The sequence below is a fragment of the Plectropomus leopardus genome, chromosome 5, assembly GCF_008729295.1.
Source record: "Plectropomus leopardus isolate mb chromosome 5, YSFRI_Pleo_2.0, whole genome shotgun sequence".
Classification (NCBI taxonomy): domain Eukaryota; kingdom Metazoa; phylum Chordata; class Actinopteri; order Perciformes; family Serranidae; genus Plectropomus; species Plectropomus leopardus.
The window spans coordinates 23,203,142-23,347,320 of NC_056467.1; the positions used below are offsets into that span (position 1 = coordinate 23,203,142).

At 39.6% G+C, this 144,179-nt stretch overlaps 1 protein-coding gene across 1 annotated transcript; it reads left to right on the top strand.

Moving 5' to 3' along the window:
* The first annotated feature begins 10,318 nt into the window (after positions 1 to 10,318).
* On the top strand, positions 10,319 to 98,859 carry rtn4rl1b (reticulon 4 receptor-like 1b). The gene is made up of 3 exons (XM_042486975.1): positions 10,319 to 10,373; positions 93,510 to 93,961; positions 96,105 to 98,859. The coding sequence occupies exons 1-3, from the start codon at positions 10,319 to 10,321 to the stop codon at positions 96,996 to 96,998; spliced, it is 1,401 nt and encodes a 466-aa protein (XP_042342909.1). The 3' UTR covers positions 96,999 to 98,859.
* Positions 98,860 to 144,179: the final 45,320 nt, after the last annotated feature.

The following is a 144,179-nucleotide window of genomic DNA, read 5'->3' on the forward strand; positions in this document are numbered from 1 at the left end:
TTCCTGATACATGTTAGTTCCCACTAATGTATAGGCAGCGAAATGTTAGCGCTGTAGGACCAACAAGACATCATTTAGTCCTGTGGTTTAAAAGTCTCAACGTGTGGTCTCGCTGACAGCACTGCAGTTAACAGAAAATTGTGCTCTGGTGATGATGCTCATGATGGCAAGTGCTCTTATGATGCTGTCGAGAATTGCAGACAGATGATAGTATTTTGGAGCTCATCACTTGCCTTTGAGACCAATTCAGTGAGATGTTTCAAGCTGATTCAAGAAAAGTGGAAAAAAAATATTTAAGGCAATCATAGTTTGGTCTTAAAGGAATGCTTCACCTAGAAAATGGCCATTTGTAAATAAGCTAGTTATGCTGTGTTACCCTAAATTCATGAGGAAAACATTTCTGGAATGCCCTTACAGAGAAGTGAACATATTTGTTGTTTTTTCTCAGCAATAATATATTAAAACATCAGTTTACAAATTCACATAAACTCATGCAGTATAATCCAAGTCTCATTTATCTAGTCGTATGCTCAGTAACTCACAAAACTTTGCTAAAACTTTACTATTTAGAACTGAACTGAAAGTGAAACTTATCTATGCCCTATTCACAGCCAGACTCCAGTAAGTTCTTTGTGAAAATGCATGCGTCTGGGAAACATGGAGCATGTGACTGCATAAGTGAGACTTGGATTATACCGCACAAGTTTGTAAGTGAAACAAACACGGTCACCGATCAATCTATAAATCAATATGTCTGCTGTTTTCTGTGGAGGCATGCAAGAAAAACAAAGTGTAAAATACAAATGATAATTTTGTATTTGAAGTATTCTTTTATTTATGCACTGACACTTTTTTTTACCCTAACGTTCTGGTCAGGTTCTATATATCCTTTTCAACAGCTCAAAAATATACTTATATTTTATAACCTTGATATTTCTTGGGTAAATATGGTTTTGAACTGATTAGACATTTCAAAACTAAATGATGCATTACTTCTGTTTGGGGTTTCATATCATATATCACATCCTCATACAACGGTTCGTATGATCTCTTCTGAAATATACACACAGCAAAAAGTGTGCATGATTTGTTATAGATGAGTGCCGTGAATGACTATAAATACCTAAAGCAAACTTCCCCAGGATAGGTTTAAGAAAAAAAAAACATAGTGACCACATACTTAAATTGACATAAAGGTCACCTGGTTTCACACAGGCTCGATCACCGGCCTCCTAAGGGAGGCACTATGTTTGCGTGACCTATCCATCACCCCAACCTGCCTCCTCATACAGACTTTTGGTCTTTATACTACTTCCTACTCTACTCCTGTCAGGGCATTAGTCACTAGATCGCAGCCTACCGGATTGCGTGGGTTATACACAAATTGTGGCACATTACTTTCCATAGTTATACATGAACAGTGCTTGAGAAGAGCCTGCTCAGAGATGCAAAGTTGGTTAAAAACAACAGATTTTCATCTGCTCTGTATCTGTGACTGGTGTTGACAGTACTTTTTGCAGCACATTGCACTATCCCTCCCAAATTCCAAATTACTAGTTGTCTGTTTAGATTTACAAGAGGTCTAACAGGGAGTAAGACCTCTCTGTGGTCTAACGAAATCCACACATATAACAGCGCTGTACAGATTTACATACTGCACATTTCTTAGATAATAATATTTTCTTTTTTCGGTGCAACGAAAATGATTTTGCAGTGATTAGATATTAGGTTTTAATTAGATCAAAAGAAAAGTAAAAAAAATAGTCAGGTTTAAATTGACATATAGCAGCTGTTTACATTATTTAACACTGCGTAATCCCACTTGTAAATTACATGGTCCTGCATCGTTGGCGTGTTAACTCAAGGGTTAAGAACAACCTGATAAATGTCTCCCCTTTTTAAACAGCAAATCCAATTCTAATCAGAAGAATTATTGACTCCTGTTTAAAAAAAAAAAAAAACTAAACTAAAAAAAACACATGGGAGTGAATTAGCTGGCTGACGGGGCGAAGTCAAGTACATCTGCTAGACAATAATTATTGGATTAACAATGGATTCCAATGTGTCCTCCAGTGCAATCACTAAAAAGGTTAATTGAAGCCACTTTGAAATGCAAAGCCTTAATAGCACTCTAGGATGCTTCCCCCATTTAACTTTGCAAAAATCAACATATCAACGCAGAGAACATTATCATCAGGATGCACAATGAACAATAATGGTCTCTGGAACATTTCCAGTTAAATGCTGCCATGCTAAAAATCTACAGACAAGCCAAACTGTGCTTTGCTAAAAAAAATACCTCTCTATGAAATGCAAGTTTTTTGTTTTTTTCTTCAATGATGAACACAACCTAAAAAGCAAGCCTCAGATCATTTATGCTCTGTTGCTGCCCACAATATTCTGACTGTGCCCTGGGGACACTCAACTCCATCAAACAGGAGAAACAAACAGAATCAGCTGCAAACAGAGTGTCTGCTCCTGCTGTGTAGCAGAGTATGTCCTCGGCTGGTGGAGCTCAAGATTTTTGTGTGTGCGTGTGCAGGGGACACGTCTGTGTGAAGTGAAAAGTGACGAATGAGAATCGATGCTCATTAGTTTCTTCCTGACAGTAACATTTGAGGGTTACACCTATAACAGATCTCTGACAGAAAATAACATTCCTGCTTTTGTGGGGTGACCGACTTTGAGGGAAAAAAAAAAATAGACTGCTCCGTCAGAGTGTATTCTCGAACAGCTGACAGACAGTCTGATATTGCCTCAGTGTTTGTGTGTATTGGGGTAAGATGAGTAAAAAAAGGATCAAAGTGCTATGTGGTTTCACTGGTGGAGGGAAGCACACGTTACCCAGCATGTTTGGTGTTTGCGGAGTCTTCTCAGCTCCTTGTTGTTACTGAAGCGTCCGACACAGATGCATGATTGACTGTGGCCAAAATATCGCCGCTGACTGTGCTGAGCTGGACTGTTTTGTTGCTGTGCAGACAGACAAGCAGGCTGAGCTCCTCTGGTGTGTCTATCTAGCAGACCGGAGCGCTCCAGTCAAGCTCAGCCGGCCGCTGCAGCCTGTCTCCGCTTTTTTGCGCCAGCTCGGAATCTGGCTGTGCTACATCTGGCAGTGACCCAGCTCTAGAGCCACCTTGCCATGACAGACAAAGTCCTGAAAGATTGATGAGCAGCCAGAGCATGGGACAGTCTCGCAGATGCAGGGAACTGCTAATGGAACCCTCAGACGCATCCCAACTGGACCCATCTCGTCCTGACTCGACACATCCAGCTCTCATATCGTTCAATCTTCTAAATTTCTCCTCCTCGTTCACTCAGGCTGCTGTGGAATATGATTCTCTACCTTGTCAGCATGACTGTCATAATGATTATTCTAATTTCGATCCATGGTTTTCCCTGTGCCCTCTTAAGGGCTTTAAACACACTTGAACTTTGATTAACCCTAATTCAACCACAAAAGGTCACTATAGAGGCTTTGTGAGGTGACTGTCAGTTTGAATTAATGCATATAATAAAAAAACCTTCTTGAACTCTCAGCTTTATTGTCAACAAAAGGAATGAATAAACTGAACAGTCCATTTGGCAGTCATACATGTGCTGTAATTGACTCTTGATTTGTAGGCCATTTGTTTACAATGTTATTTTAATGGGTAATTGAGTCAGCATGCACAACTTTTTTTATGATTTGGCAATATTTAAAGGTCCAATGTATAGGATTTAGATGGATATATTGGCAGAAATGGAATATATTATATTAAGTTTGTGTACTTTAGTGTATAATTGTCATGTTATTGTTAACTTAGAATGAGCTGTTTATATCTATATAGGGTTCTAGGTCCTCATTCATGGTATATGCTATGTTTCTATAGTAGCCAAGAACATACAAACCCAACACTGGCTCTAGATAGCGCGATTCGTGTTTCTGCGTCAGCCACTGTAGTTGGCAGCCTCTTTGCAATAAGCAGGGTTTCCCAAATATTCATTTATTTGTGGTGGCCTGCCAAGATTGGCACATTTGCCACCACATATCAATTTTACATAATTAGAGCTGGACTGTTCATAAGGGGTGCTACTGGAATATAATTACAATTTGGTTACTGATGTCACTACACTGTCAGAGTGCAGAGTGAAATGTGGGCACAGACAGAGCAGCAGAGCACCAGGCACAGTGAAAATGAAACTTAAGCATTCATTAAGCTGGGTATAAAAGTTTGCTTTTTGCAGCAGTTGCTCCTCTCATACATCGATTGGCTCAGCTTTAAATTATCTACCCAGGATGTCACAAACTCAAACTACTGCTGAGGGACAAAAGAACTCAAGAGAAGCTCTCCCTGTATTGCATAATCGGATTTGCAAAAACGTTAAAAAAAGGGACACAAGTTACACATAAAGTTTGCTTGTTCTAGTGAGTAAGAGACCTCTGCAAATAATGCTGATGGTAAAAACCTCTTTAACAATAAACACTGAAGGAAGTCTTAGCAGGAGGCCATGCTGAGCATATTAGAGAAGTTTTAACTGGTTGCAATCTGCTGAATGACACTCAATCCTATACACTGCTCCTTTAATTTTCTTATTTGAATGGTTTAATCTGTAAAACTACTGCTTGCAGGTCAAGATAAAGTCCTACAGTACCACAGACAGGCACGTTTTCACGCTTTCTGATGACAGTGTAATTGCACTACCACTGAAAATTCATCAAAAGCAAGGCCACCCTGAAATAATGCAAAAAGCATGCCACATTACACACTGCTCCTGACTCACACAGGAATGGATGATGTAGGTCAATTTTTACCAGACTTGATTGAGTAGAGAGCCAACCGTCCATGCAGAGCAAAGTGCAGCGTGTCGCAAAACTCACTTTAATGAATTTCAATCTGCCACCCAGTCCCCCTACCACCCACCCACCTGTAAAAAACATACTCAAAATGGCTACAGGAAGTGTTATGGTGAAAAATCACAAAGTTGCCAGATACGGCGGTGATTTTGATGAATTTCCTCATCAAAGACTCGTCACGCCATATGGCAGATCTCCATTATGCATCTGACCTTCTCCTGTTAAATACCTTGATTCATAGCAGCAAGGTAAGCAGATAACGGCCTTCAGTCGCACTGCTGGGGCAAGAAAGCTCCTATAAACTAATGTTCTTATCAAACTGTCTCCGCAGTGCAAAACAAAGTAAGGCTGCCCCTTCAAGAGATTTGAATCATCAGTCGGAGACAACTCAGTTGACTGAGATTGCCTCAAGTCAGGCTGTGTGCAGTGTATTTCTGGGGACGTTTTGGTGTCCACATTTTGCTGCAGAGTGAGCGTTCTTGACTTTCACAGGACATACAGGCGGTGAATGACAAGGAAGAAATACTTGTCAAGAAGGGAGAAATAGGCTGCTCTTCTGCTTAGAAGTGGTGATTTTACAGATCATGTAAAGTTAATATGATGCCTTGTCTGGCTTTTGTTTGATTTTTAGTGTGACCCATTGTTAGCGCTGTTAGCCTATTTACTATATTGAATGAATGCTGCTGTCATGCTGCACGTCCCGCTGAGCCTCATTCAAACTTAAATACTTTATATGGAAAACAAAACAAATCTTCAAATATTCGTATTGAACAGCCAACAGAGCACAACGTAGCAGAACAAAACCAAAAGAAAATTGTCTCTCTTTCCTCTTCGAGCTGACGGTCTTGTGTACCGGTCAGTGCTGAGCACTTTTTAATTTATGATGTAATCTTTTTCCATTCCAATAAATCACACCCGAAGGGGCACCCAGCTTGAAGATCATTTCATATTAAAAAAAAAAAGAAGAAAAAAAAGTCTGGGGGAAAAAGACCCCCCCCCCCCCACCAGGTTTATATGAAAATCCATTAAGAATATCTCACTGGCAGTATTGTTCCCCTTTCCAGCTGTGAGATGGGTTCAGATTCCAGAGGTTCCCACTCCAGATGCTACACTTTCCATAACAATGTCTCCTCCCTTTATCATGCAGATGAAGGGTAATGGATGTGGTAGATTGGTACATTGATCCAGGAAAACACACGTTCCGAAGAATTCCAGGGATAAATAAGTGTTGAGTGCTGGCATGTGCAAAAAGAGCTTTACTTTTAGCTCTTAATAAAACGCGGTACTGGTTATTACTTCATATAAGATCTGGCGCCCTCCCCAATTCATGACTGAACCCTGGGCCGCACATAACCTGCACAGGGTATTGGGGACCGTGGCTTGACTGGACAGGCTGGGCGTGCATGGGTGGCTTTGGAGAAGTGGTGTTTACCAGAGTCGGCTTTGAGAAGAGGGATTAGTCTTCTTCCTCTTAAGCAGTGGGCAGTGGGCTCTGGCTCTGCTGCTGAAGCAGCCAGCACTCCACTCAGCCAGATAAAGCAGGCAGAAATGGCTCCTGAAGCAGCTCACAGCATATGCTAACACACACACACACACACCAGAATATACTCTTACAAACACACAAATAGGCAAAAATGCAAGTGTGCATGTGCAAATAAAGATATAAGCACAAATGTTTTTTTTAAATACAAGATGGTTCTTTCTCAAAAAAGCACTATAAATCTTGTTTTCTACCCCTCTTCAGTTTTAAATACCTGATTACAGTTTGCTGTGTGTTTCAGTGTGCCATGTAAATACACACTGAATAATGACAACGCAAACACAGAAACTCATGAGCGTGAATTAAATGGCTTACTTGTGGGTGGGATTAGAGACAACGAGGGGAGTCATAAATGAAGAAAGATAAATGGCGAAATGAGGAGCGATGAAGAGAAGAGGATTGGAGGCGCCAGACGTGCAGAGGAGGCAGAAGCGGGTTCCCACAGAGTAATGTGAGAGCAGAGGAGGTTGTGAGAGGTATGATGCAAGGGATTGGATCTTTCAAACGGTAATCGCTTAGCTACCCAAAGGGGACAACTCCCTCTTTCCCGCTCCCTCTCTCTGCTCACTCCCTTGTCAGGACGAGGAGGAACAGGCGCTGGATTGAAATGTAAAAGAGTCAGAGGATCAGAGACAGGTGGAAAATGAGAGGAGCAAAGGGCAGAGTGGGGAAGAGATGAGGCAGAAATGGTGCTGGGTCCCTGCGCTTGAGCGGGGTAGAGGTGGAGTGTTTGCGCATGTGTGCGGTTCGCATGCTTGCTGGCTTGTGCACGTGTGCATTCTTGTTTATGAGCAGGTCTCAAGAGACAGCGTGTAGATTATTGTTAGAGAAGTCCTATCCTATTGAATCACTCCACAGGCCCAGCCGGGTATCTCCCGGGAATGTGGGGAAAAGAAGAATGAGTAAAAAGTAGAATGATATCCATCAGTAATATAAACAGCTGGAGGTGAGGCTGGGACCAGGAAGCACTCAGTGCTGACTCCCCTGACAGTCGGCTCGAGGGAGCCCCACCATGTCATCACTGTGTGAATCTTACGCCCTTACAGCACAGCATGCAACCAGATATAATAGATTTGAGGGGAATTAGATTGGCCGCTCAAGGGTTAAGATAGTTAAAATACAGAAATGAGATGAAAAGTGAGACCACCACATCTAATGGAGCCATTTTTAAAGCTAGAAGTTAACTCCTGTAAACTAAAAGAGAAAATTATTAAAACAAAAAAAGGTATTAATAAATAAAACGAGAATTACTTTTACTTCTCCGCTAAACTCACCCAGAAATTACTGGCCAGCTCTATTTGGCCCCATTTAAAGAGAAACCAGGCTAACGCCCCAACAACTGCACTCATTACATCCTTTCATCGCTCTATTGTAAGGCAAATGGTGCATAAGGATGCACTCCATCCTGTGTGCTTGATGCATGTATTATGTGCAGGCATACATTTTTGAGTACTAACAATATGAATTATTCATTGACCTAATTATGGCCATGACTCATTAACGTATACATGGTGCACTATGCTGATATTCAAAGAAAGAATGGCTATGAATCATGGATAGCCCACTGTGAACACACATCAATCAGCAATGCCTTGTTCAATAAATAGGCAGTAATTGGGCCCAAAGAAAGTTAGAGATTTGCGGGCAGACCTTATTAAATTTAAAGAAAGGTTCTCATTCATCCCCAACTGGAAATGATACTTTTTCTGTGTTCTGGCCTATTTAAATAAAGTGAACATATATTTTGCATGGCTGCGAGCCATTTTTTGGAAGCCTATGATTTAATTTTTGCAACATCAGGGTGAGAGAAGAGATGAAGTTCATGAGGTCTTGCATGGCAGTAAACAACATCATTACAAAAAGTTCGCCTAATCAAACAACAAAACATGCTGCTTGTATGGTAATTGCCATCCAAAAAGACCCATACAAGCACTGTCTGATCTGCCCCTGCTATCTGCAGGACGTTATCTGTAGAAGCCACCCAAAACAGTTAAAAAGATCACAGCTTGTCAGGTTTAGGTACTAAAAAGGACTTTCTTAGGTTAAGTAGAGAGATGTCTTCTGTCACACATGCACTGCAAACCTGAAATTATCTTCACTTCACACAGAGGAGCTGCATGTGAGAAAAAGGTATACAAATCATTCGGATTTAACGTTATTTGGACTTAACCCTGCCAGTTCCATAGTACAGAGTCTGTGTGATGTCCTTTTCATCCCAAACCTGAATAAAGCAGGTCATTATGCAGAGAATTCACAGTGAGCAAGTGGCGTGTTGATGACCATTGTATCATGGGAAACAAACATCCAAAGGGTGAAGAAGAAAGGTCATTTACACAAAGACTACAACAAAAATGTCTAAGTGGAAAGATGACAAGATTTGGGAACTTCTGTTGACAAATTCAAGGAACAACAAGAGCCTCGGATGTTTATGAACCAATTATAATGCAGCTTTGGGACCACAGGGTAATCCATGCCATGTCCTGCCCCCTGCATGCTCTATTCAAGCGCCACCCCTCGCCTAAACTCAACACAGTATTTCCTGTTGTGTGCTACATGTGTGAGGGGGAAAGTCCGTCAATGTCCAAACCTGATTTTCCTGGCACTGTCCGCAGTTATGTGAAAAAACGGCTAAAGTTATTTTCAGGAAAGAAGAAGCCAACAGCAGCCTGCCGCGCCAAAGTCCAACATTTTGTTGAGCCTTGCAAACACTCCAACTTCTTCCTTCTGCTGATGGTAAATGGACCTGTACATGTATAGCACCTTTCTAGTCTTCCAACCACTCAAAGTGCTTTTACACTGCTGCCACCTGCTACTCAGTTTTAAACATTCACCTTCACTCACACACCAGTGGCACGACAACTGTGGGCAGTTTGGGTTCAAACCAGGATTTCAGAACATCACAATGTCACGCTATCGCCTCCTCTGCTTCCATGACACAAGAGTCCTTTGACACCTGAACAAATTGGCTTGATTTCTTTCAAAAGCATGAAAAGAAGGCAATGACCAACAAATTAGCAACAAATTAATGAAAAGTTACAAGAAAATTTGCCTGAAAATTAGCAACAAAAAAAAGCAAAGAAATTATCTGAATAACAATCAAAAAACAACATTTTCCCCTTGATATAATCTTGTGATATTTCTCTCTCTCTCGTTTTTTAACATTAATTTTCAGGTTGATTTCTTGTAATCTTCACCAATTCCATGCTATTTGCTCATTGCCTTTGTTTAAAATTTTGAAGAGAATTCTATCTTTTTGCTCAGGTTTCAAAGGTTGTGAAAAGCATCTGAATGCAGCACAAGGGAAACTGATGTCGATCAAGGTTTCAAAGGGTTAAACACATTACGTTTTTGGTATTTACTAAAACGATTGATGCTGACATTTTTTTAGAACCATTTCCAAAGTTACATCTCCATGTTCCTGCAGCTGAATGCAGGGCGGAAATAGTCTCAGCTCTCTGACACCTCAAATGTCAGCATCTGCTGCTGAACGGCAATCCTTTTTGTTGTGAGAAATGACCAACTTCACAGAATCCTTTTCACAATGTCAGTGTTTGCTCTCTGTTTGTCTTCTAGATTAGGCTGCCTGAAAACAGCACTCATCAATTCTTTTCATCGGATGACTAAAATATACATTTTCTAAAATGCACCACTGACGCGACTGTTGAAAATGTCTCCCTGCTGCAGATTTAAAAAAAATAAATAAATAAATAAAGAAGTCGAGCTGTTCACAGTGACGGATCTCAAGATGAAGATGCGCTAGATCTCAAGTATAGAGTCTGCAGGCAGATTTTAATAGCACACTGAAATAAACTGAATTGCTGCCTGGAAGGTAAAAAACAAAAAATCAGTCAAGAAACTTATGGTTTTCTTTGGAAATTGTTCACGGTAATGTAAAGCCACTTCTGTGCATCACTTTAAAGTTTTAGTGGAAGCACTTACCCATAATGGGCCGTGCTCTCTTCATCTCTTCATCACCCCAGCTACCAACTTACACATCTGGTGAGCAGATAGAGGCTTTTCCTCCAGGCTCATCATTAGCACCAAACATGGGGACTGGCTCATTTGATCAGATTTCCCCCCTCCCCACTACACATGTTCTTGCCCATCTCATTTCCAGCATTACCAGCACCACCACCCTCTGCTCTGTCTGTCTCTTCTCGCCTGGCAGCTTCTGAACAAGGGAGTCTATTTTCAGAGGAATGCCTGAGAGAAGGCATCAGAAATAATGACAGGAACATTTAATAATGTAGAGAGGAGGATGGCTAAATGCTTTGTAGCAGCTTCAGGGAGATAACAAACTCAACCATAGGTCTGAAGCAGTAAATACACGATAAGGAGATGGGTAGATTGTGTTCAAAGCGTGTCTACTATTATTTTTCACTCTTTCATGGAATAAGTGTGGGTGGGAGTGAAGATGGTGGAGGGTCTGGTGGTTTCTAATGAAAAAAGAAAAGTCTAAATGGAGGTATATTTCCTGCAGGGAGAGAGAGAGACGGTGTGTTTGTGTGGACGTCGGAGCATGTATCATGTGTATACTTGCTCACATTTATTGATCAATAATCTTGGACTTCCTGACCCCTTTTAGCACTGTCAGTCAGGCAGCTTATTCTCACCCAAACGCCCCCTCAGTGCTGATTGAATGTCAGTGTTGAGGTCGTGCAGCGCTGCGGTTCTACTTGACTTACCAAGTGCAGCACATCTTGGAAGTATTTTATATTTTTTAATTTCCTGCCTCTGCCATGCACACTAATTCTGCACCAGTGGGTAAGGACACACTTCAACATAACCCTTCAAGACTGCAGCCTTCATGCTGAATAAGATACAGCAGTAGAGATCAGAAAGTGCTTCATGAAACAACAAACTGCACATTTTCCTGGATATATTGACCTGATGTGTTCTTCTGTTCCCTTCACTTGTTGTTTATTACCTGAAGGGCTCAAAGGGGTTAAATCATGTTGCTTTTGCTCCATGTCATATTTGCCTTTTGTGGGTATTTTTGTGCTTAGCTGATTTATAGAGCCTGTCAGCAAATAAAACTCTCACTGTTTCATCAAGTGGCTTCCTGTCTTGTTTATTTTTTTGGAGTTAATGGGCCCGCTTGGAAGCCCAATTTCCCCCTGCTCGTGAATGAAAGCCTACATGTTGAAAAGTAATTTTATTGCTAAGTTGCCATGAGCTTTCATTTCCAGGACAGCTCGTTATATCTATCATTAATACTGTTTCATTTATCATCTTTGAGAGACGATTCAACAGAAGAAAACAGCAAAGCTGTAACGCTGTTAGCCTCATATCTGCTGATGTGTGAAACAGTTTGAACTAGGGCTGTGTCAATACATCAGTCTGGGTGGATATGTTGATTCAATGATCAATGATGCAATTTTAAACGGACATGGTAAAGGGACTTGGACTTGCTTAGTGCGTTTCTCGTCTACAGACCATTCAAAGCGCTTTTACACTGCATGTCACATCAACCCATTCACACACACATTCATACAATGATGGCCATGGCTTACAAGGTGCCACCTGCTACTCAGTTAAACATTCATATGCAACCACACACTAATAGCTCAGCCTCTGGGGGAAATTTTCAGATCTTACCCAAGCATACTCGACATGCCAGAGGTCAAATCACCAATCTTACGAATAGCAGACAACTTCTTCTACCTCCTGAGCTACAGCCATGATGCAAACTGAAAACACTGATACATATTAGCTTTTTGAAGATAAACCTTTATTTTGAAATTCCCACCGTTAGTCTGTGTCACCACTCCCCTCCAAGTACGCCTCCTTCCAAAACATTCAAACATGCTAGCGGCCAAGTGCCAGGCAGATAATGGCAAACAGCTAAGAAAAAGACAATAAAGAAATTTACAAACGGTCTAGTACTGATCCCCGGCCGCTGAATTGAATTTAAATCGTACTGGTATATGTCGTGATATTGTATCGATGTCCAAAGAATCAAGATCAGCATTGTCACAAAACATAATTTCATCTCTACATGGTGATTTCTATTTGAATCAGTTTCATGACTAATTTTCTGCAGTGTCGATACACTGGTACCAGCTGCTCTTTCTCACTCTCTTAATGTTAATATTTACTACTATCTCTACTACTAACCAAGAAAAGTGAATTTGTCATGTCATAGCCTTGTTATATTTATCTTTTCCTTGATGATAATGATAAATGATAATAATAATATTTTCCCCGTGGAATCGAAAATGGTATCAAGTATTGATATCTTCCCAGGTATTTTATCAAAGTTAGAAATCCCAGTATGGTGACGAAACTATATCGTATCCCAATGAAACATGTTGTTTGCACCCCTAGTATAAATCTCTCAATACTAAAGTTTAGTTAACAATGCAAATCATTTATAAATCAATGCAAAATGAACAGAACTGTCTCTTGTCTCAGATAAGGTTCATATTGCACATGCAGCATTTCATTTTTCAGATTCACAGTTTAACAGATTGGCTGGGAAAAAAACATTTAAGAGTCGTTTAGCCACTTTTGTTACCTGCTTGATTTCAGGGGCAACTGAATGCATCATGTCCTCCCTATGATGAAACTTTACAAGTGAATGGTGAAATTACCTCCACAACTGAGGCAACTTTTGGCACTCCATTAACTGTAGTTGGCAGCTGCACATATATTCACAGTCAAAACATCCCGTGAGAATCAGAAAGCGTGTAACGAATGAGGAAGCAATCACGCTAAAAAAAAACACTTCTCTCCTATCTGAAATTTAAAAGAGCCCTACAACTTTATCAGAAGAATCTAGTTGAAATTACAGCGAGAACTAACTGTTTTCTGTTTGTATTGATGTGACCTGATTCTGTCAGCTCCCAATTAGCCATCTCTGTGGCCTGTTTTCAACTCTTTTTTATAAGTGTAGACTGTCACAATCACACTAATGGACACACAGAGTAATTACAGGTTGAGAAAGAAAGCAGATGACAGCTTGAGGAAATTGGTCACATTTAGATACACACTAAAATTTCACTATTATGCTGAATATGACAATATTTAGAATTTGATACAGGTCATGTCGAAAGCATGAAATATTCGAATAAGGCCTTTTTCTGAATAACGCATTTTTCAGTTGAGACATGGGATATGCTGATTTGCAGGTTTTAAGAGCATTCCTTTGGCATGTAGACAGACAGACACATTTGGAAAATGCAGATCTACTGGGGTTTTTAACCACCGTTTTTGGCACGCTGGCTTTTGTCTGTTTACAGTTGGCTCTATGTGTTGTACACAAACCAATTTGCAAAAAAAAAAAAAAAAAAAGAGAGACACACCTTCTTTTAAACATTATGAAAGACTTGACTATCAACATATTTGATATGCACAAATATCACAATGTTGACTTTTTTTAAGAAAGTGGTTGAAAGAATGAAAAAGGGAGGCTGTGTTTGCATGGTCGAACAAGTCAGCCATCAGTGAAAAAACTTTGAAAAACATTATGCAAAGCAGCAAAGTGGCACAAGCAACTCAAGCTGTTAAACTTTTTTCACATTTTGATGTGATGAATTGCATGTCACAGCATGTTAATCAGATATGTAGGGCTGCATGTGAACATGAATATTAGTGGAATATTCATTTTTAGTGAGCCATACAATGTAAACAACTTAGTCGGAAAATGTTCTTTTGGGGAATAAGGACAAACACAGGTATATTTTGTGCTTGTGAACGCCGTGAATGCAACACTAACTGCTCATATATGTGTGTGCCTGTGTGGGTGTGTGTTTGGCACATGTGCTTTTGTGTGTGACCCATTATTGACAAAGAGGCCAAAGACCTGCCCCTCGGAGCCTATTTGTGGTTTGCTTAGCTCTAAGTGAAAGCTTCAGCGGTTTTTATCATCTCTCCCTCTCTGACTCTGTCTGATTCAGGTTTGATTCACACTCCTCCTACTCTATCAAAACCACTAATGAACTTGACTCCCCCCTGAACTTCATAAGAAAGCCCCTTATCCCTTTCAAATAGGCTTTCACTTGCACAATAGCTGTATGCAGCAGTCATTTTGTTCACACCACAATGCAGCTATGAGTACCAGAGAGCTTACAATATTATAAATGTTTTGGGATTCCAATATGGCTGCATTATAACTCATGTAATCGGATAGCCTCTGAAACAGTTGTTTTAAGGCTGAATATTGCTCGGTCTCTGCACGCATTTTCTCTGCTGGTGCTCCAGAGGCATGTATTAAATCGGTTTTGACTGTCCCTGTTCGATGTCTGGTTCCAGGCTTTTTAGCTCCTAAGGGAGCCTTCCAATAGCTGAAGCCTTTCAGGTTGAATTCTGTTTAGATGAGCAATGTTATCTGTGACTGTGTGAGCCTGAACGGTACAGGGGCCTGTGAGGGAGCAGATTGGAGTGTGTGATAAAGGGTCATTAACCAGGCCACTCTTTATTTTAGTATCTCACATATCTGCATGTACACACACAGTGTATGCTGCATACACTTCAAGCTACGCCCCCAGCTCCATGTCACACTGGCCGGTTTTAATACAAAATAACGCCAGACAACAGATAAGAGATAGTCCCCTGAATGCTCACCAAGGACAAGAGTGTAAATTGTTTTATATTCAGAGAAAATGGTATCTGTACTTGCCTACGAGACAGTGCATGTGTGTGTGCAATTTATTTTTACTCTGGCATCATCCACTACCAGACATGGAGGACATCAGCACACATACTGTACAGATTCTGAGGTGCCCTTGCTGCAGTAACGTTGGGTGCTCTCACTGCCAGGGACAAACCGGTTACTGTTCCAGTCAGACTTCCCACCCAAAGAGCCCATATGCCAACTTGTGCTGGCTGGCTGCGCTGAGTAAAGGCTGACATGAGGAAAATCAGCAGACGAATTTCTAGATGCAAAGCCGCTGGTATTTTATTCCCCTTTATCAGTAGGATGTTTGTTTTCATGGATGGCTGCAGCAGAGGTCATAATCACACACAGAAAAACAAAGAGCACATGGGTGACTGGAGGGAGAGCGAGGGGGAGAGCTTGTTGTGCTGCGTGATGTCGTTATGCGGGCCATTTACATATCAGGATTTACCTTGATAAAGACAAGCAAAGGAAGAGATTAACAGCGTGTGTAAGAACACAAACGGAACAATTGAAAATGCAAACAGATCATGAAATGCAATTAATTCTATTAGTTGGACATTCCCAGAGGAGCAGTGATAAAGCCGAACACTAACGGATGTGTCAACAGACAGCGTCAGCAGAAACAGGGGCACGGAAACATTTGTGTGGGAACCAGCCTTGGATGCAAACACCATGAACAAGCCAAGGCTTCTGCAATGACTCTTTATGTATTTTATCATTGTTTTTGTAGATAGAATCAGACAAGATAACAAGTGTAAGTGTTTTCAAGGAGGAAAAAAGTACAATCAGAAGGTTGTTTGAATTTACACAAGATGAGAACAGGCTGCAGACGCAGGTGCAGTGATAGCACTGAAAGACATGTTCTGTTTGCTCTGTTTAAAGTGGCTACAGGGTGGTGACCGTATACAGTTTCATGTACATTTGTTTTGGTGAGACACAATTAATGGAGGCCACCTCTTTATAGTTACCCTAATAATTCTTGGCATGAAGTGAAGAGCTATTTAAATAACAATCTTGTCACGAAAATTCGTTATCATTAGTTTTTTCTTTACCTGTAACGTCAATGTAATTTAACTCCTCTGTTTGCTCTCTCTGTCCTCTGTCACCTCTTTGACTGCAGCAGTTGAAGCTTTTCTTGTCTATTTCTTGTCTGCCACATCTATTTCAAACAGGAATGTGCAAAACTAATTACAAAATGTCCCTGAGTACTTGTATCTGCATGGATCTCTTGTTCTGTATTGATCTTTATTTAGCAGCAAATAGCCCTCTGGCTGTGCAGAGGTGTTGGTAAGAACTGTGGAAAACTGCACATTTGTCACTGTTGGCTGATTTAAAGAAATGCTTAATTTCATTCTGTGTAGGTAAAGCAACAGACCTATTTGGTGTTGAATGGCAATAAATAACTGCGTGAGCTCTGGCTTTCACAGCGATGAATCAAAGCTAGAAAATGACCCTCCATCACCTCACTGGAAGCCAGTCATGCACACTACTGGGTTGAGATATGTTTATTCGAGTACTGTGAGCAAAATGTTGTTTTCTGTTCTTGCAGCTTGCAGTTTATGTGATGTTGAAGTGTAAGAAACAGCAAAGTTGAAAATGTCTCTTTTGTTAGCTGTGAGTAATAATCTTTCAAACTAGTTCAAGGGACCCATAGAAATACATTAATAACCTTAAGGTTATTGATGTATATTTAAACTCTAGGGATGGGCCAATACGATATTTTTGAGTCCAGTTTAATATTAAGCCAAGCAGTGAAGTGGACCAGATGACTGAATTTTGACCTCTAGATCCAGTCTCACTTGTCTTAGCAGCTGTGTGTCCTAACAGGAAACGAACATCCAACTATCGCATTGCATTATGTGACATCAGAGCTCTATGTCCACAATGAATACATTGAATATTCACTTCCATAATGTAATGTAAATGTAAAAATGTAAGCTATGCACTCAAGATCACACTGGAGATGTAACCACTTCAAAGATGAGATGGTAGCCTATTTGCTACCATCTTACGTTTGTACTATTTAAACAGAAAACTCTTTAATTTTGTGAAATTTAGTAGAAAAAAGAAACAATGAAGCCAGCAGTAACAGTACATTGTTATTAGTGATGGTTGTGCACAAGAAAATTTCAGCTCACTGACAATCTTCCTTAAACCAGCTGCCATGTTAATTTGGATTTTGCAGTGAAATAAGGACAGATACTATAAATAATTTCACTTTTCAACTTTATGAATCAGTCACTCTTCGTTCATTGCGGCGCTTTCAAAGCAAGCATCACAAAGAAACAGAAACAGCACGTCTGATGAATGTTCAGCTTAAAATGGCACGCCCAGTAGCCAACAGCCTGTTAGAACACCTCTTTCCCAGCTTTAAATATCAAATGTAACCATATTGATACAGTTTTTTTTTTTTTTTAGTATGACTCTGCTATGTCACCTCTTGTCACCCCCAAAAACACCTGAACTTTATAGTAACCAAACACAACCTGTGTAGCTGTTATCCCATCCCACCTCTACTGAAATTGAATTTCTTTCAAGGCAGTAAATTGCGCACAGCGTGTCAGACACCAGTGGTACCATCCGTCCATTCACAAACGCAATATCATGTTAATCAAGTTGTCACATTGCTAATCACAGATGCAACACAACTTAGATTTAGCGCTGTGCCGCTGTCTGCACAGATTGCTGATTTTTTAATTTGCCAGAATGTGCCATGATGACAAATACCGGTTCAGTGGGTTGCTTAAAAGCTGAAAAACACCCAACTCTAGTAAAAGGAGATGTGCCAGGTGAGCCGAAGTAAGCTGGGTTTCGAATGTCTCAAGCACATTGCTCTTGACCAAGCCAGACTATTGACCAGTGAGACGAATAGAAGTGTGATTAGAAAATCTCTCCATTACCTAACCCTGCCTTTTGAGCAAAGGGTGGTGTGAGGGACTCTGTTATATCTTCCAACAGGGCTAAGGAAAAAGACCCTGTCAAATCCTCAGATAGAGGCTGAGCTTGCACCTAGAGGGAAGTGAGCGAATGATGAATGTTTTAGAAGCTAGCGCTCCAGGAACTGGGAATTTTACAGGCCATCAGCACGGGGTTGAATTGGACCAGACAGTCGCCAGGGAGACACCAATCTCAAGAGGAGGAAATCTAGGCTGCACACAGAACAAGAGTTGTAAGGCTCTGCCTGCTTCACAGTTACTTTGACAATCTCAAGAGGTTTTTCAAAGCTGGGAGTCAAGGCAATTAGTAATTATGGCTTTTTTCCTCCTCGAAGAAGAACTAAGGAAAAATATGTTCCTATAATATGTGATAGTGGAGAGGTCTGAAGGTACCTTGATCTGAATTAGGCAGTTTTGTTCTGAGTTTCAAGGTTTCAAGGCTACTCGAAAAATAAAGTGTAACTTACAGAACAGCCAGAAGAGAAAAGTTGTTCAGGTATTGAAATGAAGTCAGAATCACTTTTTGCCAAATCTCAGCTTTTGCTATTGCCAATAGACAGCACCTGCCATTTTTCATTTGATTGTTTTTGTTAGTCGAGCCTCAATGCAGCAATACATGACTGTAAAATAAATATGGCAACATATTTTTCTATACACAAAGCACATCAGTGCTGTTTAAAGAAATGTTAAACTAACCTGCTTTGACCATAAATGAAGGCGACTCCTGTAAATAATTAATCACGTGCTGCTTTTGACTGTAACCTATGCAGACGTGTACGGAATATAACTGTGATTCACGACTGTGTGGTACAAAGTGGTTTTGCTCTGAAAGGACTATCGTGAGGAGAGGATAGAAAAAAAAGAAATGACCTTGAGCAAGTCTTTAGTGTTGGATGTATTTTCTTTCCCTTGGTGAAATTGCTCCGCTGCACATCCCTTTTCAATATTTCAATGGGGACAAGATTTTGTTTGCCACATGTTCACCGAGATCATGCACTACTCAGTATGTCTATCCACGCCCCCCTTTTATAAATAATTCGGCAAAGTGTGGCTAAGCCAAAACACCCTTATGCCTATAGGTCATTTTTTCTCAGGAAGCAAAAACATATTGACTCGTCTTTTCTATTTACACCCTCTTCCTTCACTCAGTTTTCCCAGGTTCCATTGTCTTGTCACATTTTGCCTCTCCATCTATCCGTCTCTCCCCACCCTCTTACATCCTTCATTCACTCACTCCTTCAAGCACAAAGAAACATGTCTTGGCTCTCAAAAAAATTGTGCCCATGCACTAAAACTGTCACTGGTCCTCTTGTCCTACTGTTTCTGGGGTGATGAAATATTTAAACAACATTTCTGCTCTTATTTAATTGCATGTCAACACGCCCTCCACAAAGACTCAAAATGATCTGTCGGGTTAGGATGCATGCTTCAGTCTGTCTGGGGTCAGCAATGTTTTTAAAAAACCCAGCAGACTGGAAAGTGATGGGTTAAGCATGAGACTGTTGAGTGTGGGCATGTCGGTTGCAACAACACCATAAGTAATTCATAGGTTGTGTTCTAACCTACTGGGATAAAGTTGCCCTTCAGATGCCCTTAATCTTGGAATTCCATCCTCCAGGATTTCCTCACATACATTAATAGTATCACAGCAGGACTTTTTGCATGTGGTGCATTGACTGGTGAGCGAGGAAGCCTGTCAAGATGACATCCATCTATTACAGTATATATAGACTCAGTCAGGGGCTATGTAACTTCAAAATCTATGTACACATGTGTTTGTGTATTTGTGGCTTTGAGGAAAATTACATGGTCCAGCTGTGCTGGATGTGTTACTGCGGGTGATTCATCGATCGGCAATATCAGGATCAGAATCACCTTTGTTGGCCATGTATGCGAGCACGTACAAGGAATTTGACTCCACATGTTTGCATTGCTCTTATATACTCACATAGACATAACAGCTAGCAACAAAGACAACAAAGCCGGACAAATAGGGGTTTAGAATAGATAGATAATAATGGATTTCAAAAATAGTTCTTTCTGAATTCCTGACTGTCCATTGCCGTCTGCGAAATACCCTTAATTCTACAAATTTCACCTCTGGGGACAATAAAATGTATCTCATCTAATCCAATCTTACCTCACTGTCTTCCAGTTAGAAGACATTTTTGGTTGCTGTTTTTTTCTTCTTTGAGTTAGCTGCCAGCTGCTTTTAAAGTCACCCAGCAATGGGTCACACATATAACACATCGTCACACCCGTCACATCCTGGTGGCTGTCCCTTCTTAATGCCATGATACTATTTTGCACCTCCTTTTATTATACTTGGCACCTTTTTTAAAAAAATATTTTTTCGATTTTTAATTTTTTTTTACAATTTATATTGTTCTTTTGCTGATTATCCTGTACCTCCTAGCTGCCGTAACAATGCAAATTTCCCCATTGTGGGACTAATAGAGGATTATCTTATTTTATCTTATCTCATCTTTTACACAGACATCGATTTGGCACTACCTCTGCTGCCAGATTAAAGACAGACAACTCTCTCTCGACTCTATGACCGCACAGTCTATACAGAACAGTGATACGGAAAAACAGCATAACATTACCACCTTGGAGAGGGAGTGTAAAAGGTTAAGCTTATGCTGAAAGTTTTAGCTCCTGGAAGAAAGTGGATCCCCAAAAACTGATGAGGTACAGCAGAGTGATGTTCAAAATGGTAACAGTGTGCAGTTTTGGTGTTTCTCATCCTGAAGTCTACTTTAACCTTCACATATTTTAGAGCGTTCAGCTCCACCAGCACCAGCTATTTAACCTCTTGTCTGTATGTAAACTCGTCACTGTTCAAGTTAAGGCTAATGACCATTATATCATCTGCAAGTTTCAGGAGTTTAACAGACGGGTCTTCTGAGGTGCAGTCATTGGTGTAGAGGGAGAAGAGTTATTCGGAGACCACACATCCCTGTGGCGTGTACGTGCTGATGGTCTTGTTGCTGGATGTGATTTTCCCTGGCCTCATCTGCTGACAGTGAGTTGGGTGACTTTGGTAGGAATAATGACTGGGATGATGGTGTTGAACACTGAGCTGAAGCCCACAGGATTCTTGCCTATGTCTCTGGGGAGTCGAGGTGTTGCAGGATGTAGTGCAGACCCATGCTCACTGCATCATCACCTGACCCTTAATATCTTTCAGGAGGTTCAAAGGAGTTCATGACCACAGATGTCAGTGTAACGGGCATGTAGACATTTAATCTTGTGATGGAGGGATTCTTGCTGATCGTGATGATGGTGAAGAGCATGAAGCAGGAGGGGGCTTCACACAGCTTCAGTGATCTGTTCATGATTTGCGTGAAGATGGGGGACCAGCTGGTCAGAGCAGACTTTCAGGCAGGAAGGTGACCCACCGTCTGGGCCTGGTGCTTTTTTTGTCTTGTGTCTGTGAAAGAGCTGTGGCGCATCCTCTTCACAGATCCTCTGTGCAGGTGGAGGGGTCAGTGGAAAAGGTATCAGGGTGAGCCACGGGGTTCAGTTGGTTGTGTGATGTCTGAGTTGGAGTGGGATAGGGGTGTGAAAGTGGGCTTATCAAACCTGCATTGAAAAAACACTCAGGTCATCGGCCAGCTGGTGACTGTCCACAGTGTGAGGGGATTGTTTCCTGTAGTTTTGTCACTCCACATGGACCACAGGGTCATTGGCTGAAAACCTGTTTTTCAGCTTTTCAGAGTTGCTACTCCGATCTCCTTTGTCAGTGTGTTTCTGGCATGGATGTACAGGATTTCTGTACGACTGATATGGCAAAGTCTGCCTCAACAGTGACTGTCTAGACGTAGCGAGGTGGTGAGGAATACAAAGGTAGAAAGGATTAGAGAAATAAGATTGAGGGAAGGCATGGTGAATGTGTAAAAGGGCAACACAGCAGAAGTGTGATGCTCAAGGTAAGGAGTCAAATCTAGATAGTACATGTCAACGTGCATTTTTAGACTGACACATGCTTACATTATTATTCATAATCACCTTGATTCCTCATCTCCTAGCATGTGACCTTTTTTCTCATGCAACATCCTGCTGTCCAAAATTATTACAGCTGGCAAGACATGAAGCATGTAATTACAACATATTATCAAAGAGAGGTCTGATGTGCTGAATACAAGATAGAGAAAGGGAGGAAAGAGATTAAGAAAAGAGGTTTGAGAATCAAAAGAGGTATTGTTGCAATATTTCCCCATCAGGAACATTTCTACTGCATGATTTAGAAATCTGACATTGTACCTGTGCAGCGTTTCTGTTCTTTTAAGGGTACCGACTGAATTATGTCGGTACAAGGGAGTTGTAATTTACGTTATATAAATCTGAGAACACAACTGGTTGGAAACACTGAGCTCAGACAGGAGGTGGAAGCAACTCCAGGGCCCCAATGCATGGAAGCTGCCTGCAGAACTGGATGACTGGTTTTGGGGTGCTTGGTGGCATAGACAGTGAAACTCTATAGAGCGGGCTCAGAAACGGGGCAGAAGCATTGCAAAACACCCCGAAGCTGGGAAGCTGCCCGCAGAACTCCGTGGCCAGTTTCAAGTAGTTGGTGGGATCAGGAGCCGGGAAGTTGACCAGAGAGCTCTGCTGACTTCCTAGCAAGCTGAAACTATTGCTGCAGCGCTGACAATTACAGTCTATTTGGCCTGTTTTCTTTTCTGCTTACTTTTAGAAATAACCTAGGATCCATACTGTTTGTGACTGTTTTTTTTTTTAAATTACGTAATTATTTCACTTTTGCTTTCACTTGTGTCTAAACAGAGAGCAAGAGAGGTTCGCAGACACACACAGACAAACATGCACACACAAACAAGCAGACAGAGACACTATCTGCGATTAGGAATGAGCAGCGGAAGCTTGTTGACGCAGGTGGTTCAAAAACTTTTGTTATTACAGAAAGAGTAAAAAAAAAAAAAAAAAAAAGGTATAGTTAGGTAATTGTACTGAATTTGAGGTACCAGCACCAATACTGGTATCAGTTAAAATGTGAAGGACACCCAACTGTAGACCTGTGTCACCCTGTTGCTGCCCTGACGGCAGTCCCGTTGGCTTGGAGAGTCTTGTTTAAGACTCTTAAACCCACCAGAGAATGGCAAAGCTATGTAGGCTCATTCTTGCAGACGTCAAATCATCACCGACGCACATCATTTCTGAACCATAGGTCACCAGCTATCCATTCCTTATTCCCCCCTATATTAGATTTCCATTTCATCTGATGGGCACTTTTCTGAGAAGAGACAGAGAGAGAGAGAGAGAGAGAGAGAGAGAGAGAGAGAGAGAGACTCTCCAGACACCAATTTAAAGAGGCAAAGCAAAGTAATCAATTCACAAACCGGAGACTGCAAACTGAATTACTGGGATGGTGAGCCTGGTGGTGGTAGGGATCAGCAATGAGAGCCGGTTTCACACCTATCCATATCAAAGGCTTTCAGGGCAGGAGAAGGAGCTGTGAGCTTCTGAATAGTAGCGAGGGATCAGTGATGATTAAAGCTAACCTGGGAATAGCAAGGCGGCCATACAAGAGAACTGTAAGGAACTCACACTTACGTTCCTGATTGATTTTCCAAGCTTCGGGCTTTGGAATGTTCACCTGCTTCTCGGCTCTTTTAAAGGTGAAGTGAAATGAGATTTTGATGACGATCATTCTTCTCTTGACTGGTATAAAAGACAATACTCTCTTAACTATCCTTTTTTCTGTTTCTATGTTAAACAATGTCTTCAGGACCCCCGGCAGAACATCGGGGCTAATGGCTAGGTTTAGGCTAAGCTGTGAGCATGCAAATGAGATAAAAATGTTCTTGTTTGATATTTCAAAATTGCAACGGCATTGGACTTTTACTTATTTAGTTGCAGGCGCAGAGTGCGAGTGTATTAATCACCATTCTATCATGTGCTCTGTTTGCAATTGTCGTGCTTCATGGATCTGACAGATATGATCATCTGCCCAAAATTATTTCACACGGGTACATGTGTGTGCATATTAATGGAGCGTCATGCCTGCTGGAGAACCTCAAAGCTCTTAATAGCCCTCCCTCCTCCGCTCTCTCTCGCTCTCCTTCCACCGGTGGCAGGCTACCCGTTGCGTTATGTAAATCATCTTATGATTTGACACTGCCAGCTATAAATCTTCATTAGTAGATAGAATAAGAGAGAGGAGCTATTTTCTGATTCTTAAGAGCTGTTTTATCATGTAGAGGCATAGGAGTAGAGTCATGGAGCAAGCACTAATCTGCACCTTGCAGCCGACTAAACAGTATTATTGATGGCTTTTACCCAAATTTGAATAAAAGTGCAACCCCAAACCTCTGCTCATTTCTCTCCTAGACATTGTTAGACACTCAGAGCTCATTAGCTACTAGACTGGGGTAGGAAAACAGACTCCACATAATTTCTCATTTTCCCTTTATTTCTCATTATGTAGCTCACTGGGCTTCAGAACTGCTGTTTTGAGAAAGCTCTTGATGTATTTGCTTAGCTTTTAATAAGATAACAAGCATCGTCAAAGGTCCACTTATTGATTTTATTACAGCTTATTTAGGTACTCAGGATAAAATACTGTAAAAATAGCATCTATATTTTATTTATTTGCAATGAGACTGACATGCACTCTCTCCCTGACTGTGACATCCATCACTGCATATTTTAAAAGTCATAACACAGTCTGAAAAAATGAGCTTGCCGTGCATTAAAGTGTCTGGTAGATGCTTAAAAATAGGCACACTGAATCATCCCGTTGACACTGTTGTCCCATCAAGCTAGATAGCGCCCGGATTGGGCGTAGACATTTTGAAAATGCCAGCCTATCTTCCCCTTCCATCTTCCAGAGTCCTTATTCAGAGCGTACCAGAGGAAGTCCATTACCCGCTGATACGGGTTGTGGATGTGTAGCCTATCACAGAAATTATTTCAAGGCATCCATGATTCGAGAACTGACGATGTATTATGTCAGCACATTCCCTTCATACTGAATATCAGTGAGTACTATTCTTCTAAGTTTCACTCTATCTCTCTTGAAACATTTAAAAGTGGAGACACTGCAGAAATAGCACCGTGTCGAATGATGTTTATCGCGAGCAAGCGTTTCAGCGCATAATCCATAGGGCCATTCTTGAGAGCATTGTGTGTGTGCGAGACATTTCCGTCCTCTGAGTATCAGATTCATCTCATCTCTCTTCATTACCATTACACATCCATCCACAGTGAACTGAACCTCTGGCTTCGGTGCTTCACACAGTATTACTCCGCAGTCCCCCATCTGCCCTGGCAACTTCCCCGTGCCACTCAGGCCCAATCTACCCATATTACCTCCCCTCAGGCTTCATCTAAGTGTGACTGATAGGGCCAACACAGGGAAACAAACAGCAGGCCTAACTTCCAATAGGATTAGGGGCTGTGAAGCATCAGCACAGTCTCTCTCACTCTCCTCCCTCAACAATAGAGCAGCTCAGCCTGTCTGCATGCATGTAGGAGTGACTTTAGAGAAGCTGCTGTGGATGAAATAGACTCGAATAAATGTGGGCTAGATTGAAAATCTCAAAGCCAAAGCAGATTTTATTAGCTAGTCCACAATGCTAGTAGGTCAGCGACAGACGTGGGGGGATTCTGTAACAAATGCTCTAAAATGGTTAGTGTGGAGAGAAAGGACCACTGATGTCAGACTGTGTGCTTCGAAGCCCGTCTCACTCCTCTATTATTCACGCCCACCAGTGACGCCATGTTATAGAGGAAGAGCACGCTGTTACAAAATGAGATCGGGGTTAGATTTCACAAGGCTCCTGAGTGCTCTTACTGTACAGCCCAGTGCTGCTCAGTTCTGGGTCATTAGGAAGGCCTGCTCCTGCCGTGCACCACACCAGCCCATTAGCTGCCTGGTGCAGGCTGGCCAGGAGAGGTGCCTGGCTTATGCAAGGTACTGCGTATTGTAGAAATACAGTAATGAGCAATGCATGAGAACTGTTTTAAAGTGGGAAGGAGACATGCTTTGCCTCTCTGACACTTTGTGGTAGTTTGGTTCAATCATAATAATTGTCATTATACTGTATATGTGATATTGATCCATACAGAGAAAGACAGAATTAGAGAAGTGCCTCTGGAGCTGGTAGAAAAAGGAGAGTGTGTTGCTTGAGGCTACTATGGGAGGGCAGACGCTGGCTGACATGCAGGCTTGAACTCATAGACTGTAGTAGGACATGGACGTGCAGTATATGTACCTATATGACCTTAGCCAGAGGCAGTAGTGAAGGACTTCAGTTAGTAATAGCAGTTGCTTAACATTTTGTCCTAAAAAAAACAACTAAATATTATAAGTAATGATGTGTTGTTGTTTTTTTTTTACCTTAAAAGGTCCAGGGTGTAGGATTTAGTGGTCACTAGCGTTGACAATTACAGATTGCAACCAGCCGGAGACTCTCCCGGTTAGAATTCCTGCAAGGTTCATTGAGGTTTTAAGCAGGAGCCAATTTATCCACAGAGGTCCATCGCTCTCCAAAACAAATTGGACTAGGGGATTAAAATCAATAAAATTCAAAATAAAGCAATTTCATGTTATAAATCAGTGTTTCTCTGGTGCTTTTTGGCTCATAGCAGATGGGCTGCTAGACAGGCACCTGCTGATGTGTGCTCACCTTTATGTGATAATTTAAGTTTCAGATTTTAAGGTGTATTTTTACTGGGAGGTGAATTATAAGCAGAGGTCTCTTCTTTTACAAAACAATCAGACTCTGTGATTTAAACCAATAAAAACACCGAATGAAGCATTATCATGTAGTATCAAGAAAATCTGTGTTTCTCCTGTGTTCTAGTTACAAGGGCTGCTTACTACGATGGCCAACGCAAAAATTCAAATGGTTCTACCTAGAGTCAATGTTTAGTGTGTCCCTTCTGGGCTGCCGTAGAGGCATGGTGGATTCGTGAATGAAACACTGCTCCCTATATAGATAAATATGACTCATTCTAATGTAACAGAAGCAAAAATTCTTATTTTCAGGTGATTGTACACTAAAGAAAATTTGCTTAATATATCACATAATATTTCTGCCAGTATGTCCCCCTAAATCCTACACACTGGACCTTTAATGTGCCTTTAACTGCTACAAAATGAGGGCCTGGTGTTTTTCATTTCTTCCATTTGATCAAACCAGCGTAACATGCATGCTCGTGCCTCAGTGAGCTGAAGACTGTTATTTATGCCTCCCTGTGACCATACAGACAGCACAAAAACAACACAACACTGCAGCCATTCACATCTACACACCGTAAATGACTTTTTTTATGCAGTCAGATGCCACACAAAACAAATCAAATGCGTTGCAGAATTAAAGAAAACCCCACTAGGCTCACAATATCAACAAAATCACGCACTAAACCGAAGCCAGCACACAATCACTTTCACCCATCACTATCAACACAATGCACAGCTGTCATGAATTCACATACTGTAAGGCCAGGTCAAGCTGCAATAACCGCCCACAAGGCTTTTAATCATCAGCAATGGTCAAAAAACGAGAAAAGAAAAGAAAAACATGTGACATGAGCTTTGCACACAACACTGACGATGATTCAGTGCAGCCACGCTGAGCTACAGCCGATAGTCGATTTGGAGAAATGTGTACTCACCGGGGACAGAAGAGAACTGCCACAGCCTCAGGATCCGGTTGTTTAGTCCTTATGGAGCCCACAGCCACTCAAAGCCAGACACCACCTCTGATCCTCAGGTACAGGTGTGTCTGTAGCCAACGCAGACACATGGACGTTAACATGACGCCCGCGTGACGGGCAATGTCAAAGAAATACATAATAGTTCCCGAAAAAAGTCCGGAAAACATCCAAATATCCCCTACATAAATAACACGCGCGGCGTTCAAAGTAATCCCATTTTTGGTGGTTTTTTCCCCCTTTTTCAATCAGACGCTTCAGGTGCAGAGCTGGCCAGGTGAAGTTCAGCAAACTCACTCAATCCATAATATTATTCCGCATCGCGATTAACTTCTACGCTCGTTTTGACAGAACAGCAAATCGAGCGGTTTCATCAGCCTACCACTGTTAGTAAACCTAACTTTAACTTTGGGCTCAGTTTAAGTCACCCAAACTTCGCTCCTAATGTTACAGACAAACCTCTTCCTCAGACGTCAGCTCTGAGCGACCAATGAACGGACGGGGTTACTTGAGGTCAATTATGCAAGAAATAATTGATTTTATTGAATTCACTTTCATACAAAAGTCTATTACGTGAAAAACTACCGATTAAACATTTCTATTTTTTAAATTTAATTTAAAAAACTCCAACAGATTAGGTTGACACCAGAGGCCTCCAAAAAGATCCTGTGTTTACCTTGTTTTCAGTGTTGGGGAGTAAATAGTTACATGAAATAAAATTTGAAAATAAATGTATTTATAATCAGATACAGGTACTGAGGAAATTAAATTACAGATTCAGAATTACTTTATTGATCCTGGTGAGAAATAGTAATGCGTTGCAGTCACTCTGGTGCTGAACATAGAGAATTATGGAAGTAGAAATAAGAAGTACGAAAATGAGAATTACGTAAAAATGAAATATATATAAATTTAAAATAGAATTTAAAAAATGTTCATTAGTTTAAAAAAAAAAAAGACATGTAAATATGTGCATTATGCTTCAACTTCACAACAGTATCTAAAATTAAAAAAAAAAAAGTAAAATACGTATAATATACTGAGTATATAAAATGTGTAAAAATACAGAATTACAAAAATATACAAATATGCACCCTATGCTACATTACAGAGCACAAACTAGTATGTAAGGGTATAAAAATATATTAAAAAAATGTACATTATGTTAAAGTCTACATCACAATATATAAATAGCAGAAACAAGAAAATAATGCATTTACTATATGTGTGTCATAATCAAAATGTTGGCGATTACAAAGGGGTTTCATCAAAATATATTATTTTATTGCCCAGTTTTAAATATCTGTTAGAAAAAGCAATCAAATGCAGTGAGTTACAGTATTTTGATGAAAAATAGTTACATTAATTATTACATTTTTAGCATGTTAACTAGTACATTTCAAAAACAACTTTGCCAGCGCTGCTTGTAATGTTTCTCACTGGTCTTCGAACAAAATCCAAGTTGCAGCTTGTGTAACAAAACTGAGCCTGGATGGAGGCAGGTCAAACATAACAAGTAGCAAGGCTGAGGGTGACAGAGTGAGAGACCACTTAATTTATTGTAGGTTTACGTGTCCCAAACAAGCTGAAATAAAGTGTTTTCATATTCTGAACGCAAACTAAACACTAGGGTTAATTATTAGAAGCTTTTATATATAATGTCATCTTTCAATGTTAAATTAACCACCCGCAGAGATAGAAAAACACCAGTTTAACATTTTTTATTGACAGTTTCAAAATTGCTCATACACAACATTTTAGGTGGCGATTTAGATTCAAAGTATTAAAATCAACTGTGTGCAAGCCACATTTATTCATCTCTTCCAACAGTCGCTGGCTCATCTGCTGGGGCAGCAGAGACAACAGGGAACTTAGTGTGTGATAATCCCAGATATCCTCCCTGTGAAACATCACAGAAAATGTAATAAGTGAGGAACAGAACACTTACATGTTTGTGTTTCCTGAGCGTGTTTTCTGGTGGGGAAAAAGTGTCTAATTGCTGAGAGCACAAAGGTATTGTTTTCTGCAGGTGCACCAGCTGGAGCTGCAGGGGCAAAGGAGCTTGCAGGAGGAATGTATCGCATGCAAACAAATAGTTATAAAACATACAACTACTATCACTTATCCTAAACACCTGAAACTAACCCGTGTGCGAGTCAATAAAATTACTGAGAATGAAATATATATCACGAGAGGGACAAGCCCTGCTTTAGGTACTGTGACAAAAATCACATTCTATAACTTGCATTCAAATGAGGTCTCTCCATGGGTGCAACTTTTAGTGAGTGTGTTTTTTGGGGCTCCATCTCTCCTGCACTGCTGAATTCATGCATGATTGAGAGGCATTTACATCATGATGCTGTGCTTTCTATTCTCATTACTGGGGGAAAACAAACGCAGCAGGTAAAATTTTGTCAACCTCTACAACTAAAACTAGGACTTTATCCAATATACATTCATAATCAACACATTGAAACCCATCTGAAACTTGATCAACATAACTTTTTTGTGCTTTTTTAAAAAGTGTTTAAATCCTGAGCAAGTCAGTTTAAACTCTTTCAGAAACATTGGGTGGGGGATGGGGCAATGGACAACTTGGCAAGAAATGGTAAGCAGGAAATAGTAGATTTAGAAAATGATTTAGAAAAGTAGTTATGGAAAACATTTCAAGAAAACAATATTTAAAATAATCATAAGTATATATTTAAAAACATTTGGCAGAATTATTGTTATTTTTTCCATTTAATTTCCTTGTTTGTGTTTGATTTTGACTTTTGTTTGTTGCTATTTTCCAGGTAATTTTTTTGTACTTTTTTTTAAAAAGAAAAAAACTACTTTCTTGTTAATTTGGGGGTCATGTCTTCCTACATTGCTCACTGCCCTCTTCCCATGTTTTCTGGAATAAAGACAATTTGCCCAGGTTTCAAAGGGTTTTTAAGTATGGTGATTTGTATTAAATAAATCCATCCATTTAAAAACATTCTTTTGAGTGTAATCCTCTTCGAGCAATGCTTTTTTAGTCATCACATGAAGTGTTGCATCGTAGTGCACTTTGCACCTGTTTTAATATTCAAATGTATTTTTCACACGAAACCTATCCTTCGGTTTGTTCATAACCACCACATCACCAAGACCAAGGTTTTTTTTACCCCATACAAAACAGACCATTCAGATATGCACCATATAACTTTTTAATGAATTGTCTTTCCATCCCAGTGACTTGCACAAGCACCTTTTTGGGCAGAAAGGATTCTGCACTGATGATGATGAAATATCCATTAATAGGAGGTCAGCAAGCAGGAAATGAGCCTTAATATAAACCTGATTCTTATGCAGCTTTGCAGTTAATGCACTGCTCAGACTGTTTAATGGCTTTTATTGACCCAGCCATTATAATCAATTATTTATCTATTGAAGCAAATAAGATTGGTTTGGTTTTAGATTCAGGGTTGAAATGTAATCTGGACTACAGATTATGTAGCCTACTAGTACTAATGGAACTGAAAACTTTTGAATTAAGTTTGAATGGACATTACAATCAGCTGAAACTTCTGGACAAAATTACATCAGTTTTCACTGTTCAGAAGGCTTTAACCGTGAGCTGACTTATCTGCAGCATCTCTTCCTCCCCAAAACAAATGGACCAAGGGATTTAAACTGGTAAAAATACTGAATAAAGCAGCTTCACATTACAAATCAGTGTTTCTGTGACACTGTTTGGTATGTCAGAGACAGGCCGCTAGCCCAGCACCTGCTAATGTCTGCTCACCTTCTGCTCTGATGACTTAAGATCCAGACGTTCAGGAGCATTTTTACCAGGACCTGACGTATTTGCAAAGGTTTCTTCCTCTCCAAAACAAACAGACAAGGTGATAGAAACCATTTTAAAAGTCTCTGAATACAGCAGTTTCATGTTGTGTTTTTCCAACGCTACCTGTGACAGAGGGGCTGAGGACTACAATGGCTGATGCAAAAATGCAAAGATGCAAAAAAAAGACAGTGTTTGGTTTGTCTGTTCTGGGCCCCTCAAGAAACATGGTGGTGCATCATGGCAGACTCTATAGACTAGGACTCGCTCCCTATGTAGATATAAACAGCTCATTCTAAGGTAATGAAAACACAACATTTTTATTTTCAGATGATTATACACCAAGAAAACACACTTATTATATTAAAGTCCATTTCTGCCTAATATTTCCCCCTAAAAATGAACACACAGAAACTTAAAATAACTGAATGTTGTGTTTTTGGCCCACAAAGTCATTGCAAAACTAGCTCAACATGATGATTTCATAAGATTCATGACTGACAGTTTAAATATAGAAGCAGCAATTTTATGGACATAATAAAATTATGAATAAATGTAATGAATTGCATTGAATTCTTGTTTCAAATTTTAACACCAACTCATCTTAGCTCTTGCTGAAATACTCACATAAGGAGCCATCTCAAAAAACTAGACCAGAATTAATGAGATAGACACTGCAATAAAACATACAGAGGGCAACACTGAAGCCTAGAATATGTGATCATATGCGGACCATTAGAGGCAATTATGTCCAGCCTTTAACATGTATAATATCTCCTCATCAGCAAATTATATTACTGCATTATCGATGAGTGGATGAATGGATGGTTAAATGGGTGTTTGTGTGAATGGAATCGCTGCATGTCTGTCAAAGTAGGTTTCCGTGTTTTGTTTCAATGAGAAACAGCAACCAAGAAAATTCAATCTGACCTTGGAGATGGGAGATTTACTTGTTCTCCTTTTTCCTCACATCACACATCAAGACCATATTGTTTTTACAACACATGCTGTTAAGAGCCCCCCTCTCCACCTGACCTGCATCATGCTATTACATTTTAAGGCCTTAGCTCCAGACTCTTGACCCAACTACTATGCAGCCTGGAATTGACTGCACCGCCTCAGTGTCTCCAATCACAAAGAGCAGTTGGAGGATTATCTTTTAGTTATTGTACTGTGCAAAAACAAAGTGGATGGGTATTAAGTGGGTTCATGAGATTCCAGAATCTCATATATCTTTTGATTAAAGTAGTGTTAAGATGCGGAGACTTCATCATCACTTTGTCTAACAAGTAGAGGGTGCAGGGCCCAGATAATATGTGATACTTGTCGGACACTAAATTATTATTTTTCCCCGTCTTTGCATTTTAATTTCATGTACAGTGTATTTCGACAAGGAGAGTGATTAAATTTGACATTGCACATGCGCCAAAGGTTATGGGAAAATTCTTTCTGATTTGCTGAAACTAGGAGAGGGAAAAAAAAAATCCAATAAAGCTTAGCCGTGCCCCAGAAAGAGAAGATGTTAAACCGAGGCTGGTTTTTCATTTAGGCTCTACCTCTTTCTCTCCCTCCCTTTTCCTGCTCCCTTATTACCCTGCAGCTCAGAAAGGAGGGGAAATGATTTGGGTTGAGCCAGCAGAGTAGTAAGGACAGACTGACTGAGACCTATAGCGAGGGGTAGTATCTGTGTTTGAGGCTGAGCTGGAACAGGAAGATCTAAAATGGAGGGAAAGATTATTGTATTCATAATTCATTTCAAGCGTCCCTGCAGCCTAAAATTCAACTGCAGCATTATTGTATAGTTTGTTTGTTTCACCCTAGCGGCAGAGATGCTGCTGCTGCGTGTGTGTGTGCATGTGTTTGAAGAGTGTGCTGGTCTCATGTGTGCACACGGCTGTGGATGCTTGCAAATGTCCCGTCCCTTGCGAGTGATGTGATGGTTGTTTCCAGATGGCTGCCAGTGAAACTCAGTCTTAATCGTGGTCCACACCTGTCCTCTCAGGGGTAATGACAGCCTCCCACTTCTCTTTCTCCCATTTGATGTCTCCTTCCACTTTGCTCCACACCTTTGTCCTCTGTCACTCCCCATGTTTTTCTCTTCCCCCCAGTGGTAGAGCTCAGGACTTTCAGCTCTCACCTCAAACCCCGAAATCCCCGCAGACGTCTCCTCCTCTGCTGCAAAGACAGGACAACAACTTTTTATCACCCTTTTAGCGCTGAAATCAAAAAAATTTTTTTTTACCAAGTCTCTGTCTGTACCGTCCGCATTATGTGAATGAAAATGTCACACGCTGGTTGCTTTTATAGGCGCTGCTGTTGAAAAACACCACACCTTTTTGTGAAGCGCAGCACACAGAAGGTGTGATACAAATGCACAGACTGCATGCAGTCCCAAACATCACTAATAGGCTTCTCTGATGAATCAAAAGTTTAATTACATACGCAAATAAATAATAGAGTGACTTAAATAATGTAAACAGATAAAAAGAAGACAATAATACATCTTTTTAGCCTCCAGTGGCTACAAGAAACTTTCCTCTGTATAATTTGCAGCCACTTTTTTCTATCTCTAACAACAATTTTCCTCTATTCTTTTTATGACAATAATAATAAAAACATTTGTATAGCACTTATCAAAACAAATATTACAAAGTGCTTTAGACATAAAAACACAGCAATAAAATACATACTTAATGTCTGAATTACCAGGCAAGCATAAAGGGGAAGAACAAAAACTGAAAAAGTGGTAAGAACGATGGACAATTAAAAGCAGTAAATAAAACATTGAGGGAAAAAAAGCAAAAACAATAAAAAGGAGTGAGGAGTAAGGCAGTGTAACTCACTGGATAGGAATAAATACAAAACTACAAATTTAAAAGGAGAGATTAAAGTAAAGCCTTTCAACTGTGATAAGTCTACAAAAGTGATTTAAAGGATGATACTGATGTAAAAGCAGGAATCTCTCAGGCAAGTCGTCCCACAGCTGAGGAGTCGGAACAGCAAACGCTCGTTCCCCTTGAAGGACCATTTATACTCCCTTTACGTATGAAAATAGATGATTCGGTTTCCAATGTTATAGACGTCTCTGCTGTCATACTTGTATGCTTCATTTATGTTGGCACAGATACAGCCAAAAGATTGCACTTGAGGACAGAGTCAAAAGTTACACACAACAGAGAGGAGACGGTGGAGAAGGTCGATATAATGTACCTTTTAAGAGAGACAGTTTGTAGGCCGCGGCGGTCTGTAGGGCTATTAAATCTAATACAACATGTGGACGGAGAATTATTTTCACTAAATTACCAATTTGTTCAGCTCCACCATTTTTTAACTGTCTTCGTCATCTCCTCGGGTCGTATTCTGCTCAAACATACGCTTTTATTTTCTTATGTCGCAGACATTGTCATACTTGGTCACGCAGTGTTATTGGTAGTGTTACTATCATCACCACGGAACTAGTCATTTGTAAATCCACACCGACTCTGACCTGCATTCAGCGTCTCTGTTCCCAGAAGCAGCGGTCTGTCAGCAGCAGCTCCTGCGCAGCTGAGAGGACAGAGGCCGGCCAGTTATACATCTGCGAGCCTTCACCAAGCTAAACGACAGCAGACATTTAATGAACAAAAATATTTTTCATGTCAGCTCCACAGGAAGAAATTAGCAGTGTCTGAATACAGTATCTTGATTTACTGATTTTATTTTCCCACCCACTGTAGAAAGTGAGGCGAATCTGCGGCTCACAGACAGACTGTGACAGACATATAGAAACTGTTTAATTCCTGTCAAGTGACACTTTTCATAAGTGTTGCGTGCCCAAGCATTAATCAACCCATAGTCTTTAAGTGTGAGGTGGAAAAAGTTAGCAGGTTTTTGCCTGACGATCTCAGGCATCACACTGGTTGGTCTGGGGGCAGCAGTACAGATATACAGGGTTCCCACACATTTTCATGGGTAAAATTTGAAAACTTTTCCATAACTTTTCAAGAATCTATAATAGAAAGAAAAAAATAGAAAAAAAAAATTTAAGGAAAAATATTTGTTCTTGCTGCAATTGCCAGCCATTTTTCCAACAAATCTGATTCAATCCCTATTCAAACATAACTTCAGCTGGCTGTGATGGTAAACCAAAAACTGGTACACATCAACACATGTAAGAGTTACGTTACTTTGACAGCTACAGAAAATAAATATGCTGTTATGTTACCTAGTAAAAGGTCATCCATGGAACATTACTGTGACAATTTCAATAGACACAACAAAATCTGACTTTTTCAACATTTTCAATGATTCGTTCTCATTCCATGACTTTTCCACAGCTGGAAAACGTGACTGTGAAATTCCATGGTTTTCCGTGGGAACCCTGGATATGTATTCTGGGACCAGGTCACGAAGGATTTTAAAAAAAATAAGTAAAATCTCAAAATCAAAACACTGAGAACACTATTTAGCTATGTTCCCATGCAGCATTTACCATATTTCTTGTCACATTCCTCATAAAAGAGGAACATTTAAAATGCCCAGGAAGTATTAGTATTAGGTTTGATCTCTGCAACAGTTAAACCACTAAAAAGCTCTTTTGAAAAGTGACTACACTCCACGAACAACTAGAAGGCCACTGAGTGCTATCTAACCCTAACCCTAACCCTAAAACTAAACCTAAATGTCATTGGTGCTGTTTATCTCCAACAGATCAACTGATAAATGTAATCTCTGTTAAAGAACAGCAAAGGGGAGTGGTTAAGAAAACACACAGATTCCTTTGTGTGTTCTGGTGTAAAAAAAAAAGTGTAAAACACAGCCCCAATGCTACACACGAGCTAACACTGCCCATTTTAGACAGACTCTTCTCATTACCATAAAGACAAAGAAAATACAAATACGTGAGGGAAATAGGGAAACAGAGAACTGATTTAAATGCATAGTAGGGCAAATAAAAAAAAAAGGGACAAATGACGAGTTTAACAAAAACAGAAGTACTAAATGGTAAATTGTGGAGTAAACTATCATTAATTTATGTTATGGACTGATTTGAGGCCAAGCAAGTAATTATGAGAGTTAAAAGCTTTTCATTTCTAAAAAACCCATGTGCGTTATTCAAATCGCTCATTATTCAATTATACCTTCAATTCATCAAATTGCCTTTTCATGACATTTGTTATTTGGGAATGGCATAAATCTCACCTGGGATGCTTTGTTGTTAGTCAACAAATAATTTCACCCAGATAAAAGTAGCACATTTTAATGCATCATTGTTTGACTTGCTTAAAAGACATTGTTAGAGCTGCAATCTGCCCACATGGCTGCCATTTATGAGATAATGTTTTCATGGCACATGTTCTACATATAAATTGTGATTTCATAAACAAGATACTGCCATCGGACAAGAAAGCCCATACTAAATTACTACTGCATAAAATCAATTTTAATGGCTATCTCCTGTGACCATGTACACTTGTCCACGGCCATTTGTGCTCCTTTTATATTCATTAATCAGGTTTCCATTATAATCAAAGGCAATCCTTTTCTTCCCACATGTAACCGTATCATCTGCCCTCGGACGTGAGCAGAGCAAAAATTACCCTCTGAGCTATACATAGACGGATCCGAATGTATGTTAAACCAATTTGGACATGTCTTTGAGCTGCGGTGGGCATCAAGGTGGTTGATACCGTGACAATATGGAGTGATTCCTCCCTAAATGGGATCTAAATGAGCTGCTGCGCTTGGCTGATCTGCTGAGGAGCAAAAAAGCACATTGGCAGCTAATAGGTACCGTAGCTGCTGGTGTCTGGGGACTGGCTGTAAAACTTTTTGGGCTTTACAGTGGTCCTCTGGGGCGTTGCATGCATTACTGAGCACTGTGTGACCTTTATGTTCACTGTAAGAGGAATCTAACCAGTGCTGTGAATCAACAGAATTACATGCTTGTCTACAGATCACTGAATAATTCTATGTGTTGCTGTATAGCTTGCAGGCCAGACAGAAGAGAAAAGAGTAATATTTTGTTAATGAGCAATATCTACACCCTTTTACGTGAGACTGTAGTCGCATTTACACTGCCTGTTCAAGGCGGGAATATCTCACCGTTATGCCGCCTTGCTGTTCTGTATATAACATCCGATTGTGGAAAGGAGGTACAGAGTGGTCTCGCCTCTGAGCCAGGAAAGGAAAGACTGGCTGTAACAAGCTCCGTGAGACATGGAAAAACTGGAAAGACGAGACCAGGGGTGGCACAGATGTCGGGTTTGACGACATGTTTATGTGCAAGCTTTTTTTTTTTTTTAAAGATTTGTTTTTGGCATTTTTGCCTTTATTAGATAGGACAGATCAGCAGTGTGAAAGGGGGAGAGAGAGGGGACAACATGCAGCAAAGCGCTGCGAGCCGGACTCGAACCTGTGACCGCTGCGGCACGGCAGTGCCATTATACATGGGGTGCCTGCTCAATCCACTAAGCCACTGGACACCCCACCACAGGAGCTTTAAAAAAGCTGTTGTAGCAATTAGCGAATATTTTTTTTAAAAAAAGGACAGTGGACATAAATGTCCACAAATAGTGAAAACAATGAGGTCCAGGAGCTCCTTACCGTCTGAGCAGAGGATGAGATCAGCCGCCATATGACAGAGAAGGTAAACGACCGTGACTGACATGTTTTGCAATTGTTATTGTTTAGAAAGTGCTGCCGACGACATTATTAAATTATCTGTCACCCTAAAGGCGGACACTGTTTTGTTACATGTCATGCCTCTTTTGATTGCGGGATGCTGCAACGCAGTGTGTAATCACACACTGGAGTGTTATGTTGCCAACGTTGTTTGGTTCTGTGTAAAAATGCTAGGGTGGTATGAAGGGGAGATCTCTGTGTAAAAGCAGCTTATGTGTTTCTGCAGCGTATCTTACAGGTCAGAAAGAAGAGAAGAGAGTTATTTTGCTAATGAGCAATGTTAACACGCTTTTGCTTTGGACTGTATCTGGCCAAAACAATGTGACTGGCCTTTACCTTGTGTGAACAAGCTGTGTTTTAATAGTGTTAATAAGCCTAGAGTGAAATGCCATCCATATAGTAGCCATTAGAAAGGCTGTCAGCTCCAGTCCAGCCTGCTCTAGCTATAGTTTAAATGTCATCTGTTGGCTGTACACACAGCCCAAGACAGACTGAATAAAACCTCTGCCAGTACAATGAGGGGTTGGTATAATATGGCCTCTGACACAGCAATCAATAGGCCCTGTCTGTGGAGGGAATACTGTGTTCCTCCGAAGGCCCTGATGGGACGGGCAGAGCCGTAACCAGAACCTGATGCCAGGCAGGGTGGATTACGATAGGCAGGTTGGGAAGGAGGTGCGACAGAAAACAAAGACATACTGAGTCACAGTTTACTGAAACAGCATGGCCTGATATGGCCTCGAATTTACTCTCTCTCTCTCTCTCTCTCTCTCACAGACCACACACCCATAATGCTGACACATGTATGCAGGGATTTTCAGACATAATCTGCCTTGCCTTCTGCAGCGCTTCACATCTTTTCTGGATTCCTCCCTTACCCTGCGCCCATATGGATACAAACAAACACAAACATGCAGCAGACGCACGCACGCTCATGCTCGCACTGTCTTCCTGACTCTTTCAACATTCGCTTTATCCCTCGTTGGTGTTGCGAGTGTCGCCACTCATAGCTGTCTCTCCAGCTGGGACCCTTCCATCCTGACTATCCTTTCCATCCATCTCAGACACTGACTGGGAGCCAGGAGGGATGAGCCGCCTGTCAGCAGAGGACTTGGTACAGGGATTCATAACCTCTTCAATGCCCTCTCAATTTCCACTCACTGTCTTGTTCCAGACAGGCCCTCTAAAGTTTTTGTCAGAGCTCCATGGCCAAAGCACAGGCGGACTCACAGGGACCGTCCATGAGGAGGATTTGGTCTCTTGGCGCAGTCACATGGAGAGACAAGACAGACGGACAGACACAGAGACAGTTCATCTTGATAGATAGCTCCTGAGAGACAGAGAGAAAGCGGAGGGACTCTCTGACAGCACAGATATATACACACATGCTGAAGATCGAAGGTGGGGGTGACTGAGAGAAGGACGCTGCAGAGGTGCAGTGTGGAACAAGAAGGCAGCTGCGACAGAGGATGAGAGGCAGGACGGAGATGGATAGAGACAAGTCTAGTAAACAGACAGAGGCAGATGAACAGATGATGATAGATGATAGACAGTGAGATACGAGAGAGAGAGTGTGGCTGCTCGGTCCAAGCCCATCTCTGCCCTGTCTGAGAGGGTTAATATAAGCTGCACACCAGCGTTTTAATAATACACCAGCCATGGAGTTAAAATGGATAAACATATAAAAGATTCATCAACCTGTCAAAGAAGAAGGCAATGGTGTGCATGAGTATACATGTGAGTGCAAGTGACTGGCAATGTGTGACTTTGGTGTTAAACACTGCAAAACTACAATGAAGATATCACAGAGTTAGTTTTATAAAGACAAGTTCCTCACTGAGATCTCAGATTGACATATAGGACTAATAAAGTCTGCTTTTGGGGCTGCTGATAAATAGCAAATGTAACATAACACTGAGTAAAGCCAGAGCTGTCAATGGTGAGGCATGGGGCCTCGGCACAGCCTGTCAAAAACAATTCACAGCAACAAAGAAAAATCTCAATCAAGGCTTTCTTTCTGTATGGCAAACACGAAACCATGCTTTGTCATCAACCAGCAGACTGAAAACAGAGTCATTAATAGAGAAACAAATGCGCAAAAACACAAGCAGGATGCAAACACACACATATGCACTCACACACACACATACATACACACACACACACGCTGGAGCCTTAACATATCTTTAGAGTAAATAGTCCTCAGTCTGGCTCCTTTGAAAGCTCTAGTGCTCTCACAGTTCAATTAGTGGAGCCAAATCCATCTCTTGTCCAACTCCCAGTAGGCCTGCCAATCTCATTGTCAGGACCTGTCACTGCCCTGCTCTTAGCCTGACAGCCCAGTACACACATAAGCACATACACACATCAAACATGTAAGTCAGACACATACATTTACATGCGAATCAAGGCTCACAAGTCAATCCCCTCTACGCCCACACACTCTCAACATCGACCCACATGAGCAACTTAACTTGTTAGCACAAAGTATCATGAGTAGAGTTCATAATGATTTAAGTAACCAATTTGGTTATTGGGATGGTAGGTAAGGTGTAGGGGTGAATGAAGGTCAGTAATAGGGGGATGAATCGAGGAGTGGGATAAATTAGGGCGGAGCATGAGAGGGTGGGGACTGATGTATTGAGATCTGAGATATGCCAGGAGGTGTTGTATGGTTGGCTTTTAGCCATCAAACTTGGGTGATTTTCAGCGTGCCATTGCTCTTTTTCAACTGGGGATAGTGTCACGAAAAGCTGTTGCTTTTTACCAAGACATTACTTAGTTTCCTGCTGGGATAGTGTCACAAAAAGCTGCTTTTTTTTTTTAAAAAAAAAAAAGGCAACGTTTCACATTCTGTCCGTCTGTTTTTGTTTCTCACCAGGATTCCTGCTGAGATAGTGTAAACATATATGGGTGTTTTTTGTCAAGACATTGTTGACATCTTCCTAGATATTGCCACAAACAGTGGTTGTTTTTGACCAAGACATTGCTGTGTTTCTAAGACATCACTTTATTTCATGCCGTAACAGTGCTATGTAAAGCGATTGTTTATTAGCAAGACATTATTGCGTTTCCTGCCAAGTTATTGCCACAAGGGCGCTTGTTTTTTTTTGTAGACATTGCTGCATTTCCTGCCAGGATAGTGCTACAAAAAGCAGCTGTTTTTACCAATACAACACTGAGTTCCCTGCCGGGATAGTGTCATGAAAGACGGTTGTTTTTTGCACAGACAATGCTGCCTTTTCTTGCTAGGATACCGCTACAAAAAAATGCTTATTTTTTTACTGGGCTATTGCTGTGTTTCCCGCAGTGATCGTGCCACAAAAACAGGTATTTTGAGCCAAAACATGATTTTTGATAACCACAAGGTACTGTTTTTTGTGCTAACCACAGCATTGTTGAAACAAAAGGAAACATAAACGTATCCACTACATAATAACGTACAAATGAAGCGGGTGGCACACTTATTTGTGAAATCAATGCATCTTTGCTGTTGGCTGGCAGCATCTTAAATTCAACAAAAGGAACTCATTCCTGTCTTCGTGTTATGATGTTTGAACACCCACACACGCCCATAGTGCCATTTTTCCTTTGTCAGACCATGTATTAACTCTATCTGCCAGACAAGTGAAAGAGATGGACTGAAATTGGAGGTCAATTTCCTGTTTTGTTTTTGCCACACCTTCTTTCGGCACCACAAAGACAAAAGAGAAAGATATCTGTGGGTGAAACTGGAGAGTTCAGGGGACAAATTTGAGGGAGAATGAACTGGATGGTGGCTGTAAATGTTATTGTCCCATTAATTAAAACGACAGCGCTCGTGCCCATCACACATGCTGGAATTGTCTCTGGTGACATGCGGAACAGGCTTGGAATGAGCAGCTCCTATCAGTGGATGACAAAACTGTAACTGACCCCTTGTCTCTCATCTATTTTAGGACGCGCCAGTTGAGCCCGCGAGCTGTAATTTAGCCAGAGTAATGCATCTGCAATTTCATGCTGGCTTTGCTGTATTTTGAGGACAATGGAGGCAGCATGTAAAAAATTAAATAGATAGACTCCTGTGTCATTGTGGATTTGTATGGGCCTGTGGCTGTGGTTCGAAGCTATTCAGGAGGATTGTGTTTAACAATGCTGCACGAGCCCTCTGCTGTTTTTCCAGAGAAAGGAGTTGCCAGAAAATCAATCAAGGGAAGCATGACTACAAATAAATATTTACGTTGAGCGACAATCTCCCTGCATAAACACCACTTAATGGCCCGGGAGCAGAAGGCAGACATTACTTATTTCTAAATTACCTTTTCAATCTTGCAAACAGCAAAATTGTTCTGAATATGCTCGCCAGTGTCATCTTTTTGGTTGTTGTGATGCTTATCTCTGACACTTCTGCTGATGAGAGAAAGAGCCAGACTGGAGAGAGCTTGCAAACTGTGCAGACAAGTTGCCCCTGATATTTTAAAGTAGGCAATTAATGAACAAGTTGGCTCTAACTTAGCCAGTGTGAAAGTGGTTGATTCTTCATATTAGTGTGGTTCCATCGTTGATGTAGGGCAGTTCTGCAGTCAGTTTTCTAAAGGGCTCTAGACTCCAGGGATTTGCCAAACACAGGCATCAGACAGAGGAGAGGCCCAGTGAAATATCTAAAAAATACTCATTAAGACAGACCAGAAAAAAAGCCCATTTATCAGTAAGCACAAGGCTTCCACACTGCAGCCCAACACGGCAATATTTTGAGCATTTTTCTAACTAAAGCAACACAAAACATGTTAGCATCAACCTTTGCTGCGTTGTAATTTTCTCTCCAACCCCTTTCTCCCCTCCTGCTTATCCATTCTGCAGCTCCTCTGTCTGTGAGCAACAATTGCACGGTCATTGTGCCTCCTGGTGAGGAGTTAAAAAAGCTTTTTCTGTCTGCCTTGGGGGGCTACCTGGTGCCCCGTAGGAGCACTCTGTTATTTTGCCTCCTTCTGCTTTTATTGTGCTGCCATGCAACAAACAAAAAGATCAAATATCAATCAGCCAAAAATGAGTAACCACCTGCTCCCACCGTAATACAAAAAAACCTATGCACTGCACAGCTCTCTAATAAAAGAGGTTACAGGAGCAGACACAAACACACACATAAACAAACCACAAGATAGAAGAGAACTTGGAAAAATATTTGACTCATCAGCTGTCCTCACAGAGTTCAAATTTGCTGGAAAATAGCACACCATCAAAACCGAAGATGTTCACAATTATGCATACACTCCCGTTTGTTATGAGAGTAAATAAAAGCAAATTAGCGCTCTCCTTAATGACATTGTTTTCATGCTAACTGTGCATGATAAAGTCATACAAAAAATGCACTTCACCTCCTGAAACTGAGTCTATTTTAGTACCACTCACACAATGAAAGGAGATCAGTGAATTGTTTTACACAGTCCAGTCAATCAGTCATTCAGCTAACCAGCCATTTATTCATCACATGGAATTATACAAGGCCAAAACCAGTAAAATGAAAAAATAAAATCCTCCTTTAATTTGTGCATAATTAATTCTTCTGCTTCATAACTGTCCATGTTTCCGGATAGTTCTGGTTGATTTCCTCATCTTGATGATTGACTCGCAAGCCACACACCACCAGCAACCAAAGCCAACCACATAAAGCACCACTAACACTTGCAAAATAGACATAAGAGCCTTAATTTGGCACAAATTTAGCAGAGCTGAGAGACAGCTGGAAGCATTCACACCTGATTGTATAACTCTTAATGAAACACTGAAATAACAATAACATGCTGGCATATAGGCTACTGTAAAATCACCATAAAATAGTTATCCTAAAGTTGTATTCTATAATCCAATTTACTGTAATACACTTTTTAAATAAAATACAGTAGATACTCTATGAAAAAAACAGTAACGTGCTGGTATATTGGCTCGTGTACAATGATCTTAAAGCTAACAGTTATCCTAAGGTAGTACAATTTAATAATAAATTTAATAAATTACAGTAGATGTACTGTGAAAAAAGCACTGTGCTGCCATCTCTGCTGCCAGCACTCCACTGTTATTTTAATGGTGAAAATACTGTTGTATTGTCTTGTTGGCTAGGGTGGCTCGAAAACACTTTCTGCGCTAATGTTACTATCTTGTGCTCTGTAAAGAGAAGCCAGCCTTCACAATCACAGGCCCACACACAGCTTTGACCGTAACTGCTGCTACAAGTGGTTTTTCAGTGTCCAACTCATAGCTAGACGTGACCGCCATAACAAAGTGCTTCCTCACGCTGTGGTCACAGCCAGGGGCACTGGCTATGGTCAGAGACTAAATCCACAAAGCTTTGGGAAGTAACACAATATATTGCAAGGGAATGCAAAAGTATTGTGAGGAAACATACAAGCAGTTAAAGAAAAAAAATTCCATTATATTGATGTATTATCCTGATCACAAGAAATAGGAATTTCAATCTCTCAAGAGTTCAACTCATGCATTTATCACATACAGTAATGTTATAAGGTGTTAATATGTATTTTGTTATGTTACTGTTTAGCTGTAAAATGAAAAAGTTCGTGAATCTTTCATTGACTTGGAAACAAGTCAACGAAAATACCAAATAATGCCCATGACATGGAGCAAACATTTTTTTTTATATTAGTTTGATTGACATGACTGACAGCTGCATTACAGACTCCTTGCCTCTGATTGGTTGTTTTTGTTCACACATGGTAAGACCATTAGAAGTGCAACAATGCAATAAAATGGCATAAAAGGCAGAGAAGTATGATTGTTTCCCAGATTATCTGTCTCATTTAATACTGTCTTAATATAGAGACGATTTATTTTGTTATTTTTCATATAACTTACTAACTACAGCTTTAAAGGCCTCAAAAAAACCCTCTTTTCTCAATCAATTTCTTAAAATGAGCATAAACAAATTTTCTGCCAAAAAGTTTTGGTTTAGTTAAGTTGTTCTGTGTCTCTGTCTTTATCTTTTTAATGGTACTTTACTCACTAGTTTAAAGAGGGCAGAAAGCGATGATGCACTAATCAGTATTTAGCACTATCTGAATGTAACTCTGATGACTGTTATGGGGTTGTTTGTTAATGTTGGCAGCACTGTCAATCAAATCAGATCAAACCAGCACAGTAGGTGAGTTATAAAGTGCTAAACTTTTAATAAGTACCAACTAAAGATGTTTTTCCCCTGAAATGTAGTTCTTGCTATACATAAACATATAGGATTTTAAACCAAGCATTCAGGGGATTCACGTTTAAGCACTGAATAGTTTTAAAGCACAGCATGAATAAAGTACTATCCACATTAAGAAGAGGTTTTCTACTTTCAGAGTTTTATTCACAGTGACCAGTGTCTGTGTACACTGCAGTATAGGCAGTGAAACAGTAATAGATGTGTTCTAGTTTTTCAAGGTGACATGATTGCCTGCATTACTACCTCTCACTCTTCCTGACCTCAGCTCAAGTATAATTGGACCAGCCAGGCCTGTCCATCCAGTCTATATTAGTGCCAGCCAACTTTCGTTTTACTCCCATCCCTCTCCTCACACATTCTCCTTCCCATTATCTCCTCAAGCCATCTCAACCCTTGTATATGCACAAACAGTGAACCATTTCAGCAAACAACACTGAGCTGCATTTCAGCATGCTATTTACAAATATTAGCATTAATGCAAAATGCATTCGGAATAGATAAATGGAGATGAAGGTGGGTGAGTGCTATTTTCACTCCCTGAACTCTTGCCAGTTTAACTATCTCTACAGTGTGTCAGGTTGAGTGGAAAGGATGAGCAACGAGAATTTTTATGAGGTGGAGAAATTAGGAAACTGGAATCTTGCTTGTATGGACAAGTATTCGGACTGAATGAAATAAACTGTGCAAGTGTGTGTTATGCTGCCACTGAAGAGGGCAGTGTCACAGAAACTAATTGTCATGAGCTGAGTTAGGACGAAAGGGGTGACTGTTCCTAAATACCACCGTGGAGGGTGACTTCAAGTTATGCAACTCATTTTCTCTTAAGAAGATGTGTCACTGTGGGACACTTCCTCTCATGGGGGTTCATGTGAACCCAATCCTGTCCTGAGGGCATATCAGAGCAGTACAGGTCTCTGTCTCACAACCTTATTATCACCTGCAAGGTCCCAAATCCTTGCTCTACTGAAAAACTAATCTGGGAAAATATCTTTCTTTGCCTTTGGAGCATAAGAATTACATGTTTAATCTATAATTATCTTCTACTTAAATCAGTCACAATCTCATTACGGGACAAAAATGCCCTGCTTGCCGGCAACCACTTTGCTGTGGGGCTTGTATCTTATTCAGGTCCCACACACAGAGAAAGGCTCAGTGATATCTCTGATTTAAATCCCTGCAAATCAATTTGGAGAAGTGTACCTAGCTACTGCACAAATCTTTGACACAAAAAAAAAATAGACACAAGAGGAATAAGTGGGGAAACCCACGGGCTGCATAAACCTTAACGCTGCCTTTACATTCATGGCCTATTGCAGGAAGCAAGGTTGTTTTCTGAGAAAGGAAATGCATTAAACATAACTTGGTCTCATGTTCTTTTTGATGCGACATCCTTCCAATTACCACTGTAGGGTTTTTGAGCCCTGAACGTGTGACTGTGATAGTGCAAATTTTGTGAAGGAGCATCAGCAATGATTCACCCACCATCCCAGAATCATCCATCACACAAGTGTTTCATCAATAGATTTATCATCAACACAGTTTCCTGAAGGGCTGTTGGGACCAGAGGGGGCAGAGTTGGGACACCGAGGGAATGCAACAAGTGCAGGATGCAGAGTAAATGTTGATTATTGTTGCACACACTACACAGTGATGAATAATCTAGAAAAAAGGGTTTTAAAAAAACAAAACAAACAAAAAACAAAAACAAGAAAATGTTGATCCAGATTCAAAGGGTTAATGGACTCACAGACCACCGCCATCTACAGTGCTGCCTGCCGTGTAATGGTACATTATTTTAAACTCCACCTCGTTTGTTGTTATGTGAAACTTTTGACTCTGCCCTCTAGTGGCTGTATCTGTGCTATCATAAAGGATGCATGGCATCATTTACTACATTTGAAACGGACATATCTATTTTTAGTTAAGGGAGTATAGAGTAGTGAAGGGATGATGTATTTTTGTAGGCCAACCAGGAAGTAAGCAACGCACTGGTTCCCTTGTTAAAAACCCTATGGGATTTTTGAATGGGATTTTCGGTTATCGCCAAAAATAAGCTCTGTGACGAACACAAGTTTATGAGACTTATACGTTTTGTTCAGCATGAACACTACGTTTGTGTGTTTTGAAGCGTAAATAAAATCGCCAGAAGCAAAAAGTTATTGTTAGGATATACACGAACTACATTGCAGTTGCACTACTTCAACGTCACAACTACATTCACTGTAAAAACACGTTAAAACACTATCTAAAAATATTATAAACAGATAAATCTACAAGTTAGAATGCGACTCTGTAGAGCTGTTAAGGCAGACAGGGGGGTTTAACGTCCCCGACAAACACTGTAGTCAAATTTAACCACATGTTAGTAACTGCCTTTTTTAAGACGAGTAAAACCTTAAAAGTTCAAAAATTGGGTTTAAGCGTCCATATTTTATGTTGCAGAACAAAACCTCTAAATATCACTATCCTGTGTTAACCACAGACCTTATTTAAGGCATATTACCGACAGCCCATTCAAAAAACCAACTGACTTTAAAACGAGGCAACTGGAGGTGCTAAAAGGCTAACGGACTTCCGCGTTTTAGGACTCATTACTTCACCACTCTATAAATGAGCCCTTAACCTCTAGTGCAATTAATCAATGTAGACTGTTTTGGTGTGGGTTACGAGATGTCTGCCTTCTATTGAATATAATGGAACTAAATGGCACTCGGTTTGTGGTACTCAACTCCAACTCTCAGCCAATAACTCCCAAACAGTCTAGACTGATAAATAGCTTTATAGGTACAAGAGGAAAAATATATATTTTAAATTTTGGAATGAACTGTTCCTTTAATAAAAGTCTTGAGATCACTAAAATACATTTAAGTAAAAATGATAAAATTCATGAAAGCAGTGTTCAGTCATATCAAATGCCTAATCTGAAATGCATACTCCTAAATTCAAACTCCAGTGCACAATGAAATTGATATCCTTCATTATGTCAGATCTATAGGCTCAGCAGAAATGAAAGTTAGTGCCACGATGATGCTTGCTGAATACTCCAAAACATTTGGGATATGATCCTCTTGCACTTATCTAGAATAGAGTATGCCATCACAAAGCCTTGATGGAAAACCTTCCTCAAATCGATGAAAGTAGACACCACTATGAGAATAGAGGATAAGAGCAAAAAAAATCGTACTTTTCTTCTTCAGATATGTGCAGCACACCTTTCCACATTGCTTTTTTCTTTCTTTTCTTTTTTCTTCGTTTTCCCATTCTGAGTCTTGTCAAAGTGTTTGCCATTGTGAGCAGTGAGGATTGAAGAGTAGGAACAGTGTTATCAAGAAGCAATCTTTGTTCGATGGAGTGGGGATCTAGGCCACAGAAAAATGGGTGGGTGGCAAATAGTTGTCTGGGTAAGCAGACAAACACTGCAGCTTTATGCCTGTATACAATGAGTAGAGTCAAAAGTTTTTTACCTCTTGGGCAATTATATGGTTACAAAAATACTTCACCTCTGGGCGTGATTAAATTAAAGTCCGCTTTGATGGCCAGTTACAGTATCTTTGCTGTATTAAATCAAAGCAAAACAGGGAACTGGCTGGTTGCAATATCACCTCAAACCATTTGTTTTCTTCTCTATGTGTCATTTATGGGGTGACTTTGAGTCCTGGATAGACGTTCTACAGTTGCAGTGGGCAATTTTGGAATAATATCCTCCCTAAACTGCAATTCAATGTCAGCGAGAATGGCACTTAATATTCCCAAACAGTTCATTACATTTCTGTCAGTCTTCATTCTTTTCCCATTCTGAGCTATCAAGGTCACTGTGTTCGGCTCATTAGGTGAGATGCTGCTGGCAGTGCATAGGTCCACCAATTGCAACGGTTTATTTGGGCAGAGTCATGTGACCAACAAAAGTGGTACCAGGCCTTGTGTTAGCTGACACTTGTGACTCTCAATGCTGAAACCCCTCGAATATATTCTTGGTACACAAAGATAATTGACCCATGCTCTTATATATTGAAAATGTAGAACATAGTGTATTTCCCAGCAGACCATTTCAAAACACCAGAAGATGATGATGCGTGTACTAATTCTGAAACATGGCCGTCAAATCAAACTACACAAAGTGATTTGCATAGTAGAAAGCCCTGTATGATGTAATGCCGTACAAAAGAAAATGATGATGTTAATTTTCAAATCCTTTGTCAGAGACAAGCTGGCTCAAATATATGGTTATTTCTACGGCAGTAGTTTATTTTTATTCTAAAAGTGGAATTGGACTGCATTAGTTGAAAGCATTAGTGTGACAGAGTTCAAAATCAAGCAATTTTGAGATATTTGCACTTTATTTAATGCCGAAATAATACTCATACAACACTGAGACAGAAATATTCTTCCTTTTACTTCACTGCCTTTATTTGACAGCTATAATTTGTAGTTATTTTGCATATTAAAGGCCCAGACACACCAAATTGACATCTAAGAACTTGTGGTGACAAAGGCTGACTGTTGCATCCCCTCACAGCATCTGTCTTGGCCAAAAAGTTGCGTTTGAACACACCGCAAACAGCCAACTAGTATGTACGTTCTGCGCCTGTGTGAGTGTATATAACTCTCAAGACCATCTGGGGGTGGTAGTCTGAATTTGTCATACAATAAGGGAAACCAGAAGCACATAAAAAACATAACCCTGTGATACGAGAACAACTGATGTACCATGTGCTAGCAAATAATAACACAAACAATTTCAAACTGTTTCTGCTAAAGAGCTCAATCGCTAAAAAATAATCTCACCTCATACAGCAAATCTGTTTCAATCTTACGCCCTCTTGACTTCAGTCATTTGTAGGGATGGGTATCGTTAGGATTTTATTGATGCCAATACTGATTCCGGCACTGCTTATCAATACCCACACTTATCGATACTACTCTCTATAGTTTGGTGCAGAAAATAAAGATATAACATGTAAAGCTGTGAAAAAAAAGTTCTTTTGTTTGCCACAAATTGGGCAACTCAGTGACTTATATCAAGCCTTCTCCTCTGTCCTGTTTGATTTATCATGAAGTTTTTTCTTTGACTGAGCCTACTTCCACAATCTGAGAGAACTGCAAGATTTATCTACAATAAAAACTCATGTCAAACTTCAGTTTTCTTTGAGTAAAACAATATAACTTTATTCCTTGCTAATTAACGTTTATGTTTTAAGGGCAGCTCAAACTTTATTCTCAGAGCACCTATCAGCAGTTATCTATAATACCTAAACCATCTTCACTCCAGCATTTATCGAGCAAACCAATACCAATTTAACTCAACTGAAGTGAAGGGCTGTCTTCCACAATTAACTTGGCCACAGCCCTGTGACATTCTGCTGTTTTTTCTCGTGTCATCTCCCCTCATTTCATGATGGCAAATGTGTTGGACTTCCATCTACTGAGAGCCATCTGAGCCACCGGGGCTCAGGGGCTTCTCTGCCAGACTAATGTTAGCATTAGCAGCTTTGTTTACACTATCAAAGATGCTGAACTGCTTCATATTTATGAAATACTGCACTTGCAACTATCCTTTGAAATAAATTGCATTTAGCTGCACAGTTGTGACTTCTAGAATGTGGGCCCACACTCTCGACCACTTGTCTGACGTTTGGCTTAGTACTACTACTACGAGCAGAGCAGTAAACCGTGAGCCGTGGCACAATAATAAACATCATAAGTCATCCCTTGATGCCGGCAGCTTTGTCTTCATGAGCGGCAGGTTGCTAGATATGTTAGAATGAATGAACGTTACACAGTTTATGTCATAATTACCAATAGCAGCACCGTTTGTTACGCAGCTTATCGGTACTTAAGTACCAACCCAATCACATACCGGTGCCAATAAATGCCAGCTTTAGGTACTTATCCCTAGTCATTTGTTTACTTTCTACGCTCCCTTTTCTCTTCTTCTGCACGAAGCTGAACTACCAATTAGATTGATTCCAGTCGCTGAAAGGCTCTAAAGCGTATTCAACACAGAGAATTGGCTAGAAAAACTGTCGGTAAGGGCCGACTAGAGCAAACAGTGCAGGACACATCATAAAAGCTAGAGCATCAGATGCTCAGTGATGGCCCTACATTGCCCAACAGCCAGTTGTCGGTTTGGTGTATCAGTCTTAGATGTTACGAATAACATGTAAAGTAGTTAAAAATAACTCAAAATTCAGGTGTTCTTCCGTGCTTTTTCCATCAGCAACAGTAATCATTTACCATCTTCAAGTCGCATCCATCTAGTTACTTTGGGCTAGCTGGTGAGGAGGAAATAATCCACAGATTTTTTTTTTGTTGCTTCCTTTATTCAGGTGAAGGTGTAGAAGAAGCAAGCTGCAGTGCAACAGCTCTGTATTTCAGCTTCTCTTTTCACCTCTTTATAGGCTCTTTTAGGCCTCTCTGCTTGCAACGCCGGCAGGCAGAGTCAATACTGTGAAATGTGATGTGAAAGCTATTGTGAAGCCATGCAAGTTATATTAATCATCAGAGTGACACATTATGGAAAGAAACAATTGCACTTTGAAGAGTTTTAACCATAGTTTCTCAGAAGGTCGTTTAAAAGCGGAAGAAAAATGTACTGCTGTACTTATGTTCCTGCTTAAATCAAAAACTGAGAGGGAGAACATAATACCAGGTTAATAGCAGTCTGTGGGTTTGCTATGGCAGCTGCTTTTTATATTGCTGCTGACCTCCGGTCTCCTCTGCGTAGTAATGCAATCACAAATGAGTGCAATCCTTTTTCTCTCTTTAGAGATTGAATTGGAGGGAATTTGAATGATTGAATTTGAGATTTTATTTGATAAATGTTCAATACTTTCATAAGCTAAAGCTCCTGCAAGGTAAAACTGAATGTCATTATCATCTGCAGAAGTTTTCTGTCTGTCGTACATAGATTATAATAGCTAAAATGATAAATGAAGAGGGACTGGAAGAGACTGAGCTGTGGTGAGATGATTGTGGTTGTTTCTCTTACTTAATGTATCAATTTTGTCCACCTTTTGGTAAAGAAACTGGTGCATGAAGCCAAATATGAAATATTATTTATATTCTTGAAGTGTTTTTTATTAACTTTTACAAAATCTGCAAAGATGGACTCGAGTTATGTTGTATCTATATACCTAAACATGTAATCAGATGCTCTTGAAAAAGGTAAATACAATTAAAAGTCCTCTGTCAAGGAATGCTTAACAATGTTTGATGTTCAGTTCAAGTAAAACAAAAAAAATGCAGCAAAGCATTCCTTAGACCCATGGCAGATTTTCTTAATTTTGAAGATCCCTAAGTTTGCAAATATACCAAAAATGTCCAGCTGACACTGACACTATAGATTTAGATACATTTTATTCAAATTTAAAGGGGGAACTCAAGAGGAAAACAATATGTAAAAGAGTCAAAGTAAAGGACACTGCTCAGTGATATTTTTGTAGTACTGTAGTAAAATTGATTTTATAGATTCTAAAAGTAATCGTGATATTGAAGAATAATACCAGTATTTCTAATATCCACTCTGTGTGGCCACACAAGTATGCTTGTGTATTTTTCTGTGTGTGTGAGAGAGAGAGAGCGAATGCTGTGCTCCAGGAGGCCGGCTTCCAGCTGTCAGTGAGTGCAGCCTGCAGTCAGTCAGGGGGAACAGGTCCGTGTAAGCTGCCAGTCAGGCCCAGCACTGCAACTGCTGTCCCTACAGTAATGATGATGGGGGAGCACATCCACCACTACGGGAGCTCATTAAGGGAAAGTAATTGGAGTTTGTTAAAAGCAACAGTCGTCAGGCTGGGGAGACAGGTGTTTGTCCACATTTGGGAAGACACAGTCCCTGTCCTCTGTAGGTTTTTCACCTGGCAGCCACCAAAGGTGACTACAGAGATAGATCCATTGATAGAAAGAGCTGCACATGAACAAGCCAGCATAATAGTTTTTGGCTTAAACTGTCATTCAGCCTCCAAACCCTCATCCTCTATCAGCAGTAGCAATAAAACAGGATATACAGCCTCTCAAAAACACAATACTGAAAGCCTCTTCTTTTACTCAACAGTGACAATCACTATAATTATTACTGCTCTCACAGATAACTGAGAGTTGGGAATCGTTTAATGGTGCAATCTAAAATTAAACACAACACATGTAAACACTAGCGTGGAACGGGAAACATGCAATTACTGGTAATTACAGAGCAGGATTCCACCATGGCAAAGTCAATCAACCTCCAGTGCTGAGGAGGAAGCTGCTGATCGCAAGAGACCCAAATAAGATTTTCTCACTGTAGCAATGCCAAGAAAGTTAGAGTCGTATCTGCCGTGGAGTTTTAGATTTAAAAATCCCTGGGTCATTATTAAATATTCATCTGCAAGATGACAAATCTGTCCATAAAGGACACCAAAATAGTGCTTTTTTGATTCCATAAAACGACACAAACTTTCAGTCCCATGAAGATGCTATTAAACTGGCAAGTAGGACCCTAATCCGCCTTAATGTCTGGGAGTGGAGATGCATGTCATGTGGTGATTATGCTGCTTGCTCCCGTGTTTCACATGTTCCTCCCGAAGCAGCAGGAGGTTAGAGCCTCTGCATGCCTGACTCAACCATTAGAAGCCTCGATATTTACCTCAACTCATCAGAAAGGGATTAGGCAGATATCACTTATATTTGACATAAGTCACATTCGTGACATGTGGCAGGTGATTTAACTGAGCCAGGAATCAGTGTCAGAGCTGTGTATAAATCAGCGTGGCCTGTTCAGTTTGGTAAAACTCATTTTAAGTATTCATAAGTTCAAAAGAGCCAACATGTGACTTTAATAGGGTAGTATACAAGTCTAGAGTATAGAATGATTAGTTTACAGCTCTTGTGTGTATTTGTTCCTGTTTATAAGTGGATGAATCCCCCATAGTGCCATCAAACGTGTATTTTATGATCCTGAAGTGGAAAAACTCCCATACACTATCTGCCACCCACTAGTCTGTTTCATACATTTTCATGATTTTCATGATTTCATTATGATTCATGATAAATTACCTTCATTAGGTGCACGTACCAGAAAAATGCAATGAATAACGTTCCATTTTTAAGTTCTTTTTTGTATCAGGTTGATTTTTTCCACTATAAATTCTATTAACAGGGTCCTCTGACAGATGTGAGGTCTGTGCTGATAAAAAGGCCTCTAAGCAGGAAACTCATCATCATTATAAGTCTTGTTATAATGGAAAGTAGCAGTAAGCATAATGCATTTACTTGAGGACAAAAAATATTTGCCCTTTTTTTCTGAATTACCAAATGGTAAAAGGACTTGCAAAGCACCTTTCTAGTGATTTTAACACTTCAAGGGCTTATACAAAACACGTCACATTCACCAATTCATACATTAGTGGCCGAGGCTACCATACATGGTGCCACCTGCTAATCAGTTTAAATATTCACTCACATTTAAAAGCAAATTGGGGTTCAGTATCTTGCCCAAGTAGTTCAACATGAAGACTGGGGGAGCTGAGCCACAGCCACCCACTAACAAAATTATCATCTCAAAGTGAAAAAAAAATCTCCTCTTGTCTTCTGGAATAAACAAGACAATAATCTTTTTCCTTTTTTTTTAAACTTTTTTTTTCTTGATTTCTGTTTGAATTAAGTGAATGCATTACACTTCCTTTCCCAATAACCAAATTCAGCATGATACGTAAATTCATTACAGTTTCTGTGCTACCACGCTGACGATAGCAGTTGATGGAGGGGTAGTCCGTCCTTCCCCTTCTTGTGAATGCAATATCTCAGGAATGACTTGAGGGAGTTCACTCAAATTTGGCATGCATGTCTACTTGGACTTAAAGATAAACTGATTAGATTTTGGTTGTCAAAGGTCACTGTGACCTCCCAACACATGTTTCTGGACATAACTCAAGAATTAATCCATGAATTATGACAACATTTCACACAAATGCCTAATAGGACAAAATGATGAGGTGATGACCTTTAATATTAAAAAGGTCAAAGGGCAACTTCACTGTGGCATAATAAACAACTTCTTGGAGCATAACTCAATGTCTTAACCTAGGAACTAAGGGGAGAGCTTTGGCAAGATACTGAATTGGTGACACTCATCTTGGGTGTTCACCTTGAAACTGTGCTGATTGTATAGATCTTCTGTGCTGCTGAATCCATCCCTAAGAACATGGAGCTTCTTTGCATCAACATCTATATATGAAGCATTGTCAACTGTCATGGCTACATATGAGTCTGGACAGACATGGATGTAAACTGTAATTGCATCTTGAGTGTTGCACAGATGCTCAGTAGATCATCCAGTCACAAGTTGGTACATGAAAAAAATGTGGAGAAAATAGAAGTGGAGAGTGTGTAGGAATTTCTCTCAACTTTTAGTTTTTTCCTGGCTTGTAACGGACATATATATTTTTCAATATGTCAACATACTGTACACACATTCACAGAGTAACTGTCACATTATGCAGAATATGTATATTATGGCTTGTTTTGTGTTTGAGCTCAGATGTATTTGTAGCCATAGTTTGGAGAAAGCGTCACTGAAGGTTATGAAGTCTCTGTTAGATGCTATATCCCAGCTAATGAATGCAGACTGCTTGTGTTCATATTTAGCAGTGTAAGTAATGTGTGTCGATTGGTAGTGACAGGGATGCCTAAGAAAAAGGTGAATGTTCTTGTAGCGTCCTGCTCTGTGTCTGCAGTTATTTGCATCACCGGATTGTTTGAGACCTTTTACCTGTAACACTGATTAGCAGCATTTTAAACATGGCACATTACCCAGTGAGAGTTTGTTCTGGTACAAACATAAATAAAAGTGTTAGAATGTTTGTGTATGCACGTGTGTGTGATAACAGCTATTTTTAAGAGGAGCTGGAAATCTCATTGCTCAAAACAGTCAGCTGTAATGGAGCACAGCCGAGCCCCTGGCACTCTCTCAACTCAGACAGCCTAATTCACAAAAAGAAATACAAATATATTGGTTTGCAGAATAGAAATGAAATTTAAAAAAAAAACAGGGGACATTGCATTTACAGTTTTTCATCGGGCGTACGCAAGCTGTTCCTTGTGTTGATTGCTACTGATAAGATTAAACATCCAACTTCTGGCAAATGATCAGAGCTATGCGACAGTAATTATGGCAACAGTGTAGCATTTAAGTGTTTTGAGGATGTGAGAGGTGCCAGGGTTGAAACAGAATAAGGGCTTTGTGTCCACTCAATTTTGACCACATCATATTCTAAAAAAGAAAGAGACCGGCTCAAAGAGAGCTGCTGTCCAGAGATAATGATAGCCTGTCACATTTAAGGCTAGCAATTATGCAGATTTGTCTTTTTCGGAAATGGCTTTTAGTGCAGAATGTCAGTCAATAGCAGAGTCTCACTCATACATGGCTGGACAGGCCCTCCCTCGGTACTCTCTGATTGGTGGTTAGTGCAAATATGACTCTTTGAACACTCATTGATGGAGAAAAACTGGTCAAATCCATCGAAAATACCTGCATCAACTCATGCATGAAACTGCAACAGATGGTACATTTAAACACATGTTATGAATTCATTACCTAAATGTCATGCAGGGTGTTCACTTTTTAAAGTGAGAACTTCTCCTCTGTCTGCATTTCTTTTTTTAATTGCAGCCAATTTTATCAAGTGGCTGATCTCGTTAAGCTTTTAGCATCTGCAACATGTCTCTTTTTGAAAATGGAAATGTTCCCCATGTCTAAAATGAGCAAAAAAAATTCAGTTTTTTTCAGTACGTTCACTTGTGAATCAACTTTTTCTCAACCTGCCCTCTCTGCTCCCACTACAATTACCAGTTTCCAAAAAGTCTTTCAACAACCCACAGAGAAAGAAAAAGTGGTGTTCAGCTCCGTTATGTGCTGCAACATCAATAGCAACAGCAATAAAAGAGAATTTCTGCAGTTGCGGAAAAGTGTGCGTCACACCTGTAACTCCAAAGGCAACATGTTGTGTAGCTGCATTTCATTTGGGTCTTTTTAGGCTGCTGCTATGAAACAAATTGGCATTTCTGCCTCTTGTACAAAATATTTCTCCATGTAGGAGTGGAGAATTTCAATGCAAATGGCAAGTCAAGAAAAGATAATTTGCTGTTTGACACTGTAAGGCTGACACCAAATCTTTACCAACAACATATACATTCTGCTGCCAGCTTCTGAAATCATTGATGTTCTGCTATTACCTAGGGCTTTGTTGGCTGAAAACATCTCACGCTGTCTACTTTTGGCCACTTATCTATTCAAAAAAACCAAAACAACCTGCGAACAAAATTGATTTGTGAATATAACTCTGCAGATTGGATTTTCTAAACTCTGGGATCGACTTGCATTGTTTTATTCTCAGTTTTATCATTTATATCGTTAATCTGCAAGTTTGTAAAATTAACCCGTGCATTTTAAAGTTTTTGATGTGTGTAAATCCTGCAACAAATGTAAATAGATTACATTCACTCCAGGTAATGGAATGTATTAGTATTGATTTATTATATGTAACTATTATAAAAGATGAAACCTTTATCCCTATTCACTGCAATTCAAAGCATCACAGAGTTATTAATAGACATTTAACAGTGGTGAAAAAGTAAATAAGTACACGTACTGAAGCTCTGTATTTGAATGCAATTTTGAGCTACTTATTTTCCATTTAATAGTTTTTACCTATATTTCAGAGGGCAACATTGTACTTTTTTCTATTATATTAATTTGACTGCTATAATTACTGATAATTTTGCACAGCACCGCAATTTAAACACGTGAGGCCCCCCTGCAGCTGACAGCGGGTGGGTTCTTTTCCCCATACCTGCAGCACAGAGCGGGCACATTTTAATATCTTTCATAGTGAGAATACTTATCATGTCAAATGCAAAAGGACTAGTTTAGAGCACTGGGCACTGATCAAGGAGTTTATTGTATTATGTCAATTTTTAACTGTTGGAGCTTTTGAGCATTAAACTACAGTGGCACAACTGCTGTCAAGCTGTTGGAGAGACAATGGGCTCTGCCTCGCCTGAAGCTGTAGCTGTTGGTCCACACGGTGATTCCCTCTCGCCTGACTCTAACTTTCTTAGGTATCTCCCTCATCAGTAATGTATGCTTCCAGTCGATCTATGTGTTCACGTTCAGGTAGGCCTGCTCCGTCCTAGCGGACCTCACTGTTGACCTCTAAATCTTCCCAACTGGCTTTGACTTATACAATACAACAAAGAAAATTGTGTACAAGCAAAGGTTTTGTTTTTTTTTTTCTTCCAAAATAAATATTTGTTATTTTTCCACCAACATTAGCTTAAATGCAGACAATGCCATGTTGTGCACCCTTTGTATTTTTTATTTTTTCAAATAATAAAAACATTTTTTAAAATTTTGTATCATAATACTTGTTGTAGTATGTGGGAGGGGCATGTTTGGCCAAAAAGCATATCAAATAGTTGAAATTATCCCAAATACTGCCAGCTACAACATTAAATTGTTCACTGCTTCCATGTTAATGCAATAGTAATAATCAAAGAGTTTGATATATGATAGAGGGAAATAAAACTATCAAGACATTCTACTCTATAAGTCTTTTTACTTTACTGTTTTGCATTCTATGTAGTGGAATTGCTATTTTTAATTATATACAGAATCTGAATATTTCTTCCATTACATTAGTTCAGGTGTACACTGAGATTTAAAGGCATTACCTGCGTATACCTTTCATAGCATTTTTATAAGTAAGAAACAAACCCCAGTGTGACCAGTGGGAGGTCTGTACCGCCAGCCAGATTATTGATGTGAGCAGCAGCTGTGGCTTGTGCTCAAAAAACATCATGAAGAAACCAGGTGGCCAGTTAAACAACACAAAAAAGCAGTCATTTGTCAGCAAACCTGAGCAGATTTAATATTTGGGAGTTACTAAGTATCACCTAAAATTGACACAATTTCGCCTGTCATGAATAATGAGTGGGAAAATATCATCAGTCAATGTCATCTCTGCAAGATTGGCCTGTTAGTTTTTCCCGAAAAAGTGATGCTGACATTCAGCAACAGGTGCCAGCCAGAGCGCAAATGAAAATGGACAGCTGGAAGAAGAGAAGGGAAACTCTGGATTGGTTATAAAATGAGCACTAAAACGGAGAAGTCCTTCAGGAAAAGGCTCATAAATGCTTAAAAATATGAGATACTGGGTGTTTAGAGCTAGTGGAGAGTTCAGGACAGATCACTCCCAATATAATGATGCTGCTCTGGGAGAAGTCACTTCTTAGTGGCACAATGTTTTCGTTCAGCTGGAACAATTTCTGCAGAATAGTTCACAAGGGATTATTTTTATGTCCATAGAGGCATCTTACCAGTTGAGATAATGCAAGTGTTTTTGAGCTTTAGAGGTTTATAACCAATCCAGTAACAGAAGTAATAGTAATAACAAGTGATAAAAATGTAATACTAATTTGTAAATATGTCAAATAGGCCCTTCCCCACATTAGGGGAAAGAATAGAAATTGTGCAAAAAAAAAAGTCCTTTTGTAGAGAGAAGATGAGACTAGATATGATGGAAAGGGAAAAGAGAGGTGAATAAAGCTCAATATGAGATGCACTTTGTTACATATAAAGAATATCAAGCATTACTTAAAGTTTACAAAGTTGCCTTCTCTCAAGGTTTTAAGTTCCTCATTGGTTCAAATTCCTTGAAGAAGTAATTAATTCATGCAAAAAATTAAAAAGAAAACAAAACGTCAGTGAAACTTAAAAAAAAACCCTGACATTTCGAATGAGTTCTTGAACTATAAACGTACCGGATGGGATGTCAGTGTGATATTTAGAAAGGATAAATTAACCTGAACTCCTACGAGCCACATGAATAATGTAGTCTGCACAAATACTGTGGATAAACAGAAGATTGACTGTGAATCTGAGTCAACGCAGACAGAAGACAAGGCGTGAGTGATGTCGCAGAGCAAACAGCAGTCACAAAGACAGAGAGGTGGGACAGATGGCAGCGTAGTCATCAGCGTGTTTCTCAGGCAGGAAGGCAGAAGCGCCGGCAAGTCACGACAGTAAGAAACAGCAGTGGGCAGCTGCAGAATGAAGCATTTATAAGGGTAAATGAGACAGACTATTTCTCCAGCTATGCAGTTTCTGTGGTTAACCCACTGGGGCATTACGTGGGCATAGGGTAGGTGTTACATGAACCCGCTGACACGCACTATTTAAGTTACAGCGTGAGCATGATTAATGTCAATGGAGCTGTTAGACAATTTCCTTTGACTCCAAAGATATGCCAGGTACAGACAAATGTTTCATTCTTGGTTTAAAAATAAATGACACAACAGAAGGTGATTTCCAAAAGGATTTTGATAGCAAAAAGTCTTTCTGCCGTCTAAAGCATCCGTGCTAAGCATGACATTTTGGTGTGACTCCCCCTGAATCAAAAAGCTGAAGTTTCCCTCTACAGCTTGAAATTTGCATCATATTTCTAAAAAAATAAGAACAAGAGGTAAACATTTCCCCCAACAGGAGCTCTGGTGGACTATTTAATAAGGCCAATACCACAGACTGTATATAAAGATGGACAACATGACAGCTTCCCCAAAGTATAACTTTTCAATCTCAACGGCCCCCTGGTGTCTGACTACAGTATAGGTCATAAAGCCCGCCCTCCATGTTAGTGAATGGTACATATGCCAAACAAAAAACTCAAAGTACACACCAAATACTTTTTTCCCAAAGATGGTTTCTGTCACTGAAGGTAGTTTTCATCACCCTGATGTTTGTTCAAGCGTTTGTTTTTTTGATAAGTTTGGTTTTAATGAGTTATTCAATTCAACAGAAAGGGGATTTTATTATTATTAGTGAGACAGGTGTTTTGGCTGACAAAACCATGCATATCGCTGCTGCGCAGACTCCATCTCTCAATGACATCACCATCACAAGATAGCAACGCCGGCATCTCGGATATTTTAGCTTCACTTGAGCATGGGGGGGTAAGTGCGGGCATGCTGTCCATCTTAACATACGGTTTTTGGTCAATTTAAATGACTATTTATGGCAGGTCCTACTACATTTTAATAAATATTGTGCAGTATTTTTGATTTAAAAAAAAACAAACAACCAAAAAAATGACTGTGCAATGCATAGACTCATACAAAAGTAATTACTTTCCGTCATCACTTATGACAAAATAAGCATGTAGCTGTGTATTTTTTTTTTTTTTGCAGAGACTCTGCCTTCTGCCTTTTCTTTTTATTTTTCTTTCTCCTGAGCTCAGGATGTTTGTGGGCGTGTACCTCCACAGCACTAAGGTGAGGTTGGAGCTTTATAAAAAGGTGGAGACCAGGTGCCAGAGCATAAGAAGCAGGCATTCAAGAGACACAGTGCTGAACAAAAACGCAAATATACTGAGGTGAAATGCCAATTGAGAGTGAATCTGGGGTTGGCTTTTACTTTCACTTTTGCTATCATATAACATCAGTTACGGAGGTTAGGTTTAGGAAGAGAAACATGGTTCACAGACTTCACATCGACTCAAAGTTCACTCAAAGTCCATACGGTTCCAAACACCGGCCTCCTGGGGAAAGTCTCATGTTTTGTGACTTATCCACCACCCAAACGTGCCTCCTCACAAGATCCCTTTCCTCTTTACATTTAACTCTTGTCATGTTGTCACAAGATTGCAGCCTCACAAACTACGTGGGCTGCAAACAACTTACTGGCTCATGATGAGGTAGAATGTAGGATAGAATTTTTGGGCATTGATTTTCATAGGAAAATGTACTAGCTGTGCATGAGATCAGCATGATTCTGCGTAGTATACTTTTAAATTATGGTTTGCAGAGTTGCTCTTTCTAAATTGTATATTTATTGTATGTGCTCAGGAATAAATTTTCATTCCATCTGATACAATCTAACACAAACATCACAAAAACTACAGTTATTGCAGGACTGTTGTGTTTGCCATCATTATATTGTATAGCTACAATGTCCGCTGTGCCCAATTACCCATTGGGAGGAATCATAAAGAAAAGCGGTATTGTGCAAAATAGGCTTTTAGAGTATTATTTGTCAATACTGTATTATAAAAGCATAGAAGGAATAAGCAAAGGTGCAATGCAGTGTCTATGTAGAACACAAGTTGGAAATAGAGTTGGATTTATATATGGGGATAGATTTGTCAAGAGGCCAATGGATACCAGGTTTAGATGAGAGACTGTTTAAGCTATAAATCTTGCTCGCTCTCCCAGAAGCATCATGATGTTGCACATACATTATTATACTCTCTCACACACTACTGTAAGTTACTACATTTATAAATATGCTTTCTTACACACACTGTCACAGTGTCCTATACTACTTTCTCTTACATACATATTGCACTTATTACTGGCTCACATTAACCTGCCTGCAGTCCCGTAAAACAGGAAATCAGGACATGCAATAATGCATGACCCCCTTTAAGAATAGTTTGAAATTTTGAAAAAACAAGTTTTTGCTTTTTAACGCTGAGAACTTACACTTTCATGTCTTCACGATAAGAAGATTCCATAATATAGTCTTGAACAGGAAATCTACAGACTTGGTCTTGACTTGTTCTCAACTGCAATTGGACTTGGACTTGACTTGGACTCAACTGGACCTGATTTTGGACTTAACTGGACTCAATTAAGTTGGTCTCAACATCAGCTATGCTTTGTGTGTTTTGGTGGGGGATTTTGTTGGGTGTGGGGCCCCAATCTGCCTGGTTGGCAATCCATCCTTGCCTATTATACTCTCCAATGATAGTATATTAAAACCGGATAATAGTATGAGTGAATGTGAAAGGACTCAGCAAAGAGTGACTGTAAATGGCCTTGAGAATAGTGATGTGTGTCAGAGTTGGACTGTGACAGAACAGAAGCTGATTGAAACACAATTATATTTTCCTTCCTGATTTTCACACCTTCAAAAATCATGAAAAGAAGACAAATACCCAGTAAAATCATGGTTTCTGACATTCAGACAAAGCATAAGAGATTTCAAATGTAGTATAAATGTATCATGCAAATGTTTTTCATAGCATTAGCATTGCTAGCAGTGCCAGTGAACAGGTGCCGACTTGCTGAATGTTGAAAAATTCGATTTAGAAAAAGAAGTTGTGTTTCACTAATGGGATTCTCGGTGGAGTGCTAATCTTAAAAAACAGTAAGCTTACTCCAAAAAATTGAGAAGGTAGCACATCTCAAGTGTTCAAGTCAAGGAGGACAAAATTCTCGCATCTGACTTATTTATTTGTCTCACATCACTATAAACAAATGCTGACACAACACAAAGCCTTCATCGGAGCATTTGCAGTAATGTGAAAGTACTGTAGGACTGTCTACAGTAAGTAAGTACGTAAATAAGTAAGAGATGTGAGTGATTTGAGTATTTAAAGACATGATATGTGCTACTTTTTAAATATGCTGAAACATTGCTTTACATTTCCTTACAATTCAATTTTCAATTCACCACCCGCTATCTTCTACTAGCACTGGAAGTTTTTGAGCCGTTGCCAATATCGATATTGAGGAATAAAAAATTCCCATATTGATGTATCAATCGATCCTATTTATATGTGCAATTACACAATGCAGAGATGCTCAGATATGGTTATCAAATACCTTTGACAAGCTATCGTAACGGAGCCAGGACATTTTATAGTGTGACAATACATTTTATTGTCAAAAATGCAATCAGTGCACTGAAACCGTAAACTTTATTTGGAATTTGATCATTCTAAATGACTCCAGGCCTGTTCTCCTGAAATATGTTTTGTTAAAAATAAACTTTTCATATTGTGCATATCAGACAACATATAAGGAGATATTCATATATCTGTTATGGGTCAATATCGGCTAATAAAAATGGCTGATGATATATATTAGTTGGACTCGACCTATTACACAGACTTTCTGTCTTTACACTATTTCATTCTAAACTCCTGTCAGCCATTGGTCACATGACAGCAGCTTTCCTGATTATGTGGGTTATAATTACTTATTTACTATATACAAATTTTGGTGCCTTAATTTTCCTATGTACTTACAAACAGTCAGGAGAAAAACCTGATTTGTTTGGTGAGAAAGTTGCACTGTTCATCCAAAAATGCCAACTGGTTCGTCTTAAATCTAACTGATGCTGCAGAAGTTATTAGTAAGAAATACTGAGTTGTGGGCATTACACAAACACACAAGATAAGCATGCTATGTCATGCTATGTCTATGCTTTGTCATGCTATGTCTATGCTATGTCATGCTAAGTCTGCAATTCCAAATCTATAAAACGGTCCATAACAGATTCTATTTCACCAACTACAGGGAGCTGAGAGGAGGTCTTGCTGCTCTTGCAGCATTTGATATGAACATATTCATCGGTCTGACGCGCATCATAGCCAATGTCTGTGGGGCAGGAGGACTGTTCAAATCTGAAATGCTCTGAACGCCACACAGTTCTCCACTGTCCATCCCTCAATACATCAGCATCATCCCTCTCACTCCATAGCCCCAGCTCAGTTATTTCCATAAGAGAAATATGCTTCCAATTTCCGTTCTGTCATTTCTAACTGGAGCAATCCACTGAATGAATTCCTGGAGCACCAAAGTACATGTCAGATAGAGAGAGGCTGTGAGAAAGAGGGGAAGGGTACCAAAAAATAAAAATCACAAGCACTTAACAAGAAATAATTCTTCTTGACTGAGGAGCACAATTTTTTTCACCATCACTATTTCTCAAACTCCCCTGGCGTCATTAGTCTCTTGGTGAGAAAAAAAGGTTAATTTCCTCTTTCACTCCAGTACAGGGTGCAGTGCGTTATCTCTCTGCAGATTTACACTTTCAAACACGTAGGCTGTCATTGGTGGAGGAACAGCCCCTGGGATAATAATGCTTGGGCGGTGAATATAATGGAAGTAGTGCCTTTTGTCATTCACTCAGTCAACGCACATGGCAGCCACAACCACAAAATTAGTATTCCAAGTTCATACGACATGCTGCATTCATTTGATTCATAATGATGCAAAAAACTTGACCCATTTCCAATTTCACATTGGCACAGCAATTTGTGATTATTTCTTCATCACACAATCAAACATACCATCACAATAACCACACATTAATATTGTCTACAACGTCTTTTTTTTTTCCCTGACACAAAAATATGTGCCATTAACCCATCTTCATTGCACTGGGAGGAGATGACGGAGAAAATGTTTTTGCGCCTTTGATTATACAATTGGTTTTTTCATGTTTTAAGCCCATTAACCTTGTTGTATGTGTACTTCTGACCACTCTCTACAGCACACAATATTCCCTGTCAGAGCTACATTACCATCTCATTGTCATTCAGTTGTAGAGCAGAGACAGCCATGAAAATTTGTTGGTGTGTTTGAGGAAGATTTGGCATCTGATATATGAGTCAGTTGCTGAAAACCTTCACATTCACAAGCTGTGTTTTTTGTTGTTTTTTTTTTTTTGAAAATTGAACCTAGAGGACAAAAAAAACAAGCTAACATGGTTGTTGCCAGAAGGTTCATGTAAATTTCTTGCATGAAATTTCTCAGGTCTCACATCCTTTAGTTTCCTACCATCACAGGAGTGCATCAACATGAAGGAGATTTTTGCTCACAACTACATAACCACATGATAAAATTAACCGATGCGATGGTCGCAGCCCCCCACTGGTTACAGTGGTTACAGAAAATGACTGACTGACTAAGTACAATAGGACAAGTATGTATTCTTAAGTGTATAACACCTGAAAATAAGAAATACATTGTTTTTGTTACCTTAGAATGAACCATTTATATCTACATAAAGAGCAGGTCCTCATCCATGGAGATCGCCATGTGGCACCGCCATGTTTCTACAGTAGCCCAGAATGGAAAAACCAAACACTGGCCTACATAGAGCCATTCACATTTTGGCAACAGCCACCGTTATCAGCCTCTCCGCAACAAGAGCATTAAAAAAACACTGCTTTATTGTGTTTTATTGTACTTTCATGTGTTTTAACCAGTATCAATCACCAGGTCCATTTGTTTTGGAGAGGAAGAGACTTAATTTGTCTTGCATTAAAAATCTCCTGAACATCTAGATTTTAAGTTATGAGACACAGAAATGAGCACACATTAGCAGGTGCTGCGCTAGTCTACAACATGCCAAACAGCATCAGAGAAACTTGAAACTGCTTTACTACGCGATTTCATCACTGAGGCCATTTATTTTTGAGAGGAAAATCCACCTAAATCTTACACACTGTTCCTCTAAACAAGTTTATAATGTGTTGATTTTTACACTGTAGATGTACTGAAACCATGTGGTGAATGAGAGGTAAGAAATCACACAAAAATGCAAGATATAGTATGCACTGAAAAGGCCAAACGAAAGATGCAAAATCCCTGATTTGGACTAGAAAGTTGCTCTGAAAAGCACTGATGACTGAAGTGAGTGAAACTGCTGATTTAAAAAACACCTGTTAGAGACAGCTTGGTTTATAATTGCAGGCTGTATTTCTCTGAGGAAGGTGCACACTGTAACCTCCTAAAGAAGCCAACATCTAAAAAGATTTACACATCAACAAACACATGCACAGGCTTGAAGACACAGTCTGACTCTTATGGCGGCACCTCAACAGCACACAAAAATCTTGAGATGTTGGAGAGAAAACTGCAAGAGTTTTGAACTTGAGAGCTTGAAAATGAAAATGTGTCATATGCAGATGGCTTGAAGGCTGTTGCAAACAGAAAGCAGGGAGGAAAGCAGCATGTTAGGTATGTTTCCTTATTTCAACATCACGTTCTCTCCTGCAGTTTATCATCGGATGTGCGTTTCTATATACAGAAGACAGGCAGGAATAGAGTAATACAGGTGTTTGCAGGTAAGCAGCCAAGCTCAGCTGATTGCGTCTGAGTGTCGGCTGTGTTCTGGCACCAGATGACCAACTGTGAGTTGGGTCTGGCACATATAGCTGCCAGATCTGCTCCAGTCAGTTCCCAAGAAGAGAAAGTTAATTTTCTTTGTTTTTTATGGAATTTGCTTCACACTTGGTGTAAAAAAAGCCACTTTGTTACATAAAGCATTTTGGCTCTCGGGGTTTTTGCACTGAATCACACCCTTAAGGGTCCGAAAAACCTTTTTTCTCATTCAGCTTCTCGCGATAAGCATTTTGGTTTTGGTTATTTCATGAGACCGATTTGTGTTTGTACTGTTTTGTCTGTGCCTTTTTCTCTGGTTTGAAGTGGGCAGGACACAGTTGAAAAAAGACAGTGGACCTCATGCAGCAACATTCTCTTAAAATTCTCTTATAGAGTCTTTTAATTTTCTGGTGAGAGAAAATATAAGAGAAATCAACTCCAGATACACAAAACGCTCTTAACCATAAAAATGTGCTCTTATGTGCTCATTGCTGAATCCCACTTGATCATAAATCACCTATTAGCATAGCTAACGCCCTTAAACACTATATAAGGCCAAGTTGTGTCCCGTGTGCAAAGACTGGCCCTTGGCCAAGACCGGAAACATGAAGCCAAAAATGTTGTAGGAAGAGATTCTGCAAAAGTAAAATTGACGTCAGCCTGCTAATCAATAAACTTAAACATAGTAAATGTGATTTCATGGAAATGTATTGAAGCATTAAAAATAAAAGTACACATGTAGAAAGGTTTAAATAAATTCAATAAATCAAAATAATTAAAACAATCAAAAGGCAAAGCAGCAAGTCCTCATACATGTAGTATACATATGAGAAGCTGGAACCATGATTTTTTTTTGCATGAAAAGTGACTTACAGAATGATAAAAAAAATAAAAATTAATTTTCTAATTAACTGACTGGTTGTTTCAGCTGCACTTGTATAATCTCATACGGTTTGTCTGCAAAAAAAACTTAATTTGTAAAGTAGTTAGCATGTAATAGTAGTGGAGTAAAAAGTATTATATTTCTCCTTGAAGTGTAGTGGAGTAGAAGTCGAAAGTGGCATGAAATTAAAATACTTTAGTAACGTAAGAGTACCTCAGAATTGTACTTAAGTACAGTACTTGAGTCTAAGTACTTTGTTTCATTCCAGCACGAGTCAGCAGAGTGACACACACTAACTGAAATTACAATAATTGGGATAAATGGACCGAGTAAAGCAGCATTTCTTAAGACCTGGAAACAAATAAATAATTTATTATAATTACTCCGAAACATTATCTAAATTTAGTAACATTTTTAGAGGTTTGTCAAATGTAATTTTTTTTCCTGGTCCTAGCGCAAACAATTTACAGTCTGTGAAAACGAGGTGTTTTTCTTTTATCTTGTTAAGAGTGCTCTTAACCACTCTTATCTAAGAGCAGAGTAAAAATGAGAACACATTGGTGAATCCCCAAAATCAATGGGTACAAACAAAACAAGAACAAATTGTGGATATGAGAAAAAATAAGAGAATATTTGTTTGTATATAGTTTTTGCATGAGGCCCAGCGTCATGTATTTCCATGCACCAGTCAGGATTTACAACTCAATCTGGAGAATAAATGTTGGCGTGTTAGGTTTTTTCACAGGAATAATATAGTAAAACATTTCTATATATTATGTAGCAAATATGTTGTAACTTGTTGGTCGGTGGTGAATGTTTGGTTAGGTTTAGACACAAAAACCGCCTGCTCATGGTTAAGATAAGATCATGTTTTGGCTTAAACACATAGTTTCTGTAGCACGATCACTGAAATGCCCTTGATGTTGATGTTTTGTAGAAACTCACCCTCCCCACAGTTGTCACAAATGGAAAAATTACCTGCAGAGACCAAACCTTTTTTTGTACCGGATTGTATGTTTATGTTTATTTCTGCAGTAAAGTTGGGCATTTTAACATGGGGGTCTGTGGAGAATGGCCTCAAGTGGCCTTCAGAAGAAGTACAGTTTTTGGCATTTCCATGTTAGCTTCATTTTTCAGCCCTGGAGTTTGCCGCTATGATGCATTACAAATGTACAAAATGTATCATCTTCCGGCAGCTGGTCTGTAATTTAACAACATTGAATCTGAATTTGTTTTGTTATGGGTTTGTCTACTTGTATAGCACTAAAAACAAAATCTTCCAAAGAATAATACAGAAAGACTTTTTTTTAGTCAAACTGAGCTGTTGCTTGTTTGTCCATTTAGTAATGGATTTTTGATGCTATAGAGAATGTGTGACAGAATTTAAAGTTTTCTTACCAATTTCAGGAACATAAGTTCCTCTGTTGTAGGCTTTTTATGCGCAGACACTATGATTTGCTGTTACAAAATGCAGCTGTATAATGAGCACATTGATGAAAGAGGTCAAGATTGACATTCCACTGACAAATAACCCAACAATAGCTTCTCCGGACACTGAATTTACTTGAATTTGTCACAGACTTGTTAGCAGCAGACAACCACCCAGTGCTAAATAGAGGTGTCTAATTAAGTGGTTACTGAGTGTCTGCAGCGAAGGAAACAGAGGAGGCAGATTATATTATGTGTCTGCAAAAGAAATATTCATTACACTCATGGCGACGGTGAGGGCAATCATGTGGTATGACAGATTTCAAGTAATGGGGAATTAGGATTAATGCAGTGGATATAAGGTATTAAATGTTGAAACTTATAGCCATTAATATAATGTACATTAGGTTTACATCATAATCGAAACAGTAAGGATTATTGCACACTGTAGTGGAGTACATCATTTTTAAATAAAAAAGATTTTGCCATAAGCAGAAGGGCATTTGCATAAACTGCTCATTTAGTCACTGTTTTTTTTTGTACTCCCTTTCTACAATCACAAATGTGAGATGTAGTACTTTAACTATTGTAGTGTGGGTGTTTGCAGTCAGTCAGCACATCACACAAAGTACATTTAAATAGCAAAAAAAGTTTTCAAGACTAAATTGTAAGGAAATTCCAGTCACACTGAACACAGAGTCTGGAATTAACACAATGTCTGATATTCCTGTTCTATTATCACAACATTAGATTTTCACATTTTTAACTCCAATTGTCACTAGCATTATACTAATGCCTGCTTCTCTATACAAGATAACCACATACCATATATTAATCAGCCCCACCATCACTTTAGGCAAAACTGCACTACAGACCACCTCTCTAACTCTAACCCGCCTCAGCACCCACCCACACAAATGCAGCCAAATGTGTCTCTTTTCTCTATAAACAACTGTGAGCAGCTCCACAAGGGAAGAAGAAAGAAGTACATCCAGAATCAGCTCCGAGAACATCAAGCATTGGCTGATTTGCTAGATAACTTTGTATCACGCCATGCTGAGCCCTGAGAGGTTTTAATGACTGAACTCCATCTCTTTTAAGTCTGACAGTCTTGCTTGATCTTTTTTGTTCACCATATTCACCATTTTTTATAGAGAGTAGGTGGATGTTCATTTGTTGAATCATTTGTTTCTTTTAAGGAATATTGTCTTTTCTAAGATTTTTTTTTCTTCTAAAAGGAGGAGGTGGATGATTGGGTCAACAAAGCCTCTGACAAACTCAGTGTAGCACAATCAAAACACTTTTGAAGGTGCTGAATTAAAAGAGAAAAAAATGGAATGCAATACAAAATATCCACACATTGTATTGGTAATGGGAGCAAAATGCAAATGCAGTTTGTGGATATTTGTCTGACTTTGACGCAGAAAACTTTAGACAGTTAATGGTACAGCACAGAAGACTATTAGCGTCCCATGAATGACGTTACGTACTTGACTTAAAATTATGTAGCTCAGGTCTAGGAAAACAAACATTGACAATGAACCTTACAATAACGCAAAAATTACTTGGTTTCATGTGATGCAACACCAGCCTCCTGGAGGAAAGCCCTGTGTATTGTGACCCATCCACTGCCCCAACAACATATCCTCACAAAACAGGTCTTATGATATCCTTTTTAAAATGCACACATGACAGCACGTACGATATCCTATGAATTTGCACCCCACGAGTGACGTATGTCATTAACGTACAGTTACGTAATTAGCGTAGAGTTATGGTTATGGTAAAGTTACTATGGTTAGGTTTACGAAAAGAAACGTGGTGATGATGTATCTTAAAATAACTATTATATATAGTGTTTAAAAACCCATCCACCACCTAATTCTGCCTCTTTACTGGGGCTATGTCATGATTTACTGCCTTCAGCGCATTAGTTACAAGATCACAACCTTCAGGATTACATGGGTTATATAAACAAATTGTGGTGCACTACTTTTTTTCACAGGAAAACATGCACACAGTGCATGACAACAGCCTGACAGTACACAAAATGGAAACAATGAAAACACAGAACAACACAGCAACCGAAGTCCATGATCACAGTCTATCAATACATAAGACATATTCTGCATAACCCTACGTATTACATGTCACCCTGTCAATGAGTTAACAAAACATGCATTTGTAAATCTAATCTGACACTCTACATTAAAATGAGAGCGCTGTTGTTTAAAGAAACAGAGCATTCTGTTTCTACATGAATTAACAAACGTCGTAGTTTATCAGACATTCACTCCGCACTCTGCTGCTCCATCTCCCCAGACAGAGTGCCCAGAGTGCACTCCTATAGTCAAAGAGTGCGGTGCTCTGGATAACACTGCTCTGAATATATGAACGGTTCTGTTTGTTCCCAACCCCCTACCACATATTGTTAAATTGAGTTATTGCTTTGACTTTTTAAATCTGTTTGTTCTGATTTTGGGATATGTAGATCTGGGACCAAAAGGGACTGTCCCCACTAAAAGTGGTTGAGATGTGTGCAGTCATACCTTGTCTGCCTCTGCTGTCAGCCCGGCCAGGTACAGGTGGTACAGATCAGTAGGGCTGGACTCCTAAAAGAGAGAGAGAGAGAGAGAGAGAGAGAGAGAGAGAGAGAGAGAGAGTGAGCGTGAGTGACGGCGATGCACCACAGTGAGGCTGCAGGGACCAAAGCTGAGAGTTTAAAGTTAAACATAGCAGTGCAGCGTGTGAGCAGTTTAAGCTATGCGACAGTAAACTAATGCTCAAGACCCAAGACAAATTCCTTGTGTCTTGCCTGCCACCTGCTAAGGTCAAGGAGGCTGCTCCTAAATAGTCAGGGAGACAATTATTGACCCCGGCTCAAAATTTATTTCATTGTTATCAGCACTGTAAGTGTTATTTTTGTGATAAATAATTGCAATTGAGTTAGGTGTTTTGTATTTATTCATGTTTACGGTACAAAATTGAAGTGTACTTTTAACTATTATGAGTTGATTTATTGTTCAGCTTCAAGATCAAATTTTCCTTTGCAATCGAAAAAGGTGTTCTTTATTGTCGCACTGAAGAAAATAGCACATCATTGTATTGTATTTTCCTGTACTTGATCAATGTCAAGACATTTTATTGTTTATTTTAATGATTTTGTCTGTTATTTGCTTTTTTTCAAAGTAAATTATATCCCTTTTAAAAGTGCTGTACACACATCAAGTTTGTTATTTCATCAACATTCTGAGTCAAACAGAAAGAATCACTTTGGCAAACTTGGTGTGTTTGAGTTTGGGCTTTCACCATTACAGCTTCCCATGGTTGACTGGGGCCCAGTTTAACCTCTGAAGCCGCCCCACCAACAACGCAGCCTGAGGGTAGAGCAGAATAGGTGGGCGAGAGCCGGTGACATGGTGAGGAGGTAACGTTTGTGGTGGTGAGGGCAGGGAGGTGTGAAGATAATAGCCCCAATGGGGAGATATGCAAGGCAGGGGTGCTTTATGAGGCTTGGTCAGTCTAGTGTGAAGGAGTCCTGCATTTCACACAGAAACTGAGAGTGTAATCTTCAACTTATTCATTTTTTTTAAACTTCTGGTGGCTTTGGATCTCTCTCTCTCACTCTCGCTTTGTTTATTTCTCAGACTCTCTTCGTCTTTCATTGTTTTCCTTCTCAAATTCAAATCTGCGTTATTGGCAACCATACAGTAATTAAATACAGTATTGTTTACTTACAAATAGTCATTATTATTCAGAATGTAAGAAAAAAAGACAGCAAATGGTTTGCAAATGATGATGAGCATCATGATGAGCAATACACAGCTACATTACTAGTAAGTAAACACAACTGTTTAAATTCATCTTTTTTTCTACTGAAATATACCTGTGTTTTACAGGTATCTTTAAAATAGCATTTCTCCGTATCTTCTGTCTTTCTTTCTAATATGCCTTTGCAAATTACTTCATGTTTATTTTTTACCTTACTTGCTTCTATAGTTCAGAATTACTGTTTGGCTTCTATTGTTTTATTGCCTTTGAGGTATCTGGCCTCTACTTTGCTTTGTTTGTCAAAGCATTTTGTAAACTCTTTTTTAGAGTGCTTCATTAATAAAGATATTATTATTATTATTGCTATAGTGTCTGTAGCATAGTTATATGTAAATGTTTTGTGTTTAAGTGACTATCTCTTCTAAAAAAAGGTCCAACACTATGATATTTCCAATATAGAAAAGTATATTGAACTCAATATGTGTTCAATGTTCAGAACAATGGAATAAATCATGTAGACCAAAAAGAATAGGCAGATTTTGAAGGAGCTTAGTATAGTTTCATGTGTTGTGCTGTGACATGTCGAGTTTGGTTTCGATTCGGGAGCATTTTGGTGAAAAATTGGTTCTTGTGTCTTTATGAAGGCAGCAGAGTAGCAAGAAGTGTTGCTTTTTTTCTCTTGCTTGTTGTTTGCAGAGTTGATGCAGTCTGTTTTCTCTGGGTTGCTAGGTTTGTCCACAAGTCTCAACAGACAAACTGTAGTAACAGTCAGTATTTGTCATTTGTTTCTGGTCACTAACAGTGCCTAGATAATCTGCCACTTGATATTGTCTGTTCGTAGAGTTCTTGTTGCAGATGTCCAGTGGTTGATGTACGCTTCTTTCTCTTTGGCTCTCATCTGATTGGTCTAAACTGTGTGTGAATTGTGCCTCTGTGAAATGAGCTGGGGCTCATGCCCAGCTGGCCAATGGGACTTTTCTCTACTTGGCAACACAGAGCTTTGGTGGGAGCTTGGGCTTTAACCTTCATGTGGTGTTTGAGTCAAATTGACTCAAGGAAAAGTTGGTTCAGAAACAGTGCTTCTTCACAGTGAAACTCCATCTCCTTGGCTTATTTTTGTAAAGAAAACATCCGGTGTTGTTGAGTCAATCCGAGCTGAGCAGTTCAGGTTAAAGGTTTTTTTCAGGCTCGTTGATTTTTGTTCTCTTGGAAAGCTCCAAAGGAAAGGAAATCTTTATATAGCAGTTAAAGGTAAGGCACTGGTAACACCTGGTACAAAGGGGACACAACATACAAACATAATCCAAATGACACTCTGGTTGCTTTGATGGGTTTTGAACTGTAAATTCAACACAATTAATTGTGTTATCTTTTATGTTTGCTACCGATGTAAAGAAAAAATATGTGAAGTATTGACATACAAGATTTTATCTCTGCACTGATTTAAAATACCAATCATATCCCGGGTCAATACCATTAATAGTTAAAGGGCCTTATCTTACACTCTTCACAAAGTGGTGCAAAGCAGCGCAACTAGTTTCAAACTGATGCTGTTGTCCATTGCACAGCCAGCACCAATGTTGTGTAAGTAGCAAATGTACTCGCACCCATCTGTGTGCCAATGGACATGTAGATCTTAATATCAATCAATCATGTACTTGTCACATGAAATCACAGTGCAACTCTACTGACATGTGATCCCATCAGCTCCTTTAACTTGTGCACTGTAATTTAGTCCTTTTTTTGCATCTTCTACATATTTGGCAGCTGCTTTATAACTGTCCATGTTTCTGGGTGGTTCTGGTAATCAATGGTTTCTCGTTATGGAATGATTTAGTCCACCCACCAACAAAAGAAGTATGAGGTGTGGTCAGCACATTGTGCTATTTTGAAACAGCAGAAGGTGATTGCGCCATTAACTAAAAAAAACCTGGTTTAAAGTCAGAATGTTGCATTATTTTTCTGTTATTTAAAGGCCACATTACTCATATAGTAAAATGTTCCTCCATAGGCGGGTTCACAACATAGGTGGGTTCACAATGCGTGTACACTCTGTTACACACGCAGGAATGCATCACTAATAAGGAAAATGTTACTGACATTCTCTAAACTGTAAACATAGCGGAGACCAGAGCAGAGCTGCTTTACAACTTCCCTTTAAGAGACACAAGACGCACCTTTACTCCATTGATTATCGCAGAGGCTAAAAGATTAGTTCTGTTTCCTCCGTCAAGTTTATCACTACAGTCTTAGTTTTGTTTAAATGTCTTAACTGTCTTCAAATTTGCTTTAGTAACATTATTGCTCCCTCTGCATTATTTTTGGCAGAAAACCCCTTCCCTTCTTAAGTGGCAGAAGGGAACGGAAGACGATGCTCTGATTGGTTGAGTTCATGTTATGCTACAAACACACCTATGCTTAATTAAGGGACCAAATACAACCCCTGCCCCCCTTGTCCCTCATGTTGCACCCAGCTTAAACCTTGGTTAATGAGCAAAAGTTGAGTAGGACATGCCCTAAATGTACTTGCACCATGCACTTTAGTCCATGCACTAAAAATCGTTTAAATAAGCCCCAAAGAGCCATTTAACACCAATGCAGAAAAGCAGTGTTTTGCTGCTCTCTCTGGTTAAAAGTACTATCAAATTACACTTACGGGTCATTTACACAGCGACGGTTCAGCACGGTGAGAATGGTGATGTCACGGTCGCCCTTTAAGCATGCATGTGGTGTTGTTTTATGGTGTGTCATTGCAAAGTTACACTGCCAACTACTGGCCTGGCATGCATTCTACAGCATTTTCGGTTGTTTTTGTGGATCCATGTGCACAAGGATCGTTCTCACAATGTTATATGAATGCAGAATGCAAAGGAAAGACCATTTTCAGTAGAGCCATTGCCTTCTAAAGGTGGCCTTAAACTGGACTTTAAACACCTATTGTTTAAAGTCTGTTCAACACACCCAGTGTCACTGATGGGTGTAGCTGGGTGTGGTCAAAAATGGGCTCAGCTGAATGTGTAACCACAACGAACAGTGATGTCAAATTGTCCTGCAGTCCGCTCACTGCAGAAAGGTAAAAAGTTAAACCACTGGAGGTCAGCAAAGATAAGATCTTCAAGAAGTGATTTTTTAAGGTGTTCGTTCAGCGTCCATTGTTTTCCTTTCCTTTCTGTCTCTTTCTACATTTCTCCCGCTCTCCTTCTCTGTCTCTCTATCGTCCCTCCGTTTTTATGCCTCCGTCTTTGAAATACCACCCTCACAATTTCTTGTGTAAACAAACCCCTCATTGGCTCTCCCTCTCTCTCTCTCTCTCTCTCTGTCCTTGACTTTACTTCTCGTTATCCGTCTTCAAGGAGAGATGGGAGGGGGGTGGTTGGAGGGAATCATGTTTCATCATCCAGCCATATGAACTGAGATGGAGCCTGACATCTCCTTTTGCAGCTGCTCATCTGAATATCATTGTTGTTTATGACTCGCTGCAATATTCCAGGGAAGGCTTTTCTTTTTGGTCATACATCGAGAAAGTTCAAGGGACCAAGTCATTACATGCAACGAAAATTAGTCTCAGGCCATCACTGTGCAGGGGGAAAAAAATAAACCACTTATCTGTGGAACGTCTGCAGCAAGGCACTTGGCTTTATAAGGAGAGAGGGGATTGGGAGCACTCTCTAGCGAGTGGTAGTTGCATGCAGACAAGCAGATGAGAGGGAGGGGAAAGCACTCACAACGCTGAGTAGTTTGTGTGGTTTGCCTCTAGAGGGTTCAGGTTTACAATGGAGAGGAGGAAAGCAAAATAGAAATTTCAAATGGCAGAGCTGCCGAAAAGGCAGCAGAGCTCACAACATGATACAACACCCGAATGTCTCATGAAAAGATCAAGTGATTTGTTGTGATCCCCAGTTTCCCCTTTATGGATGAAACAGAGGCATCTGAGCAAAGTTATAAGGGTAAGAAATTAATTATTGGGTTGTATGTTTTTAAGGTTTTGGCGATGAAACACTTTGAAGTGAATCTTTGGTTTGGTGTTTTCAGTGACTCACTAAATCCCATAAGCTGCTATAGTATCTCTAACGGCCAGACCAGGTTTTTTTTTTAATCACACCTAGACAGTGACTCTGTTTCATCCTGCAAAGCCGTCTGCTTTGTAGTTTGCAGGAAACAACAACAGAATCAATTAAACAGCAAGGGGGACATGGCATGAGGGAGGAGAGGAGTAAAGATGGCAGAGACAGGTCGTTAAAAAAAGGAATTTGAATGAGCGAGAGAGACATTAACTACATCCATTTATGGAAACATTCAAGAACTATCCCTGTTTAGACTTTAAATCGAAGACATTTCACAATGGAGACTGGTAAATTTCTCAGGAGTGCAGACTCAATAAACAGGCACAGGTATGTGTGAATTTGCTAGATGGAGACAACAGTGACTCAAGGGCAACTCTAATACACTGCAGAGAATTGAGCGAATGAAATGATGATAAGTTATCATCCTCAGCTGGAGCTAGACTGTATGAAACCCAAGACGGTCTGAATGAAGACAGAGCATTGGGAATAAAAAAGTGGAAAGACCGAGATGGAATCCAATCGGGAGCAAAACAGATCTAAATTCGATTTGATGAGAATTGAGTGTACAGTAGCCTTTTTTTTCTCCCCCTCTCTCCTGTGAAAAACTTACAGTAAACGATGAAAGTGTTTGTTGGAAGAGAGTGTTGGAGGCCTTCAAGGTGATAAGCCCTGTAGAGGCCCAGTACATTAATTAATTGACATTACACTAGGATCAATGGTGAAGCTCTCAGGGTCTGGAAAAACTACACTTAATGAAAAGGGATTACTCTCTTAAGATCAAGGTCTTCCACTTCCCTTCTTCCCCTCTGCTCATTTTCTTTGCCTCTTTTGTATTCTGTTGTTTTTTCTTCCCTCACTACCCCACCCTTTCTGAAGAAAACACTAATTTTGCCCACAATATAACACAGCTTACCCAATACACTTGTTTAAATGCAGTTTAAGTGTCATTTGATGCACTACATTAGTTGAGAGAACTGTATGTAAATGTTCACATTATGTATTTATGTCTATGCACATTGATTGTGGGAATTTGAGTCTCTGCTTGGGGGGAGGTACTGTCTTTAAAATCTGTGTTTTAAAAATCAGAAACTTTTTTACTCCCTAAGGTTTAAATTGTAGTTCTGAAAAGTTTGTAGCTTAATCCTTTGAGGACGACAGCATCTGTTGGTAACAGATTCACAGCAATGACAATGGATTCTACGTCGTGGCACACAAGACATGTCAAAACATATCAAGCATCGACATAAACCATCCCTTCAGCATAATCCACCCTGTTACCATTGATCCATAATGTATGTTCAGCACTATGTTCCAATAAGTCTTAGTTTCTCCACACCATAAATACATTTTCATGTCACTCTACCGCCTAGTCATTGCTACTTTACAATAAAATTACAATTACAAAGATTACAATAAAACCTGAATACCTGCCGCAACACTTGTGTGACGGCAAATATTAACAACAGATCAGATCAGCCGCTTGCTCTAAATAACTAATCTTTATTGATTAAAACATGCATTGATTGGGCCCAAACATCCCTTACTGTAACCCTAGTTCTATTAGCACAGGCGGAGCCCTCCACCGGACTAGTCAGGTGTCCTCCAGTCAAGAGCATGCACTCACCCTCTGAAATCTGCATAAATGTAGCCAGCCAATCACAACATGCCTACCAGAATATGTGCAAAGGCCATATCATATAAGAATGATGCCATCAGACATCCTTAACTGGCTTCAGTGAACAGTGTAGGAGTGACAGGGCACCTAGGTGAAAGGCTCTGCCTGTGCAAACTGAACTAGGGTTACAATATGGTCGCCTTTGTTTGACCTCACACAGGCTCCGCCCTCTACAGGACTCTACAGTGGGTGGAGCCTGGTGACTGAACGCCCTGTTTTGACATAACCTAGACCCGGCCTCACTGGATAAAGGTTAGTTGCCACAGCCCCCCTACGACTTTATAACGTAGACAACCACAGCAGAGAAGTAGGGGGGTAAACAGAGAAACTGAACTGGTTGGAGCCATGGCCTGACCCTGCAGGGGTCAAAAAAGAAGGAATATATATCCTGCAGACCACAGGTCAAAAAGAAGCACAGAAGCATGTAGGTGCATCATGTCCCAAGAGGAGTCAGATGCAAAACAGCCAACACTTTTCACTAGTCTTTTGTCGTTTCAGTGAGCATAGATCCTGAAAAGGAGCCTGACATGTCCAAAGAGACAGAACTATATAAAAGGGTTATACATCATCCCTGAAGAGAAAAGGGACAAATAATAGCATTATATGCCTCCTTATATACTGTTAGCTCTGTATGTGGCTCTGTATGAGCTGAAGCCCAAGGCACGTCCTGGTTGGCCAACTATGTTCATGCAAATTTCAGTGGGCGAATGCATACTACCCAGAGATTCCAGTAGAGGGACGAGCCCCTGTGAGATAGAACATGAGTCTGTTGCAGAAGTTGTTTGACAAGTTTATGTGAATGTATTGGCACATTTGAGTCTGGGTCACCAATTGAATCTATTGCTGTAAATCTGAGATAACTACCATCCTCTGTGACTGAGTAAACTGCAAACTTTTCAAATCAACAGCTAGCGAGCTTTTGTTGCTTAATTATTCTTTTAATCTGCTTCCATCTACCCAATACATTTGAAGCGTAGCATATTGCTCACTTCAGGAGTTCTAGAAGTGTGCACATATACATGGACATGTGCACCACATTGGTAAATGTATGTACTACTGTATGCACACTCATGCATGCGCTATGTGTTATGTCTTCCCTTGAGGCTGTCTTTCAGCTCTGATGTCTCTCGGTCATCCTACTGTCTTTTGGACTAATGAGCCAAAATGCACTGCTGTCCTTTCACGCACTTTTCTGCTTGATTTCACATTTCTCCTTGCCTCTTTGAAGCCATTAGTTGAGACTGTTGAACCTGTGTGTGTGTGTGTGTGTGTGTGTGTGTGTGTGTGTGTGTGTGTGTGTGTGTGTGTGTGTGTGTGTGTGTGCCTTTACGTACATGGAGCACCAAACTCTCACCTGCTATGAATAATTGATCTTCTGAATCTAGGCCGCAAGAGGTTTGTATGCAAGGAGGCAGCTGCTGCAGCAAGAGGGTACCTTACAGTTTGTTTTAAGAAAAACATGTAACAGGCTACCAGGAGTTGGAGACTGGTGAACTGGAAAATGCCACCTTTCAATGCAGGTATAGGTTTTTCAAAAGCAGAGGTGTGCAGCCTCTAAATCATTAATCCTTAAAAGCTTTTAGTTGCATGTACTAGAGCCAGAATGTGTTGTGCACGATAGTGAATGTCAATTCTACACATGTCAACATGATGCAGTTTTAATCAGCTGTTTCAAGCCGTTAAACCAGGATTGAAACTTCAAATCACAACAATGTGTGATATAAAGAGGGCGAGGCAGTGGAAGGGAGGTTATTGACATTGGGGAAAATAGTCGCCAAATTAACAGTAACACTCAGCAACACAATTTGCGCTCTCTATTTCGTGTTGAAAACGAGACAGCAACACAATGACAATCCACGAGCTAAAACAAATTGAATATTTGTCTGGTAAATAACGTGAAATTATTCATATTGGTAGATGGACATTGTTAAGTCATGCAGTAAAATGCTCTCAGGCCAACTTGACTCGGATTATAGTGTTTGAGTTGACAGGTATCTGACATGAACCACAGGAAGATAAAAACGCAGAAAGAAACTGTGGGGTACCTTAGCGTGCTATTAGACTGATTGGAATGTTTCATGTAATAGCTTATTATATTCTTGTGTCACTGCATGAATCCCAAAGGGAGAAATGAATCTTTTTTTAACTTTTGGCTGCAGCCCTGCTTTGGCCATTCCACTCTGCTTTTCTAAACACTGTGTTAATTTACTAACTCCATGGGGAAATTTTGCTATTTTGTTTGGCCTCTTCCACAGAAACTTCAAAGCAGAGGGTGAGTTAGAGAGCAGCAGCCCTGGAGCGAGTAATGATTCAATGCTCAGATTCTTCATAAGGCAGACGCTTACTGACACAAGGCATGTAACCAGGTCCTCTGGTTCGTGGAGTAACTACAGTGCTAGTGCCACTCCACAGAGACTCTTTAAAACAACCTCCCTCTGACATTCCTCCCTTTACTTCTCTATTAAGTTAGCTGGAGTTGGTACAGTAAAACATTTTTGTCCGAGGTATCTTTGTCATTTACTGCTTTTTCTCCGTCTATCTGCTCGCTGTCACAGTAGCACAACTCAGCTGTCACCCTGACAGAAACACAATGATTGGCTGTGCTGCACTCTGTCATTGACATACATGCGCTTGATTGAACAAGACGCAGCGACCAGACGAGCCACGCAGACTGACAACCATCCAGCCTGCTGCTGCTCAAAGCCATAAAGTCAGTTCCAAATTCTGCGCAACAGGGAATAACTCTCTGTCTCAAGTGTGTGAAACCAGAGGCAGTGTTTGTGTGATTAGTGTCCTTTGTGGAAGTCTTTTGCTCAATGTGTGACAGCTTCAGATGGGCTTGATCCAACTATAAAAAAGGCAACTTAATTAATAGCATCATTAATCTACATATTTATATTAATCAAAGACATAATCTGAGTTTATCCATATTAAGTCTACATTTTCTGCCCGCCAAATCCAGAATTTCAGGGACACTCAAATATGAAAACACTTCACCAAGCATGTGCATCTACAAGGTGATCTCCACAACAGCCGTCATAGCCTTGCGTTTTTTCTAAGCCACTATTAAAGCATGACATTGCCAGACCAAATTGCAATATAGTCTAAAACCTTTTAGATTTTGATTTCTAAAAGGGCATTAGCAACATACATGTATCAGAAGAATGCAATTGGTTAGACCATAAACAAAAATGGCTGGGCCCCTGAATGGGCCCTACCCAAATCTGCTTTATTCATGTCAGTGTATGCATTTGCTCTCTCTCCAAGCTTAGATCAGTAAATTTCTGAGGCCATGAGGTTGGCTGCACACAGGTTTTTTTTGGTTTTGTTTGTTTGTCTATCTTTTTGCAAAAGTAGTAAAAAAAAAATACCACTTTTATGTGAGGTGATTTTCATTACAAAACAGGCTACCTTTGACTAAAACAATACTAAATACAATGTTCATTTTTCTTGCTTTGAAAGGTAATAATGAATATTCTGGTTCAAAATAAAATGTGGTTATCCAAGTTAATTTTAGTTTTAAAGATTACAGCTGACCTCCATGGCCCCCCATAGCATCTGACAACAAATGATGACAAATGTAAACAGACTACAGAATGCAAAGATTAGCTGTGATGGCTTAGCTTTCAGCCAAAGCAAGTGTTGCTTTTTCTCGCTGTAAGAATTTAGAAGAAGATAATAGGTGTAAAAGGGGGACCAGATGCATCTACCTGAGCTTACATATTCATCTGATTCCCACTGAATGGAATTCTGGAGTTGATAAGCAATTTAACATTTATGTTTAACTGTATCTTCTGTAATGTTTATAGTTACACTAAATGTAAATGATTTTTTAGTTCATTTGTTTTTTGTCATTTCGATGAATAGTTATTTTGTTTTAACCACCAACTGGATGTTTTTCTATGAAGAATTTAATTATAAAATCTTTTGTTGTCATTAGCTATTACTTTGTCCAAAATCTTTCAGGTATAAGTGGCACAGAGACCTTGTGAACTTAAACATCACAATCAAAATAAACAAAAAACCGACATTTACCATTTACCTCCAAAATTGTCAATGATATTGCTGTTAACCAAACACATCCTAGCTGGTGGATTGGCTTATAATCTGTCATGATGGAGGGTTTGTTTTTACACAAAGTTCAGCCCTTTTCAAGTTCAATTAATTTATTCAGCCACTTTTAATTAAGTTGTGGCACTAACTACGAAGATTTAAGGCTTTGTGTCGCCCCTCCCATTAGGGCACTAAGGAATGAATCCCTGATTCCATTCCCCAGAACAACACCCCAGGGCAAAATACACCCCCCCCCCCCCCCCCCCCCCAAAACACCCTACAAAATCTTGTTACAAATACACAAATCAAGTTGTCTCAGACAGATTTGCATTTTAGTGCCACTAGCTTGTAAGACTTGTGACACTGACACTAAAGACCCGGCTTGTTTATTGTGGAACAGATTGTAAAGATTTTTCCACAGTTGAAGAGCTACCACATTATATCAAGCACCTTCAACCATGAAAGATAATTATGAGCCACTCCACCAAAGGGAATTGCCATATAAATGTTCTCTATCACCTGCTGAACTACATATGGATACACTTAGGATGATTTATAAAGGTTTGGTAGAACCATTAGTTTAGTTTGGCCAGTGCAGTGCAACACCGCCACGGGGAGTGCAATATATTTGAATCATTTGGTTTTGTGCTGTCATGATGAATGAATGTAGTTGGTGGCTGATAGTGTCGCCCCCAACGGCGGCGATTTGGCTCGTGTGGCTGTGTATGTTTGTGCATGGATGCGTATGTGCATTTTCTTCATGTGTGTGAATGAACACTATATGGCATCAACAGAATGCTTTAAAGGTGTGAAGAATTAAAGAAAAAAACAACTGTGGGTACAGATGTGCCTGCAAATGTAAGCAAGTGGCATTAGCACCTACTAGACATCCATCAAGTGTTAATTAAATGCAGGTATTAAACATCTGTGGATAGCACCGCCATAAGCCATCCTCCTCACAGCATCTTCAAGTTCTATCTTTGAAATAAATGAGCTTATTCACCTGCACACTCTACACAAATCCTCTCCTTTATTCTGTACATGCTCCATATGGTGCCGCACGTTTGGAGGAGTTATTTTTAGGCACTCTGATTCCTGAACCTGAGACACACTGCTGTCACTCACATAGTCTCAGCCTTTTTTTTATGTCTGACTTCCCTCTGGTTCACTTGCTTGCTTTTATATGTTTGTGTGCACTATAACCAATGAGATCCTCATCTCTCTGCAGTTGCAACTATCTGCACTGTTCAGGTGAGAGAGAGCTCTGTCATAGTTTCCTACACTAACTTAGTATTCCCCTTCTATCTGCACTTTTTCACCACATCTTTTGACATCTTTCCTCTCTCACTCTGTCCATTCCAAATTGTGAGATTTACCGACAGAGACGCCTCATTGACCAGCCACTGCTGCTCACAATATCAAACGGCCATAAAATAGCACTTAGCAGACATAAATATCAGTAATGTGGGGAACACGCTGGTCCATTTAACCCTGACATAACTTGGCACTCTGTACGCTAACCTGCTATGTGACTGTATGAGCTCCAGCTCTCACCTGCTCTCTTTACTGTAACCGTCCCTCTGCTTTGGTTGGAATGCAATCAGAAACATGAAGCAGTTCAGTCACTTGAAATGAAGCCAACCTGACAGAAGAGAGATCAGATCCTAATTATTGTGCAGGAAGTCGTTGAAGAGCCTCAGTACTTTTTCGCAGCACACACTGTGCCGACACACATGGCACAAATCAAAGGAATCAAGCATGGAACAGAACAACCAAATGTAAATCAACAGTGCAAGCCCTGCTGGTCTAAAGAGCAGCTTGTGCATTAAAATTTGGGATCTCAGAACATTTTTACAATATCCTGAACATCCAAAATATAAAAAGTATCTTTATGAAGTTAGATGATGAGGTGAGCTGAGGTAAAAGCTGATTGATCATAAAATCGATACCAATCACAAAAGAGAAGATGAAGAAAATAGACAGAGAAACGCTTTTGGCAATTTTGTGAATTCAATGCATATATTAATTACACTGCTCTGTGTGGCCTTATTTATTTGGAATGTGCTAGTATGAGTTAGCCACTGAAAACCTGAGTGGGAGGAAGACAATGAGAAACTTATTGGTTAGACTTTTTTTTTTAAAGTACAAGAAAATAAATTGTGCATGTGACCACAGCACAAGAAAACTGATGTTGATTCAGGTGTCAAAGAGTTAAGACATGAGGCCAGTTATGATTCTGCTCCAGCACAGACTAAACACACACACACATACATTCATGCACTTGTAAGCAATCTCTCAGTTTGCTGATGCCTCTGCACCAGAAGAATATCACCGCGGCGATGTGCTATATTTCTAAAATATTTCCATTCCATTCTGCTGCGTTTCTCCGAGATCTCAGCATTGTCACTGTTCTCTCCCATTTCCCTTTCATTCACTAGAAGAACAGCCAGGCAACCTTATGAGGCAATATTGCCTGCAGTGGAGCTGGGGAATGGGAAATGAGACAAAATCTATAACGTTCTGCAGTAGGCTGTGAAAGAAAAAAAACAACACACAAATATTCCCAGGCAGAAGTGTTGCTGGTCACAGCTGCTGGCAGGAGTGTTCATGTGTGAGTTTGCTGTTCAGTCAGAAAAAAAATGGCAGTAATCAGTGCTTTTAACAAGTCAACAGAGACATTCTTTAAAAATGCTAATGAGAAACAGCTTGAGATTTGTGCCATTACTGCTGTTTCTTTATTCTTTAAGAATAAATATTTGCATTTGTGCCTTTGTTCCAATGCTGTTAATTAAAATAAATATGCAGTCATTGACCCATGCTGGAAATGTCAGACACTGCTGATGTTCTATTCAGAGTGTTGTTCAGCTTCCTGTGAAACCAAGGCTTATATAAACTAATACAAATAGAAAATGATTTTATGTAATACTTATCATATATAGATGTCAATGTAGCATTTGGTATTGTTACTGTGGTCTGATTTTAAAGAAGCCTGAGATTAAACAGTGTCCAATAAGGTTCATTGTAAAATCGGACAAGTTGATCATACTCTAAATAATCTTGGAAACTGATCGCCTTGGAAAAGAATAGTAAATATAACTATTAATCTTATGTTATTTTACACTATATACAATTGTTAAGTTTACTATAAATAAAGCTGTATTTACCTAATTTTGTGAAGTTGTTGCAACTTAAAAATGACAAATGATTATCTTGTTTTTTTAAAGTGTTAGCAACTTCTGTAAACCAGGTTAGTTTGTCTTGATCGTCAAAGAGAGGATTTTGCCAATGATGAAGTCAGATCTGCGAGTTCTGTTTTGTCAACATGTTCAAGAACATGCAAATATGACTGACTAGGTTGCAACCAGCAGAATACAGAATACAGAATATAGCATGTTATATTTGGTTTACTAAAGTTTCTAAATCTTAGAAATATTGATTTAATTAAACATGTCACCTGAAGTTTCAATAACTTTAAAAAATCAAGTAAATATAACTAAACTTCAAGTAAAGTTAACAATTAGATATGAATAAAAAATAATAATAATTCAGACCAATAGTAATATATGCTTACATTTTCAAGGCAATCAATTTCCTAGATTTTTTTCTAAAGGAAAAATCAACTTGACAGATTTTACAGCGTTGAACAATGGATAAAACAATGAAAACCAAACGTTTCAAAAGTGCCTTTTTTGGTCAGTGGTTTTCTCTTTTTTGTAAGACACTTCGTAAAAAAACTTTACTCTCATCAGAAATTCCTCCGTCATATACCTAAAGGGATACCTCACCAATTTTAAACAAGCTTAACATCAGAATGATGTGGGTGGTATGTGAAAATGAACTGCCTCTCGGGCTGTTGCTCTAACCGCAGGCCATAGCTTCCTCACTGTCGTATTGTTCGCGATCCACGCCTGTGATGCTGCCACCAGACAATAGTTTGGAAATGAATCGGGAGACAAACCAACCCTTTTTCTCAAATATAAACCAAGATAATGTTACTAGTGTTGCCTAATTCTCACCTAAAAGGTTTTCATCAACATATTTTACCATACTGCTTAATTGCAATTTGAGACTGTTACCAGCTGGCCACCATTGCATCAGACAGAGGGGTATGCATTATTGCATTTATTGGTCCCATGCAGTGCTGTGCATTCTGGTAGTTGCAGGTTGTCTAGCTCTTAAGCAAAGGCGAATGCCAGAGCCCTTTATCTTTCCTCTCTCTGGTTATGAGGCACCAATTTCAAAAGCATTTACATCTATCTGCTGCATAAAAAGCCTAATGTCATGAAGAGACCATCTTCCCTGTGGTGAATTTTGTCTATAACATTAAGGTTTTGGTTTTGTTTCAACATTTTGAGTATCAAACACTTAACTTCCTGTATTCTGGTGAATTTTTAGGCAAACGTCTATAATTTCCATGTTTTAATACACCATTTAAAGTCAAACATCATGGACTCGGTTTAAACTGATATGGACATTTTTGTGCCATAAGGAAATATATTTTGTATTCACCATATTACATAACATACAACACTGCACACATTTTGTCAGCCGTGTTTTAATCCATGCGCTTTAGACGAATAAACCCATTCAATCAATGCATTGCTTCACCATTAATAACCAATGTGTGCATGAACATGACTGTAAACACCTTTTGAGACTGGAGTGAGTCGAGACATTATTTAGAGCCAGCCAATAGCAGGAGCGAAAACATCGGGGTGCTTATCTGGGTCTTTGGAGAGACACAGGAAATTGAGTTTGTCCAGTCTAATTATGGGCAGAGTCACGCACCTCTACAGACATACCATTTCCCTCCCATTAGCAGAGATGTGTTATTCATGAGGGCAAATCCAGTGTGAACTATGCCTCACTGATATTCTACACAGTCACTTCCCAGTCTGTCAGGGGACCCGAGCTTTTGTGTTTTATTCATTTATTTATCTATTTCCGTTTCCGCACCCCCAAAGAAAAAAGGAAACGTGGTAATGATGGGGTCGCGAGGTCAAACGTGCTTGTGAGGAGCTATCAATAGCATCTGTCATCAGTAAGCAGTAGGAAGGGAAAGGGAGGTGATGGGAAGCTGCACTTGGAGGTAAGAGACTTGTGACAAGAGTATTAATACACAGCCCAGACTCTAACCAGAGATAGTTGCGCCTCTTCCTCTCCAAAAACATATTATCTCTCTTTCAGTGCCTCTCCTTTATTATGCCAAATTCCAATAGGCACTATTGGCATATATATGCTCCGTTGTGTCCAAAGCTATTTATATAATACAATCTGAGCTGAATGGCCCATTGTGTAAGCGCACAATGCAGTTATGACACACATTAATTTCTTACATTTTCATTTAACAACAGCATTCCCACACAATACTTATTTTTTCCTCTGTGCTGAAAACCAGTCACCCTTTTCAAAGCTCTGCAAACAAGCGTCATACAGCCTTTTATGCTTGTCACACTGACATGATCTGCCTCATTTACTCCCAAACCTTACGCATATGTTTATGCTTGAGAATGTATGTCGCTATATTGTTTTTTTGGAGCCAGGGGAGACCATATTTGGATGAGAGGATGGAGCCGTGTTGCAAGTTGCAAGGGATGGATGAAGCTTAAAGCCTTTTTTTACATAGAGATCGCGCTGTAGGGTCACTATGCGATCCCTTCTTTACGCCATCCTTGCATTTTCACACAGAACCAAACAACAGCGCATTATGCAACTCAAGTGTGTGATTTCAGACAGCATGCCGGCACCAAAGAAACAAAAGAGGCATAATGGGCATGACGTTTAACACAACAGCATCTGTCTCTAGTATAACATATAATATATGTGTTGGCAGCTAAACTATAACGGCAATAACAATCATTTACCATCCCCGCTTTATGGCGGCTGATCTTGTCCTCTGCTCGTGGGTAAGGAGCTCCTGAATCTCATTGTTTTCCCAATTTTTGTATATTTACAGCTGCTGTTCTTCTTTTTTCAGTTAGCTACTAACTGCTGCTAGCTGCTTTTTAGATGCCCCGCAGCAGGGTCAAACACATGACATGATGTCAAAATGTCCCACCCGTCCCACTCATGGTCCTGTCCTGCCGGCTGCCCCTTTTACATAGACATCAGTTTGGTGCTGTTACTTCCTCTGTTGCCGGGTCCAAGGTGAGACAACTCTGTCCCCCTGTTCTGCATTTTGTGCATTTTACACAGAAAACAGAAGGCACAAGGGCGTAATATTTCCACCTTGAGGAGGCAGACAGCCAGTCACTCAAGCGGCCCCGTCCATCAATATGCGTAACTTCAAGCTTTAATAAAATGTAAATGGCTAAGTTATGTAATATGTAACCCTCTACAGTATAGAGTCTATACAGTCACAATTGTTAAAACTAGCTACTTGGACCAAAGTAGTTTTTCGTACCAGACTGTAAACACATTTACTTCTGCTGTAAAATTGGGCAATCTAACATGGGGAGCTTTAGAGATTGACTCAATTCTGGAGCCAGCCAAAAGTGTCCATTCAAGAAACTGCAGTTTTTCCACAGTGGCTTCATTTTTCAGCCCTGGAAGTTTGTCTCTTGGTCTTAAGAGTATCAACGGACATGCAGCAATTCAAATATTTGTATGTGTTTACTGTGTGTGTGTGTGTGTGTGTGTGTGTGTGTGTGTGTGTGTGTGTATGTGTGTGCGTGAATATACTTTCACACCTGTATTTAAAGTTGTGTTTGGAGGTGTAAATGAATGCGGTGTTGGGACCAGTGAGCTGGCAGGTGTTAAAGTCTCCAGTGGAAGTGCATGTTATGCCAGCTTCATTAGAGGGCAAACGTGTCCTCAGTGTGGCTGATAACAAGAAAAGGGGTGTATACACCTCCCTCATCACTAAATCTGCATACAGAAGAGAGTGTATGAAATAATTCAGCATAATAAATTCACGTCGTCCTAAGCCTCATCAGGGATAAAGTTAAAAGATTTTGTTAATAAGGAAGTAATAGAGAAAGATATTATACTTATTAACTACCATGTCTTTTTTTTTACATTTCTGCAAATAGAGGTATTCGGTAAAGCAGTAAAACAGCCACTGTAGAGGAACAGATTAAGCATGGTAAAGAATCTATCACTTTGTCTTGACAAGCTGAGGAGAGAGAGGGGAGTAGGCGCATCCTTGTGTCCGACGTGATTAGCAGATCACTGATTCAAATTGTCTCACTATCTAGGCAGCATGTAGACTCTCATTCCCTCGCTTTCCCGTTGTATCACACTTATCAATGTCTGTCTCTCAGCTGCTCTGATCATTTCCCTGTTAGAGATCTGCTACCTTATTCTATTGACATGCATGAAGTAAAGTGTTAATGGAAATAGTTAAAAAAATATCATTACCACAGTGAGGAAAAGATCAGTTTAATGAAAAAAGGAATCTCTTGGATGAATTCCTGCAGGTGATTGAAACAAGTATCTTTTTATCCAAGACCAAGTGTAAAATATTTTGAATTTTGTAAGTTATTTATGTAAATGTTTCCTCCATGAGGGTCAATATTCTGTTAATACGTGAAATGGCAAATACCTGCCTCTAAAGTACCTGGTGGATGCTGCTTAATGCAAATGCTCCTCAAACAGCGGCTCAGAAATTTACAATGCCTTGTCTTGCTTATTTGTTGGATAAATAAAGCAAACCTTTATTTCCCAAGAGTAAAGCAAAATGTTTTCACCTATTTACTCAGTCAGCGGGTGCCATGCTTGATACATCTTCATGGTAATTGCGAGTAGAAAGAAAGATTTAGATAAAAACATAGAAGCTGCAGAGTGACATTAAGAGTGAAAAAGCAGTGTGACAGATCTGGAAAAAGCCAAGAAGGATCCATGTTCTGATGTAGGTCATGACATTTAAATCAACAGTTTGAATAAAGCCTATTGTAGTTGTCATGGCATGTCATGACACAATATATCCACATGCATACAAGCACACATGAACACACACTCAAAGTCAACCTTTTGACAGTATTCGACTGTGAAGAATCGCCTCGTTTTATGGGCACATTTTTCGTTGAGGAGGATGCATGCATTTCCATTGTTGCCCAGTGGCAGGGCTTAACAAACAGGATTAGATCCGTGCCCGAGAGAGTGCACTCCTGTTCAGGTGACACGCAGCTCCATGCTGAGGCTCTGCAACTAGACACAGAGAATTACTGTTAAAGGTCAGTGGAGTCAGACGCTGAATGTCACAGCTTAGCCACAGTTTGGCAAGAAAATACATTAGATAAATACGCCTGTCTCTTGGTGGAGAGTAATTCTGCGGCTCCTGAATTTCCAGCATAAAAGAACCAGGATTACAGGGTGAGTTAAAAGGCAACAGAGGCGTATCGATTAGAAGCAGTGAATCAGGCCTCTGCTATGCTGTGAATAATAAATTGAGTAGAAGACAGCCGAGGGTTGCCAGATGGAAGTTTCATGATGGGCTGTGAGTTGTGCAGATGAGACTGTGGATATGTCACATCGCCCGTCTTAAGGATCTGGGGAATCATGTCACTGATCAGAAAGCGCCTCAGAGCAGCTTACTACAAGTTTAAATAAGCATTCTACGCCCCATTTAACAACACAAAAAGACTGATCATAGCCTCCGCTCACTGCAAAGTAGTGCCGATGGACTCAGGGAAAGGATTGGACTGTTAATAGCACATCTCCCTAAGGTGGCTGAATATTGGAAAGGGTAATTTGTGAAATAGCTGCATAGGTTGTCAAATCAAACAAGAGTGTTGTAGTGGGGATGAAATCAGCTTCACTGAGATGTCCTGTGACTCACTGCTGCAGGTGTTATTGTTTGCTTTCTTCAATAGACTCCTCATTGCAGGCCTCAACACTCTCAGTGGATTCAGAAAGTAACGTGTGCCAGAGAGGATACGTTATGTGCAGCACGTGCTGTGGCTCAAGTTGAACCAATCAGAGTGACAACTTCACTGCTTTGTAAAAAAAAAAAAAAAACATAAAAACTGAAAATACACTTATGCAGAGCAAATTTGACATAAAATAAGATATAAATTCACTTGCAAATCTGTGACTAATTTCTAACTGTGTTTAAATTCTGCTTAGTGTTTCTTTTCCCTAACCTGTGTCCTGTGTTATGTGATTTTAATATACGACTAATACTGTCATGCTGGCAGTAAGGGATGGCCGCTTTAGTCCACTGGTTGTTCAGGCCATTCCAGCACTTTGGTCCTGACTGAGATATGTCAATAACTATTATATTTGTCATAAAATGTTGTTCATAAAGAGTCATGAGGTTGGAATTTATCATTTACAGTGAAATATTTTATAATAATAACGTTAGTCCTAGCATGTGCCAAAGATATTCACGGTCAAAGAAGTTCAAAAAACAAGCCATCAAGCTGTCAGCTAAATCCAAGCGGCCAGAGGACCCAGACACGCCAAACTGACATCGAAGAACAAGCCAACTGTTGTGTAACCTCATGTCGCCTGTGGCTCGGCTGAAGAGTTGCACGAGCGCACCACAAAGATTACAATCAATGGCCAACCAGCACATATGTTCTGCACCTTTGTGAGAGGAAATAACTCTCCATACCAGCAGGCAGCGGTTGTTTGTAATCATCGTTTAAAAAAGGGAAACTGGAAGACCGTCAGGACATTAGTAAGCTTCTTAGCACATTAACAACCAAATTTAAAATTGAAAGAACAAAGCATATTTACCAAGCAAGGTGGACAACAACACAAACCATCAGGAAACGTTTCTACTAAAGAGCTCAGTGGCTCAAAAAAAAACTGTCTTATAGTAAGTTTGTTTCAATCTCACTCCCTCTTGACTTAAGCCGTTGATTACTTTCTTAATTTCAGTTTCTCCTCTTGTGCACTACGCTGAACTGCCAATCAGAGTGATGTTATCCACCGACAGGATCAGCCATCTCTGACATCAATTTAGCGTGCCGAATTGGCTAAAAAAAAAAATGGCTGACAAGGACCGACAAGAGCCAACAAGAGCCAACAAGAGCCGACAAGGGATGAGGAGGGCCAACAGTGCAGGACACACTGCAGCGGCTAAGGCGACAGACACCCAACCCTGACTGACAGCCAATCAGCTTGGTGTCAGGGCCTTTATAGGGGGCCTCGCAGCCCCCATAAGAAGACAGGGCCAGACAATATCTCTGTTAAACTGCACACGACATGCAACTAAGATAATGAACATGGTAAATATTATTTCTGGAAAACATCAGCATGTTAGCTTTAGGGCCAGTACAGTCTCACAGAGCCCCTATCTACTGCGAGTGTTGTTCCTATATTTCTCCTTTTTAAGTTTTGGACTGGACGAGAAAGCACTAACTAAAGAACTCTCCACTTAATTCATTCATTTTTCTTTCCTGTCGGTCTTTGTTTGTGTGTGTTTGTGATTTATGTCTGTAATCTCCTCTCTCTCAACCTTCCTCTTTTTCTCTCTCTCTACAGGCTGTGGGCTGGAGTTCCTGCTGGTTCTCTGTGGGCTCGAGTTTTCCTGGTCCTGCCCCCGTCACTGTATCTGCTACACTTCACCCAGCACCGTTTCCTGCCAAGCCCATAACTTCCTGTCGGTCCCTGAAGGCATTCCCCCTGACAGCGAGCGCATCTTCTTACAGAACAATAAGATCCATCGCTTACTTCGAGGCCACTTCAGTGCCAACACAGTCACTCTCTGGATCTACTCCAACAACATTACATATATTGAGCCCTCCACCTTCCACGGTTTCACGCTGCTTGAGGAGCTGGACCTGGGAGACAACCGCCACCTGCGCTCCTTGGCTGAAGACACCTTTCACGGGCTAAATCGGCTCAATGCACTTCATCTGTACCGTTGTGGGCTCAGTTCACTTCCTAATAACATCTTCCAAGGCCTCAGAAACCTGCAGTATCTCTACTTGCAGGTACGCTGTTGTTGTCAGCTTCTTTTTTTGACTCTAATAGGGCTGTCACTTTTTCACCAGAAGAAATCTGAACTAACACATATTCTATGCGAATCAATTTGAACACAACCCACGTAGCCCACTTCTAAACTATGTTGTAAAATTAATGTGTTGTTTATTCACAGTGCCTCCGCTGCCTCACTTGAGTGACAAGCTGGCAGTTGCATTTTACAACATCAGCAAACAGCCTTAACTTTATCCACAATTTTTCCATCTGTGGTGTCAAATCCAAAACTATTCCACACATTACATCTTGGATGGTGTGGTATTATGAATATCCATTCAGCGCTGCCTGTTAGTTTCTCCATTTTGTGAAAATAACAACAATAGTCTAGTTTATTGAAGAGGTCAGATGGACGCTCCCGCTGGAGTACAAGGCACAGCCTGTAGTGCTTATTCTCTGAGAATTTTGAATTTGAACAGATCATAGATTGGTACTATGTGATTAGTATGCTGATTTCTAAAACAGAGTGTCTGTTTGCACACTGCAGCTATTCAGCTATTTACACCCATCTGTACGACATGTTACTATGGATCCCACTGTGTGCTGTGATTGGCTAGTACTAGTCACGCTGGCACGCCGGGGTAGTAATTTGTTAGGATTCGGGCAAAGAGGTTATGGCTAGGACTAGCACTAGCCAATCTTAGATATTCTCTTTGTTAATCTATGGGGAAAAAAAATATAAATGAACTGCCAAAAGGTCACGCGACATAGTTTTAACAGCAATGCAGTCCAAAGAAGTTGCAGACATGGTGGATGAAGAGCTTGAGTCGTTTGTGAGGCAGTGTTGTCTTGATATTTTTCAGTTTATAGGATGTACTAAGTTGTTGAAAGAAGGCAAGGCAGCTTTATCTGTAAAGCACATTTCATACAATATGGGCAATTCAAAGTGTTTTATGGAGCAATAAAATATAAAAACATAATAAAGGATACAGATTTACATTACAAGAGTAAAGAGATAAAATATAAAAGGTAAAATTAATTACTAAATAGTTAATAAAAGAACACTGTGTACATAACAGACCTGCGTTTCTTTAACCTCATTTTTTCACATTGCTGGGATGTCCAAAAATATACACAAATACAATGAACATTGTTGGCTTTGAACACCTGGGTGCAAATAGTATCTGTCTTCATTAGGGATGTTACGGTTACCGGTTATCAAGATTATCACGGTTAAATTCCCCACCTGTTAGTAATACCATTCAAACTTTAATTTTCATGATAACCTTGTGTGATTACTATGCTTTGAAATCACGTAAATACTGTCAGCAGGGTCCAAACTTAACACCTGCCAAGCACCAAATGTGGGTACATTTTTCGTATGGCAAGTAAATCTCTTAAGGTTATCCACCACACTGGCATTTAAATGTTTGTATCAAAACAGTCATGTAATAAATTATGCTGAGAGTCTCTGCCACATTTTGTTGTCAATTAGGGGCACACTGCTCTGCTGCACTCTGCCCCTGTGCTGTCTCTGTGTCACACACACACACACACACACACACACACACACACACACACACACACACTTGCATGGTGTGGCAAAACCTGACCGTCTTGAGCTCTACTAGTTTTGTGTCACTGTTTACCGCTGATTCACTAGACTATCACTTGCCGCCGGTATGCTGACAGCAAATGTTACATGCATACTTATGAAGGTTATGAGATATTAAGACGAAGGCCCCGTAGTTTGAACCAAGACAGCAAACTATTTTTGTCTCTCCCACTGACAGCAACAGTGCAGTAGCTCCACATCCACATCCTTATTTTTTACAATACAAGACTGAGACAGATACACTGCATTACAGCTTACCAGAGGGTGTTTTTCACACACCGAGGCTGTGGTGATGAGCTGTTCAATATATTTCATACTTTTACTTGAGATTTTGCTCTGGCCTCTTCTCTAAATTTGCATTCAACATTGTACATTATTATCTCATTTAAATTTCCTGAAACATATGAACATGTTCAATAAAAAAGGCAATTTATTAGTTAAGTTTACAGTAATTTAACCTTATTGTAGTTCAGTACGATAATCTTAAAAAGAAAACACTGCATCATGTGTAATCTTGTGATTCTGCGCTCTCTGTATCTTCTCAGGATAACCACCTGAAGTTCCTACAAGATGACACATTTATGGACCTCCACAACCTAAGCCACCTGTTCCTGCATGGAAATCGTCTGTGGAGCCTCAACCAGAACACCTTCAGAGGCCTGCGAGCCTTGGATCGACTGCTTCTGCACCAAAACCAGATTGAGTGGGTTGACCGCCTGGCATTCCACGACCTTAAACGTCTCACCACCCTCTACCTGTTCAACAACACCCTGACAGAGCTGTCCGGACAGTGCCTGGACACGCTGCCCGCATTGGAATACCTGCGCCTCAACGACAACCCCTGGTCTTGTGACTGCAAGGCCCTGTCGCTATGGGAATGGTTGAAGCGTTTCAGAGGTTCAACGTCTTCGGTGGGTTGCCAGGCACCAGCTGATATGGTTGGGAAAGACCTCAAGGAGCTGCGCAAGGAGGACTTTCCCAACTGTTCACCAACTGTACCTAATTCCGAGTCCAGAGCCCAGACTAACAATTTATCTGGCACGGTGAATCCGTCTATGAATCGTGGTGTAGTGGTCGGCTCTGGAGGGCAGACCCACATAGTGCACCCCTCGAGGCCTGGCCGTTCTCGGAACTGCACAAAGCCTCGTAACAGGGTGAGCAAGGGGAAGGGTGACAATGAGGTTCACCACTCAAAGGAGGTCATGGCAGACAAGGAGGATTCGTCTCCAGATTTCACAGATGGGGGCAAACATGACCACACGTCCCCAGACGGCACCGTCACACGGAGGAAGCACAAGTGCACTCCCCGGACCACTGTTCGCCCCCCTAGTGGGGTTCAGCAAGCCAACAATAGGGCAACCTTGTCCCAGTCATTACCACATGTCTGTGCCCTCTTTGTGGCCTTGATAACGACAAATATTGACTTCATTCTCCGTTGACCTTCAGAGGGTTCGGCAAAAGCTAATCACAAAAAACACAGCCCTCAGACCCTCTCTTGCTCCTGCACTACGAGGCCTGTGTGTCTTTTATGTATGTGTGTGTGAGTGTGATTATATGTGTAAATGTTGTGTAGGGAGCTTTACTGTTCAGACCGAAACAGGCATCAAAGCATCAAACATCCACGAAAGAAAAGACTTGCAGCGCTTAAATCGAAGGGACTGAGCAACAGAGAATGATAAAAGGTTAATGCAGACCAAGCTTGCACTGCCACTTATGCCACTACGATTTCATCTTCATGTCTCAGTGATTTTTGACTTCTGTTTTGTTACTCAACTGGAGCTCAGATAACCAACATTTGGTGAAAAAAGACAAAAATAGGAAGAGAAGACTTATTAGCTGGTTAGATCTGAGACAGATAAGCTTGGTGCTCCACCAGGCTTTAATTTTCAGTTCACAGTAAGTTATCATGAAGGTAAAAACGGCAGGTCGATGACCCTGTAAAGCCTCCGGCGTCAGTTCTACCTTGCTCTCACCCTTTTTCTGCCAAATGCATTTTGTCCGAACAATTGGGCGTAAGTGTTTCTCATAAAGGAAGAGGTACAGTGTAAGCATGGCAATATCAGACATAGGAATGTGCCATTATCACAAAAAAAAATGATATCTACAGCCAGGGATGTTAATGCGATAAACAGAGCAACCATTAGTTCAAACACTGTATGAAGCCGTAACAAAATTGTGACAACTACTCTCAACATTATGCTGAGTTTTTTTTCAGGTTTCAACCTTTCTGCCTATTCAACCATATTTTTCATTGGTATTAGGGGTAAATTTCTACACACAACTCTGCTTCCATCTTCATTCAACACTCTTTCTGTGCAACTGAATATTAAGCTGCTAATTGTTTCAAGATGATGAGGACCGCTATGCGCTATTTTTCATTTGCTTGGAAAACAACGTGTGTCACTGGGAGATCAAGCTGTGAATATTGAAAAAGTCTGTCTATATCTTGTGTCAGATGTTGTTCATTTGATTTTTATAAGACACAAAATGGACCTAGAGACGGATCCCTGCCGCGGGGCCGACAGGAGCCTTAAAGGTCGAGGGTCAAACGGGGGCTTTCTCAGTTTCCCGGTGAGGTTGTGCTGAACTGATCCCTTCTTGGCGAGGGCGTACCTCCCTCATTGAGAATGTGAGGAACACATTTTTTTTCTTAATCACGTAACTTCAAAAGGAATACAAGAACAAGACTTGAGAAAAAAAAGTGTGTGCGTACCTTCAGTGACTCATGTCATCAATAAAAGATTTTTAAAAAAACTTTTCAAATGGAGCATGGCAAAACAGGGCTCATGCAAAGAGATTTATGCCTCTTAACTGATGTGATTGTCCATGGATGTTGGGATCCAAGGCAAAGATAATCGCTTCTGAGGTAACAAGGGGATGCAGATTGGCAGACGGACAGTTACTGGACATCCTTCTGTACTTCTGGAGCTTTTGTGCCTCCCTTAAATCTACTGATAAGATGGTGTTTGTATCAATGATGTGAACTATACTAGTAACAAGAGGACAAGAGGACTTCATGCAGTGCTGATATTAATCATTTACTGTCTTACTATGAGAAAAACAATATCAGTGACATCGATGATGATAACAGGGTTTTCTGCTCCTCCCATCAGGAGGAGTCTTTCAATTTTTTGATTTTCTGGTGATTCTTTTATTTACGTATTTTTCATGTTATATTTTTAGAACCTTTTATTTGTTAATGCACATTTCCTCACCTCCCGATTTCTTGTTCTACTGTATGCCTACTCATCTTCTTTCTTTGCCATGATTCAAATGTTCAGTAGGTTATCATCAGAAAACAGCACAAAAATGTTTATAAAGATATTAAAATCTATATCTTCTTATGTCTACCGTTGCAGTCTAAGTCTGTTTATTGCTGTATTTAGGCTCTTGAGGATTGTTTGAAGAAAACAAAAGGCGATCCCATCTTCTTGTTTTTTTTGGGTTTTTTTTTTTAAGATTTAGGGGCATCTAGGGGTAAGGACAGCTGTTTGCAGATTGCAAACAGCTGAAACTTGTCCTGTTTAAAATTCCTTCAGTGTTCATTATTCAGGATTTTTTTCCTGGAAGCCAAATTAGCCACAGAGGTCTCTTCCTTTCCAAAACAAACAGACCAGGTGATTTAAACCATTAAAAACACCAAATTAAGCGGTTTCACATTATAAATACTTGCATCTCCAATGCTGCTTGTTACAGATGGGCATCAAACTACACTGGCAGATGCGAAAATGTGACTGGCCCTATCTATCAATCCAGAGCCAGTGTTTGGTTTGTTCGTTCTAGGCTACAGTTAAAACATGATGGTGCAACATGGTGATCTCCATAAATCAGAGCTAAGGCCCTGTGTAGACTTTAACTGCTCACAATACAACCCCATCTTCTTCCAAGGTTGTCAAATACCATCGCTTTGTCAGCGCTTTCTGCATCAGACACCGATACATATAGTCGTCCTTTTGCATTGGTGAGACACGCCGCCAGGTGGCGTCAGTGTGTAATGCTGTGGGATGGCGTAAGTTTCAATCACCACTGGACAACAATGTAACTAAAGGAGTCCATGAGGGGCGGGCAGGAGGGATGGTGGATAGGTCCAACAAATACCAGACTTTGACCCACGAGGTCGGTGTTTGCTCCCCGTATGAATGTAAAGAATGTAATGTAAAAATGATGGGTTTTTTTAAACCTAACCATGTGATTTTGTTGCACAACAACATAAAGGTAAACAGGAGGTGTGTAATATTTTTTTCTTTCAAACTAACTGCGTGCTTTCGTTGCCTAAACCTAATCACCCACGTTTGTTGCACAATAAAATAAAGGTAAATATGAGGTTTACTTGGAAACAGATTGTTTGCTGTCAATGTCAGAAAATGTATATTTCCTGTATAAATGGATAAGTGTTTTGAAAAGACAAATTTAAAAGGTGTACACTGACAGGGCGTCCCAGAACGTCATGCGCACCCCAGGATACATAGCACATCATATGTAGATGTGAAAAGTCCACTGAACAAGCAGCGATATATAAGGAGTTGGGAGTGAGAATGTGTTGCTTTCTAAGGAAAACACAAAAATTCTAATTTTCAGGTGATTATACACTAAAGAAAACATACTTTATTTTACTACTGCTACTATATACTTTATTCATTATATTCAATTTCTGAAAACATATCTATTTTCTTTATTTTATTTATGCAAGAAATTGATTCGGTCACCAAATTCATTTTTCTTTCTCTACCTTTGCAATTTGTCTCCCCTGGTCAGACCTGCTGACCAAACTAAAGCTACCTCCTACAGACAGATCCACTCATTCTGTACACATCTGGGATTTATGTACAGTATACAATGCAAATATTAGTGAATGCTTGCTAAAAATGGAATTTAAAAAATCCAATTTTATCAACAACACATAGTGGTTCCTGACCAACACAGGGAAAAAGGTATGCTGTGATATACTGCAGCTCAATAAATCATTTAAAAAGCACAGAGGATATTAATGAAAGTGTCACATGGAATCTGTAGATATTCCAGGCTATTATTATTATTATTAATGGGCCTTTAGAACATAAATTCTATTTCCTCTTCTCTAAATTCCCCTCACCATGATAGAAATTGATCCACAAGTAAGTGTTCCATTTTAGTTTTTTTTTCAAATTGTGTTAAATGATAAATGAGCACAGAAGGAGTGGTATATGCATGGATGAGAGTGTGGTGTAATTATATTCAAACTGATAGCAGGTCTAGCATCTGGTGTTTGATGCTCATCTACTCACTAGCTTTCACTCGCCTCCCACCTAATAGCTACTCTTACTCTGCATCTCCCAATGATTTTGCTTTCCCTTCACTAAAATAATTCTTTTTTTTTTGGTTGTGAGATTAAATATTTTATCCCTGAACAGCTCAAAAAAGCTGAAAAGGAAACAATTAAATAAAATAAAGCTACATCCAGTTTTGTTACACTCAATTTCAACATGCTTTGGCCAGAGCCCAAAGCCCACGCAAATCTTGCCAGTTCTCAGGTTGTGATGATTTTCACAGTTAGTGGTCATACTTCTAACCAACCATGTGAAAAAAAATCTTTCTGTTTTAATTACACCAAATGTCTCCACATATGAAGTGTATATGAAGATTTTTCTGGTCTCCTAGTCAATCTCATCCATAGTGATCAATTCCAAAGTCAGCAAAGGGTGATTTTCATGTTCATGTTTGAGTGAGCTGAATGAGATGTTAAGATGATAAAACAGGAAAAAAATGAGGCTTCCCTGCATCCATTTGTAACTATTTGCAAGAGCTGATGGGGTGTGGATTCTCTAATAAGCTTGTTCACGTGCACACAAACATCCATCACTGTAATTTCGAAAAAAAGGGAACATGTACTTAATAAAAGTAAAGTGCATGGAACTTCATAAATCCGATCATAAACATGCTTATTTGCTGTGATTAATGGTAAATTTAGACTTTTACTCTGACTGAATTAAAGGTGAGACTAAGTTGTACTTTTATATGGACGATGTCAATTTTAAGAATTGTTTTAAATAGATTAATTTGAATAAATTATATTCTGGTTCCTTTTAAAGGTAAGTTTATCCTTGTAGTTAAACTACTCAGTGGGCACAATATTAATTCTTGACCATCGGATTAGTATGTGTGTATGGGCTTCACTCAAAGTCTGTTTATAAACTTTCTCTGAATTTTCGTTCTAGATCACGTGATGAGATCTGAGCCATTTTGATTAACTGATGATGACCCTGACCTGTGGATTGAAAGAGCTCATCACTCAGGATTCAGCTGCTAATGTCCAGTGTCCTTGTGATGTTCTCAACACCTACATGTGATGTCACACACCACATCAGCTTTTCTCTGGGTGCGAGTGATGTCTTTAGGGTGATCTTTAGGGACTAATTCAACATTTTGAGAAATAAGCTTACTTGCTCCCACACAGGGAGATAGATGAGAAGATTCTTCTGCATGTGTGTAATGAAACTACAGCCTGCAGATGGTTAGCTTAGCTTTGCATAAAGACTGGAAACAGGGGGAAACAGCTGGCCTGGCTCTGTACAAAGCATAGGCGGCTCCAAAGGCTGTCTTATGTGGCTTAATCCCCAAATGTTTTCAGCAAAGACCAGAAGCTTTTATTGTTCATCACGCGTGGCATTTATTTCAATAAACCCAATGAGTTTTACATGCAAAGGTCGATGTGAAGCACTGACAGCACAGAAATCAGAGCCTCTCTCTCCCCAGTGTCATCTTAGAAAGTACGTCCTGGACATTAAACCCAACAGATGCTGCCTTGTCCCTGATATTGATATAATTATGATACTGAAGTGTTTCAGTTTCAACCTGCCACAGTTTTTAACGCCTGGTCTGAGTGTGATCTGCATAACAGGCAGAGCCCCTCCAGATCCCAAACAACAGGTAATGTCAGATGACAGAGCCCCACAGGTGTGCCTTATTACATAACATTTCAAGTTCGCTCAATCAGGGGCACCTGGCTCTTATTTCAAACTCATTTTTCAAAATCAGACGTAGCATTTCTTTTTTTTATGTTTGTCTTTTGATTTGCAAATTTTACTTATTCTACTATGGCATAATGGTATTTTAAATTATTCAGATGTTTCTTGTTTTATTTATGTTCCATAAAGAACACTACCTTAAATCACTTACAAATTAATTGTTTAAATCATAACTATGTCTTTCTTTATTTATTCATATATGGTAAATGAGGCAAATTAAGGTTGGTTTTTTTTAAGTAAACCCTTTGAAACCTGGATCGAACATCACTTTTGTTGCGATGCATTCAGACACCTCTCACAAGTATTTGGACCTCTGAACCCTCAGCAAATCAGTTTGATTTCCTTCAGAAACATCAGAAAAAGGAAATAAGCAGATTAGCAAGATATATCCTGCAAACTGCAAGAAATTTGTAGATTTAAAATGTTATTTTTTGAAAGCTAGGAAGAAATGGTTAGAGAATTATATTCGTGATATATTATTTACAATTAATAACAATTCTAATTATATATTTTAATGATTTACACCACTGTTATAACTTTTAAGTAGGGCTGGGAGAGAGGGGAGAACTCATAACAAGTTTTGCTTTTATCTTAGCAACAGAAATTAGCAAAGGCAAACTGAAATGTAGAGGGCTGCAAGACAGTGCTGCATTTTGCATAGTTTTGCATATTGTACAGTTTTGCATTTGAAATAAAAAATAATGTTTTTAAAATTACTGGGCCATAGGTCTGTTGTAATGAAGGAAAACGACACCCCCCCCAGCTCTCTACCAATCTTTTCACGTGTACAGATTACGCGGGCCACTTCAGCATAATACTTGCAGCTTGGTGACATGTACCTGGGGTCAATAGTTTTAAGCATATAGATAAACCCAGGCTTTTCTACTGTATATATGAGCACCGTTTCTTTAGTGATACGCAGTATGACTGCATTAGTAACACCTTTGCAGTGGGGCACTTTCCTGTCATACAGGAAACAATGGGAAAATGATTCTACTAATGTCGGCTGCTTTTAACCGGGTGTTTGTGGGCTGACACGGTCTTGTGCATCTCAGAGTGAGACACATTTCTCCCACTCAGCTGCATGCCAGTATTTCAGATGTTGAAATAAATTGGTCATGCTGCTGCTTTTAGTGGCAACAGCTTTTAAACAAACTTTGCAGTGGACTCTGGCTTGTTTGAGATCTGATGACACAAAACCAAACCAGTTCCAAATGACTGACGAGACAGTGCCTTTTTTAAAAAAGCAACCTTTTCATTGTCATTAACGCTTGCTGACATATGCACATGTGTATGTATCTCTAGGAAATAAGCACAGGGGGTGGGTGCAGCCCACTATGAACTAGGGAAGCCCTAGGTAAGCAGCAGCTTTAGCTTTTTTTTTCCTTGTTTGTTTGTTTTGGTTTTTTGTGTGTGTGTGTGTGTATGTGTTTTCACTTGTTTTTTCAGTTTGATTTTTTTTTTGTTTGCATCCTTGCTTGGGGTTTTTGTTTTGCTTATTTTCAGGTATTTTTCTTGTCGTTACTAGTAATTTCTAGGTTATTCTTGCTCATTGCCTCCTTCCCATGTTATTGAATGAAATAAAGCTAATTTGCCCAGGTCTCTAAGGGTTATTTATGTGTTTGAAGTAATTACAAAAATAACGACAATAGCCAATTATTCATATTGCACTTATTGACACTACAATATTTATTGATCTAATTGTGATCTCTGATTTATTCACAGATTTCTTAGCTAAACCCTGGACCTCCACTAACCCTTGAACTGCCCCGGTACAAAGGTAAAAAAATCTGCTTTCCAGCACCTCTAAAGCTCATGACATGTTATACCTGGTTTGTTTTATCAGTACAAATAAAAAATAAAATCAACTAAAAACAACCTTAATTATGAGGGGCAAAGGCAACGCAAATTTGTTTTTATTGCATTTTTCATTCCCAAAGGCAACCAAAAGTGCTTTACAAATAAGTCGTCAAGTCAAAGTTCATTATAGCCCAGTCACACTGCGTGCCTCAAAGGGCTGAACAAATAACAATCTAAATTCAATTTGAAATTCATCTATAAAGCCCAGTGTCACAAATCATAATTTCCCTCAGATGGCTTTGAAGCATGTGACATCATTCTGTCCTTGGACCCTTGCAAAGGATGAGGAAAACAGGGTAATGTGCCAGACTATTTCTTGGTCGGATAGAAAGTCGTTTTTATCGCTGACTCTGTTTTTATGCCAAGCTGTAGCTCTATATTAAACTGACAGACATGAGAGTGACATCAAACATCTCATCTAAGTGTCTGCTGTCTGAATTATCATATTTTCGTGTTTCTCTTTGTCTCTAAGGTGTTAAAAGATTTGTGGTAAGTGCTGACTCCTTGCGATGTGAAAACTCTTGCTAGATGTTCCTATCATCAGCTGTCCAATCAGCAAGAGGATGGGTCAATGTTTCTGACAAGAAGTCAGTGCACAGCCCAAGAAAGATCAAGGAGACCACTCACATCCAACACCAGTGATCACTTTTGAACAGACAGAAGGTATATGACAACTGATATGACCATGAATACATTTTCATACACAGCAATATTCCATCAGTAATCAGAATATGACAAATTTAACATTGGTCATGTAAATATCTCATTATGTTTATATATTCCGAATTAAGCCTTTTCTGAATAATTTCTTAACTGAGCGTGGGATTTGGCAATATGATTTTGGTTCATTCTTAGGACATGTAAACAGCACATTCAGAACGTTTCTCAACTAGGAATTTTACCTCAGTTTACAACAGTTTTTTCTGTTTATGATCAACCCTGTGTGTTGTCATGGATACGTTGTAAACAAACAAACTCTCCAACAGTTTGGGATAGAAATGCAAGCCCATAAGAAAAGCCCATATTTCTGGTTGTGAGAAGAAACATACCTACTTGTGAACATTAGCAGGTTTTTGGAAATGCACAAATATTGCAACGGTAACCTTTTTCAGGAATGTGGTTGAAGGCATGAAAAAGGGAGGTTGTCTTTAGATAGAAAAGCTTTGAAAAAATCCTAAGTAAAGAAGCAAAATGGCACACGCTGCTTCAGCCGTTTAACATTTCCATATTTTGACATGGTAATTAGCATATCACGGCATGTTAGTTGGAGCATGCACAGCTGCACGTCAACGGAACTTTTAGTGGAATATTCATTTTCATTGAGTATGTTTACATGCACATAATAGCCCTCATTCCAAAAAAATCAATATCCCTACTAAGCTGTTTACATATCTAATGAAAATGAATATTCCAGCAACACTCCCATTTACATGCAGCTATATGTACTTTGATTAATGTACCCTAACATGTCGTTTATCATGTCAAAATATGGAAAAGTAGAACAGCTGAAGCCACTTGTCATTTTTGCATCGAAATAGGATTTTTTTCACAGTTTATTAGAGGTGGTGGACTTGTTGGACTCCCTCGTTCGTTCCTTCTTGGAAATGTTGGTGCTGCAATATTTGCACATACCCAAGTCTTAAATTATGCTTAAAACAGGTGTGTGTTTCTCCTTCCGACCAAAAAATTCGTTTTGCAAATGATTGGAGATTTGGCTTGTGTACAACATACCCATGACAACGCACAATACCAACCATAAACAGTCGAGAGTGTGTCGCAAACCGTAGTAAAATCCCAAACTAAGATGAATATTCTGAATTGGCTGTTTACATGTCCAAATAATGCTGCCAACACATGAATAATAGCGGCATATCCCACATATCTTAATCACATAATACTTAATTCGGAAAATGGCCTGATTCCTAATATTTAAACAGAATATGCAGTTTATATGAACGTATCAAATTCAGAATAATGTCATATTTGGAATAATAGGGGCATACTGATGTGCATGTAACCATAGCCACTGACAAACAACTTAATAGGAATATTGCTTTTTTTTAAATAATTGCAAAAAAATCATATTTTGTGCATGTAAAAGTAATCCATTAAATGAAGCACTGAAAAATCTATAAAGTGAACCTTGAGTTGAAGTATGTTATTCATCTCTTTAGGGACAACATAGCTATTTCCTTTTTGAAACTGGTTTCATATTTCCAAAACTAAAAACTGATGAAATTTCAAAGTCAAAATTCAACCTTGAGCTGTTGTTCTTAAGAGTTGACTCTGCAAATTCAAAAGACCCATTTGGATCAAAACTATCAGATATAAATGTAGACAAATACTGAAAAGAAATGGCACTGAAAACTTGGGCACTATAGTTGCGATCATTTCCAGCCAGAGGTATCTTGTTGGTTTTGGAGTTTTACACAGCACTGTTTGATTTTCCCCGACTTTGAGGTAAATTCATATCTGTCTCACAGATACTCTCATCTGACTTGACCCAGTTATTTGGAAAATACATCAAAGGCAGGGACGTTATTGTAATTGTCTCATTGCAGAGGAAATCTAGAAGCAGTCAACATACAGTGAGAACCCAGTTCAGCTGGCAGATCCTCTGTGTGAAAACAGGTAGGACACCGACTGTATCGTTAGAAGACGGGGCCAAAACGTTGCTGCATAATTAGAAGATGGGATGAGGAGAAATGTGTCTTAAAATGTGGAATGCGGTATAATTACGAAAATAATAGAAGCCGCGGGAGAGAGAGCGGTAGGCTACACTACATCAGTAATTGAGCAGTTACAAGAAGGGGAACTGGACAGGATTCATGGAGGAGGAAATGACACAAAAGGAACACATTCAGATGTGTGATGTAACAGTAATGAAAGTGATACGTCACAACCCTCGAGGAGTCTTTGAATAAATATGCCATGTATGTAGATATAACCACAAGTACCACAAAGCCTTCACCACAACACAACTGCAGGCCTCCAAATATAGCACCAGTATGTGAGCTTTCACTTATTCATGCAGGAGAGGGTGGTTTGTTGATTCATCCTAAGGCGTGACAGTATTGTGGAAGCAATGCTCTCCGACAGAAATACCGCTGAAAAAAAAAAGCAGCCTTTGCCTATCTGTGCCCATTTCTTGGCTTTTAATTGACTCACTGTCACTTCTGTGTGGCTTTAATTAAAACCAAGCAATTAGAAAACTGAAAAGGAGATGAAGAAAGTGGGTGAGCTGGGAAGGGAGACGGCACACTGGAGGATATGATAATTAAGAGCAGACACACCACAAAATGCCTCAACACTTGCACCTAGTGTGACTCTGCATTCCCTCTCCTTCTCCGAGTCCCACTCTCCCCTCTCAATCACAAAGCTAATATCACCTCTTTCTCCATAAAACCCTTTCTTATTTCAGCTCTTTTATTTTGTCTATCTATTTAGCTTAAAATCCCCCCCGAGCAGTGGTGTGCTCCAATTCTCCGAACCAGCCAGCCTGCATGCTAAACTGAGAGGACTCGAGAAGCCCAAGGCCACATCACCACCTGCATGGATTAGAGGCTCGCTAATCCTCTCGTGTTTGACCTCAAGTCAGACGGAATATGCAGAAAAATTACTGAAAGTCAGCGTGGCATGTTTCTCCATAACAATAGATCTAGGTTAAATGATTTTTTTTGGGTAGGTGGAGGAGGGAGGGGCTGGTTAGCGCAGTGTTACTTTTCATGAATCACATTTCCCACAGTGGAGAATGCTGACTGTTATGTGCTCTGTCACACCCATGGCTGGAGCTGATTTACCAGGAAACCTGAGACTTGGGGCAAGAGCTGTTTTTAAAAAAGTAAATCTCCTTTATCACAATATCACAACTTGGGACATTTTTTATGCCATAACAGTGTACTCACCAAAAGATGAAAATCTGGGAAGACCTGCACAATGCTAGAAAGAAGACACATAGAACAGGAAAGAGTCAGAACATCAATCAGGTTGTTAGCAGGACAACAGTAAAAGTTTGTGTAGGAAATATCGATGGCAGTCATGAAAACCTAATTGAAATGTATGTATGTATTTATTGGGGGGGGGTTATATAACTCATCCCTATACATATTATTAAGACTTATAGTTATGCATAATCAAGGGCAGGGCTTGAGTGACAGGCTCTGAGCCAGATCCACACCTGGCTCCTCCACAGTTCCTCTTGTAAAAATGGTCACTTCTGGCCCCAAAAATCCAAGACGGCAATGGCTGAAAATGCCAAACTGGAGGTTTCAAAACAGCAGTTCATAAACCATGGGTTATGTCAGCCATAGACTGTATAAATAATAGACATAGCCACCGTAACGTCGCCCCTTTGGTTTTTGGAATTTTGTTTTGATCACAGATGTCCTGGATGTCTGCCTGAAGTGTTTCAGAGGCTTAGCATCTTCAAGAAGTCTGTTTTTAGAATTCAGATGTTTTTCCACCCTGATAAAGGAGAGATATTTGAAAACGTTTGGTAAATTAAAAACGGAGTACAGGTTTTCAGTACACTTGTGCCAGGTGTTTTCATTTTGATGTACTTTCAATGAAGCCCACCTCTGAATCTGCACTCTCAAAGCAAAAATATATGTTGTTTTCCAAACATTTTTTGTGTGTTTTACAAGTAAATTGAATACTCATTTGCAGCTAATTCTTAATTAATGTGGAAACAGACACTTTGTGGTAATCACATCTTATAATAAGGTACTATTTACTCAGGAAAGTGACCTCACTTGATAAGTGACAAATGATTAATACGAACTATGATGAGTTACAGGAGAGCAGACTATATTAATGAATCGTTATGAAATGATTACCTTATAAACAGGCTGTAAATCGAATTTCATGCTCCAGAGACCTGAGCTGGTCCAGCAAAAACAGACCTAGTGAGTGATTTTTTTTTTTTTTTTTTTACCATTCGCCAATGTTTTTCCTTCCAAGAAGGTTCAGCTAACCTGGATATTCTTTGTCTGACCTCATTTTTCCTCCTGCCCAGTTGGACCTCTCTTCAGCAATTTTATGGGGCTCTCAGATCTCAGCCATTTAACTTGGTAAGTACAATGCTTCTAAAGATGGCTAAAACAAAAAAAGCAAACAAAAACAGGCCCTCGCAACTCTGTGTACGTTGAGGCTACTTGCTGAACATCAACAGATGTGGCTGTATCTCTCTGAGAAAGGGCAACACTGCGCACAGCAGTGAATTAGGGTTTCCTCCATGTAGTGCTAAGGCTGGAGAGGAGCTAAGTCACTTTAGCAGGTCAGTGTATTTGTGTGTGTGTGTGTGTGTGTGTGTGATGAGATGTGATGTGATCTGCTAATTACAGTGCTGCTGCAGGCTTACTCACAGCAACAAGCACGGGGAAAAAACGACAGTATATTTCTCCTTTTTCCCTGATGATCACAATAAGTTCCTAAATGTGTCTGTCTTGTTGCTGCTTAAATATAATGTCACTGAGAGGTTCTAAAAAATTGCTAAATACAATAAAATCAGCACGCTCGTAGTCCTCTCCGCCTGTACCCTGGAACCTTAGGTCATCTCGTGAAAAAACTCTGCACCACCGTCCACAATGCACAATGTCCTTGAGTGCTGAGAGTAGTTTAACAATGGAGTAAGAGCGCACTCTGACTCTGTCTCTCTATGACTTTCTCTCTCTGTTTGTGTGTGTGTGTGAGGTAGAGTCAAAGCTGCAACTGTGTAAGGTGTGAAAAAAGGAAGCAGCCAGCCTGTGTGATTGTGGAAGGGCTGTATTTGCTCTTATCTGCTGCTTTTACAGTGCTGACAGTAGAGTAAATAATGGAGTAAGAGCTCTATCTGCTGGACAAACTATTGAATGCAACTATTTCTAAAACATCCCAGCATCATTTCCTGCATTATATGGTCTTTGAACAGTTTTCCTTTCAGCGCATATGGGAAAAAATATGAGCTGAGGCTGATTTGCTTCATTTTGTCCGCATAAGGCTTATATCAGGTGATAATATAGGTATATTGAAAAATCAGTCAGCTGTAGCAGAAATTGCAAAAAATTTAAATAAAATTAAAATTGGTGGACTTTCTGTTGGGTGTAGGGCATGGCTCCAAGAGGCTTTTTTGCAGGTCTTGGGCTTTTACACATGTTTCCCAAGTTTCGTAGCTGTAGGTTAAACGGCCTGTGGGGGCTGCTTCCTTGAAATGTTCTAGGTGCTCCCCAGAGCCATCAAGACACATCAAAGCAAAGAAAAGCGTATCAAATATCAAATTTCAGGACTTTTGATATGTATTCCACATTTCGTGAGCTTTTATGCATCCTTAGCCCCTCAAACACAACTTCCTGTGTAATGGCGAAGAATGCCAACAGTGCTTGATGAAATTAAAAACTGGTTGCAATATATCATCACCAAATTTAGGAAATACTGGTGTCTGGATGTGAAGTCAGTCCAATGACATCTGTAGGACTAGTTCGTTTTGAAAGAGAGGCTAAAATTACAAAAAATATGAAAATTTAAATGAAAATGGCAGACTTCCTGTTGGCTTTCCAAGAGGCTTTTTCGTAGAACTAGGGCTTATACACGTTTCCCAAGTTTCGTAGCTCTAGGTTAAACGGTCCACAGGGGCTGCTTCGTTGAAATTTTCTAGGGGCCGCTCAAGACCAATTTTGGCACATAAATGAAAAAAAATCATATCACATATAACAATTTAGGCCTTTTGATGTCTGTGTCATGTTTGGTGAGTATTGGTGCATGCCTTGTCCCTCAAAAAGTGCTTCCTGTTTTATGGTGAACAGTGCATAACTATGGCAACAGTGTTTCATGAAAACTCAAAAGTTTTTTTTCTCTGTATCATGAAAGTCTTTGCAGTATTATGAACGAATTTGAGGTTGCTCGGTGGAACCTGCTACAGGGAAATCATTAAAGTGGAAAAAAGTAACTTCCTCTTACCACTAGGTGGCGCTATGACTGTGAATCAAAATTGCGCTGCAGGTGTCTTCAGGCCTGGACTCGTATCAAATGTTGGAAATATCTGAAAGATCTGACCATCTGGGGTCAAGTTATGACAGTTTTTGATGTCATGTCGCAACATCGAAGTTCGCCATGGTGTCACAGGAACGCCATTCAACGAAAACGGACAATATTCATTTTTCATCATCACCAACATCTTAATGATTTATTGACAAAATTTTAAGATCAATTAAGTCAACCTGCTGAGAGCTGGACCTCTTAGTGTAAAACTTTATCTTTTCTGTGCCAGTAGGTGGCGCTCTCATTATTGATCGAAAATTGTCATATAGATGTGTTCAAGGCAGCAGTCTCATCAAGCATGTGAAGTCTGATGCAGATTGGATCATGTTCAACTGAGTTAAAAAGTACTACCTGTTACGTGGCGAATCATGTAACTTCTGGGCCTGATAACTTCCATTTCGTTAATCAAAAAGGAAAACTGGTCGCGGTCAAGTGTCGCCCACATCTGAAGGTGGGATTTACAAGTTTTGAAGTCAATCCGTTGAAATCTATAGGACTAGTTGGTCAAATTCCAACACCATGAAATCACAAAACATGACATTTCAATTCAAAATAGCAGACCTCCTGTTGAAGTCAATCTGCTGAAATCTGTAGGACTAGTTGGTCAAATTCCAACACCATGAAATCGCAAAAAATGACATTTCAATTAAAATGGCAGACTTCCTGTTGGGTTTCCTGTTCGTCTTAGGATGTTCTTTATAACTCCAAATTTTTATACCTATACATGAAATGGTTTGCCGGGGCTGGCATTAAGGAGGCGCTACTGAGATTATTTTTTGACACTTACACACAACACCTATAAAATGCAAAAATTTTCACAAGTCCCGATGAGCATGCAAAGTTTCATGAGTTTTCGAGAATGATAAAGCCCTCAAAAAGGGGATTCATTTGACAAAATAATATTACTAATAATAATAAATGGACCAATTACAATAGGGTCCTCGCACCGTTCAGTGCTCATGCCTTAATAATACTAATAAACAGAACAAATACCAATAGGGTTTACTGTTCACTGTTTACTGTCCGGTCGATCTCTGACCCAATCAGCTATCGCTCTGATGGTATTTTAGCTAATCCCAAAACATATCTGCATTTTAATGCAGATCAAATGAAACAAAGGTAGTAAAGGTCAACAGACTCCCCCCCTAGAGGCTAACCTGTGCCATTTACTGCCTTTTATTCAAGGCCGGGTCACGGTTACAACTGGTGGAGCAGAGCACTCCAGATGTCCCTCTCCCCCGCAACACTTTCCTCCTTCACGGCCTTCCCAAACACCCGAGTTTTTGCTTTGGGGACTGCCTCAGCTGCAGCCCTTCAGGCAAACCCATGCAGTCTAGGAGCACATGGATAGTGTGCAGTCTGTATAAAGTGTATAAATTACAAAAAGTGTGTTCATTATAAAACTGTGCCTTACATGACAATACAATGTTTAAAACTAATATGAAAGTTTTAAATATAAAAAAATATAAATGTAGAGATATTGTGTGTATCAAGTATTTTTTCTGGGCAAACACATAGCAAAAACTGTAACAATGCAAAAAAACTAAAAACCCCAAAACAAAAAGCTGCATATTCAGTCAACACAAAACAAAGACAACATTGGGGCAAAATTCAAGTTGATTCACTTATAACCCGTATGATGCCAGAAGCAGCTGACCACCAGGGATTTTCCCAATATCTAATATGGCCCCCATTTAAAAAAGTTTTGGCACCCCTGTCAGAGACTGAAACAGGAGGAAATAGCTCATATCAGCTTAATTCTGTCCACAAACAGATACCTGCTGATATTTAAGCAGCACGATTGCTGAAAGGCTATTTCAGAATCATGGCAGGTGTTTTGGTTTTACCAAATTAATCAAAACCTCAGTGAGATAAAGGATTTAAAAAGTAAGAGCTGCAACTAGCAGGGCTTGCAACCAAGGGCAGAAAGCAAATAAGTATACAGTTTCATATTCGGAAATGTTAGAGGCCCAACAGTTATAACCATACAGCCATAAAGCTCAAACAATCAAAACACATCAACAACAACCAGCTGTGAAAGCAACGTCATTAACCCTTAGGGACCAATTAAATATCACAGGCAATTATATCACTCTGAACACAAACGCTTTTGTTGCTTTTCCAAATTCAAGCTTTAAAAAATATTATACATTAATATTAATTTCTACTTTCATTGAGTTTATTTATTTTTACCAACATCAGTTCTACTCATAAATATTAAATATTCATTACTTTTCATAATTTTAACTCTTTAAATGCTAGGTTTTTGTCACTATTTTTTTAGGAGGTAAAAAAAAATCAAACACAAAAACGAATTATTTTTAAATGTCATATATGCAAAGTAGCTTTTTTGTTGTGTTTCTTTTTATCACAGCCTGGAATATGTCCATGATTTGCAGCAACATTAACTGTGTCTAAAATACACTGTGTAAACAAAATGTGTACAATGCAATTTTTGATCTCACAGCCATTAAAGCATAAAAACATTGCATTGTATTATTTCTGGGTGTCATTCTGATCTTTTGCCTTAAAATTTGTCTGTTTTACTATTTTCAACCTAATGACGTCAGCTGAAAATACAAAGATTATGCAATCGTACATCATATTCCTAAAATGTAACCAAAATGCATAAACACAGCCAAAAGTATCAAAAAATGAAAAATGAAAAGGGGATTATATGCACCAAGCAGTCCCCTTAACCAAGCAGACACCAGGTCTGAAACACAAGCACCAACAAACAATCCCAGTTTTGAAACACCAGATAGCCAGCATCTACAACAAGTCTTTACCAATACAAATAATTATTTTGAAACAACTTACTGACGTTTTCATCCGGAGGCTGTTAAACTGGAATTCAATCCAGCAAAAATAACATCAAGTCCACTGGAGCCCGTGTGAAATGTCAACAATGTCCAATGTTTGAACACGAAAACTCCCAAATATGCCCCAAACTGTCCATGGCGATGTCCTCTCCTCTCTGCTTTAGCGCACTTCAAAGCGTCCGACTTGAACTTTTCCGTCATGTTTGATAACACACAGCTAACTTTAGCTAGCTTACCTGCTACATAAAACACATCCAACCGCGCTTCAAGTTCCCCAGACACGATCCGGACTGACTTCGGTGATGATAATTTTGCCTCCGTTTGATTTTAAGTTGACTTGGACTTTAATTTTTTGTCATTTTTACCGAGTAGCAGCAGCGAAGCAAACCAACAAAAACTGAATCGGCTCCCAAAACTTCCGTTGGTCGCGTCGTCACAAAGGGGCGGGGCCCGTTTAAGGGGGTACTCCCTGCTGGAATCAACGACAACAGTTAAGGAAGCTCTTCACTGCTGAGAATCAAAACCACAAACTTTAAGATATTTAACTAAACAACAAATATGCCTGTTCAGTCAGACTTTGAGTGACTCGGAGAAATGCATGAAGTGTTTGTCCCATATGATATGTTCAATGACCGTCGGAAATTTTAAAATTCAACGATCATTTCTTGTTTTTACAGTCTCTGGCTTTTATAACTGGTATAATTTTGGCGAATTTAAAAAAAATTGGCGGGTCCGCAGGTTTGGAAAGTATGTTATCTTAGAAAAATACCCAAAACATTTTGAAAGAAAAACAATCACTAAAAAAAAAACTTGCCACAAATTTTAAAATAAATATTAACTGGTGCTCGGGCCCTAAAAATAAGACCCAGGCTGTATGAATTCTAAGACAGCAGCACTTCTCTGTTTCTTCCTTTGAGCTCCCATCCCCGTTGAAAAGGCTTTTTGGTCTGCTTTTGTCCTGATCAATGCCTACAATTAACACACACAATCAATTGAGGAGGCCTGAGGAAAACAGACGCCGTCCTTTTGAGTGTGAAGCTGCTGTGGAGCCCATCACTCCTGGAGGGGTCCACGCTCCAGTCAAGAGGCTAATGACACACACAGCACTTTCTCTCCCCAGCACAATTAATTACTCCTGTGGCGGATCTGACAGAAGGAAAACTCCTTTTCACAGCAGCATTTTATTCTGTCCTCTTCAGGGCGACTGATGAGATGTGCTGCTGTGCGTTCTGCACTGAATGTATTCAATTATCATAACTGTAACATAATGACAAAAGCGTCAAAGAAAATGACTGAATATATACATTATTTAAATCTGTTATAAAACAGAATTTAAACATGTTATACTGTATCTAAGCGTGATTTTGTAAGGACTATAGCAACCTTTAATCTTTTATTCAAAAGCCCATCAACACCACTTAATGTCATCATTTTTCATGAGATCAAAGTGTGCATCTTTAAATTATGTGCAAATAATGCTGTAGTTTTTAGATAATCCTGTAATTAAAAAACACTAATTATATAAATTATATGATACAAACATGAACAATTCAATTTTGTATTATGAACTCACATTTGTCCCAGTTCTAAGGTTAGGCGAAGAACAAGAGTGTTCATGCAAACAAGAAATTAAGAATCATTGTACTGGAGCAGGAAAGGTTGTTTATATGAGGGACTTTAAAAAATGTCTATAGTTTTAATTTTTATGTATTATGTAATATTTTTTAAAAAATTTTTAATGTTTGAAAATCTGTTTAAAAACAGATCTACAAATATTGTGCAATGCTTTATCCTTCAAGTCCCCTACTTTCTAGTAATTTTCCAAAACCCTAAGAACCTTGTAATTTAGTACTAAATAATGGTAAAATACAGTGTACAATTGCTAAAATAACTCCCAATTAATTGCATAACCTGTAGCCTTCGGTGCAAGTTTATTGAACATTAAAATATGTAAAATTTCCTTTCAGACACGCACAGAATTAAAAGCTTACAATAACAGATGAATTATGAATGAAAACTTGGGTTGAGAGAAGGAGTTTATTATTCTAGTTAATATTCTTTCTTTAATCTTGCCAAAAGTTAGATAAGAAGTTTGGTAGCACTCTCAGGCTTGTATGTTATATATGAAGCTACAGTCAGGAGTCAGTTATCTTTGCTTTGCATAAAGAAAGAAAAAAGGGAAACAGCTAGTGGGGATCTGTCCCCAAAATCAACCTCTATCCATCCATTTTTAGATGCTTATCTGGGGCCAGGTTGCAGGGACAACCTCTAACCCCCTTTAACAAGGAGGCGTCCAGGAGGCAACCTGATCAGATGTCCGTGCTACCAACTGTCCCCTTTCAACGTGAAGAAGCAGCAGCTCTACTCAGAGCTCCCTCCAAATGTCTGAGCTCCTCACCCTCTTTAAGGCTGAGCCAAGCCACCATATAGAGGAAACTCATTTGTACCCGCAATCTCATCCTCCCGGTCACTACCCAAAGCTGATGACCATAGGTGAGGGTTGGGACGTAGATGGACTTGTACATTAAAAGCTTTGCCTTCTGGCTCAGCTCATTCTTCACCACGACGGTCGAATTTAATTCAGTTTACCATTTTATCCTCACTAGTGTGCAAGACCCCAGAATACTTGAAATCCTTTGCTTGGGGCAGCAACTCTCTCCTAACAAAGAGGGGGCAATCCACTGTTTTCGGGGAACCATTGCCCTAAACTTGGAGGTGCTGACTCTCAGCCCAGTCGCTTCACACTTGGCTGCAAACCGCCCCAGCACATGCCAGAAGTTACAGTGTCTTGAAGCCTACAGAACTGCATCATCTGCAAAGAGCAGAAGCACAATTTGAGTTCTCCTAAATGGACAGTTTCCTTTTCCCAGGCTGCTCCTTGACATACTGTCTATGAATATCACAAACACAACCCATCAGTGTTTTGTTTTGTTTTTTTGTTTTACAATTTGATCTAACAGTAATAATTCCCATCAACTTGCATTTCTCTTTCACAACACCAAGTATAAAAAAACTATATTACTTTTTTTCCTTCAGAAGGGCAGATCATCCAAAGACGGCAAATGGGCTGTTGCTTGGTCAACTTAAGTATGTACTTGTGCACGTCCTTGCCAGAGTGTGACTATTTCTTGATTTGGCCGAGTTACCAAGCAACCAGTGGTGACTCCAGGAAACTAATTTTCCCGACCAAGACATACTCCAGCAAATAATTTTCACTTGAAATTAAGCCATTTATTTATGAAACTTCCTCTAGAAATCACCTATTGCTGAGATACTGAGCATGACTAAATTCAAATAACTGTCTCAGGATGTTGTGCTTTTCCTATAATTGGTGCAAATTATAGTTCTTCCAGAAAATTCCTAAAAAGTTATGAAATTGTCGACCAAAAAAATAAGGTAATACAATAACCCTACAACTAATGGCTTGCAACTTTTGTTAAATCTTACCTTTCTACATTTATATCAGTGAAGTACCAATTGAATGGAAATACTGACACCCTGTCTGTTTCTGCTGTTATCAAGTCCTCACTGTCTCTGCATTAAGACAGATTTTATTGCAAGATGTCATAATTTAAATTCATTATGAGTAATTCTGGGGAGTAACCGGGCATTGACAGCTGATTTCCTTGAGCACTGTGCGAGAGAAGGAAAATTAGAGCAGTACAGTACATTTTGGGAGTCCATGTCTAGATATCGCCCAGTTTTTAATTTGAATAAAACTCTGTTCTGATCTCCTGACAAAGTGGCTCTCTGGCTGTCTCACCGCTGGGTACAAAGAGAATGAAACATGCTGATGTTGTAGTGATTTTGTCACTCACCTTGAGGCTAGCCAGTGACAGACCTTCACTTACTCCTCTCTGCGTTTCTAAGTACGGAGAAATAACAGAGACTCACCAGAGCAGTCAGTGTGCTCCCCTGTGCTTTAACATAGCATTGTTTGAAATGCAATGGAGGGCATCAGTTGCAGCTGATGGGCCTGATCACTGTTTAATTATCATGTCATATTCTGAACACATTTCAATACCACACTGGCAACACTCCCAAAGCCAATACTTTGAAGCTGTGTACTTATTATGCACAATAATAGAATAGAGTTTAAAAATCAAAGAGGGTTTTGTTTCTTTATCTCTGTCTTTAAAAACAACATTGCAATTCACTGTTCGGAGGATTACAGCAGAATACAACATCAACACTAACGAAGACAACAGAGATACAAATCAAACAACCTCCTGTGTATCAGCTAAGCCTAATTTACAAAATATTTCTCTAAGAGTGCAGGAAGTAAACCTCTCCATCTGAACAGGCTTTCGCCTGCAGTTCCTAGATTGCACTGTCGCTAAAACTTTTGCCACTCCAACAAAAGAAGACCTGCAAGTGTGTCCCCTCACATCCACATGCTCCCACTCAGTGGGAAGCTGCAGGGTGTCTGAGGTGGAGTTCAAGCTTGTCTCCCTCCCTCGCTCTGTGCTCCTGCCCCGCAGCACAGGCATCACTCAGATAAACACACACCCACGCTGACACGCAACACTGCACATTACAATAATACTCACACAAATGCGGACTTAAAAGCACATATTTTTACATGTGAAGCTCATCGGCACATATACAACAGCATACATGGGTGCATCAGTGTGCCTGTACAACTTCCAAGTGGGTTTGTACCACCCACGCACCAGACCCCAGCTGTGTTTACAGAAAACAAACCCTGCTGATGATCTCAGAGACTCTGGCCACATGCCAGACTTCTGTGTGTACTGATGCTATATCTGAATTTATACACATGTACAATTCTTCATAGCAAGTGTTCCCCTTTGAATGCAAGGAATTAACATATCAGAAGGAACGTGTAATCAAACAGATATCAAATTAAGATGCGATCTTTAAAAAATTCAAACTTAAAGTTTTATATATTATGTGTATTTTGCCAAGATAAGAATTTCTAAACATTGTTGGGCAAGACTGTCTATCTCTACCTAACAAATGAAGGTTGAACTGAACTGAACAGAATCACCTTCTGAAACAAGCCGTTTATTTCTGTATTAAGTTAAGCTTTCAGTCAGTTATGAGCAAACATGCAGGGACTTGGACTGGGTTTTAAGTACTTGATATCTATAAGGTAGCAACCTAAATTACCGAGCACCAAGAAGTAAAAACAACTTTTCCGGTCAAACAATATCTGCGTTTGATCCTTTTAGTAGTCCTATCTAGGGGAAAAAAATGTTTTGGTTTTTCTTGCAGCCCATTACCTTAAGCATTCATTCAGATTCAGTGCAATATGTGACTGGCTACAACTCACACAGTTTGTGTTGTGGTTAAGTCAAGCGTGGCGTATTTGACAGAGTTGGCAGTTCAGCATGCTGAGATGCCACCAAAACATTCAAAAGTATGGTTATACTGAGAAGTTTTGAGGCATTTTACGCAATGCTTTCATTCACATGATGGCTGTCAAATTAATTGGTATTGGTATCATTGTAAGGGTAATGGCATTGGTATTGTAATTTTTTTGATTATACACAGCCCAAGCACGTTCATGTTTTTTTTTTCACCAAACACAGTACACACTGAACGAGTGATAGACTGTCGCAGAGTCGCTCAAGACGGCCCCTCTCTCCTCCTTTCATTTCTTGAATTCTCAAAGTAGGAAGTAGAACCAAATATTCTACTTAATAATCCATTGCTGTGGTAACATACATTCTGTAGATAAGGTTAGGACTCAAGCCTTCAGTTGATCCAACTAAATTCTCCGTTCGCAGTTCACACGTGAGCCAGCTGAACTGAAGGTTCAGCCATGTTTCAGTTCAGTGAGAGGAGCTACATGCAGTTGGAGCTCCAGTCAAGCACTGAACAATTTGTTGAAATTTTTTAATGGAGTCTTTTTCTTTTTAATAAATGGATTGCAGTGATTCAGTACACACACAAAAAATGCTTTGCCCATCACTAGTTTGTCAAGAAACAGATATTATCAGTGCATTAAAGGGACATGTTTACTATTCGTCAGCGACAGAGAAAGTCAGCTTGTGTAACCTTTGTATAAAGAGCGAGAAAGTCCACATAGGGACATAAATCGAGGTGGGGAATAGTTCAAACACCTTGACCTAGAAGACCAGGGTTTGTGTTCAGTGGGAAATGAACAGTCAATGTTGACTTTTAAAGTATGTGAAGTATGTCACAAAAGGTCTTGCTTCAAGGCAAACCACGATGTATTTCTTCGCTAACCACATAGCCTTGGCACCTAAACTTCATCAGGAAAGTTTTGAAACTGCTCCCGATGCCAACGCTATTTGATGTGCCAATGGCATTCTCAACATGATAGTCTGTGTAGCAGGAGCCTTCAAACTCCTATCTATGATACTCAAAACTACTTACAACGCCCTTTTGAAATGGGCGATATATTTATTGTTATTTCCTTATTCAAACTGTACAGTAGGCTCACTTTAAATTTTGAGTTTTCATTTTCCAATACTCAATCACATCCTAAAACTTCAGTGACAGTTTTTCAACAAGTTTTCCAAAGTAAATGACATTATTGTCATTGCCTTCCAAGTGACACATCCGTCACCGAGATGACATTTGTTAGTTACCTCCACACCTGGTACATCCGTATGGCTGTTTTTTAATATTTAGTAAGATAGCAAAGATAGCAAATAATACAAATTATTATTATCAGTGGTTAAGGTTAGGAAACATCATGGATTAAAAAAACTAAATTTTGACTGTAAGTAAAAAATGGAATATTAAAAAAAACACTATCAAATGATTTATCACAAGCTTTTTTTTCTTCTTCATTTTTAATGACTTAGTTTAGCTCAAGGAAAAAAGCTAAATTTAGTGTATTATCAATAAAAACATTTGCTGAGAAAACAGAATAAGCTGAATAAGCTGAATAAGCTTACAGGGCAACTAATGTCAGAAGTTGAGTAAGTATGCAGTTAAAAAAAAACTGTTATATCAAAGTGATAGAATATTCCTTTGAGTTGCTTGTCAGCTTATTTTCATTACTCTTGAAATGTGCCAGACTTGTGCAGAAAGGGAGATGGCAGGCTGCGTGAGGACCAGAGTAACCAAAGGATTGTTTGTTTAACAAAATAAACCCATCTCTACAAAAACAATACGGAATACCAAAAACAAAATACTTGTCTGTGATCTACTGCAGTTGCTCTAACAATCCATTTGCTGCTCCCTGACAGTACTTCGATACTATGAGGCGGTTGTGTCACATTCAGTGAGCAGAGGGAAAGAAAATGATGATAAAGGCAGCAAAGACGTCACTTTGTTCACACCATCCAGGCGCCGCTGCATCTCACGAAAGGGGACAGATCTGCATTGATTTTGTGACAAGTGAATCAGGCTCTGCTTTAATTGGATATGTGCATTTGCAGTCCCCTGAACTAATTGCACAAGGCCATGGCAGCTCGAGACGTGCTGCTGGGGACGGATCAGCGTGACACTCGACAGTTTCGGCCTGGTTTTATGGCCAACAAAGTCTGCAGCTCTGTGCAGCATAATGACTCCAGGTCGGTGGCAGTGGACTGGCCCTATTTTCTCACTGATGTGTCTCTGGTGTGACAACATTTTATTGTCAATATCATCCAGGGAGGCAAAGTGTTTTGGTCAATAGTTGATGAGTGAAGTCAGAAAAACATCCTTGTTAGTTTCAGTGTTGGAGCAGGTGGTAGTGAGTCAATTGAAGTGGCAGAATTGACTTTTAGGGAGAGTTTTCATCCCACTATATATGGTACACAGAATGGACACATATACATATATACCTATTGTTAAAGAGCAGAGCTGAGAGACGCATACCCACTAATAAAAACATTGCTCATACAGTAGCTTCACTAGTGGTTAAAAACTACACAGGGCACCTTTAAGTCTCCTCTGTCAGGAGTGTAGAGTTGGACCATAAGCCTCTCTTTGCACGGTCCAACCCCCATACCAACCTTGCCCATCATGTTTTTCTTGGCTTCGGGAGAGCACAGCTGGCCTGCACAGATGTGCAAACAACATGTCAGGGAGTTCTGTGCGCTCCCTAAAGTCCATTAGATAAAGCAGTAAGTGATATTAGTACAGGGGAGGAATACCAACAGCCCTCTGGATTTCTAACACACCTGGCATGCCGTAGGAATCGTCCACCTCCATCTATCTTTAATGTAGATAGTTACTGAACACAATAAGAGTAATTCACTAGAGAAAAATCATATGTCAGAAACTTTTAGAGAATATATCAACCCTTTTCATCTTTTGTTAAATAGTTGCTCTATGTTATGCAGTGTTTAGTCCACTCTTTGCATAGCGATGTGTCATTTTTGTTGTAATGGCAGTGAGGGCGATTTTACTCTAATGTTTTTGAGTAATTGAAAGGTTGTCTCAAAAACAAGTCAAGTTGCCAAGTTTTGGGTCTAAGCTATTACCCACGATAGAAAAAAGAGATTTTGTATATGAATTTTAACTGGAGGCAAGAGGTCAGCTGGCTAGAGGGAAAATATGTAGGTAATAAAAAAATGTTTGACAGTGACAAGTGTGATGAATGGGAAGATAGATGAAAAGATAAACAGTGCACAAAGAAAATGAAATATGGTAAGGACTTTCATTTTAGTTTAATTGTAGGGAATGCCCTGCCATCGTTAGCAATAGCGTTTGTCGAGTGTGCCATAAAAATGTAAAAATGTACCCATCAGAGTCCTTTGCCATCCCCCCAGAGGTTTGAGCTGGAGAATCAAGTTCCTACATCACATCCCCACAGCACTGACAGCAAACGGTGAGGCAGCGCTGTGGCTGCCACTCCGTCACAGGGGACTAGTGGTACTGGTCTTCATGCCAGCACGCCGTTCTATCCTCGCTGCTAAAAATAAGATGTTAAACCCTTTGAAAACCTGCCTCCCATCTCACTTAGTTTGCTAAGTTGTCTCAACAGGGAGACTGTAAGAGATTCCATCTATACCATCAGCTTCAGCACAACTCTTCTCTAGCCCAAAAGCACCGGGGATGCAACTGTCAGATTCTCACACACTGAAATTATTTCCTCTATAGAGCTCCACATCAGTCTACATGGAAGGTAGTGTGCAGAAGATACATATTTTAAAGGTCCCTACATGAAGGAAGTTTTCTGATCAGAGAATTCAAAACATTTTGAGCTGGATATGATGCCATGAATTTGTAAACCCAAAGCAAAGACATTCTTGTGACTACAAGTGGTGGGAAAAAACGGCTTCAGTTCTCTATAGTGGGTAACAAAAATTTCCAGGGCCATCAAGGGACTCTGTGGCTGCAGATAAACTTGATTTTAAACTTTTATGAGCCTTACTTTAAGCATGTGATGCAGTGACACTCAGCTTACAACCTAAGGGCCAAATGTGGCCTCCGATAGGGTGCCAGGTGGCCCCCATACCATTTTCTAATGCACAATAAAAATAAAATGATTCACACTGGGAATTGTTTTTGTGCTTTTAGTATACATACAGTGCCAGAGTGCATAAAACAGCACTTAAGTAGAGCTTGTTTAAGAAAAAGAGTGCAAGTGGAGAATCCCCTTGACCCTCAAACAGAGGTCCTAACTAAGCCCCTAATGTCCTAAAATCAAAGCAATGGCTTAAAATCCGAGAAATGTCATAGATTCTAAGAAACATAGTAAAATGAAATGTCCTAGATTCCTAAAAATGTCTTAAAATCACAGAAATGTCCTAAAATCATAGAAATGTCCTAAAATCTGAGAATTGTAGAAGCGTCCTGAAATCTGAAAAATGTTCTAAATCTGAGAAAAGTCATAAAATCCAAGAAATGTCCTAAAATTCTAGAAACATGAAGTCCTAGAATTGTCCTTAAATCTTAGAAACAAGTATGGGGCTTCTGCGACTGGCCCCTGGCCTCCTGTCATTTTGAATAAGTGGCCCCGAAGCTGGACTTGATTATCCCTGATGTAATGCCTAAGCAGACTGTTGCTGTGGTTCAACGTCACAAGTGCCACCACATTCTTTACAATCTTCCCCAGAAACAATGTGAAAAAAAAGTAAGCAAAAATGGAAACCACCTCTCCTTCTTGTCTGTTCTTCTCATGTGTCCTCTGTAGCTCCATCCCAATCAATTAAATTCAAGCCTGTCAGATCAAACAGGCTTTCTCAGCCTTTCCCTCTCTTACACATACACACACATAACAGCCACACACAAGGAAGTAGAATGCATTTATTTCACAGTGAGGAATAGAAAGCCAACATTTGCGGACAAGCATTGGTTCTGCACAGATACACTGTAGGACACATGCACATTGTCCAGTGGACTCCATTAACAACATGCTCCATGAAAACCTTTGCTCTGCTTTTATATGACATGGATATGAAACAGCATTTACTGTACAGCACCCACATGGGCACGTACACATACAGTACATACACCCACCCCCGAGTGCAAGAACACAATGCTCAATTACTGTAGGCTCACACAGCCCTGTGCTAGAAAGATGGATATATACTGATGCTTTCAGTGTCAAACATCATCTATGTTACTGAAGGATTGCGTCACTTTTGTTTTTTTGAGTCAAAGTGTAATCTGTTTCCCTCCCAGGCCTGCATAATGCATTCTAGAAATCTAGGACATTGAGACCTGTGAGTTTGCCTGCAAAAGGTAAAAAAGTATGTAAGCAGTCCATTTAACATTCAAAATTCATTTTACAACTGGAATAATGACATCATGTGAATAATCCAGCGCCTAAATCATTTACGTTTCTTTCCGTTCTTGCTTAGTCTCCCTCCTCCCACTCCATGTGGTTGCCTTTTCATTGGCCTTTAATTGTGAACTCTTTTGGCCACATTAACTGCGTGGTAAAAATCTGATATTGTGCCAGCCCGAAGTGTTACACTGGACTTACTGATATCAGAAAACCTCACAAAATAACCTCAATGCTCCATTAAATCAAACCAATAAATAAAGATTTTGATGGAATTATTTATGTTCAAATTTCACTTTCATTTTATTAGCTCATAAAGATCATGTGATAGGATCAAAAGCTGCAGAACAGCAACTAAAAGGACGTTGTGGTAAAATTGTTTTCTCAACTGCAGTTTCTAAAATAAACTTTTAACCTCAAAAAATGGGAAAAACATTGAAAGGCAAATGCACAGTATAATGAAAACAACAACAAAACCAGCTTGTATGTGTACAACAGCCTTGAAAAGTAGCAATAATATATTTACAATATAAATTACCTAATGTGCAGATTTGCATAAGCCATATCTATTTAAATATTAATTCTTTAAACATTTGTACAACCTTTCCATACATAATTAGTCATTTTTGATTTTCCATTATTGAGAGAGAGCATTTTTAAAGATGCGGAATAAACCACTGATTAAAGATTTGTGTCTATTAACTCACGATCTTGTTTAGCCTTGTAAAGTGTCACAGAGGAATACACAAGACACAGAGGAGCTTCCTGTGGGAAGGTCAAGGAAGGTCAGCATGATTAGACAACTGTTCACTTGATTTCTTCGTTCTTTTTTTCAGTCTTGTCTGTAGTTTTATCACATAATCACTTAACTGCCAGTTTAACAAAGGCACATATACATGTTAATATTCAACAGACATTTAGTTTTCTCTGGAAGTACTTGATGTGTGATTCTGTTTTGTTCAAGGCTGTGGTGTCCCCTGTGGTTTCTCAGCCCTGCCTGCAGGGTCTGCTAGTAACTTCTCTTATGAGCAGTTAATCAGTGCTTTCAGGGAGCACCTGGTCCCAGTACTCCAGTTTATAAGCTGAGTTAACGATTGCCTCTTTCTCCTCTCCAGCAGGCAACCCTCTTTGGTGACGTGGCTCTTCTGTTGCGTTTTGGTTTTGTTCATATAATTTGTGCACCCTACAACATCCTACACATCAACACTCATACAACACATCTTACATTCCTGATCTATTGATAATCACATCCCATTCAATTTGTTTTTGGTTATGTTATATTTCCACTTCATTTGTTAAATAAATTGCTTTGACTATTAAGTTGTTGCATCCGCTTTGTCATGGCCCAAGACCTGGGTTATGACAAAGGCCCTTTAGAGTTTAATTGACCCTGATTTGACCTGAGCACAGATTAGCCTGTTCTTCAGAGCTTTGTACATTTAGACAATTCGTTGCTTGACTGGAAATAGTCAAGTTCAACCTACTGAGAGTGATTTCTGCAACACAGGGTAATATGAAGCATAACAGTGATGAAATGAAAATCCTAAATACATTCTTAATTGGTGTACATAATGATTCATCTGTTATCTCGACAAGGTCGGTAGATAAGATCACTGGACACTGAAAAGTTTATTAAAAGCAAGATTGCTTGAATTGTTTCTGCCCATCAAAAAAAGGATATCTGCTGTTTCTTTCTGATCATTAACAAATTAAATGTTGTTTAAGAGGTAAATAGTGAAATGACAAACAGCTTTTAAAAATCAGCCATTAGTTCTCCTGAATGACCAAGCAAATTCATGTTTTTTTAACGAAGCAAGAATTTGACTTTGGTCCATTGTTCAAACATAAAGATTCAGAAAGGCATACTCTTAGAAATCAGGGTTTCAATAAGGTTCTTTCTGAATGCCCCATGTTCCACCCAGAGCCCTTTGCTTCTGAACAACCCTTTTATTATAATGTGTTTTTCAAGAGTTCTTTGTAAAGGTCCATACACACCAATCCGACATCAGTACAACATTTCCATACAATATTAGTCATTATCAGCATTCATAACTAGCAGTGACAAAGGCAGACCATTGCATCACCTCACGTCACTTGTGTTTCGGCCAAACATTGCACAAGAATACACTGCAAAAACCACAACCACCGGCCCAACAGCACATACGTTCTGCACCCGTGCGAGAGGAGTTAAATCTCCGTACCACCAGAAGATGGATGGTCAGTAATTGTTGTTCTTTTTGAATGAAAAAAGAAAAAAAACAGAAAACACTCATAAACCTAGTTAGCCAGTTACCACATTAACAACATAATCAAATGTTGAAAGAAAAAAGCATAATTACTGTGGGCCAATGACCAGTAACACAAACCACCACGAAACATTTGTGTTTAAGGGTTAATGGCTAAAGAAAAATAACTGTAACTTACAAAACAAGTTTGAATCAACCTCACTCCCTCTTGACTGGAGTTGTTTTACTTTTTTCACTTCCATTTCTCTTCTCTTGCATTGAGCTAAACTGCCAATCAGAGTGATTATATTCACTGAGGGGCACCGCCATTTCCAACAACGACTCAACATGCTGAATCAGCTGAACAAAAGGCTAGCAACGGCCGATGTGAGTCAACGATGCAGGACACACTGCAAAGACCAGGCCGACAGATTCTCACTGCTTGCCCAACGTTGACCAACCAAGGGTTCCAGGTGGGACTTCTATAAAAAGGTTCTACAAGGAACCAAAAAGGGTGCTCCCATGGGTACAAGCCAAAGAACCCTACATGGATTTAGTTAGCACCTTTGAGTGTAGTTGCAGAAGTCATCCATCCACAAACATGTATTTATTAAGTTCAAACTCTCTTTTTTAGGTTAAATAAAAAGTGAAAAGTAGATAATTTACCAAAGTAAATATTCATAATAAATCCAACAAACCTGATCAACAAAACAGAAGTGTCTCTGTAGCTACATAATGTTAAAAGCTTAGATGGTTTTGGGTTTGGGGTTGTCTTTATTTCCTCCCACAGCCCAGGGCACACACAATGACACACGTGGGGGACATCAAGAGACACTTAACTAAACAGCCATAATCAGTCCATTAATGACAGAGATAAGGTCAGATGTCTTTCTGCATCCTTTCGCAGCACTTCGCATTTTGTCAGCGTGTCACAAAAACACACATTTAACATGACAGAGGCCTCCAACTTAGAGGTGAGAGGTTTCAGCTCTGCCACTCTTTATTCCAAATGTGCCCTATATAAGATGTATGGGGTCAAGAGGGGATAATATGTGCTAATCCTGATCTTTTATCCGACATTCACCCCTTTTAATGACAAGACAGGGGTAAAAACAAAGATTCGATCGAGGGAGCGACATTATAAAGTTGTATTTTATTCCCAGTCATGAGCTGTAGCTAATGTAGCATCTTATTTATTATTCCTCTCTCAGAAGGGGCACCAATGTGTAAACAGTGAGTGAAGAGCTCTCCTGAATTCCCACCATACAAAAGTGAGAGTCCTCAGTTCTCCTCATGGGCCTTTCTGAAAAACACTACCACAGTTTGTGCTGACTTCAGAAGCGCCCATCCCTCCTCTACCTATTTCATGGACTCTTGACATCAGAAATATAAGGATTAACTTTTTTTCCCCAGAAGGCAAGTGTGACTTTGGATAAAAAAAATAAACAAAAACAAATTCTCTGCTCAGTTTCCTGCGACAAAAAACAAAGCGTTTGTTATTTTACATAGGAACTTTTTTTTAAGCCTACTGCTCACCAATTCAGCTGACTTATTTGTCCGTGATTCAACAGCGAGGAGTGCTTAGTTTGTCGTTGTGTGTCGTGAATGTGACTGCAATACATTCCTAAGCACACTAGCAAAGTCTTTCGTTTTTGTGAAATTCCATCAGTGCAAAACTTTGGCTTCAGTACTCTCAACATGGTTACTTAGGTTTGTTTACAAAAGAAGTGGCATTAGCATGTGAAGCGAATGCTGTGTTGGAATCCTCTACAATTTGCAGACACTAACGTGGTGGAGATTTGCAAGTCTACAAGGCTGTTTGGTCCAACAAACAGCAAACAGCACATAAACACTGAGCATGTTCATTATAATGACAGACAGCAGACAGCATGCGGTAGAAAAAAAAATCTAATTGGCTACCTTAAGACAATACTAATGCTTTTACAGCTGCTTTACTAAATATCTGTATATTACCAAAACATCAAAATGCCTAACTTTTGCACACCTGAGCGTCGACAAGTGTGTAGGAGAAGATCATGGACTAATTATCAGAGAACAAAGAACTCCGACACACAGCTGCAATTTTAGGACAATTAATGGGAACAACAACAACATTTTAGTACAGAGACCATCAGTCCATCTTACGAGACAATGGGAGAGACCATCCTAAATAGGTGTAATGACCCACATTGACGAATCAGGTCCCAGTGAGTATCATAGTAATCACAGCTTGGCATCATACATGCAGAAGAAAGAGATGACTGGTTGCTCTGTATGATCAAACATACTGTAGGTCAAAAACTTGTGCCAGGTGCTCATGGAAAACGAAAAACAAAAGGATAAACAGGAAGGAAATCCAGGTCCTCCAAAAATGACGAAAAGGAATTGCAATAAAAAGCTTTTACTGTAGTGGTTAAATCCTTAAAAAAGGCAACGTGTTTCCACTACTGCCAGCCTGTGTCAGGGCTTTAAAAACATGACAGACATAAAAGGCTGCCATACCAAGACAATAATTTTCAATCATATTTTCAAAATTTGATATCTGATTGGAGCTTGAAAAAAAAATCACTTTTTGAAATAAAGCTTAAAACTGTTATCAACATATTTAAATGCTCTGCGCAAAAATAACATTTTTTTAAATAAAAATTAAAATATGCAACACATCTTTGTAGTGTCCATGTCGTTTCAAACTACTTACGCTGCATTCCATTTGCCTCAAAAGTCCCAAGTCAGAGCTGGGACTGACATCACACCCAAGTTGATCACATTTCAGTCTAAGTCAAAAAACCAAGATGTTGTAGCAATAGCAGTTAGCTTTTCTTAGTAATATCAGCTGATAACGCATTTTGCACATACAAATACTGTAGCAACATATCCACAGATAGAAGTTGGACTGTATTGAGTCTGTTCGAATGAGACACAAAAAGGATCTGAGGTGAACACATGCCAAGCACCAAATGTGGGTTGATTTTCCGTTTGGCGGGTAAATCTCAGAGGGTTATCTTCCAAACTAGCAGGTAAAAGTCAACCAAAACAGCCATGTAATAAAACAATACTGAGAGTCTCTGCAGCGTGTCATATAGGGGCGCACAACTTTATTGCTCCTATGCTGTCTTTGTCCCAGACATACACAAACACACACACACACACACACACACACACACACACACACATACTCATCTGCACTGGTGCGGCAAAATCTGACTGTCTCGAGTTCTGCGGCACTAACAGGATATCAGTTGAGCCACTAAACTATCACTTGCCACCAGTCTGCTGCAAGCTAGCATCGCATGAATACTTATGAAGGTTATGAGATATTGAGACAGAGGCCCGTAGTTTGAACAAAGACGACAAACTCTTTTGTGTCCGTCACATTGACAGTGACAGTGCAGTAGGTCCACTTCTTCCATTCTTACTTTTCACAACAAAAAGCCCAAAACATACACACTGCATCACCGCTTACCAGAGGAAACTCATTTAACTTCCGATGCTCTGGTGATAAGTTGTTTAATTTATTTCATAAATTTGCTTCAGATTTGGCTCTGGCCTCTAATCTAAGTTGCATTTAACATAATACATTTGTATTTAAATTAAATTTGCTGAAACAAATGCATATGTGGAACAAAAAAGGTTATTAATCATTTTGGCCAGTAAAAAAATTATGTTTGGCTTTTGGACTTTTTCATCAACTTGCCACCTTAGTTATTGAGTCAGGAAAATAAATTTCAGACACTGGACACGAAAAAGACATAAATGTTAATAATCAGTATACTAGTACAGCTGTCACCACTGCTGATGTATGAAACAGCCATCTTGGATTTTAAGATCGGGGGAGCTGAGGTTCCTTCAACCTCCCAAATCAGAAACATAACTTAAGATGAAATTTTCGACTGAGAGCTAAGAAATTCTGACTTTCCAGTGCAAATGGAGAGCACCGTTAAAGCTCACAAACGCACTTAAGTTGAAAAAACAACTCCCAACTGGGGAACTGAACTGAATGCCCCTAACAGGCCAAAAAAAAAAAAAAAAACGGTAATGCAAGCCTATACTAAAAATGAATGAATGCATCAACTACTACTAAACACAGGAGGGATAAAATGCCAAAGAAAATAATATTTGGTCTTGAGTTCTAGTAAGCTCTCAGTTTAGAGTCACTGACCAGGCACCAGGCATTTAATCAGTCCCCATAATACATGTGAATACTTCATGTGTAATGTTGCAATCCTCTTCCAAACACACACACACACACACACACACACACACACACACACACGCACACACGCACAAGCACCATAACCACTGAAGAATGCCACAAAAAATAATCAATGGTTGCAATAATTAAGGGGCAGCTTTGGCAGAGCTCTTCTAATCCTGCGCATAAATGATTTTGGTTAATGAGGGAGCGTTTACAGTAACAACACAGATGCAGTCAACCCAATCCAGGCGGCCGGTGGCTGCCAATAAACACAGCCTGGCACCCGTTTGCCCATTGATCAGTCGGGGTGGTCAGGGTCACTGTGTGGGAGCGCCATCATTATGAGAGGTTGCCTTCCATATTGGCTTTGTAATCAAAGAGAAAAGCAGGATTACAGAGCATATTAAGGGCGGAGAGTTAAATCACAGTGGCTCTGACCATGTGAAGACGATTAATAAGTTTGAGTGTTGGTGTTATAAAGATCCAGTGATCTAAAAGGGTTTTCTTTTGTGTCAATTTAACATTGCCCATGATTATTCAGCCATTGCTTGGACTGTCAGAAAAGCTTTTGCTCACTTGATTTCTCCGCAGGGACATCCCTTTATTCAAACCCAATGACTGACCCATAATACATCTTAACCCAATCACTCCATCTCTACTTAGCCCATAGTCCACTGAAAAGCCATCTCAAGTCATAATCAATTGCAGCTAAATCAATAACTCCTGGGAGAAGAGAGAACACAGTGACTATACTCTCACTGTCATTCAGTTCACTCCATCTGTCACTGTTGTCTGTTAGCTGCTTCAGTTCTATTGTCTGCAGCTTGATGTTATCTGTCAGACTCACACAAACGCGAGCACAACATGCACAATTATGTCAGCACACTGCTCCTTCGCATCGGCCTTTCAAGGCAAAATTTCCCTCAATGTGCTGATTTTAATTACGTAGCACCTTGAACGCTGCTTGCGTTTTATTAACTCTCACTTCACAGCTCCACTGCACACAAGATACTCTTTTCTAATATCAACATTCCCCGCGAACCAATAAAAGATGTGATTTAAAACGATTTAATCACATCTACACATGTTGACATTTGTCGTTACGACCGCATTACCATGGCAAATACAAAATATGTTTGCATTTCACTCTCATTGAGCAGCATAGCCTTACAGCTGGAGGTTTAGCTCCTCATTTCATTTGAGCCTGACACTCTGACTGGCAGGCAGGGAAAAACAGCTGATGGTAATTATAATTGTGTCATTAAACAATTTTGATATTTGCAGAAAAAGAAGTCTGTTTATCGTATTTACAGCTGCAGTATTTCAGTGACAGATAATGTGGGTTTTGGCCAGTGTGATGTACAGTATGAGTTAATAGAGGCAGCAAGTGTCTTGCAGAAATAATTGCTTTTGCCTACATATGCATGAATCTTCTTGGAGAAAAAGAACTAATCTAAATACTCGCTTTATAAGATACAGTATGTACACAGCCTCTGGTGTTTTTTGTGGAGATGAGGACATAAACAACTCTTCGTCTCCAACCTTAAAAGCTTCCCTGACGGTGTTCCAACAGAACTCTAAAATGTACAGAAGTGATTATATCTTAGTAAACATTGAATTGGGATAATGGGAATAATGTTGTATTCGATACAGTATGTGGCAGCTTGGCTTACAGATAAATTGCTGTCAAAGTAGTTTCCATACATAACAATGGAAGATAGGACAATACAATTACAACTGCCAGCTGTGGGGTTGCCCACAGAGTGTCAATCCAGTTTATTAATGTAAAGCATCACTAAGGTTAGGGTTAGGCTTAACACTGCTCAATGGAACCTACAAATAAAAGTCAGACATAAGAAAAAACCCCCCAAAAAAAACAACTTCTTTCCGTCCTCAGGGGGAAATTGTGATATGTTACAGTTGCTCAGTTTTATAGCATAGAGATTCATAAGAAAGAAGAAATAAAAAGACCCTTGGACAACAGTCCGACATGGAAGCTATGCAATCAGCTGCTGGTGAGGGAACATATTTAAGCCACCTAATAAAAAACAATATCAGTTCAAATGTACGCCATATTTAGAATATTTTCACTGCTTAACCTCACCATTAGTACAGTAATTTCAGACGGGGAGATGGAGCCTTTATATTGTTCTCTTCAAAGCCAGACTCTATTCAAACAGTGATTTAAAAGCTGGACACAGGAGCTGCTGGTGAACTGCTGCTTCTTTTTGTTTGTGTTATTGGGTGACTTTGGTGTTTAAAAGGGTTAGTTTCACCAGAATCACACAATAACAAAAACAAACTGATCAATGTAGCAGTAGACCAGCAGCTCCTGTGTTCATAAGGCCAAAATTACTGTTTTTGTAAATGGGGGTGATGGTGTTGATGAAAGGATAGATGGGGAACTGAACCTTTTAATGGGTTTACTAACAGAGAGGTAAAGCCATGAGAATACTCTCAGTGTAGCGTACAATGAAACTTTTATAGATGTTTTTTAGGGTTAACTTTCATGGACAAAATTTCAAAACTATTAGGGATCTGTGACTTTTCAAGCGCACGTAATAAAAGTATGGCCCATAAATGTCATTTCAGCTAGCTGGTATACATGAAGAGAGAGACATATCGCAGGGAGAAAATTAAGAAACATACGTGTTGGTTAACTTCGTACATTGACGCACATAGGAGCTACATTATCTCGTTAGCTCCAGAAAATACATTTGCTATTATATAATATTACATGAAAAATGATCTACTAAAGTGTACTGTAACAATCTTTATTACACAAAATAAATTTCCATGGCATTTTAAAAACTTGAAATGAGTTTTACTCTTTCCATGTGTTTTGCAGGCCTGGAAAATGTGATTGTGATATTCCATGACTTTTCCAGGTTTTCCTTGACCGTGGGAACCCTGGTTTTTGTTGCCCCTGTCTACAGCAGTACATTGCTTACTGCTCACAGCTTCTCCAAACTGGAGGCATTCTGACAGACATCTACTGTATGTACTACACTGACAATGAATAAGTACGCCATACAACCGGCCCAAAACAAATCCAAACTATTCCTAATATTAAATATACTCTTAAGACTACTGTAAATAAGAGTAAATTAGGATACTGAAAAGAATATTGCACATTTAAATTATTGCACAGACTATTGCAGCAATTGAATATCTGCACCTATTACTGCACAGTTAAGTCAGTGTTACACAGTTGTCTACACCCCAGTTACTATCGGTAGCTGTATTTTCCACAAGAAACTGTCATGTGGTTAGGTGGAAAAATTGACGCCCCTGTAGGTTCAGAAAGCCATCATTAAGGATTAGACAGGCCGACAGATATGTCAATATTTGTAAGGCCACTCTCAGTGGCACATGGGGCTCCCATTTATCCAGAAAAAAGCAATATCAGACCTAAAGGTGAGTCTTCAGTTACAGCTGCGTACTACTGAGAGATGCCGCCTGATTTGTCAAGTCACAATCTGAATATTTTTTACTGCAGGTAAATAGGTTCCCTGGACTTTTGGCCCCCTATGTGACAATTTATTTTGTTACTTAACATTAAACGACATCACTAGTGACCAGTCTGTTAGCTACAGTACAATGTGAAGCTCCTCATATTATCTTTTTTTTAACACTATGAGGAGGGAATTAACTCAGCACTGTTGTAATTGTTGAGGCTGTACTTTGTGGAGGTGTTGTGTTGGACTGGGTTATATTAAAATGTGTTTAATATTTTGTCCGCCAGCATTTGGATAAACAAAACATTGAGAGACTCTTCAACATTTTTGTGTAACTGGTGTTTAAAGGGTCATTTCACTACATAACAACAGACATATTTTCCCCACTTTCTCCTTGTGGCCATGCAGATAGTTTTACTTTTATTTGCCAGCGTTTTATGGTATCTACTGCTCAGACTAATGCCTCACCCCAGAATAATGGGGGTGAGCAGGATTCTGTTTGTGCTGCTCAAAGAATTGATAATGAAATTAGAAAAACTCAGCAGCAATGTGTCTCTTCAAAAACAATGCCTGGGTTACTGTGGTTTATCTGCAGACCTCGCTGTGAACTGTTTTCATTTAAACTCTCTTCTCCTGAAAACACAGTTCCCATTTAACTGTTCACAGCCGTCTGTGGACACTCACAAACAATAAAAGCCTGTATACTGTTTATCTCAAAATTTGCCTTGAAGCAAGACAATGTAATATTAGAAAAAAAATGAAGCACATAGTTCCTTTTACAAATAAAAAATGGGATTCATAAATAATAAAACACAAACAATAGTTTATGGTGGATAATGTTAGTTAATGTTAGTGAGATGTCGTTGTGTAACTGGCATTCATTCGGGCTGTTTGCTCACTTTATGACTTCGTCTACAACACTTACGAAGTCACTGATAAACATTTAAAAGGTTTTATCACAAAAATACAACAAGTAAACAAACCGTACCTCACCAGAAGCCAAGTTTACTGCTTATTGTCCCAAAGGCATTTTTTAAAGCAGATGTTTCGAGTAATAAAAGCACACGTGAGTAATAACACAAACAATGGCTGAGTTCCATTTACTGTCTCATTAAGCCCCTCCAATGAACCCACATGAATACTCCTTGCACATATAAATTATTAATTATTAGAAACACCTTTGCTATCAGTGAACTACTGCTGCTGTATACCCCTGCCAAGCCCGGCAGGTCACATCAACAAAGTCTGCTAAGTTTTACCTCATTCAATACTGAAAACATGAAGAGACTCTGTGTTTACTGTCCCGAGTCCAGTGTGGATCGGTCTCCCCCTGGGAGTTAGGTCAGCAAACTCTCTTGGGTGCTTTAAGTCTGAATGTTTTTGCACTTGAGTCATGTACTCTATTTTTGAGCTGTGCTGCCTTGTAAATATATATATATTCTTTTGCTCTATTGTGCTGTTTTCATTTGTGTTGTACTGATATTTGTTCTTTTAACCTGTAATCATTTAGCAATGCACTTTGTAACCTGGGTTCTGAAAGATGCTATATAAATAAAATTTTACTTACTTAGCCTACTAACTCACTTTTTCTGCTATGACATTCTTACATGTCTGCTGTGCAAGAAATCTATCTCAGTGACACTCTGTGAAACAACACACAGTGACACAGCCCGGGAGCAAACAGGGTTTCCCACCATTCAACAGTCAGTGACACAATTTCACTCTGTAACAATTACTTTTTAGAAACTAACGTCTGCGGCTGTTGTGTGAAACGTCACTTCTCTTTTGATTCTGCGATGCAGGCATGCAGTCACACACTGGAGTCCAATGATGCCCCCATTGTTTGGTTCTGTGTAATAATGTAAAGGAAGCATACAGAAGACAGTCCATAGCAGCCCTAATGTCATCTCTGTGTAAAAAAAACCCTAAGTGAAGTTCAATTCAAAAGTTTAAAACCCCAGTTAGAAAATATCTGGTTCTTTGATAAAAACATTTTTTCTAAAAACTGTTTTTTAATCAGCGTTTCAGAAAGAAACACCCAATTACTGGGTTCAAAATTCTGAAGCTAAAGCTAAACATTGCACTGAGACTTTAAATTAATTTGCTTTTGAATTCTGAGTCAATTGTGGATGCATTTGGCAGCTATGGCACTGTGTATTATTCACAAATTCAACAACGAGGCATTCTGTATTCCCTACTGCTCTGATTTGCGCATATCACTGGCTTCCTTCCCATGGCACTGGCAGGTGAAGCTTATGGGTACTGTAGTATTTAGAGCCATGCCAAACTGACAAAATAGTGTAACATCTTCCAATCTGAAAATTATATTATGCACTTTTATCTGTTTCTTTTTATTCCTACCAGAAAGTGTGTTTTCTTTCTCAAAACAGTTGGCCCTGTGTCTTTATACGCAGTGTAAACCCCAGTCTTAAGGGGCTGTTGTTGATTCCAGAACTGACGGGCATGAAAGAAGGGATTTAGATGTTGACCCAAACATCTCTCCACCTGGCTTTGAAGCCTGCGAGTAAGGTCTGGTATCACACTGTCCTGCCACCTTGCTTTGTGCTGTAAAGCTTCCAGCACAACTCCCAGTCAAAGACATATCCTCGGGTTCAACTGTGACATATATTTCCTCCCGCTCATCTACTCTGGTTACGTTTCCTGTGTGGCTCAACAGTGCAGCTGCTGATGGGATAAACAGGCCAAATACTGCCCAAAAACATAGACCATTAAATTCCCCCCCGCGGCTGCCTCGCCACGAAAACTTCAAACACCGGCCAGGAAACACACAGGTCACCACGTGGCCAAATCAGGACTTCAATTAGGCAAAAACAATGGGTGCTAGTTCAGGCTACTATTGGCTCGAGGAGACATTCCCACCCACACAGCCGTGTTATCTCTCCCACTACAGACACGCGTGCATTGCCTGGAGCTCCTCAGAAGACACACAGTTGGCATCGGATGTTCTTGTTTAATTATAGCTCTTCAGAGTAATGCTGCGCATTACCTTAATTTTCCCTCATTAATGATTGTCATAAAGCATCCCTCAGCTTCTCCTGCTACCCCTGCATTCAGTCTGTTGATTTTATTAGACAAACACGAGGCACAATGGCTTGTAAGTAATGATGTGAAAAGATAGCTGCGAGGCATAAGCCATGGAGTTGGCAGAGCCGGAGCTGAAGCACCTTGACAGCTAAGTTGTGTTTGTGGCAGAGTATCCTCTTCTTTTTGTGGGATGATTATGTGAGAGAGGAAAAAGACGCTATCATTTGAAACCGCCACTTCAGAAAAAGAAGCAACCAAGACTCACTGGTGTTGCCAAGACCTCCCCACCACTACCGCTCTGCCTGTGGTATTGGTTTGAAGACAGTATTGATCTCTCCAAGTGACACTAAGCCTTTGACTATAAAGCTGACAGCAAAATGAGACACAGAAATGTTCCGTTATTATGTTTTTCAACCAGTTTTTTTTTTTTTTGAGAGAGAGATAGCAGGATTTGACAGCTCTGATTGTTATAGTCAGAGGTCTAAAGTTTCACTTCAGTAACTGTAAACACAAATATTGTCTCAGTATTAAGCTCAAGACCGCAACATTTCCGCGGGAATACTAAAAACGAGACAGTGATGATATGAACGAAGCATTTAAAGACCTACGACAAAAACAGTGAAAATACTTCCAAGAGGATTTTTTTTTCATTTAACTTCAGCCTTCAATCATCAGCAGGTTTTTCTTTTTCCATTAAATTCACACGACTGACTAAAGGGGTTCTCCACATTCAGTCTTGTCTTCAAGGGGTCTGTAAAAAGATGTCAAAATATCATCTCCAACAGGAAGTGTGTAAAGCTGTGTGTGCAGGCACTCTGTCAGCTCCTGAGACAGCACAGTCGCTCTCCCTGACTTCCCATGTTTTTTCATCTTGTTCCAGAAAGAGGAGAAGCTTCCACTGACGGTAAGTAAATACAAGCCAATTGCTTTTCACTTTGGTTGGAGGGGGGGCAACTCAAAAGGCTTTGTGTAAATGGAGCGCTGTGCAGATGCTGGAGAAAAATTACTCTGCCACCGCGGTGCATCACCCAGAGCATCAAGAGGGCCGGACCACTGACACGTATTGTAGCAAGGCCCAAGGCTACAGCCTCCCCTCCAGGGGTGACTCCTCTCCCGGACTGGCCTACTTGACATGGAGATATAATCTGTATCCCGCAGAGAAACAGAGAAGCAAGCAAATTTTGTTTTCCCTACAAGACCTTGGCATAAATTCAAACAAACATGTTTGAATGCATGAGTTTCACTTGGACTCCCGTTGCACCGAGGAGATAATGTGCGGGTGCTCACCAACAATAGATATTGAGGTTAGGATAGCACAATAACAATGTAAAAGAGGAAAAATGCTAAATGTGAATCCCAACACTGAGGAATACTATAAATTTAGAAACATTGTGTAGAGAGAGGGAGAAAAAAGGATGGGGAGTCTGAACTAATGGTTTTCTGCAGCTGTGGTGTCCTGGAGGCACAGGAACACAAACAGACATAGTGCAGGTCGCACACTCAAGCCTTAAGGGAACTCCACCAGCGTTTCTTAACAATTAAAGCCCAAATGCACGAAAAAAGAAAGACTGGAGAGAGGGAGTGAGAATAACGAGAAGGGAGCGAAATAGAGGCACAGAAGCAGCACAAGCAGGGCCCCGTTACATAACTAAAACGCCTGTCCAAATCCCACACCACAGGGACTATTAAAAATGTCTCTGTATAGAGGCTGGAAAGGAGAGCAAAGCAGAGTGGTGTAAAAGTGGACAGGCAGAGAGGGAGGGTGATGATGCACAAGAATCCACGAAGTGAACTGTACAACATCACAGTAAATGAGTATTTATAAAGCGCTCTCAGTTCATTCAGGGAGACGGGAGTGCTGCCAGAGGGGGGAAAAACGGACACATATGAGATTTTAAGTATGGCGATTGGTTCTGACAGTCTCTCGCCACGTCTCTTCGCACGGTCTAATCACTTGTTATCTTGACACTTCAATGAACTCGAAGATGATACCACTCCTCAGTATTCACTGATGAGCAGCCCTTATTCAAAGCAATGGGTCATCCAATTAAAGAGAACCGAGACAAGGTCATCTGCACCTGTACATACAGAATGAAGACCAGCGGATCTCAAAGCAGTGGGTGTCAGTTCCTTTGTGAGGTTTACAAAAGACCAACATGAAACTTCAAAGTTATTTTGATATCGGAAACCATACTAGGAATAGTAATTTCAGTGACATGCAGAACCTTTGATGTGTTTTTTTTTCTTCCTTCAATGTAATGAGAATCTGAAAAATATTCTACCAACACTGTTCAAACGCCCCTGTGGTGCTGATTCTGTTCCTGACAGCTACGGGGCAAACCCCTACCTTCTTCTTTAATACATATAGGGAAAAAATGGTGATTAAAGGGTAATGTGAGCAAATGGCTCGGTTTGGCCAATATAATTATATTTGAATTAGATTAAAATGTTGCTGCTTTAAACACAGGTGCTCAAGAGGTTTTTGTCTAATTTTGCAAAGAAGATATATAAATAAATATGTGCAGTAATTATGGCAAGAGACTGCATACTCGACACAAACAGCCTTCTTGGAGGATCTTTTAAGAGCAGCCAAGGGAGTCAGTTGCTCAGCAGCAGAGGGCAGATAATAGACAGATTGACACAGAGATTTAATGAAAGAAAAAAAAAAAAAGCAGATGTTCCTGACAGACACTGCATACATCAGTCCTGTCTCACCACAAAAGTGAAATGGACATTAAGTCTTAAAAGTTCAGTGTATGGGATTTCGGACATAGTATATAATATTCCTAACTTTGTTTTCATTCATTTAAAATCACCTAAATTTAAGAATGTTTTCGTTATCATAGAATGAGATGTTTATAGAGTGGTGCAAGGATGATGTTTTTTGTTGGCCAACCAGGATGTTCACATCACCCTGGTTCCCTCGACAAAAAGCTAATAGGATTTTCCCATTTGATTTTGGATTATTGCAGAAAATAAGCTCTGTGGCAAACAAAAGTTTAGCCACAGCAAGATATCTGCACAAATTAATGCCACTTCTATGATTTCTGAAGCATAAATGCAATCACTATGTACACTAAGTAAATAGATAATGTTAGGCTATAAACAAGCTATATTACAGTTTCATGACTTCAACACCATTACAACAATGAGGCTGTAAAGCCATGTGATGATGTTTTGTCGACTCATTTAGCCACTTATTAACAACCATCTATCGTCGGACACATAAAAGTATCAAAAATTTACCAGTGTGTTTTTACTGACGTAACGTCAGTAAATACCCTACGTGTGAACTTTGAAACTTTTATGCATCTTGAAACAGACGGTGATAACAAGTGGCTAAATGAGACGTCACCATATTGTGCCTCACTAAAAGTGACTTTACAGCCTGGTAGAGGTGGCAACACAGCCATAGTGGAGTTTGTTTGTAGATGAGCAATAGCTTTGTACTTCTGGCATTTACATTTAGGCTTCAAATATCGTGAAAAAGGTGTTCATTTGCGAAAATTATCTTGTTGAACAAAACCGGTAAGTATCATCAATGTTTGTTTACCACAGAGCTTATTTTGTGCAATGATCCAAAATCCAATGGAAAAACCAAATATTTTTTTGAAGGGGGAACCAGGGCGACATTAGCTTCTGGGTTGGTTACTCTATAAACATGCAGTTGTATTCCAGACAGATGTAAAAGCCAAAGAAGACAAAACTACAAAATGCCTTAAAAAAATCCAGCATTGTAAGTTGTGTTCACAGCTGTACTCTGTCTAAACAGAAGCTGTTTTTACAATGTAGTCCAGCTAAAACTGTTGTTACATCTAACCCCATTCTTTCCTATAGCAATGTTTGAGGAGACTGAGAGCCAAATTCACATCACCTAGCCACACGAATAAGCTCCTCTCCCGCACGCCGTCAAGATAAAGGTTACCGAATGTTAAATAACAGGAGGACAGAATTTAAACAAGTGAATAAAATAAAGAGAACCACATGTGCATTTCAGTGGAGGGCTGATGGTACAAAGTAAGTACCTAGTTTTAAAATCGCTTTGTCAGGGACAGTTTCTACCTCAGAGATCAAATCAGCCTCATTCGGGCACCAAAATATCAAACCATTACACCTTATCCACTTTTCATGCTGTTACCTGAACCGTTTAGTGTATAGGAGAAAATTGCAGTGACTAAAAGTATGTCATCTTTGGAGATTGCTACCACGCTTACCATGAGAATTGTACGAAGCAACTTTCTGCTCAGTCTGACATTTCACTGAGAATGGTTGTGAAGGAGAAACAAAACACAGAACTGAAAACAATTCATTGAAATTGAATCAAAGTGTGCTTTTCAGGACTTCTCGACCTGACAACGACATGGAGACACGGCAGAGAAAATAACAATACAAACTCACTACATGACCTTATAATCTAGTGCTCGAGAAGACAAATAGAACTTTATCTACACCCAAATCCAATTAAAGTAGAAACAGGATAGCGGGCGCAAGACACATTTGTATCTACAGATTGAATCTGCACTGCTTTTCAGCTGCAACAATGGATTATTACTTTATTTGATTGCAACAATTATTGTAACGATCAGCCTTCCACCTGCCAGACATTTTGACTGTCAGTGCAATTTTCTGCACCCCATCTGAAGACGGAGCACAGATCCAGCCATAAACACTTATTTTCTCTCTCTCACCTGCACAGCTCTTGGCGAGGCCAGCTGCTGCAACAGGTCCCTAGACAATGCGCTGCGGCAAGCACACAAACAAAGTCTTGCACCTGTCCCTTCTTGTACACATAAGCAAATACCCCTGGCCCAGGAAAGGAACGAGACCCATGAATCTTGAGAAATGCACAAACTGCTTACTCCCATTCATTACAGCAGCACCCTCGGGGGTCCACCTCCTGCCCATTTGTCTCCATGGTGTCAAGGCCGCGGGCTTTCCTACGTTCTGCACAGCACAGCGTCTCAACCTGCCGGGATCCACAGGTCCAAAAGAGAAGCAGCGGCAATAAAGCCCAGCAGAATGGGCAAGGCCACGGCTAAGATGCTGCTGACTACCTATGAGCACAATAACTCGGAATAATTTGCACATAGGCTATTTTAAAAAGATCCTGCAGGACGTGAACAGACAATATCCAAGCACTACATAATGTCCAGACTAGACTGGTGATTATTTATGAATTGACCCCCTGGTTACACTGATTCCACATTCAGGTAACTGCCATAAGAACATTACATTTCTGTAAAAGTACCATAGTATATAACAATATATTATATGTAATTGAGTTTGCATCAGATTAACTGCTTGATCTCAAAAATGACAAAGTATGTGCTTTCAGCAAAGCAGAACACAATCATCCAGTCCAGGAGAATTTTATGCAGAGGGGGAAAAAAATCAGTGCAGCATAGTATAACAATATTTAGTATTAGTATAGCAATATTGCATCAATACACAGATTCCAATTTTTTCTTTTTTTTTAAATATATACTATTAATGTTACAAATACAAATAAACTTTTTGGTAGCCTACTACTACATACCACCAGAGATGGCAAATTCGACACCCAAGATCAAACAGTTTCGAAACGTTCCGTCACTTCTGGCTTCAGCATGTAGCTTGAGACGGGTTTCGATCAGTACCAAACCCTGACAGAGAGTTTTAAAAGACCGCGGGAAATGCGGGCGTTTGAGGTGTTGTGTTGTGGCAAGGAAGTAGAGGGAGATTTGTGAGATTTGAGTCGAGTTGTTGGTAGATTGACAGATGCATACATAGGCTTATACAGTATATAAATAGATATACACGCACATATATTTATAGATTTATAGATTTATATAGATACATATAACCATACTATAGCTATAGAGGCTTTTGAGCTGGGGTAAAGGAAGTTTACAACAAAAACAATGATAAATGGGTGCAATGCAAGCTTCTACCAGCAGATGCCAATGTAGAGCGAACAGGTTTTGAAACGTTTCAATACATTTCAAAGCAATGGTTTAAAGGTATTGAAACATTTCAAAGTATCAAAATTGTCATCTCTACATACCACTATCTCTACTTGAGTATTTATACTTTTATCAGCTTTCAATTTTACACCACTGCATTTCCTAAATAAAATGTATAAAATACAGTTAATCCAATACGTAAAAATGTTTTGGAATGAAACACCGGTGTTACTCCAGTATTTATGTATTTCTACGTTGTGAGCATTTTCATCACTTTGTTACTACAAAATAAAATCGGAAGGTTTGGTGAACAAGTGGTCCTAGCTTGCAAGTTAGATTAGAGGTTAATCATAGCAGCTGCAAACAAGTGCTCTCAATGAGACCAGGCTGCATGTCAG

What these genes read in the sequence shown, in the direction of transcription:
- rtn4rl1b (XM_042486975.1), top strand. Translation starts at nt 10,319, where the DNA reads ATGGGCCGTGCTCTCTTCATCTCTTCATCACCCCAGCTACCAACTTAC. An exon ending in GCTACCAACTTACACATCTG is followed by an intron (nt 10,374 to 93,509) that starts GTGAGCAGATAG and finishes CTCTCTCTACAG; the next exon opens with GCTGTGGGCTGGAGTTCCTG. An exon ending in TGCAGTATCTCTACTTGCAG is followed by an intron (nt 93,962 to 96,104) that starts GTACGCTGTTGT and finishes GTATCTTCTCAG; the next exon opens with GATAACCACCTGAAGTTCCT.